General features: G+C 55.4%; 3 protein-coding genes across 5 annotated transcripts; 1 reads left to right on the top strand and 2 right to left on the bottom strand.

Moving 5' to 3' along the window:
- Positions 1–4,431: 4,431 nt before the first annotated feature.
- On the bottom strand, positions 4,432–19,411 carry CRLF3 (cytokine receptor like factor 3). The gene is made up of 8 exons (XM_073563818.1): positions 19,094–19,411; positions 9,982–10,189; positions 9,706–9,790; positions 9,454–9,631; positions 8,464–8,686; positions 8,261–8,393; positions 7,999–8,111; positions 4,432–7,930 (listed from the first exon to the last, which is right to left on the bottom strand). The coding sequence occupies exons 1-8, from the start codon at positions 19,205–19,207 to the stop codon at positions 7,680–7,682; spliced, it is 1,305 nt and encodes a 434-aa protein (XP_073419919.1). The 5' UTR covers positions 19,208–19,411; the 3' UTR covers positions 4,432–7,679.
- Positions 19,412–32,375: 12,964 nt separating this feature from the next.
- On the top strand, positions 32,376–90,001 carry ATAD5 (ATPase family AAA domain containing 5). 3 transcript variants are annotated; one of them, XM_073563814.1, is made up of 23 exons: positions 32,377–32,557; positions 40,258–42,017; positions 44,822–44,903; positions 44,999–45,136; positions 45,326–45,422; positions 46,404–46,461; positions 46,807–46,985; positions 57,053–57,210; positions 58,768–58,900; positions 69,726–70,037; positions 70,113–70,209; positions 70,293–70,372; positions 72,662–72,801; positions 73,561–73,711; positions 73,792–73,971; positions 76,704–76,807; positions 76,890–76,983; positions 77,120–77,184; positions 77,351–77,519; positions 77,676–77,833; positions 78,422–79,197; positions 79,286–79,444; positions 89,261–90,001. In XM_073563814.1, exons 1-23 carry the CDS (start codon positions 32,513–32,515, stop codon positions 89,337–89,339), a joined length of 5,214 nt encoding a protein of 1,737 aa, XP_073419915.1. In that variant the 5' UTR covers positions 32,377–32,512; the 3' UTR covers positions 89,340–90,001. The 3 variants fall into 3 exon arrangements, with proteins under 3 accessions (XP_073419916.1, XP_073419915.1, XP_073419917.1); XM_073563816.1 differs by having other exon boundaries at positions 32,386–32,563; XM_073563815.1 differs by lacking the exon at positions 73,792–73,971 and having other exon boundaries at positions 32,376–32,563.
- Positions 90,002–90,473: 472 nt separating this feature from the next.
- Positions 90,474–110,034, bottom strand: TEFM (transcription elongation factor, mitochondrial). Its single transcript, XM_073563819.1, has 4 exons — positions 109,900–110,034; positions 92,248–92,498; positions 92,023–92,172; positions 90,474–91,957 (listed from the first exon to the last, which is right to left on the bottom strand). The coding sequence occupies exons 1-4, from the start codon at positions 109,931–109,933 to the stop codon at positions 91,529–91,531; spliced, it is 864 nt and encodes a 287-aa protein (XP_073419920.1). The 5' UTR covers positions 109,934–110,034; the 3' UTR covers positions 90,474–91,528.
- Positions 110,035–110,430: the final 396 nt, after the last annotated feature.

Here is a 110,430-nt window from a genome sequence, read left to right as displayed (position 1 = left end):
TTCAGTACAGAATCCGAACAAATTTGCTCAACTTTAGTCTACTCCTCCTTGGTCACGCCTCACCTGGAATACTGTGTCCCCGTCTGGGCATCACACTTTAAAAAAAGACATTGAAAAATGAGCAAGTTCAGAGAAGAACGACCAGGATGGTGAGTAGACTGCAATATATGTCCTACAAGGAACGGTTACAAGATCTGGGAATGTTTAGCTTGTAAGGAAGAAGACTGGGAGGAGACTTAATAGCTGTCTACAAATATCTCAAGGGCTGTCACAGTGTAGAAGGATCAACTTTATTCTCATTTGCACAAGGAAAGACTAGAAGCAATGGGATGAAACGCAATAGGAGACCGATTAGATATTAGAAGAAACTCTGACAGTGAGGTTAATCAATGAGTGTAACAGGTGGCCACGAGAGGTGGTGAGTTCTTCAATGGAAGTCTTCAAACAGAGGCTGGACAGACATCTGGCTGGGCTGGTTTAGTGACTCTTGCATTGAGCAAGGGGTTGGACCAGATGACCCTGGAGGTCACTAACATCCTACTGTGTGTGGTACTCCTGACCTCACCCAGACTGCTGAGGAGCCTCACTAATCCATGGGATGACTCTGCCCAGGTTGCAGAGGGTCCTCTCTAATCACCCATGGGGGGCTCTGCCCAGACTGCAGATGAGCCTCACTAATCCATGAGGGACCCCCTCCCCCGCTCATACAGCCAATGAGCCTCACTCATACATAGGGGACCTCCCCCCCCCCCCCCCCCCCCCCTCATACAGCCAAGAAACCACTAATATATGGGGGGACTCCTCCCCCGCTCATACAGCTGAGGAACCTCACTAATACATGGGGGACCCCCTCCCCCGCTCATACAGCTGAGGAACCTCACTAATATATAGGGGGACTCCTCCACTCATACAGCCGATGAGCCTCACTAATATATGGGGGGACTCCTCCCCCACTCATACAGCTGATGAGCCTCACTAATACATGGGGGGACACCTCCCCCGCTCATACAGCCAAGAAACCTCACTAATATATGGGGGGGGGACTCCTCCCCCGCTCATACAGCCGAGGAACTTCACTAATATATGGGGGGGGGGACTCCTCCCCCGCTCATACAGCCGATGAGCCTCACTAATACATGGGGGGACCCCCTCCCCCGCTCATACAGCTGAGGAACCTCACTAATACATGGGGGACCCCCTCCCCCGCTCATACAGCTGAGGAACCTCACTAATATATGGGGGCACTCCTCCCCCACTCATACAGCTGATGAGCCTCACTAAAATATGGGGGGACTCCTCCCCTACTCATACAGCTGATGAGCCTCACTAATACAGGGGGGGACCCCTCCCCCACTCATACAGCCAAGAAACCTCACTAATATATGGGGGGGACTCCTCCCCCGCTCATACAGCCGAGGAACTTCACTAATATATGGGGGGGACTCCTCCCCCGCTCATACAGCCGATGAGCCTCACTAATACATGGGGGGACCCCTCCCCCACTCATACAGCCACGAAACCTCACTAATATATGGGGGGGACTCCTCCCCCGCTCATACAGCCGAGGAACTTCACTAATATATGGGGGGGGGACCCCTCCCCCGCTCATACAGCCGATGAGCCTCACTAATACATGGGGGGACCCCCTCCCCCGCTCATACAGCTGAGGAACTTCACTAATATATGGGGGGGACTCCTCCCCCCGCTCATACAGCCGAGGAACCTCGCTAATACATGGGGGGGACCCCCTCCCCCGCTCATACAGCCGAGGAACTTCACTAATATATGGGGGGGGGACTCCTCCCCCACTCATACAGCCGATGAGCCTCACTAATACATGGGGGGACCCCCTCCCCCACTCATACAGCCAAGAAACCTCACTAATATATGGGGGGGACTCCTCCCCCGCTCATACAGCAGAGGAACTTCACTAATATATGGGGGGGGACTTCTCCCCCGCTCATACAGCCGATGAGCCTCACTAATACATGGGGGGACCCCCTCCCCCGCTCATACAGCCGAGGAACTTCACTAATAAATGGGGGGGGGACTCCTCCCCCACTCATACAGCCGATGAGCCTCACTAATACATGGGGGGACCCCATCCCCCGCTCATACAGCCGAGGAACCTCACTAATATATGGGGGGGACTCCTCCCCCGCTCATACAGCCGAGGAACTTCACTAATATATGGGGGGTCTCCTCCCCCGCTCATACAGCCGATGAGCCTCACTAATACATGGGGGGACCTCCCCCGCTCATACAGCTGAGGAACCTCACTAATACATGGGGGGACCCCCTCCCCCGCTCATACAGCCAAGAAACCTCACTAATACATGGGGGGACCCCATCCCCCACTCATACAGCCAAGGAACTTCACTAATATATGGGGGGGACTCCTCCCCCGCTCATACAGCCGATGAGCCTCACTAATACATGGGGGGACCCCCTCCCCCGCTCATACAGCTGAGGAACCTCACTAATACATGGGGGGACCCCCTCCCCCGCTCATACAGCCGAGGAACTTCACTAATATATGGGGGGGTGGGACTCCTCCCCCGCTCATACAGCCGATGAGCCTCACTAATACATGGGGGGACCTCCCCCGCTCATACAGCTGAGGAACCTCACTAATACATGGGGGACCCCCTCCCCCGCTCATACAGCCAAGAAACCTCACTAATACATGGGGGGACCCCATCCCCCACTCATACAGCCAAGGAACTTCACTAATATATGGGGGGACTCCTCCCCCGCTCATACAGCCGATGAGCCTCACTAATACATGGGGGGACCCCCTCCCCCGCTCATACAGCTGAGGAACCTCACTAATACATGGGGGGACCCCCTCCCCCGCTCATACAGCCGAGGAACTTCACTAATAAATGGGGGGGGACTCCTCCCCCACTCATACAGCCGATGAGCCTCACTAATACATGGGGGGACCCCATCCCCCGCTCATACAGCCGAGGAACCTCACTAATATATGGGGGGGACTCCTCCCCCGCTCATACAGCCGAGGAACTTCACTAATATATGGGGGGGGGGACTCCTCCCCCGCTCATACAGCCGATGAGCCTCACTAATACATGGGGGGACCTCCCCCGCTCATACAGCTGAGGAACCTCACTAATACATGGGGGGACCCCCTCCCCCGCTCATACAGCCAAGAAACCTCACTAATACATGGGGGGACCCCATCCCCCACTCATACAGCCAAGGAACTTCACTAATATATGGGGGGACCCCCTCCCCCGCTCATACAGCCGAGGAACTTCACTAATAAATGGGGGGGGACTCCTCCCCCACTCATACAGCCGATGAGCCTCACTAATACATGGGGGGACCCCATCCCCCGCTCATACAGCCGAGGAACCTCACTAATATATGGGGGGGACTCCTCCCCCGCTCATACAGCCGAGGAACTTCACTAATATATGGGGGGGGGGACTCCTCCCCCGCTCATACAGCCGATGAGCCTCACTAATACATGGGGGGACCTCCCCCGCTCATACAGCTGAGGAACCTCACTAATACATGGGGGGACCCCCTCCCCCGCTCATACAGCCAAGAAACCTCACTAATACATGGGGGGACCCCATCCCCCACTCATACAGCCAAGGAACTTCACTAATATATGGGGGGGACTCCTCCCCCGCTCATACAGCCGATGAGCCTCACTAATACATGGGGGGACCCCCTCCCCCGCTCATACAGCTGAGGAACCTCACTAATACATGGGGGGACCCCCTCCCCCGCTCATACAGCCGAGGAACTTCACTAATATATGGGGGGGGGACTCCTCCCCCGCTCATACAGCCGATGAGCCTCACTAATACATGGGGGGACCCCATCCCCCGCTCATACAGCCGAGGAACCTCACTAATATATGGGGGGGACTCCTCCCCCGCTCATACAGCCGATGAGCCTCACTAATATATGGGGGGGGGACTCCTCCCCCGCTCATACAGCCGATGAGCCTCACTAATACATGGGGGGACCCCCTCCCCCGCTCATACAGCCGGGGAACTTCACTAATATAGGGGGGGGACTCCTCCCCCACTCATACAGGCGATGAGCCTCACTAATATATGGGGGGACTCCTCCCCCACTCATACAGGCGATGAGCCTCACTAATACATGGGGGGACCCCATCCCCCGCTCATACAGCTGATGAGCCTCACTAATAAATGGGGGGACTCCTCCCCCGCTCATACAGCCGAGGAACTTCACTAATACATGGGGGGGGGGGGACTCCTCCGCCGCTCATACAGCTGAGGAACCTCACTAATATGGGGGGGGACCCCCTCCCCCAGCTGAGGAACCCTGACAACTTGAAAATACAAGTGACATGGGACGCAGCGCTGGTACATGAGGTATCGACATCTACAAAAGACCCCAAATCCGGAGGGAAACATACTGACGCTTCAGTCAAAAATAAAAACTTTATTTATCTCTGTCCTCAGACAACAATCCCCGGGGAAGAGGCAGAAATACAGTCATAGCGTGGAGCGAACCGCAGGAGGAAAGCAGCAAGTGGAAGGGTTAAATAAGCCGGTGACAACCCGCCCGAGACCGGAGGACACAGAGCATCACCAGAGGATTAGATACAGCTGCTCAGCAGATGCAACTGTTGGTCTGTTCCAGCACTGATGATGCTGGAGGGTCAGTCTCAGGGGATCTTATGTGATTGGTTTCTTGGTTGTCTATAAGTGACAGTGGTTCCCAGGACCCAGTCACATTTACTGTACCCTGATGATCTGCCAGTTCTCCCCACTGCTCAGGGACATGTACTGCCCCCCAACCCGGTAGAAAACCACAATAAATGTATTTTTGGTATACCTAAGATTCACAAACCAAAAAGAGAAAAACAACCCTTAAAAATACCTTTAAATTAAATCCGATTAAAAAAATTCTACAAAATATAAAGCGCCCCCCTCGGGCCCTAGAAGGTCTATATCTATTAGTGCACAGTGGTATTGCACGGTTCACACTGAGCACGGGGGCACTTAGCTCTGGGGGGGGATCTGACTACGGGGGTAATTGCCACATTAACCGCAAACTTGAGTTTCATAGAGATTACGAGATATTAATGAGACCGTAGGCAAAAGGTGCTATTGTGTGCATGCTGGGTACGGGCTAGAAGTTAGGGGAACACAGGGAATGTAAGAGACAGCCGACGTTGAGTGGGGGCGCCAACCTCCGCTGTTAGGAAGGCGACAGCCGACGATGAGTGGGGGCGCCAACCTCCGCTGTTAGGAAGGCGACAGCCGACGATGAGTGGGGGCGCCAACCTCCGCTGTTAGGAAGGTGATCAGTGTGGGAGCACCAACCTCCACTGTTAGGAAGGTGACAGCCGACGATGAGTGGGGGCGCCAACCTCCGCTGTTAGGAAGGTGATCAGTGTGGGAGCGCCAACCTCCACTGTTAGGAAGGTGACAGCCGACGATGAGTGGGGGCGCCAACCTCCGCTGTTAGGAAGGTGATCAGTGTGGGAGCGCCAACCTCCACTGTTAGGAAGGTGACAGCCGACGTTGAGTGGGGGCGCCGACCTGCGCGGTTAGGAAGGGGACAGCATACGAGTGGGGGCGCCGACCTCCGCTGTTAGGAAGGCGATAGCCAACGTTGAGTGAGGGCGCCATCCTCCGCTGTTAGGAAGGTGATCAGTGTGGGAGCGCCAACCTCTGGTTAGGAAGGTGATCAGTGTGAGGGTGCCAACCTCCACTGTTAGGAAGGTGACAGTCGACGTTGAGTGGGGGCGCCGACCTCTGCTGTTAGGAAGGCGACAGCCGACGTTGAGTGAGGGCGCAATCCTCCGCTGTTAGGAAAGTAATCAGTGTGGGGACGCCAACCTCCACTGTTAGGAAGGTTGACAGCCGACGTTGAGTGGGGACACCAACCTCCGCTGTTAGGAAGGTGATCAGTGTGGGGGACGCCAACCTCCACTGTTAGGAAGGTGACAGCCGACGTTGAGTGGGGACACCAACCTCCGCTGTTAGGAAGGTGATCAGTGTGGGGACGCCAACCTCCACTGTTAAGAAGGTGACAGCCGACGTTGAGTGGGGGCACCGACCTCTGCTGTTAGGAAGGTGATCAGTGTACCAGGGACCTATTAGGGTCAGTGTAGGATTGTGAAGTCACACTGCATGATTACCCTATTCCCTGGCTGATATTCCCCAACCTCTAGGGCCCGAGAGCTGCTGTTTATATTTTGTAGAATTTTTAATCAGATTTAATTTAAAGGTATTTTTTAAGGGTTGTTTTTCTTTTTGGTTTATGACTGTTTCCAACCCCTCCGTACACCACCCAAATAATAACCCCTCCCCAGCTAAACCTGAAATAGCAGCCCTCAATATGTGACATCTGTACCATACATGCCTTCATATGGCGGTAGCGCTCACAGCAGTACAGTACACAGTGAGCTCCCCCTACTGGTGGCAGCACTGCTTCCACCACGCAAGACGGATGCAGGAAGCTAAGCCTCTTTCATACAGGTAGCGCGAGCGACTACAGAGTGTGTCCTCTGGACTAATACTGATCCCACGATCAGACCGTGACTTGTGCGGTCAGCAAATATAGGGGAAGCCCAAAAGGCGCAGCTATAGAAATAAAAAGCCCTGAGCTGCACACTAGCACTAGAGGTAGCACCCCCACACCCAATCATACTGAGGTGGTGTCCCAGCGGCCGCATCGAGACTGCCAGCAAAAGGCACGTGGACGAAAGCAAATCTGCCCCAGATGTCAACCCTTCCACAATTACATCTCCATCTTTGTGAATGTAACGTGTTCCTGCAGTGACAAGTACCCACAAGAACAAAGTACCATGTTTACCTGCAGAGCGCTCCACCTTTACTATCAACATTGTTACAGGCCGTGCAGCCAGCTCACACAACAGCGGAAGCAGTCCTGTGATCACAGCAGCCACAGCTGTAAGATGGCAGCACGGAGCAAGGAAAGGGCATCAGCGGGGACGAAGGCAAAGGGCGCCAGCGGGGACGAAGGCAAAGGGCGTCAGCACGGAGCAAGGAAAGGGCGTCAACAAGGAAAGGGCGGCAGCAGGGACGAAGGGAAAGGGCGGCAGCAGGGACGAAGGGAAAGGGCGGCAGCAGAGACGAAGGGAAAGGGCGTCAGCACGGAGCAAGGAAAGGGCGTCAGCAGGGAGCAAGGAAAGGGCGTCAGCAGGGAGCAAGGAAAGGGCGACAGCAGAGACGAAGGGAAAGGGCATCAGCACGGAGCAAGGAAAGGGCGTCAGCAGAGACGACGGGAAAGGGCGTCAACAAGGGCGTCAGCAGGGACGAAGGGAAAGGGCGTCAGCAGGGACGATGGGAAAGGGCGTCAGCAAGGAAAGGGCGTCAGCAGAGACTAAGGGAAAGAGCGTCAGCAGGGACAAAGGGAAAGGGCGGCAGCAAGGAAAGGGCGTCAGCAGGGACGAAGGGAAAGGGCGTCAGCACGGAGCAAGGAAAGGGCGTCAGCAGACTCTGTCAGTCCAGGTTAAGATCCTGGACGGACACTTCTCACTCTGCAGGGAAGAATCGGAGCAGGATTTGCTCAGCCCGATGGCAGTGTGGTTGGTCACATATAATTATTACTGACCTATGATAACATCTCATCTATGGAGACTGCCATGGGACCCTGCACCCCCAAAACATGGATCGCTTATATTGCAAGTCCTCAGACAACTAAAACACCAGAACCTTCCAGCCGGGGTGGATAAATGAGCATCCAAAGTACAAAGAGTCACATGACTGCTCCAACAGCCAATCAAAAACCACTTCCCGGTTTCCGGAGCCGATAGTCACTCTGCGCCGTTGGTGTGGGCCTTCGCTGTTGGCTCCCAGGCTGACAAGCTCCATGTCAAAGGTGATGGTGGATCCTGGGGAGACTGGTGGCAGCTGATTGGTCATCTCCTTACCATTCACATAGACAGCGCCTACAAGAGACACAGAAGAGATGAGACCCTGCGGATGTGACGGCAGGACCCCAGCCCCTAGAACTCACCACTGGAGCCGATGCACACGGCCCGGTCACTCTGCAAGGAGTCCAGTCCCTCCTCTCTCCCCACGCATACTCCAATGCTGTCCCTCCGGTCTGGGGCTCCGCTGGTCTCCACCCTGCAGAAGGACAAACAGGATGATGTAGCGCTGCGGCTGCCACGATGGGCGGCAGTGCCACTTGTGGGGGGGCGGGGGCTAGGATTATTACATGTGGGGTGACATGAGGGTCCGTCCCCTGCATTGTGGGCAGTGCAGACTCCACTCACCTGAATGTCAGCGTCTGACCAGGGTGATATGTGGCAGCCTTGGAGTAGAGGACGTGGTGCTGGGGGGCGTCATTGCGCAGAGCGATGTTCCTGCGACTGCTCAGGCTGTATCCGTCCAGACCTGGACTCCACTCTGCAGGAGACAGTGACGGGTCACCAGTGTAAAGGACGCCACAGGGTGCACCGAAGAGTTGAACACTGACCGTGTGGGACCAGGGAAGTTTGACCAAGCTGTGGCACGCTCCATGGGCTCCATTCCTGCCGGCCGTCCCCTCGGGCACAAACCCTGAACTGATAGTCAACGCTGGGGTCAATGTGGAGCACAATAAACTCGCACTCGTTGCCCACGTAGGCGTCCTCAAAGTGGCCGCAGGGATTCTTCCGGTACTGAAGACGGTAGTCTTGAGCCACAAAGTCGTCATCCACCTGAGAGCAGACACTGAATCAGCAGGGGAAGGGGACAGAAGTGGCCATGGGGAACAGCTGACGGAGGCAGCCTCTGAGACATAGGCGGACACGGAGAACGGGACAGAGGCAGCCTTGGGGAACAGCTGAGGAAGGAGGTGGCCTTGGGGACATGCCGGGGACAGAGGCGGCCTCGAGGAGAAAGAGGATGTGTTAGAAGCCCAAGGGAAGGGAGAAGCTCAGAAAGGCGGCCTCGGAGAAGAAGGGACACAAAGCCTGGAGAGAGGGTGAAGTTTGGTTAAAAAAAACAAAACGGAGACAGTGCATTAAAAGAGCAGGTGACGAGGAGCAGCGCGGCGGCACAGAAGAAGAGGAGCAGCGCGGCGGCACAGACGAGGAAGAGCAGCAATGAGCACATCCAACTGTTTCTATTCACGGACAACAAGCAGGTTCGGGTGGAGAACCTCAGGCCCCAGGGCCATTTACGTCCCTTAATGACCTTTTATCCGGCCCCCGGGCAGATTCTCAGGGACTGCAGCTCTTTGGCAGGGAGTTTTATTTTGATTGCCACCAGCTCCTTAATTTCTTCTTGCTCTGTGAGAACACACGCAGTGTTCACTACTGAACACTGAAGGGCATGCAATGAAAGATTACGTCCTGACACCAGTGCCAGAGTCAGGATGTACTTTGTGGGCGGAGTTTGTACGGCCCCTGAAGGATGGTATAAATATCCAAATGGCCCTTGGCAGAAAAAAAGATTCCTCACCCCTATATTAGAGGATACACACCTTGCACCATCGCACCAGGATGCCCCCAGGTCTCTCAATCAGCTCCTCGATCTGCACAGGGGGTCTGGATGCCACAGTCCCAAGTTTGGAGATGTGGTCTCTGGCAATGGGCAGGAAGGCGTCATCCAGCTGAGCGGAGAGGCAGGGAACCTCCACCAGCGAGGGGACCTCCGGGAGGCTGCAGACACCACACAGTGGGTAATGAGCACCCCGTCCATGCACACTGTCCCCACCATCCCCCAAGCCGCTCACCTGTCCAGCTGGATGTGCAGAGCTTTATGGGTGAAGTTACACAAGTTCTCCTGGTCTCCACCGTTACAGGACACAGCGACCTCTCCTGGGGGAAAGAGGGACTGCGAGTCACCACCATCCAACGCCCCCGGGAGCTGCTCCCAAACACTGAGTGCACGCACCCCAATGTAGGAACCATGTGTCCCCTTCAGAGGGGGCATTAACATGCAGCCCACCCTTCCTGGTCCATATAGAGGGTCAGTGCCCCATGCACCCTGGTCTGTGTCCTGCACTCACCCTCCTGGAGGAGGCCGTCGGCCGTGTGCACCCCCTGCTCCAGCAGCTTCTGGCAGTCGTCCAGCGGTTTGATGCTGTCGCGCTCGATGGCGTCCACCTGCTGCAGCAGCGACAGCAGACGGTCGTCCAGCATCTTGGACACTGCGCTCTGCATATCCAGAAAATGCTGCTGCAGAGCGGCCCGGGTCTGCACTGCGCTCTGCCTGATCTGTGGGAGAAACCACCAGGTGATGATAATGTTATATCAGTACAGCCAGGGTGATATAACATATTACAGGTCGGGGGGGGGGGGGGGGTGATGATAACGTTATACAGTTGTGGCCAAAAGTATTGACACCCCTACAATTCTGTCAGATAATACTCAGTTTCTTCCTGAAAATGATTGCAAACACAAATACTTTGGTATTATTATCTTCATTTAATTTGTCTTAAATGAAAAAACACAAAAGAGAATGAAGCAAAACATTGATCATTTCACACAAAACCCCAAAAATGGGCCAGACAAAAGTATTGGCACCCTCAGCCTAATACTTGGTTGCACAACCTTTAGCCAAAATAACTGCGACCAACCGCTTCCGGTAACCATCAATGAGTTTCTTACAATGCTCTGCTGGAATTTTAGACCATTCTTCTTTGGCAAACTGCTCCAGGTCCCTGATATTTGAAGGGTGCCTTCTCCAAACTGCCATTTTTAGATCTCTCCACAGGTGTTCTATGGGATTCAGGTCTGGACTCATTGCTGGCCACCTTAGAAGTCTCCAGTGCTTTCTCGCAAACCATTTTCTGGTGCTTTTTGAAGTGTGTTTTGGGTCATTGTCCTGCTGGAAGACCCATGACCTCTGAGGGAGACCCAGCTTTCTCACACTGGGCCCTACATTATGCTGCAAAATTTGTTGGTAGTTTTCTGACTTCATAATGCCATGCACACGGTCAAGCAGTCCAGTGCCAGAGGCAGCAAAGCAACCCCAAAACATCAGGGAACCTCCGCCATGTTTGACTGTAGGGACTGTGTTCTTTTCTTTGAATGCCTCTTTTTTTCTCCTGTAAACTCTATGTTGATGCCTTTGCCCAAAAAGCTCTACTTTTGTCTCATCTGACCAGAGAACATTCTTCCAAAACATTTTAGGCTCTTTGGAGATGGACTTGTAGCCTTGAGATTGCTCATGCTTCCTCACAATTTGGTTTCTCAAGTCCTCAGACAGTTCTTTGGTCTTCTTTCTTTTCTCCATGCTCAATGTGGTGCACACAAGGACACAGGACAGAGGTGGAGTCAACTTTAATCCATGTCACCTGGCTGCAAGTGTGATTTAGTTATTGCCAACACCTGTTAGGTGCCACAGGTAAGTTACAGGTGCTGTTAATTGCACAAATTAGAGAAGCATCACATGATTTTTCGAACAGTGCCAATACTTTTGTCCACCCTCTTTGTTATGTTTGGTGTGGAATTATATCCAATTTGGCTTTAGGACAATTCTTTTTGTGTTTTTTCATTTAAGACAAATTAAATGAAGATAATACCAAAGAATTTGTGTTTGCAATCATTTTCAGGAAGAAACGGAGTATTATCTGACAGAATTGCAGGGGTGTCAATACTTTTGGCCACAACTGTATCAGTACAGCCGGGGTCACACTGTACACAGGCTCCGGAGTGATATATTACAGGGGGGGTGGTGGTGGGGGGGTGATAACGTTATATCAGTACAGCCGGGGTCACACTGTACACCAGTTCCGGAGTGATATACTACAGGTCGGGGGGGTAATAACGTTATATCAGTACAGCCGGGGTCACACTGTACACAGGCTCCGGAGTGATATCACATATTACAGGGGGGGGGGTGATAACGTTATATCAGTACAGCCGGGGTTACACTGTACACAGGCTCCGGAGTGATATCACATATTACAATTCGGGGGTTGTGTGATAGCATATCAGTGCAGCCGGAGTCACATTGTACACAGGCTCCGGAGTGATATATTACAGGTCGGGGGGGTGGGGGGTGATAACGTTATATCATTACAGCCGGGGTCACACTGTACACAGGCTCCGGAGTGATATTACATGGGGGGGTGATAACGTTATATCAGTACAGCCGGGGTCACACTACACAGGCTCCGGAGTGATATCACATATTACATGAGGGGGGAGGTGATAACGTTATATCAGTACAGCCGGGGTCACACTGTAAACAGGCTCCGGAGTGATATATTACAGGTCGGGGGGGGGGGGGGGTGTGATAACGTTATATTAGTACAGCCGGGGTCACACTGTACACAGGCTCCGGAGTGATATCACATATTACATTGGGGAGGGGGGGGTGATAACGTTATATCACTACAGCCGGGGTCACACTGTACACAGGCTCCGGAGTGATATCACATATTACATGAGGGGGGGGGGGTGATAACGTTATATCAGTACAGCCGGGGTCACACTGTAAACAGGCTCCGGAGTGATATATTACAGGTCGGGGGGGGGGTGATAACGTTATATCAGTACGGCCGGGGTCACACTGTACACAGGTTCCGGAGTGATATATTACAGGTCGGGGGGGGGGGGGGGGGGGGGGTGGTAACGTTATATCAGTACGGCCGGGGTCACACTGTACACAGGCTCCGGAGTGATATCACATTATACATTGGGGAGGGGGGGGTGATAACGTTGTATCAGTACAGCCGGGGTCACACTACACAGGCTCCGGAGTGATATTGCATATTACATGAGGGGGGGGTGATAACGTTATATCAGTACAGCCGGGGTCACACTGTAAACAGGCTCCGGAGTGATATATTACAGGTCGGGGGGGGGGTGATAACGTTATATCAGTACAGCCGGGGTCACACTGTACACTGGCTCCGGAGTGATTTCACATATACATGGGGGGGGGATAACGTTTTATCAGTACAGCCGGGGTCACACTGTACACAGGCTCCGGAGTGATATCACATATTACATGAGGGGGGGTGATAACGTTATATCAGTACAGCCGGGGTCACACTGTAAACAGGCTCCGGAGTGATATCACATATAACGTTATCACCCCCCCCGACCTGTAATATGTGATATCACTCCGGAGCCTGTGTACAGTGTGACCCCGGCTGTACTGATACGTTGTCACACACCCCCGACCTGTAATATGTGATATCACTCCGGAGCCTGTGTACAGTGTGACCCCGGCTGTACTGATATAACGTAATCACCCCCCCCGACCTGTAATATCAGTACAGCCGGGGTCACACTGTACACAGGCTCCGGAGTGATATCACATATTACAGGTCGGGGGTGTGTGACAACGTATCAGTACAGCCGGGGTCACACTGTACACAGGCTCCGGAGTGATATCACATATTATAGGTCGGGGGTGTGTGACAACGTATCAGTACAGCCGGGGTCACACTGTACACAGGCTCCGGAGTGATAACGTTACATCAGTACAGCTGGGGTCACACTGTACACAGGCTCCGGAGTGGTATCACATATTACATGGGGGGGTGATAACGTTATATCAGTACAGCCGGAGTCACACTGTACACAGGTTCCGGAGTGATATATTACAGGTCGGGGGGGGGGGGTGTGTGATAACGTTATATCAGTACAGCCGGGGTCACACTGTACACAGGTTCCGGAGTGATATATTACAGGTCGGGGGGGGGGGGGGGTGATAACGTTATATCAGTACAGCCGGGGTCACACTGTACACAGGTTCCGGAGTGATATATTACAGGGGGGGGTGATAACGTTATATCAGTACAGCCGGAGTCACACTGTACACAGGTTCCGGAGTGATATATTACAGGTCGGGGGGGTGATAACGTTATATCAGTACAGCCGGGGTCACACTGTACACAGGTTCCGGAGTGATATCACATATTACAGGGGGGGTCACACTGCACACAGGTTCCGGAGTGATATCACATATTACAGGGGGGGTCACACTGTACACAGGTTCCGGAGTGATATCACATATTACAGGGGGGGTCACACTGTACACAGGCTCCGGAGTGATATCACATATTACATGAGGGGGGGGGTGATAACGTTATATCAGTACAGCCGGAGTCACACTGTACACAGGTTCCGGAGTGATATATTACAGGTCGGGGGGGTGATAACGTTATATCAGTACAGCCGGGGTCACACTGTACACAGGTTCCGGAGTGATATCACATTTACATGGGGGGGTGATAACGTTATATCAGTACAGCCGGGGTCACACTATACAGGCTCCGAAGTGATATCACATATTACAGGGGGGGTCACACTGCACACAGGTTCCGGAGTGATATATTACAGGTCGGGGGGTGATAAAGTTATATCAGTACAGCCGGAGTCACACTGTACGCAGGCTCTGAAGTGATATCACATTACGGGGGGGGGGGGGGTTTTGATAATAACGTTACATCAGTACAGCCGGGGTCACACTGTACACAGGCTCGGAAGTGATATCACATATTACAGGGGGGGTGATAACGTATCAGTGCAGCCGGGGTCACGCTGTACACAGGCTCCGGAGTGATATATTACAGGTCGGGGGGTGATAACGTTATATCAGGACAGCCGGGGTCACACTGTACACAGGCTCTGAAGTGATATCACATATTACAGGGGGGGTGATAACGTATCAGTGCAGCCGGGGTCACGCTGTACACAGGCTCCGGAGTGATATATTACAGGTCGGGGGGTGATAACGTTATATCAGGACAGCCGGGGTCACACTGTACACAGGCTCTGAAGTGATATCACATATTACAGGGGGGGTGATAACGTATCAGTGCAGCCGGGGTCACGCTGTACACAGGCTCCGGAGTGATATATTACAGGTCGGGGGGTGATAACGTTATATCAGGACAGCCGGGGTCACACTGTACACAGGCTCTGAAGTGATATCACATATTACAGGTCGGGGGGCAGGATGTGATGACGCTCACATTTCCTTCTTACACAGGAAGGCGTCTGGTGAAGAGCAGTTTCCTCCGGGGGAGGGGCGGGGGTCTCACTGTGGGGGTCCTGTCTCTGGGGGGGCTCCTATCACTGTGGGGCTCCTATCACTGTGGGGGGTCCTGTCTCTGGGGGGGCTCCTATCACTGTGGGGCTCCTATCACTGTGGGGGGTCCTGTCTCTGGGGGGGCTCCTATCACTGTGGGGGGTCCTGTCTCTGGGGGGGCTCCTATCACTGTGGGGCTCCTATCACTGTGGGGGGTCCTGTCTCTGGGGGGGCTCCTATCACTGTGGGGCTCCTGTTTCTGGGGGGGGCCTGTCTCTGGGGGGCTCCTATCACTGTTGGGGGCCTGTCTCTGGGGGGCTCCTATCACTGTGGGGGTCCTGTCTCTGGGGGGCTCCTATCACTGTGGGGGTCCTGTCTCTGGGGGGCTCCTATCACTGTGGGGGTCCTGTCTCTGGGGGGGGCTCCTATCACTGTGGGGGTCCTGTCTCTGGGGGGGCTCCTATCACTGTGGGGGTCCTGTCTCTGGGGGGGGCTCCTATCACTGTGGGGGTCCTGTCTCTGGGGGGGGCTCCTATCACTGTGGGGGTCCTGTCTCTGGGGGGGGGCTCCTATCACTCTGGGGCTCCTGTCACTGGGAGGGGCTCCTATCACTGTGGGGCTCCTATCACTGTGGGGGTCCTGTCTCTGGGGGGCTCCTATCACTGTGGGGGTCCTGTCTCTGGGGGGCTCCTATCACTGTGGGGGTCCTGTCTCTGGGGGGCTCCTATCACTCTGGGGCTCCTGTCACTGGGAGGGGCTCCTATCACTGTGGGGCTCCTATCACTGTGGGGGTCCTGTCTCTGGGGGGCTCCTATCACTCTGGGGCTCCTGTCACTGGGAGGGGCTCCTATCACTGTGGGGCTCCTTTCTCTGGGGGGCTCCTATCACTGTGGGGGTCCTGTTTCTGGGGGGCTCCTATCACTGTGGGGCTCCTATCACTGAGGGGGTCCTGTCTCTGGGGGGCTCCTATCACTGTGGGGCTCCTGTCACTGGGGGGGGGGGCTCCTATCACTCTGGGGCTCCTGTCACTGGGGGGGGGCTCCTATCACTCTGGGGCTCCTGTCTCTGGGGGGCTCCTATCACTGTGGGGCTCCTGTCTCTGGGGGGCTCCTATCACTGTGGGGCTCCTGTCTCTGGGGGGGCTCCTATCACTCTGGGGGTCCTGTCTCTGGGGGGCTCCTATCACTCTGGGGGTCCTGTCTCTGGGGGGCTCCTATCACTCTGGGGCTCCTGTCTCTGGGGGGCTCCTATCACTGTGGGGCTCCTGTCTCTGGGGGGGCTCCTATCACTCTGGGGGTCCTGTCTCTGGGGGGCTCCTATCACTCTGGGGCTCCTGTCTCTGGGGGGCTCCTATCACTCTGGGGCTCCTGTCTCTGGGGGGCTCCTATCACTGTGGGGCTCCTGTCTCTGGGGGGGCTCCTATCACTCTGGGGGTCCTGTCTCTGGGGGGCTCCTATCACTCTGGGGCTCCTGTCACTGGGGGTTCCTATCACTGTGGAGGTCCTGTCTCTGGGGGGCTCCTATCACTCTGGGGGTCCTGTCTCTGGGTGGGCTCCTATCACTGTGGGGGTCCTGTCTCTGGGGGGCTCCTATCACTCGGGGGGTCCTGTCTCTGGGGGCTCCTGTCTCTGGGGGGCTCCTATCACTGTGGGGCTCCTGTCTCTGGGGGGGCTCCTATCACTCTGGGGGTCCTGTCTCTGGGGGGCTCCTATCACTCTGGGGGTCCTGTCTCTGGGGGGCTCCTATCACTCTGGGGGTCCTGTCGCTGGGGGTTCCTATCACTGTGGAGGTCCTGTCTCTGGGGGGGCTCCTATCACTCTGGGGGTCCTGTCTCTGGGGGGATCCTATCACTGTGGGGGTCCTGTCTCTGGGGGGCTCCTATCACTGTGGGGGTCCTGTCTCTGGGGGGCTCCTATCACTGTGGGGGTCCTGTCTCTGGGGGGCTCCTATCACTGTGGGGGTCCTGTCTCTGGGGGTCCTGTCTCTGGGGGGCTCCTGTCTCTGGGGGCTCCTATCACTCTGGGGGTCCTGTCTCTGGGGGCTCCTATCACTCTGGGGGTCCTGTCTCTGGGGGCTCCTATCACTCTGGGGGTCCTGTCTCTGGGGGGCTCCTATCACTCTGGGGGTCCTGTCTCTGGGGGGCTCCTATCACTCTGGGGGTCCTGTCTCTGGGGGGCTCCTATCACTCTGGGGGTCCTGTCTCTGGGGGGCTCCTATCACTCTGGGGGTCCTGTCTCTGGGGGGCTCCTATCACTCTGGGGGTCCTGTCTCTGGGGGGCTCCTATCACTCTGGGGCTCCTGTCACTGGGGGTTCCTATCACTGTGGAGGTCCTGTCTCTGGGGGGCTCCTATCACTCTGGGGGTCCTGTCTCTGGGGGGGCTCCTATCACTGTGGGGGTCCTGTCTCTGGGGGGCTCCTATCACTCGGGGGGTCCTGTCTCTGGGGGCTCCTGTCTCTGGGGGGCTCCTATCACTCTGGGGGTCCTGTCTCTGGGGGGCTCCTATCACTCTGGGGGTCCTGTCTCTGGGGGGCTCCTATCACTCTGGGGGTCCTGTCTCTGGAGGTCCTGTCTCTGGGGGGCTCCTATCACTGTGGGGTCCTGTCTCTGGGGGGGCTCCTGTCTCTGGGGGGCTCCTATCACTGTGGGGTCCTGTCTCTGGAGGTCCTGTCTCTGGGGGGCTCCTATCACTGTGGGGTCCTGTCTCTGGAGGTCCTGTCTCTGGGGGGCTCCTATCACTGTGGGGTCCTGTCTCTGGGGGGCTCCTGTCTCTGGGGGGGCTCCTATCACTCTGGGGGTCCTGTCTCTGGGGGGGCTCCTATCACTCTGGGGGTCCTGTCTCTGGGGGGCTCCTATCACTGTGGGGTCCTGTCTCTGGGGGGCTCCTATCACTGTGGGGTCCTGTCTCTGGGGGGGGGCTCCTATCACTCTGGGGGTCCTGTCTCTGGGGGGGGCTCCTATCACTCTGGGGGTCCTGTCTCTGGGGGGGGGTTCCTATCACTCTGGGGGTCCTGTCTCTGGGGGGGGCTCCTATCACTCTGGGGGTCCTGTCTCTGGGGGGGGCTCCTATCACTCTGGGGGTCCTATCACTGTGGGGTCCTGTCTCTGGAGGTCCTGTCTCTGGGGGGCTCCTATCACTGTGGGGTCCTGTCTCTGGGGGGCTCCTATCACTCTGGGGGTCCTGTCTCTGGGGGGCTCCTATCACTCTGGGGCTCCTGTCTCTGGGGGGCTCCTATCACTCTGGGGCTCCTGTCTCTGGGGGGCTCCTATCACTCTGGGGCTCCTGTCTCTGGGGGGCTCCTATCACTCTGGGGGTCCTGTCTCTGGGGGGCTCCTATCACTCTGGGGGTCCTGTCTCTGGGGGGCTCCTATCACTCTGGGGGTCCGGTCTCTGGGGGGCTCCTATCACTCTGGGGCTCCTGTCTCTGGGGGGCTCCTATCACTCTGGGGGTCCTGTCTCTGGGGGGCTCCTATCACTCTGGGGGTCCGGTCTCTGGGGGGCTCCTATCACTCTGGGGGTCCTGTCTCTGGGGGGCTCCTATCACTCTGGGGGTCCTGTCTCTGGGGGGCTCCTATCACTCTGGGGGTCCTGTCTCTGGGGGGCTCCTATCACTCTGGGGGTCCTGTCTCTGGGGGGCTCCTATCACTCTGGGGGTCCTGTCTCTGGGGGGCTCCTATCACTCTGGGGGTCCTGTCTCTGGAGGTCCTGTCTCTGGAGGGGCTCCTATCACTGTGGGGTCCTGTCTCTGGAAGTCCTGTCTCTGGAGGGGCTCCTATCACTGTGGGGTCCTGTCTCTGGAAGTCCTGTCTCTGGGGGGCTCCTATCACTCTGGGGGTCCTGTCTCTGGGGGTCCTGTCTCTGGAGGGGCTCCTATCACTGTGGGGTCCTGTCTCTGGGGGTCCTGTCTCTGGGGGGCTCCTATCACTCTGGGGGTCCTGTCTCTGGGGGGCTCCTATCACTCTGGGGGTCCTGTCTCTGGGGGGCTCCTATCACTCTGGGGGGCTCCTATCACTCGGGGGGTCCTGTCTCTGGGGGGCTCCTATCACTCTGGGGGTCCTGTCTCTGGAAGTCCTGTCTCTGGGGGGCTCCTATCACTCTGGGGGTCCTGTCTCTGGGGGGCTCCTCCTCACCTGCCTCCTCGCCTGGCTCAGCCCCTGCAGCCGGTGCCTCAGCTCCGCCCGGTAGTTCCTCGCCGCCTCCATGCTCTCCTTGGCCTCCGTTATCAGTCCGTCCAGCGCCTCCATCCCGCCGCCGCCGCCAACTCTCAGTGCAACTGCGGAAACTCGGGCACAACTACAAGTCCCGTGATGCCCCGCGGCAGGGGCGCGGCCTCGAAACCCTGAATACGCGGAGCTTTATTGACAGGCGGTGTCCGCAGACAGCACACAACCGGTCCCGCCGCCTGTCACTCTGCGCCCTGGTGTTCATGAAGCCGGAGAGCAGACGGCGGCACTACAACTCCCAGCACTCCCAGATGGAGCTGTGTGCGGGCGCCCAGTCACCTACAGCGAGGCCCCCGGACCGACCCTAGGGGGCTACAGCTGGGCCCGGACCTGTGGGGGTCATCTGTACCGAGGCGCAGCCACGACGGAGACTGCCGGGATCCGCCACCGCAACCCCCCCAGCCGGGATCCGCCACATCCCCCCCCCCCCCAGCCGGGATCCGCCACATCCCCCCCCTCAGCCGGGATCCGCCACATCCCCCCCCCCCAGCCGGGATCCGCCACCGCAACCCCCCCCAGCCGGGATCCGCCACAACCCCCCCCCAGCCGGGATCCGCCACCGCAACCCCCCCCAGCCGGGATCCGCCACCGCAACCCCCCCCAGCCGGGATCCGCCACCGCAACCCCCCCCAGCCGGGATCCGCCACCGCAACCCCCCCAGCCGGGATCCGCCACCACAAACCCCCCCAGCCGGGATCCGCCACATCCCCCAGCCAGGATCCGCCACCACAACCCCCCCCAGCCGGGATCCGCCACCACAACCCCCCCTCAGCCAGGATCTGCCACCACAACCCCCCCCCAGCCGGGATCCGCCACCACAACCCCCCCCCCAGCCGGGATCCGCCACCACAACCCTCCCCAGCCGGGATCCGCCACATCCCCCAGCCAGGATCCGCCACCACAACCCCCCCCAGCCGGGATCCGCCACCACAACCCCCCCTCAGCCAGGATCCGCCACCACAACCCCCCCTCAACCGGGATCCGCCACCACAACCCCCCCCCCAGCCGGGATCCGCCACCACAACCCCCCCCCCCAGCCGGGATCCGCCACCACAACCCTCCCCAGCCGGGATCCGCCACATCCCCCAGCCAGGATCCGCCACCACAACCCCCCCTCAGCCGGGATCCGCCACCACAACCCCCCCCCAGCCGGGATCCGCCACCACAACCCCCCCCCAGCCGGGATCCGCCACCACAACCCCCCCCCAGCCGGGATCCGCCACCACAACCCTCCCCAGCCGGGATCCGCCAAACCCCCCCCTCAGTCGGGATCCGCCTCCCCACCCCCCTCAGTCGGGATCCGCCTCCCCACCCCCCTCAGTCGGGATCCGCCTCCCCACCCCCCTCAGTCGGGATCCGCCTCCCCACCCCCCTCAGCTGGGGATCCGCCACATCCTTCCCAGCTGGGATCCAGTACCTCCAGCCAGGAACTGCCACATCTTTCCCCCCAACTAGGGACCAACACACCCCTCCCTGGTAGGATCCAGCACTCCCCCAGTCAGGATCCACCACACCCCTCCCTGCCGAGATCCAGCACCCCCAGCCTGAATCCGCCACATTCTTTCCTGCTGGGATCCAGCACTCCCAACCAGGATCCGCACAAGCGCCACCGTGTGCTGGGGATGATGTGCCACATGCTGGAGGAGTGGGCCTTCTCCTTCCAACTGCACCTTCAACCCAATCCCACCTTGTCCCTCCCTTATCCTCCCCTCTTTTGAAGTCCACTCTGTCCGCATCTAAACTGTGTTCCAAATTATTATGCACAAAGAGTTTCGGAGTGATAAGGTTACAGTTTGTCATTTACACTCATTGCTGGTGATGTGTGTCAGGGTCTTTATATCACTGAAAGCAATTGCAGAGACCTGTGCACATTAGTTTGGCCGGTGTGTCCAAATAAAGACAAGATACTGAAGAAGGCTGTTCCACATTATTAAGCAGCCTGCATTTTTTGCCAAAATGGGAAAGAAAAAGGATGTGTCGGCTGCTGAGAAGCCACAAATTGTGGAGTATTTAGGTGAAGGCATGACTATAACCAACATTGTCAAGACACTTCATCGTGATCATCGCACAATCAAGAAGTCGCTGATTCCCAGCACACACGTGTGCGGCTGATAAGGAAAAACTGAGAACTCTTTCCAACAGGCAACTGCGTCAGGTTAAAAGAGCAGCTGCAGAAATGCCTTGTCATAGCAGCAGACAAGTTTTTGAAGCTACTGGTGCCTCCAACGTCCCCCGAACCACAAGACGCAGGGTCCTTCAGAGGTTTGCAGCTGTGCGTAAGCCGTCCTGTCCACCACCTCTATCCACTGCACACAAGCAGAAACGGCTCCAGTGGCCAAACGGGACATGAAGACTGATGAGGGCCGTGCAACGCTCGATGGTCCGGATGGATGGAGGATGGCTGGTTGATGGACACCCCATGAAAACACGGCTAAGGCGCCAACAAGGAGGAGGTGGAGTAATGTTTGGGGCTGGAATCATGGGGAGAGAGATTGTCGGCCCCTTTAGGATCCCTGAAGGGGTAAAGATGAACTCCATAATCTATGTGGAGTTTCTAAAACAGCACTTCCTGCCATGGTTCAAGAGGAAGAACCGTGCTTTCCGCAGCCAGATCATTGTCATGCCTGATAATGCACCGTCTCCTGCTGCAAATAACACATCTGCATCTCTGGCTGCTATGGGCATAAAGAGGAGAAACTTATGGTGTGGCCACCATCTTCCCCGGACCTCAACCCCATGGAGAACCTCTGGAGCATCATCACAAGGAGCGTCTATGATGGCGGGAGGCAGCTCACATCTAAGCAACAGCTCTGGGAGGGGATTCTGTCCACATGCCAAACAATGGAAGCACAAACCATCCAAAAACTGACAAATCCAATGGACGAGAGAGTTCAGAAGCTTCTTTCCAACAAGGGTCCTATGTGCAAATGTGACATCACCGAGAAGAAAGGTCTGACCTGAAAACTGTTTGATGTCATTCTGTAATAAGCTGATAATGCTGATAACTTCACAACTGACCAGAAATAAAAAGGTTGAAAACTCTGCTGTGTATAATAATTGGGAACATGCATTCTGAGTGTTTATTATTTGTAAAAATATCCTGTTTTCATAGGCAGATTGTTCAAAAACATTGCAATTATACTAGAATATTAGATGACTGGGAAATAACAATGACAGCAATTCATAGAGGGAATTTACAGAAAATAGGAGGAAATAGTTTTGGCATAATAATTTGGAGCACAGTGTATTCTCCCTCCACCCTCCAAGTGGCCGTCATATACCGACCTCCGGGCCCGACCAATGCCTTCATTGACCAATTCTCCACCTGGCTCCTTCACTTCCTCACTGCTGACATTCCCACCATCATCATGGGTGACTTCACCATCCCCATTGACAGTCAGCAGCCTCCGAACTCCTGTCTCTTCATCCTTTGGACTTACCCAGTGGTCCTCCTCAGCCACCCACCCAGACGGACACTAGACCTGGTCTTCACCCGCCTCTGCAGCATGCGCACCCCCGCAGAAACCTTGCGCACCTAGACACCCACGCGCTCTCTGACTATTCTACCACTGTCCTCCATATCCTCACTCCACGACACTACAATGCCACTCTCGCATCAGCTATTGACGCGGGCGCTCCTGGCAGAATGCGACGTATCACGATAACACCACTAAAAGGCTCCAGCAAGTGTCCAGGGCTGCAGAGCGGCGCTGCAAGAAAACGCACTCACAAGACGACTTCACCGCATTCAAACAGGCAACGCTCGCTATCCGCCCTCACCTCCGCTAAACAGGCAACGCTCGCCATCACATCCGCCCTCACCTCCGCTAAACAGGCAACCCTCGCCATCACATCCGCCCTCACCTCCGCTAAACAGGCAACGCTCGCCATCACATCCGCCCTCACCTCCGCTAAACAGGCAACGCTCGCCATCACATCCGTCCTCACCTCCGCTAAACAGGCAACGCTCGCCATCACATCCGCCCTCACCTCCGCTAAACAGGCAACGCTCGCCATCACATCCGCCCTCACCTCCGCTAAACAGGCAACGCTCGCCATCACATCCGCCCTCACCTCCGCTAAACAGGCAACGCTCGCCATCACATCCGCCCTCACCTCCGCTAAACAGGCAACGCTCGCCATCACATCTGCCCTCACCTCCGCTAAACAGGCAACGCTCGCTATCCGCCCTCACCTCCGCTAAACAGGCAACGCTCGCCATCACATCCGCCCTCACCTCCGCTAAACAGGCAACCCTCGCCATCACATCCGCCCTCACCTCCGCTAAACAGGCAACGCTCGCCATCACATCCGCCCTCACCTCCGCTAAACAGGCAACGCTCGCCATCACATCCGTCCTCACCTCCGCTAAACAGGCAACGCTCGCCATCACATCCGCCCTCACCTCCGCTAAACAGGCAACGCTCGCCATCACATCCGCCCTCACCTCCGCTAAACAGGCAACGCTCGCCATCACATCCGCCCTCACCTCCGCTAAACAGGCAACGCTCGCCATCACATCCGCCCTCACCTCCGCTAAACAGGCAACCCTCGCCATCACATCCGCCCTCACCTCCGCTAAACAGGCAATGCTCGCCATCACATCCGCCCTCACCTCCGCTAAACAGGCAACGCTCGCCATCACATCTGCCCTCACCTCCGCTAAACAGGCAACGCTCGCTATCCGCCCTCACCTCCGCTAAACAGGCAACGCTCGCCATCACATCCGCCCTCACCTCCGCTAAACAGGCAACCCTCGCCATCACATCCGCCCTCACCTCCGCTAAACAGGTAACGCTCGCCATCACATCCGCCCTCACCTCCGCTAAACAGGCAACGCTCGCCATCACATCCACCCTCACCTCCGCTAAACAGGCAACGCTCGCCATCACATCCGCCCTCACCTCCGCTAAACAGGCAACGCTCGCCATCACATCCGCCCTCACCTCCGCTAAACAGGCAACGCTCGCCATCACATCCGCCCTCACCTCCGCTAAACAGGCAACGCTCGCCATCACATCCGCCCTCACCTCCGCTAAACAGGCAACGCTCGCCATCACATCCGCCCTCACCTCCGCTAAACAGACGACTGATCAGCAAAAGTACTGTTGGTTTACGGGCCTAAGGCGGCCACAGTGACAGATCTGACAGGAGCGTTGAAGAGTGAAGAGGGGACGGTGTGTACATGTACGTCCCCGGTGTAAAGTACGGTGTGCGTGAAGCGGCCCTGGATATGGATGGCCGTGAGGGAGATATTGTGGTGTACTGTGAGGGCCGTCAGTCGGACAGTGAGAGAATAAACTTGGACCTGTTGAACCCGAAACCTGCCTCACCTTGTGTCTATACGTTGCTGCGCGGTACCCAGAGGGACCACCCCCCAGCCCGGCCCACCAACCCTACATTTGGCGTAGTCGGCAGGATCGCCGCCGCTAATACGTCATCTTCTGCGTCAGGCCTGCCCCAAGGGATGGAAAAAGACTCAGACTGCTCTGTGTGGATTATAAGCACCTGTGGAATACAAATCACCCACCTGGGGATTACAAATCGGGAACGCTGTGGAGGACCCGCGTTGCCTGGTACTGGGCAGGATGGCGGTGTTACTTCAACGCAGAGGAGAGGTCCAGGTGTTTACAGTTGTTCAGAATGGACTGGGACCCCCTCCAGCGTACCCCATGGGGAAGCGGTATGTACCCGGAGGCCGACGCTCCCATACACTGGATCCTGGCAGATGGGTGGAGAGGCCTGCCAACGCCCCACCCAGCAGAGGGAGTGGCACTGAGGGAAAGCTTGGCGCCATTCGACTGCTGCACAACGGACGGTATGAGACGCTGCGGGTGTCGAGGCATCGGGCGCCTGGAGTGGCGATGGCGGCGGGAGGTCGAGCTTCGCCACAAAACGTCCCCCTCAGAGCCACGAGCAGGCAGCTGGTTGTTGAAAGGAGCGGAGCCTGTGCGGAAACAGCAGGAACAGCCACCGAAGTTACCAGCGGAGAGCCTGTCAGTGGAGCCCCTGAGCCTGGAGGCTAGCCCTGCCCGATGGCAGGGTGAAGAGCGGAGACTGCGGGAAGAGCCGCGTGATTACGTGACGGAGGCCACAGCGCCGGGGAAGGTGAGAGTTCCCCTGGCCCCGACAGTGGCTCCGCAAGCGGTCCCTACCATTCAGCCGCAGCACGCGGCATCCTGTGTTTCCGGGAGCCCGGCCAAGGAGGGCCCTACCATCTATGCAGAATTGAGCAGGGCCTCAGCTCCTGAACCGCCGCGCCGGGTGTCGCAGGTGCAGAGTCTGACCATAGAAGACACCGTTGCGTCCCCTCTGTCACTAGCGACCTCATCTTCAAAGTCGACCGCTATCCCGGTTTCGGCTGAAACTTTAGGTGCGGCCTACCCTGTGGCCACGGTTATGCCGGCGCTTGAACCGGCTGCGGCTTGTTTGACAGACCCTGTGGCCCAATCCTCTGAGAACATGGCTGCTCCCACCCGCGGCTGCTGGGTCGCTGACATCGGTCGCCTCTGCCCCACTCCCTTCGGCTCCGCCCACCGGACTCCAGAGCCTGCATTGTACCCTCCGTTTGGGTTGTGGAGGTTATTAAGAAGGCCCGGGAGCAGGAGATATGGAACCTGCTCCATGCAAAGGGAGAGGCTGGTATGGCGGCTACGAGATCTTTGGGGCGGCTCATGTATACGAACATCGCCAAAGGATACGGATTCATACGGGATCTTGCGACTGGCCAGAAGGTTTATATAAATGTTACCTTTATTCGTCATGGCCGGGCTTTGCAAGAGGGGGATCTGGTGTCTCATTATAAAGAATACTGCCCCCGCGGTTACTATGCGGTAGCCGTGCTTGCAGAGTCTGAGGAACACGAGCCCCCGTAAAGAGAACTGTTGCGGACACTCGGTATCCCGGGAACTCCACGGCTGTGGGGTCCCTTACTACTGACCACCAGAAGGTGGATTGAACTGTCAGGAGTTGGTTGCACCGTTGTGCAGGTTATAAGGACAGTTGCGTTTTGAGTGAAGATTTTTTTTTTCCTTTTTGTTGTTTAACTGTTGCGACTATCTCCTCTTTCTTTCTAAGTTCCTTTTATAGGAGAAGTATACGTAAATATGTGGCCTGACAGAGCGGGGATACGTAGAAGAGAGCGTCCATGTCCAAGGAAGGGGGGAAGAAGACGTGATGTTTTGTTATAATATGTTGGTTTTAAAAGCAAAAGTGAAGAAAAAAAACACAAAAAACGGGGGTACTGGTGATATAAGGTTGTTTTGTTGTATAATATGCACAAGAAAATGCAACAGGTCCGGGTAAGAGAGGGTCTGAGCAACCAAAGGGAAGTGTGAGATCCAAAGGGGTCTGTGTGTTGAGAAGGTCTGGGCCCGACACCATTGAAGAAAGAAGGCGGACGCCGGCAATGATTTGGTAGGTGTAAGGCCTCGATCATGGCGTACCGAATAGTGGAAGGTGACAGAAGGGGAGAGTAGGGGAAGGTACACGCCGGAAAGAGAATCCAGGTGTACCTAGCCCAAGTTGAAAGACGTTGTCATGTGGCGTGCGCGCTGGCGAGTAGCAGTAGGCTGTTCGGAGCATGGTGCTGCCGGTTTGGTTCGGCCCCCGCGGGTAGTGGGTTTGGCCCAAGAGCTGGTCCGACATCAGAAGGTAGGGTAAGCTTCTGAACGACGAAGGCAGGGATTACAATTGTCGAGGACGACAATAGACGAAGGGAGAGTGTAGGGAAGGTGACCGGACGGACCTGCCAGAATAGAGAAAGGAAGGTTTGCACAGTTTAGACAGGTATCAGTTATTTCAGGGGGAAACAACTAGGAAAGTGTAGTGGACGTGTAGTACCTTGGGTAGACCATTAGAGGGCAGGGAGGAGTGTGAGCATAGGACTTGACATCAGCTTAGGGCTTAAGAAACCGTTGGTCATGGGGGGCGGAGTTAGAGGGAACCGGGAAAGATATAAATTTGACAGGAGGGTTCCAGAAAGTTCAAGTCCCCAGGGGGAGCTCAAGTGACAGGAGGACTACGACAGTTTGTGCACTGTGAGAGAACCAAACCAGGGGGACTGAGGAGAAAGTCAGGGGGGTGACGAGGCACAGAGGTAAAGCATACCGTATTGAGACGACTGATCAGTAAAAGTGCTGTTGGTTTACGGGCCTAAGGCGGCCACAGTGACGTATCTGACAGGAGCAAAGAGTGAACAGTGTGTACATGTACGTCCCCGGTGTAAAGTACGGTGTGCTTGAAGCGGCCCTGGATATGGATGGCCGTGAGGGAAATATTGTGGTGTACTGTGAGGGCCGTCAGTCGGACGGTGAGAGAATAAACTTGGACCTGTTGAACCTGCCTCAACTTGTGTCTAAACGTTGCTGCGCGGTACCCAGAGGGACCACCCCCCAGCCCGGCCCACCGACCCTACAACCGGACCAAGCACTTCCAGATCGGCGTGCGATGACCGGACCAAGCTCTGCTCCAGATCGGCGTGCGGTGACCGGACCAAGCACTGTTCCAGATCGGCGTGCGGTGACCGGATCAAGCTCTGCTCCAGATCGGTGTGCGGTGACCAGACCAAGCAGTGTTCCAGATCGGCGTGCGGGGACCGGACCAAGCACTGTTCCAGATCGGCGTGCGGGGACCGGACCAAGCACTGTTCCAGATCGGCGTGCGGGGACCGGACCAAGCACTGTTCCAGATCGGCGTGCGGGGACCGGACCAAGCACTGTTCCAGATCGGCGTGCGGGGACCGGACCAAGCACTGCTCCAGATCGGCGTGCGGGGACCGGACCAAGCACTGCTCCAGATCGGCGTGCGGTGACCGGACCAAGCACTGTTCCAGATCGGCGAGCGTTGACCGGACCAAGCTCTGCTCCAGATCGGCGTGCGGTGACCGGACCAAGCAGTGTTCCAGATCGGCGTGCGGGGACCGGACCAAGCACTGTTCCAGATCGGCGTGCGGGGACCGGACCAAACACTGCTCCAGATCGGCGTGCGGTGACCGGACCAAGCACTGTTCCAGATCGGCGTGCGGTGATCGGACCAAGCACTGTTCCAGATCGGCGTGCGGTGCAGGGCTGTGGAGTCGGTAAGCCAAACCTGCGACTCAGACTCCTCAATTTCCCTTACACCGACACATATTGCTCATATTTAAGTGAAAAATGTATTGTAGTACAATGTGAACCTCAGACATTTAATCATTTTTATGATCCAATAATCAAGATATTTAGATAGAACAGAATATATATTGGTGTACTACCCGGTTTTCATTCTTTTTGGTACAGATACAATATGGATAGACAGATATGGATAAATGGATAAATAGAGTATATTTCTAATCTGCTTTTGCTATTGAAAACATTATCTATGAGCTCAAAAACCTTTCAGGTGATGCGGTTTTTTAAAGATCTGATCGGCTTTTGCAGCTGAAAAACGTATCCTCAAAAAACACAGGAAAAACGCTGTGTGTGAATGTAGCCTTAGATCAGGAATATAACAGCCATTTATAGGACATTTCATAACTTTCCCAAATTCCTATGAAAAAATATTCAGCACATCCTGCATTGAATTACTGTACCCAATTTATTATATATTTTAGGAGTCGGAGTCGGTCCATTTTATACCGACTCTGACTCCACCAAAATGAGCACCGACTCCACAGCCCTGGTGCGGTGACCGGACCAAGCACTGTTCCAGATCAGCGTGCGGTGACCGGACCAAGCATTGTTCCAGATCGGCGAGCGTTGACCGGACCAAGCTCTGCTCCAGATCGGCGTGCGGTGACCGGACCAAGCAGTGTTCCAGATCGGCGTGCGGGGACCGGACCAAGCAGTGTTCCAGATCGGCGTGCGGGGACCGGACCAAGCACTGCTCCAGATCGGCGTGCGGTGACCGGACCAAGCACTGCTCCAGATCGGCCTGCGGTGACCGGACCAAGCACTGTTCCAGATCGGCCTGCGGTGACCGGACCAAGCTCTGTTCCAGATCGGCCTGCGGTGACCGGACCAAGCACTGCTCCAGATCGGCCTGCGGTGACCGGACCAAGCACTGTTCCAGATCGGCGAGCGTTGACCGGACCAAGCACTGCTCCAGATCGGCCTGCGGTGACCGGACCAAGCACTGTTCCAGATCGGAGTGCGGGGACCGGACCAAGCACTGCTCCAGATCGGAGTGCGGGGACCGGACCAAGCACTGCTCCAGATCGGCGTGCGGGGACCGGACCAAGCACTGCTCCAGATCGGCGTGCGGGGACCGGACCAAGCACTGCTCCAGATCGGCGTGCGGGGACCGGACCAAGCACTGCTCCAGATCGGCGTGCGGGGACCGGACCAAGCACTGCTCCAGATCGGCGTGCGGGGACCGGACCAAGCACTGCTCCAGATCGCGCGTGCGGGGACCGGACCAAGCACTGCTCCAGATCGGCGTGTGGGGACCGGACCAAGCACTGCTCCAGATCGGCGTGCGGTGACCGGACCAAGCACTGCTCCAGATCGGCGTGCGGGGACCGGACCAAGCACTGCTCCAGATCGGCGAGCAGTGACCGGACCAAGCTCTGCTCCAGATCGGTATGCGGTGACCGGACCAAGCACTGCTCCAGATCAAGTGACCAGGCATTGGTCCGGCTCCTCACTCCGGTGACGCCCCACGGTCCGGCTCCTCGCACCCAATGTTTGGCCCCTCGGTCCGGCTCCTCGCTCCCGTGATCCGGCTCCTCGCTCCGGTGACGCCCCGCGGTCCGGCTCCTCGCTCCCGTGATCTGGCTCCTGGCTCTGGTGACGCCCCGCGGTCCGGCTCCTCGCTCCGGTGACGCCCCGCGGTCCGGCTCCTCGCTCCCGTGATCCGGCTCCTCGCTCCCGTGATCCGGCTCCTCGCTCTGTTGACGCCCCGCGGTCCTGCTCCTCGCTCCGCTGACACCCCGTGATCCGGCTCCTCGCTCCCGTGATCCGGCTCCTCGCTCCGGTGACGTCCCGCTCCTCGCTCCGGTGACGCCCCACGGTCCGGCTCCCGTGATCCGGCTCCTCGCTCCGCTGACGCCCCGCGGTCCGGCTCCTCGCTCCGCTGACACCCCGCGGTCCGGCTCCTCGCTCCGCTGACGCCCCGCGGTCCGGATCCTCGCTCCGCTGACGCCCCGCGGTCCGGCTCCTCGCTCCCGTGATCCGGCTCCTCTGACGCCCCGCGGTCCGGCTCCTCGCTCTGCTGACGCCCCGTGATCCGGCTCCTCGCTCCCGTGATCCGGCTCCTCGCTCCCGTGATCCGGCTCCTCGCTCCCGTGATCCGGCTCCTCGCTCCGCTAACGCCCCGCGGTCCGGCTCCTGACTCCGCTGACGCCCCGCAGTCCGGCTCCTCGCTCCGGTGACGCCCCGCGATCCGGCTCCTCGCTCCCGTGATCCGGCTCCTCGCTCCGGTGACGCCCCGCGATCCGGCTCCTCGCTCCGGTGACGCCCCACGGTCCGACTCCCGTGATCCGGCTCCTCGCTCCGCTGACGCCCCGCGGTCCGGCTCCTTGCTCCGGTGACGCCCCGCGATCCGGCTCCTCGCTCCGGTGACGCCCCGCGATCCGGCTCCTCGCTCCGGTGATGCCCCACGGTCCGACTCCCGTGATCCGGCTCCTCGCTCCGCTGACGCCCCGCGGTCCGGCTCCTCGCTCCGGTGACGCCCCGCGATCCGGCTCCTCGCTCCGGTGACGCCCCACGGTCCGACTCCCGTGATCCGGCTCCTCGCTCCGCTGACGCCCCGCGGTCCGGCTCCTCGCTCCGCTGACGCCCCGCGGTCCGGCTCCTCGCTCCGCTGACGCCCCGCGGTCCGGCTCCTCGCTCCGCTGACGCCCCGCGGTCCGGCTTCTCGCTCCGGTGACGCCCCGCGGTCCGGCTCCTCGCTCCGGTGACGCCCCGCGGTCCGACTCCCGTGATCCGGCTCCTCGCTCCGCTGATGCCCCGCGGTCCGGCTCCTCGCTCCGCTGACGCCCTGCGGTCCGGCTCCTCGCTCCCGTGATCCTGCTCCTCGCTCCGCTGACGCCCCGCGGTCCGGCTCCTCGCTCCGGTGACGCCCCGTGATCCGGCTCCTCGCTCCGGTGACGCCCCGCGATCCGGCTCCTCGCTCCGGTGACGCCCCACGGTCCGACTCCCGTGATCCGGCTCCTCGCTCCGCTGACGCCCCGCGGTCCGGCTCCTCGCTCCGCTGACGCCCCGCGATCCGGCTCCTCGCTCCGGTGACGCCCCGCGATCCGGCTACTCGCTCCGGTGACGCCCCGCGATCCGGCTCCTCGCTCCGGTGACGCCCCACGGTCCGACTCCCGTGATCCGGCTCCTCGCTCCGCTGACGCCCCGCGGTCCGGCTCCTCGCTCCGCTGACGCCCTGCGGTCCGGCTCCTCGCTCCCGTGATCCTGCTCCTCGCTCCGCTGACGCCCCGCGGTCCGGCTCCTCGCTCCGGTGACGCCCCGTGATCCGGCTCCTCGCTCCCGTGACGCCCCGCGATCCGGCTCCTCGCTCCCGTGACGCCCCGTGATCCGGCTCCTCGCTCCGGTGACGCCCCGTGATCCGGCTCCTCGCTCCGGTGACGCCCCGCGATCCGGCTCCTCGCTCCGGTGATGCCCCGCGATCCGGCTCCTCGCTCCGGTGACGCCCCGCGATCCGGCTCCTCGCTCCGGTGACGCCCCGTGATCCGGCTCCTCGCTCCGGTGACGCCCCGTGATCCGGCTCCTCGCTCCCGTGACGCCCCGTGATCCGGCTCCTCGCTCCCGTGACGCCCCGTGATCCGGCTCCTCGCTCCGGTGACGCCCCGTGATCCGGCTCCTCGCTCCCGTGATCCCCCGCGGTCCAACTCCTCGCTCCGGTGTCAGCTCTCTGAATTCCCACACATGACACTGTCACAGTGACGTCATCCCCGGAATTTCCCCGTACACAGCGCCGCTCTGTGCAGCCGCACTCTTCGGAGCAGCCATTCGCTGCCATGACAACGCCTGCACGCCCCCCGCACAGCGCTGCGTGACCGGGCAGATCCGTGACGTCACCCGAAGGCGGCCACACCGGGAGTCACGGCCGCGCGCAGCTCCGTCTCTGACTGGAATGATTTTTGGCGCCAGTTCCTCTCAGCGCGCATCGCTCTGCTGCTGACAATGACGTCAGGGCGCCAATAGTATTCTGACCAATGGAATCAAGAGAGTCCCCAAACTCAGCCAATGGCGAGCGCATAGCATCCGTCCCCAGCCAATAGGATGGGGGGTACAGCAGAGTGGGAGGAGCTTGAGCTGCGAGTCGCCTTGGTCACGTGATCTAGGCCTTCGCGCGGGAAATTTGTTACCGGAGCCGCGCGCCCTCCCTCTGCCCCCGGGAGCGATGGTCGGTGTGCTCGCGGTGTCCGCCGCGCTGGAGGACTACCCGGTGCGGGTGAGCGGCGGCTACTGCCGGATACGCTGCGCTCCTCTCCCCTGTGCTGTGGCCCCCGCTCCTCTCTCCCCGCTGTTGTTGGTGCTGTGGCCCCCGCTCCGCTCTCCCCGCTGTTGTTGGTGCTGTGGCCCCCGCTCCTCTCTCCCCGCTGTTGTTGGTGCTGTGGCCCCCGCTCCTCTCTCCCCGCTGTTGTTGGTGCTGTGGCCCCCGCTCCTCTCTCCCCGCTGTTGTTGGTGCTGTGGCCCCCGCTCCTCTCTCCCCGCTGTTGTTGGTGCTGTGGCCCCCGCTCCTCTCTCCCCGCTGTTGTTGGTGCTGTGGCCCCCGCTCCTCTCTCCCCGCTGTTGTTGGTGCTGTGGCCCCCGCTCCTCTCTCCCCGCTGTTGTTGGTGTTGTGGCCCCCGCTCCTCTCTCCCCGCTGTTGTTGGTGCTGTGGCCCCCGCTCCTCTCTCCCCGCTGTTGTTGGTGTTGTGGCCCCCGCTCCTCTCTCCCCGCTGTTGTTGGTGCTGTGGCCCCCGCTCCTCTCTCCCCGCTGTTGTTGGTGTTGTGGCCCCCGCTCCTCTCTCCCCGCTGTTGTTGGTGTTGTGGCCCCCGCTCTTCTCTCCCCGCTGTTGTTGGTGTTGTGGCCCCCGCTCCTCTCTCCCCGCTGTTGTTGGTGCTGTGGCCCCCGCTCCTCTCTCCCCGCTGTTGTTGGTGTTGTGGCCCCCGCTCCTCTCTCCCCGCTGTTGTTGGTGCTGTGGCCCCCGCTCCTCTCTCCCCGCTGTTGTTGGTGCTGTGGCCCCCGCTCCTCTCTCCCCGCTGTTGTTGGTGCTGTGGCCCCCGCTCCTCTCTCCCCGCTGTTGTTGGTGCTGTGGCCCCCGCTCCTCTCTCCCCGCTGTTGTTGGTGCTGTGGCCCCCGCTCCTCTCTCCCCGCTGTTGTTGGTGTTGTGGCCCCCGCTCCTCTCTCCCCGCTGTTGTTGGTGTTGTGGCCCCCGCTCTTCTCTCCCCGCTGTTGTTGGTGCTGTGGCCCCCGCTCTTCTCTCCCCGCTGTTGTTGGTGTTGTGGCCCCCGCTCCTCTCTCCCCGCTGTTGTTGGTGTTGTGGCCCCCGCTCCTCTCTCCCCGCTGTTGTTGGTGCTGTGGCCCCCGCTCTTCTCTCCCCGCTGTTGTTGGTGCTGTGGCCCCCGCTCCTCTCTCCCCGCTGTTGTTGGTGCTGTGGCCCCCGCTCTTCTCTCCCCGCTGGTGTTGGTGCTGTGGCCCCCGCTCCTCTCTCCCCGCTGGTGTTGGTGCTGTGGCCCCCGCTCCTCTCTCCCCGCTGGTGTTGGTGCTGTGGCCCCCGCTCCTCTCTCCCCGCTGTTGTTGGTGTTGTGGCCCCCGCTCCTCTCTCCCCGCTGGTGTTGGTGCTGTGGCCCCCGCTCCTCTCTCCCCGCTGGTGTTGGTGCTGTGGCCCCCGCTCCTGTCTCCCCGCTGTTGTTGGTGCTGTGGCCCCCGCGCCTCTCTCCCCGCTGGTGTTGGTGCTGTGGCCCCCGCTCCTCTCTCCCCGCTGTTGTTGGTGCTGTGGCCCCCGCTCCTCTCTCCCCGCTGTTGTTGGTGCTGTGGCCCCCGCTCCTCTCTCCCCGCTGTTGTTGGTGTTGTGGCCCCCGCTCCTCAATCCCCGCTGATGTTGGTGTTGTGGCCCCCGCTCCTCTCTCCCCGCTGTTGTTGGTGCTGTGGCCCCCGCTCCTCTCTCCCCGCTGTTGTTGGTGCTGTGGCCCCCGCTCCTCTCTCCCCGCTGTTGTTGGTGTTGTGGCCCCCGCTCCTCTCTCCCCGCTGTTGTTGGTGTTGTGGCCCCCGCTCCTCTCTCCCCGCTGTTGTTGGTGCTGTGGCCCCCGCTCCTCTCTCCCCGCTGTTGTTGGTGCTGTGGCCCCCGCTCCTCTCTCCCCGCTGTTGTTGGTGCTGTGGCCCCCGCTCCTCTCTCCCCGCTGTTGTTGGTGTTGCGGCCCCCGCTCCTCTCTCCCCGCTGTTGTTGGTGCTGTGGCCCCCGCTCCTCTCTCCCCTGTGCTGTGGCCCCCGCTCCTCTCTCCCCTGTGCTGTGGCCCCCGCTCCTCTCTCCCCTGTGCTGTGGCCCCCGCTCCTCTCTCCCCTGTGCTGTGGCCCCCGCTCCTCTCTCCCCGCTGTTGTTGGTGTTGCGGCCCCCGCTCCTCTCTCCCCGCTGTTGTTGGTGTTGCGGCCCCCGCTCCTCTCTCCCCGCTGTTGTTGGTGTTGCGGCCCCCGCTCCTCTCTCCCCGCTGTTGTTGGTGTTGCGGCCCCCGCTCCTCTCTCCCCTGTGCTGTGGCCCCCGCTCCTCTCTCCCCGCTGTTGTTGGTGCTGTGGCCCCCGCTCCTCTCTCCCCGCTGTTGTTGGTGCTGTGGCCCCCGCTCCTCTCTCCCCGCTGTTGTTGGTGCTGTGGCCCCCGCTCCTCTCTCCCCGCTGTTGTTGGTGCTGTGGCCCCCGCTCCTCTCTCCCCGCTGTTGTTGGTGCTGTGGCCCCCGCTCCTCTCTCCCCGCTGTTGTTGGTGTTGCGACCCCCGCTCCTCTCTCCCCGCTGTTGTTGGTGTTGCGGCCCCCGCTCCTCTCTCCCCGCTGTTGTTGGTGTTGCGGCCCCCGCTCCTCTCTCCCCGCTGTTGTTGGTGCTGCGGCCCCCGCTCCTCTCTCCCCACTGTTGTTGGTGTTGTGGCCCCCGCTCCTCTCTCCCCGCTGTTGTTGGTGCTGTGGCCCCCGCTCCTCTCTCCCCGCTGTTGTTGGTGCTGTGGCCCCCGCTCCTCTCTCCCCGCTGTTGTTGGTGTTGTGGCCCCCGCTCCTCTCTCCCCGCTGTTGTTGGTGCTGTGGCCCCCGCTCCTCTCTCCCCGCTGTTGTTGGTGCTGTGGCCCCCGCTCCTCTCTCCCCGCTGTTGTTGGTGTTGTGGCCCCCGCTCCTCTCTCCCCGCTGTTGTTGGTGTTGTGGCCCCCGCTCTTCTCTCCCCGCTGTTGTTGGTGCTGTGGCCCCCGCTCTTCTCTCCCCGCTGTTGTTGGTGTTGTGGCCCCCGCTCCTCTCTCCCCGCTGTTGTTGGTGTTGTGGCCCCCGCTCCTCTCTCCCCGCTGTTGTTGGTGCTGTGGCCCCCGCTCTTCTCTCCCCGCTGTTGTTGGTGCTGTGGCCCCCGCTCCTCTCTCCCCGCTGTTGTTGGTGCTGTGGCCCCCGCTCTTCTCTCCCCGCTGGTGTTGGTGCTGTGGCCCCCGCTCCTCTCTCCCCGCTGGTGTTGGTGCTGTGGCCCCCGCTCCTCTCTCCCCGCTGGTGTTGGTGCTGTGGCCCCCGCTCCTCTCTCCCCGCTGTTGTTGGTGTTGTGGCCCCCGCTCCTCTCTCCCCGCTGGTGTTGGTGCTGTGGCCCCCGCTCCTCTCTCCCCGCTGGTGTTGGTGCTGTGGCCCCCGCTCCTGTCTCCCCGCTGGTGTTGGTGCTGTGGCCCCCGCTCCTGTCTCCCCGCTGTTGTTGGTGCTGTGGCCCCCGCGCCTCTCTCCCCGCTGGTGTTGGTGCTGTGGCCCCCGCTCCTCTCTCCCCGCTGTTGTTGGTGCTGTGGCCCCCGCTCCTCTCTCCCCGCTGTTGTTGGTGCTGTGGCCCCCGCTCCTCTCTCCCCGCTGTTGTTGGTGTTGTGGCCCCCGCTCCTCAATCCCCGCTGATGTTGGTGTTGTGGCCCCCGCTCCTCTCTCCCCGCTGTTGTTGGTGCTGTGGCCCCCGCTCCTCTCTCCCCGCTGTTGTTGGTGCTGTGGCCCCCGCTCCTCTCTCCCCGCTGTTGTTGGTGTTGTGGCCCCCGCTCCTCTCTCCCCGCTGTTGTTGGTGTTGTGGCCCCCGCTCCTCTCTCCCCGCTGTTGTTGGTGCTGTGGCCCCCGCTCCTCTCTCCCCGCTGTTGTTGGTGCTGTGGCCCCCGCTCCTCTCTCCCCGCTGTTGTTGGTGTTGCGGCCCCCGCTCCTCTCTCCCCGCTGTTGTTGGTGCTGTGGCCCCCGCTCCTCTCTCCCCTGTGCTGTGGCCCCCGCTCCTCTCTCCCCTGTGCTGTGGCCCCCGCTCCTCTCTCCCCGCTGTTGTTGGTGTTGCGGCCCCCGCTCCTCTCTCCCCGCTGTTGTTGGTGTTGCGGCCCCCGCTCCTCTCTCCCCGCTGTTGTTGGTGTTGCGGCCCCCGCTCCTCTCTCCCCGCTGTTGTTGGTGTTGCGGCCCCCGCTCCTCTCTCCCCGCTGTTGTTGGTGTTGCGGCCCCCGCTCCTCTCTCCCCTGTGCTGTGGCCCCCGCTCCTCTCTCCCCGCTGTTGTTGGTGCTGTGGCCCCCGCTCCTCTCTCCCCGCTGTTGTTGGTGCTGTGGCCCCCGCTCCTCTCTCCCCGCTGTTGTTGGTGTTGTGGCCTCCGCTCCTCTCTCCCCGCTGTTGTTGGTGCTGTGGCCCCCGCTCCTCTCTCCCCGCTGTTGTTGGTGTTGTGGCCCCCGCTCCTCTCTCCCCGCTGTTGTTGGTGCTGTGTCCCCCGCTCCTCTCTCCCCGCTGTTGTTGGTGCTGTGTCCCCCGCTCCTCTCTCCCCGCTGTTGTTGGTGCTGTGTCCCCCGCTCCTCTCTCCCCGCTGTTGTTGGTGCTGTGGCCCCCGCTCCTCTCTCCCCGCTGTTGTTGGTGCTGTGGCCCCCGCTCCTCTCTCCCCGCTGTTGTTGGTGCTGTGGCCCCCGCTCCTCTCTCCCCGCTGTTGTTGGTGCTGTGGCCCCCGCTCCTCTCTCCCCGCTGTTGTTGGTGTTGCGACCCCCGCTCCTCTCTCCCCGCTGTTGTTGGTGTTGCGGCCCCCGCTCCTCTCTCCCCGCTGTTGTTGGTGTTGCGGCCCCCGCTCCTCTCTCCCCGCTGTTGTTGGTGTTGCGGCCCCCGCTCCTCTCTCCCCGCTGTTGTTGGTGTTGCGGCCCCCCGCTCCTCTTTCCCCTGTGCTGTGGCCCCCGCTCCTCTCTCCCCTGTGCTGTGGCCTCCGCTCCTCTCTCCCCTGTGCTGTGGCCCCCGCTCCTCTCTCCCCGCTGTTGTTGGTGTTGTGGCCCCCGCTCTTCTCTCCCCGCTGTTGTTGGTGTTGTGGCCCCCGCTCCTCTCTCCCCGCTGTTGTTGGTGTTGCGGCCCCCGCTCCTCTCTCCCCGCTGTTGTTGGTGTTGCGGCCCCCGCTCCTCTCTCCCCGCTGTTGTTGGTGTTGCGGCCCCCGCTCCTCTCTCCCCGCTGTTGTTGGTGTTGTGGCCCCCGCTCCTCTCTCCCCTGTGCTGTGGCCCCCGCTCCTCTCTCCCCGCTGTTGGTGCTGTGGCCCCCGCTCCTCTCTCCCCGCTGTTGTTGGTGCTGTGGCCCCCGCTCCTCTCTCCCCGCTGTTGTTGGTGTTGCGGCCCCCGCTCCTCTCTCCCCGCTGTTGTTGGTGTTGCGGCCCCCGCTCCTCTCTCCCCGCTGTTGTTGGTGTTGCGGCCCCCGCTCCTCTCTCCCCGCTGTTGTTGGTGTTGCGGCCCCCGCTCCTCTCTCCCCGCTGTTGTTGGTGTTGCGGCCCCCGCTCCTCTCTCCCCGCTGTTGTTGGTGTTGCGGCCCCCGCTCCTCTCTCCCCGCTGTTGTTGGTGTTGTGGCCCCCGCTCCTCTCTCCCCTGTGCTGTGGCCCCCGCTCCTCTCTCCCCGCTGTTGTTGGTGTTGTGGCCTCCGCTCCTCTCTCCCCGCTGTTGTTGGTGCTGTGACCCCCGCTCCTCTCTCCCCGCTGTTGTTGGTGTTGTGGCCCCCGCTCCTCTCTCCCCGCTGTTGTTGGTGCTGTGTCCCCCGCTCCTCTCTCCCCGCTGTTGTTGGTGTTGTGGCCCCCGCTCCTCTCTCCCCGCTGTTGTTGGTGCTGTGGCCCCCGCTCCTCTCTCCCCACTGTTGTTGGTGTTGTGGCCCCCGCTCCTCTCTCCCCGCTGTTGTTGGTGTTGTGGCCCCCGCTCCTCTCTCCCCGCTGTTGTTGGTGCTGTGGCCCCCGCTCCTCTCTCCCCGCTGTTGTTGGTGCTGTGGCCCCCGCTCTTCTCTCCCCGCTGTTGTTGGTGTTGTGGCCCCCGCTCCTCTCTCCCCGCTGTTGTTGGTGCTGTGGCCCCCGCTCCTCTCTCCCCGCTGTTGTTGGTGTTGTGGCCCCCGCTCCTCTCTCCCCGCTGTTGTTGGTGTTGTGGCCCCCGCTCCTCTCTCCCCGCTGTTGTTGGTGTTGTGGCCCCCGCTCCTCTCTCCCCGCTGTTGTTGGTGTTGCGGCCCCCGCTCCTCTCTCCCCGCTGTTGTTGGTGTTGCGGCCCCCGCTCCTCTCTCCCCGCTGTTGTTGGTGTTGCGGCCCCCGCTCCTCTCTCCCCGCTGTTGTTGGTGTTGTGGCCCCCGCTCCTCTCTCCCCTGTGCTGTGGCCCCCGCTCCTCTCTCCCCGCTGTTGTTGGTGCTGTGGCCCCCTGCTTCTCTCTCCCCGCTGTTGTTGGTGCTGTGGCCCCCGCTCCTCTCTCCACGCTGTTGTTGGTGCTGTGGCCCCCGCTCCTCTCTCCCCGCTGTTGTTGGTGCTGTGGCCCCCGCTCCTCTCTCCCCGCTGTTGTTGGTGTTGTGGCCCCCGCTCCTCTCTCCCCGCTGTTGTTGGTGTTGCGGCCCCCGCTCCTCTCTCCCCGCTGTTGTTGGTGTTGCGGCCCCCGCTCCTCTCTCCCCGCTGTTGTTGGTGTTGCGGCCCCCGCTCCTCTCTCCCCGCTGTTGTTGGTGTTGTGGCCCCCGCTCCTCTCTCCCCTGTGCTGTGGCCCCCGCTCCTCTCTCCCCGATGTTGTTGGTGCTGTGTCCCCCGCTCCTCTCTCCCCGCTGTTGTTGGTGCTGTGGCCCCCGCTCCTCTCTCCCCGCTGTTGTTGGTGTTGTGGCCTCCGCTCCTCTCTCCCCGCTGTTGGTGTTGTGGCCCCCGCTCCTCTCTCCCCGCTGTTGTTGGTGCTGTGGCCCCCGCTCCTCTCTCCCCGCTGTTGTTGGTGCTGTGGCCCCCGCTCCTCTCTCCCCGCTGTTGTTGGTGTTGTGGCCCCCGCTCCTCTCTCCCCGCTGTTGTTGGTGTTGTGGCCCCCGCTCCTTTCTCCCCGCTGTTGTTGGTGTTGTGGCCCCCGCTCCTCTCCCCGCTGTTGTTGGTGTTGTGGCCCCCGCTCCTCTCTCCCCGCTGTTGTTGGTGTTGTGGCCCCCGCTCCTCTCTCCCCGCTGTTGTTGGTGTTGTGGCCCCCGCTCCTCTCTCCCCGCTGTTGTTGGTGCTGTGGCCCCCGCTCCTCTCTCCCCGCTGTTGTTGGTGCTGTGGCCCCCGCTCCTCTCTCCCCGCTGTTGTTGGTGTTGTGGCCCCCGCTCCTCTCTCCCCGCTGTTGTTGGTGCTGTGGCCCCCGCTCCTCTCTCCCCGCTGTTGTTGGTGTTGTTGCCCCCGCTCCTCTCTCCCCGCTGTTGTTGGTGTTGTGGCCCCCGCTCCTCTCTCCCCGCTGTTGTTGGTGTTGTGGCCCCCGCTCCTCTCTCCCCGGGGTCGTGGTCCCCCGCTTCTCTCTCCCCGGGGTCGTGGTTCCCCGCTCCCCGGGGCCCCCCACTCCTGACCCCGGTGTTGGTGTCGTGGCCCCAGTCCTTTCCCTGCTGTTGTCTACCCCACTCACCTCTCCAGTGTTGGCGTTGTGGCCCTTCCCTCTCCCTGGGGGTGGTGTTGTGGCCCCAGTCCTTTCCGTGCTGTTGTGGCCCACTGATACAGTTTTTCTTTACTTTTTACAGACCGGTAAGAAGCAGCGAAGAGATGAGGACCCCCCGGGTAAACCCATCACTAATTATTTCTCACCGGTGTCGAAGTCCAGTGATCGGGGGCTGCTGTCCTCCAAGCACAGTAACATCGCCGACTACTTCATCAGATGCTCGCCAGCCGCCAGCAAGGAACGCACCCCAAAAAAACAGACCCCCAGCCCCGTATGTGGGGCCAGAAGCAGGGGGTCTCCATCTACCCCACTCACCGGCTCCCCGAGACCCACCGGTAGTACTGCAAAGCCAGGAAGGCGCAGACTAGTCAGGAGGCTCGGAGACCTGGCGCCGGCCTGTGATGACAGCGGCGGGAGGAAGCCGTCAAGCAGCGGGATTATGGGCAGCGACACAGCGGCGTTGCTAGCGGAGATCTGTAGTCAGACCGAGGACCTGGGCCATGACGACAACGATGAAGATGATGTTGTGTTTCAGTCTGAAACGTTCACTGCTGGGGGCACTACAAGAACCCACAGGCGAGTCCTGAGGAGGCCCAGGGTGGAGACCGAGCAGAATAGCGTGGAGCCTCCGACTACTGACACCAAGGAACAGCTATCCTCACGAACATCTACTGTCTCATCAGGAGGCCATACTTCCGCGCTTGACTCCAGCCTGGAGCTTCTGGGGGACAATTCCTCCCTCCGCACCCAGTCTATATCGTTTAAAGATTGCATGAAGATCCAAGGTAGGAATGACCAGTCCACATCTGCTCCCAGTCTGATTGACCCCACCGACCTGGCTGAGCAGCTGCCCTCTCCAAAAACTGTGACCATCCAGGCGCAGGTTCACCTCTCGCCTCCTCAACATTCACAAAATGCTGCAAAAATTGCCTCCATCTTCAAAAATAACAGAGCAGATAAAAAAAGAGTGGACACCCCTTCCCCAGATTCTGATCAGGTCGGCCTGGTGGTCCCTAAGAGAAAGTCCAATGTGGTCATCCTGGAAGACGACCTGGAGCTGGCCGTCATTGACGTTGAAGCCGGGGAGCCCATGAGGCAGAGGTCGACTCAGGCCGAAAGGCAGCAGTTCATGAAAGCCTTCCGACAAGCGGGCGACGCTGCAAAAACCAACACCAAGAAGACCCCTGCAAGGAAAAAAGAGCCCAGTGAAGGTATGGAGGACCCCCCTAAAGTGGAAGCTGAGGAGCAACTGCTGGACAAAGCTGTGAATGAGGAGAGCAAGGCTGTGCAGCCGAACAAGGTGCAGAAGCTCAAGAGGAGGAGAAACAATCTATCTGCACCTAGTGCAGAGACCCCCAAATCAAAGGAGCTGCCCCCAGACAATGCTGAGGAGCCGGAGAAGGTGCAGAGATTACAAAAGAAGAAGGTACGGACCCCCAGATCGTCAAGTGAGCGGCCCCCAGACAAAGCCGAGGAGCCAGAGAAGGTGCATAGATTACAAAGGAAGAAGGTACGGACCCCCAGATCATCAAATGAGCGGCCCCCAGACCAAGCCGAGGAGCCGAATAAGACACAAAAAGTAAAGAAACAGGCGTCTACCCTGAGATCAGAGACCCCCAAATCCCCTCCAGAAGAGGAGGAGCCAATGTCACCGATGCGCCCCAGCCCTGTGTTACGGAGAAGTCTGAGGAGACAGATGTCCAGTCCCTCCAGCATATCCCCAACGAGGACAGGAAGTCCCCTGCTGATGTCCACCCCAAAAGTGCAGACCCCCTGCCAAACTGCCGACATTTATAAAGCCGAAGTCATCACTGTGCCATCTGACACAGAGTCCCCAATCAGGTAGCCACCGTAGCCCTCAAGAGATGTCCTGCTCACAGCCGCCTGCCAGTACCGTCATTTGTGCCACCGGGTACATACAAGCCCCGTACGAGGGACGGTCACTGGGTACATTCAGGCCCCGTATGGAGGTTGGTCGCCGGGTACATACAGGCCCCGTATGGAGGTTGGTCGCCGGGTGCATACAGGCCCCGTATGGAGGTTGGTCGCCGGGTGCATACAGGCACCGTACGAGGGACGGTCACCGGGTACATACAGGCACCGTACAAGGGACGGTCACCCGGTACATACAGGCCCCGTGTGGAGGTTGGTCACCGGGTACATACAGGCAATGTACGAGGGACGGTCACCAGGTACATACAGGCCCCGTATGGAGGTTGGTCACCGGGTGCATACAGGCACCGTACGAGGGACGGTTACCGGGTACATACAGGCACCGTACAAGGGACGGTCACCCGGTACGTACAGGCACCGTACGAGGGACAGTCACCGGGTACATACAGGCACCGTACAAGGTATGGTCACCCGGTACATACAGGCCCCGTATGGAGGTTGGTCACCGGGTACATACAGGCCCTGTATGGAGGTTGGTCACCGGATACATACAGGCACCGTACGAGGGACGGTCACCCGGTACATACAGGCCCCATATGGTGGTTGGTCACCGGGTACATACAGGCCCTGTATGGAGTTTGGTCACCGGGTACATACAGGCACCGTACGAGGGACGGTCACCGGGTACATACAGGCCCCGTATGGACGTTGGTCACCGGGTACATACAGGCCCTGTATGGAGTTTGGTCACCGGGTACATACAGGCCCTGTATGGAGTTTGGTCACTGGGTACATACAGGCACCGTACGAGGGACGGTTACCGGGTACATACAGGCCCCGTATGGAGGTTGGTCACCGGGTACATACAGGCCCCGTATGGAGGTTGGTCACCGGGTACATACAGGCCCCGTATGGAGGTTGGTCACCGGGTACATACAGGCCCCGTATGGAGGTTGGTCACCGGGTACATACAGGCCCCGTATGGAGGTTGGTCACCGGGTACATACAGGCCCCGTATGGAGGTTGGTCGCCGGGTGCATACAGGCACCATACGAGGGACGGTCACCGGGTACATACAGGCACCGTACAAGGGACGGTCACCCGGTACATACAGGCCCCGTATGGAGGTTGGTCACCGGGTACATACAGGCACCGTACGAGGGACGGTCACCAGGTACATACAGGCCCCGTATGGAGGTTGGTCACCGGGTGCATACAGGCACCGTACGAGGGACGGTCACCCGATACATACAGGCCCCGTATAGAGGTTGGTCACCGGGTACATACAGGCACCGTACGAGGGACGGTCACCAGGTACATACAGGCCCCGTATGGAGGTTGGTCACCGGGTGCATACAGGCACCGTACGAGGGACGGTTACCGGGTACATACAGGCACCGTACGAGGGACGGTCACCCGGTACATACAGGCACCGTACGAGGGACGGTCACCCGGTACATACAGGCACCGTACGAGGGACGGTCACCCGGTACATACAGGCACCGTACGAGGGACGGTCACCCGGTACATACAGGCACCGTACGAGGGACGGTCACCGGGTACATACAGGCACCGTACGAGGGATGGTCACCCGGTACATACAGGCCCCGTATGGAGGTTGGTCACCGGGTACATACAGGCACCGTACAAGGGACGGTCACCCGGTACATACAGTCCCCATATGGAGGTTGGTCACCGGGTACATACAAGCACCGTACAAGGGACGGTCACCCGGTACATACAGGCCCCGTATGGAGGTTGGTCACCGGGTACATACAGGCACCGTACGAGGGACGGTCACCAGGTACATACAGGCACCGTACGAGGGACGGTCACAGGGTACATACAGGCACCGTATGGTGGTTGGTCACCGGGTACATACAGGCCCTGTATGGAGTTTGGTCACCGGGTACACACAGGCACCGTACAAGGGACGGTTACCGGGTACATACAGGCCCCGTATGGACGTTGGTCACCGGGTACATACAGGCCCTGTATGGAGTTTGGTCACTGGGTACATACAGGCACCGTACAAGGGACGGTCACCCGGTACATACAGGCCCCGTATGGAGGTTGGTCACCGGGTACATACAGGCACCGTACAAGGGACGGTCACCCGGTACATACAGTCCCCATATGGAGGTTGGTCACCGGGTACATACAAGCACCGTACAAGGGACGGTCACCCGGTACATACAGGCCCCGTATGGAGGTTGGTCACCGGGTACATACAGGCACCGTACGAGGGACGGTCACCAGGTACATACAGGCACCGTACGAGGGACGGTCACAGGGTACATACAGGCACCGTATGGTGGTTGGTCACCGGGTACATACAGGCACCGTACAAGGGACGGTTACCGGGTACATACAGGCCCTGTATGGAGTTTGGTCACTGGGTACATACAGGCACCGTACAAGGGACGGTCACCCGGTACATACAGGCCCCGTATGGAGGTTGGTCACCGGGTACATACAGGCACCGTACGAGGGACGGTCACCAGGTACATACAGGCACCGTACGAGGGACGGTCACCGGGTACATACAAGGAAGCTTCCTGCGATTGTCAGCCGTGTGTCCCCGCTTCGGTCGATGTGTGGCTTGTTGTCTCATCGGTTGACTGCAATAAACGGGGTGAGCCGCCGTGTTGTCCTGTCTGCTGTCACCATCCCCTGTGATTAATGAGTTGTGCCCGGTGTCTGCTGTGTAATACCACAGGTGGAGCCAACGTGTCACCCATTTTGCTTTTCAGAATGAGATTCACGCGACTACGGAGGAATAACTCACGGAGGAGCGACTCGGACGCAGACGTGTCCACGCCAGGATGTAGGAAGGTTAGCTGAGATTTTATACATGTGGCGATGGGGGCCGATCCTTCACCGACAGGTCTGGTGGGCCGACGTCTCATTCGCCGACGTCTTATCCGCAGATTCCCCAAAGCAGCAAGAAAACCAGTAAAGTGAAGCAGATTCTGGATAAGGCCAAGGCCATCCAGCAAGGCCTGGTGAAAGCGGAGACCCCACAGAGGAGGTCCACACGTCAGAAGAGCCGCGTCCCAGCCCCGCAGGTACCGTCGCCCTCCCGCGCCGCAGGTACCGTCGCCCCCCCCTACCCCACAGGCACCTGCTGTACCCGCCCCTCACCCCGCACAGGACACCGCAGTCCCTCAACTGTACTGTACGTATTGGAGATCCCCGCACAGAGCTTGTGCTGCGACTTGACCTCTTCTCGGGGTCTAAATTCTGTCTTCCTGCAGGATTTTCCCAAAAGCCAAGAAAACGAGGAAAAGACAAATCTCCGGAGTCTAAATGATGTTCTGGGGAAGAAAGTGAAGATGAAGATAATCACTGCCGGTAAGGTGCCGTATAGCGCGCGGCTGCTGCAGTGGCATCACACGTTCTCCCTATAGACAAGGACCCTTGCTGCTGCAGAACCTCGCTGTGATGAGCTTCCCTCCTTGCTTGTTCTCATTATGATCTGCAGCTTTTGTTTCCCCACAGACGTCCTCTGCCTGTATCACACTAATGCCCCTCCGCAGTGCTGCCGCGCTCATGGCAATGAGTTCAATGATACTGCAGGGAATCCCAGATCTATCTGGGGCGAGAGCTGTGTGGCGGGGTCCCTTTGTGGCGAGAGCTGTGTGGCGGGGCCCCTTTGGGGCGAGCGCTGTGTGGCGGGGGTCCCTTTGGGGCGAGCGCTGTGTGGCGGGGGTCCCTTTGGGGCGAGCGCTGTGTGGCGGGGGTCCCTTTGGGGCGAGCGCTGTGTGGCGGGGGTCCCTTTGGGGCGAGCGCTGTGTGGCGGGGGTCCCTTTGGGGCGAGCGCTGTGTGGCGGTGGTCCCTTTGGGGCGAGCGCTGTGTGGCGGGGGTCCCTTTGGGGCGAGCGCTGTGTGGCGGGGGTCCCTTTGGGGCGAGCGCTGTGTGGCGGGGGTCCCTTTGGGGCGAGCGCTGTGTGGCGGGGGTCCCTTTGGGGCGAGCGCTGTGTGGCGGGGGTCCCTTTGGGGCGAGCGCTGTGTGGCGGGGGTCCCTTTGGGGCGAGCACTGTGTGGCGGGGGGTCCCCTCTGGGGCGAGCGCTGTGTGGCGGGGGGTCCCCTCTGGGGCGAGCGCTGTGTGGCGGGGGTCCCCTCTGGGGCGAGCGCTGTGTGGCGGGGGTCCCCTCTGGGGCGAGCGCTGTGTGGCGGGGGTCCCCTCTGGGGCGAGCGCTGTGTGGCGGGGGTCCCCTCTGGGGCGAGCGCTGTGTGGCGGGGGTCCCCTCTGGGGCGAGCGCTGTGTGGCGGGGGGCACTCTGGATTTATGCAGATCACTTTATGGAAATTAATGTTGTGTTTTATGGAAGGTTCAAAGAGAGAAGCCAAGAAGAAGATGGAGAAAGGATCCGCCATCACTGAGGACGGGTACGTGGCACCGACATGGGGTGTGGGGGTGCTGTGCCGCGGGTGAGGAATGGTGGGGGGTGCGTCCAGTGCAGCCATGCTCTGATCAACAGCAGGTGTCCCCTGTGTTTGGGGAACTCCGATCCCTCCCGTCTGATGGGTGATCCCCCTGCCCCTATCCTCCAAGTCTGGTGGGTGGTGGGGCGGTTGTCAGTTGCTCCCCACCACACGTGGACGCACCGTGGCTGTGCCGACTCCGGTGCTCCTGCACGTCATCACACTGCTGTTCTTCTATGGTCTGACGTGGAGCGTGGATTTTGGTCTCACCAGTGAATCCCCCATAAACCCTGACAACTCTTGTTTCAGCTCTGAGGCCTCTGACAACTCTCAGGACGGGGAACAGGTCAGAGCCCGGAGAGCGTTCCTGATGAGCGGATTACCGGAGTCCCTGAGGAGGCAGATGGCCAGGACCTCTGCCGCCATGGAGGCGTACGCAGTGTCCGGTTCCTCCTTCCAGACCATCACCCATGTGCAGCAGAGGGACGGTGAGTCGCTAGAGGCGCGGGGTAGTCGGCAGCCGCTGTGTACGCAGCACTCTCTGCGTCTAACTAGACATAGTGGCTTGCGAAAGTGTTCACCCCCTTTGTCTTGTTACCTATTTTGTTACTTTAAAACCTGTGTAAATATTTGTGTAATCTGATGTGTGATGATCAGCACTGAGTAGTCTGCATGGTGAAGTGAGAAATGACGGCAGAAATTACATTTATGGGGTCAAATAACTAAAAATTGTCATGTGCATATGTATTCACCCCTTTTACTATGAAGCCCCTGGTGCAAGCCGTTTCCCCCCCTAAGTCCCATGCTTAGTGACAGGTCGTCATGTCACATGTCTCTCAGTATATACACTTTACCTTTTCTGAAAGGCCACAGAGGCTGCAACACCATTAACAAGAGGCACCACTGACCCAACACCACCACAGAGACCAAGGAGATCTCCAAACAACACCATAAAGACCACAGAGATCTTCAAACCACACCATAAAGACCAAAGAGATCTCCAAACAACATCGTGAAGACCAAGGAGTTCTCCAAACAACACAGTGAAGTCCAAGGAGATCTCCAAACCACACCATGAAGACCAAGGCACCGTAAAGACCAAGCAGATCTCCCTACAGCATTGTGAAGACCAAGGCGATCTCCAAACACCACCTTGAAGAACAAGGAGATCATCAAACCACACCTTGAAGACCAAGAAGATCTCCAAACTACACCCTGGAGACCAAGGAGTTCTCCAAATTACACCCTGGAGACCAAGGAGTTCCCCAAATTACACCCTGGAGACCAAGGAGTTCTCCAAATTACACCCTGGAGACCAAGGAGTTCTCCAAACTACACCCTGGAGACCACAGAGTTCTCCAAACAACACCCTGAAGACCACGGAGTTCTCCAAACAACACCATGAAGACCAAGGAGTTCTCCAAACAACACCATGAAGACCAAGGAGTTCTCCAAACAACACCATGAAGACCAAGGAGTTCTCCAAGCAAGTCAGGGACAAAGTTAAGTACAAGTCGGAGTTGGGTTATAAAAACAATCCCAATCACTGATGGTCCTCTGGAGCACCATCAAATCCATTATCATCAAATAGAAAGAACATGGTACCACAACAAACCTGCCAAGAGAGTTTGCCCACCAAAACTCTCAGCCCGGGCAAGGAGGGCATTAATCAGAGAGGCTGCACAAAGACCAAAGGTGACCCTGAAGGAGCTGCAGAGTTCTCCATCATAGACTGGAGTGTCTATCCATACAACCACAATACACTCCGTAGAGGTGGCATTTACAAAAGAGTGGGCAGAAAAGTCTTTACTTACACATATATAAATCGTAAGGCTCGTTTGAGTTTGCCAGAAGACATGTGGGAGACTTCCCAAATGTACGGAGGAAGTTGTTGTGGACAGATTAGACCAAAATGTAACTTTTTGGCCACCTAGGTACGCGCTATGTCTGGTTCCAAACCAACACAGCTCATCACCCCAAGAACACCAACCCCACAGTAAAACATGGTGGTGTCTGCAGCATCTTGCTGTGGAGATGTTTCTGAGCAGCAGGTACAGAGAAAATGTGGTCCTATTCGAGGGTAAGATGGATGGTGGAAAATACAGGGATATTCTTGAACAAAACCTGTTTCTCTAGCAACCTTCCACGACAGCATAGGAGGTTGTCTCCACGCCCTAATGGGGGACAGGAAGTACGAGATGTTAAAAGGTCCCACCCACCTCCCTCTCACCAGTGTTTCCTGTCCCCCATGGGGCGGTTCGGTATACTGTGTAGCCGGCTGCTGCAGCGTACCTGGTATCTTAAGCCGGGCAGTGGTGGTCGGTGGCGCTGCCTCCCCTGCTCCGTCTTCTTAGAATTCAGGACCGTTCCTGGCCCACCCGCGCTCTCCCAGGGGGAGTAAAGCGGGCCAGTGATCCCCGACCGGAGGCCTCCCGCAGCTCTCCGGTCTCTCCTCCTCCTGCTGCGTGCTGTGCTGTGACCCGGAAGTGACGTCACGCGCGGTCACTTCCGGGGTATGTCTGACGACTTCCTATCATGGCGGCCCCCATTCAGCTGCTGGCGCATGGAGCTCGTCAGCACCCGCTGTGCCTGCTCCAGGACCCAGGGAGGAGGGGGAGAAAAATGAAAAACTGCGCTGAGGGCGGGGTTAACCCCTTATTAACCCGCCGGAAGACGCCGACAAGTAAGACGAAATCCCCTGTCAGCATGGACGGTTCTTCCTGCCCTGCGTCTGAAGAGCCCAGCGCTGCCCCAGCCACAGTGAGTGTTTCCTGGGGTGGGTCCTAGTGGTGCGGTCCTGGGATAGAGGTCCTCAAAATGCTTCTTCCCCTTTTTTATAGGGAGAAAAGTCTGCCCACAAAAGCACCAATACCACCAGCAAGTCGGCCAAATGTGCCATATGCAGTGCAAAATTTCCCTCAAATTGGCTGAAAAAACTGTCAGGCTTGCACGGACAGGGTGGTCAGGGCTGAGCACCCGTCACTAATTGACGAAATCCGCAGCCTGGTTACTCATCAGGTCCAGACCTCTCTGGCTGCCCTGTCTCCCCCACCACCACCACCTCTGATTGTATGTTCCCCATCCCCCAAAAAACGGAAAATACAAATACAGGACTCGGAATCCGAATCAGAGAGGTCATATAATTCAGGCTCCTAGAGTTGGGAACAACCGGGAACTTCCAAATCAGCTGAAACTAGGAGATACCTCCTTTCTGCGGAATATGTGGAGGAGCTGGTCAGTGCTGTGCGGGCCACCATGGGCCTAGAGGACGAACCCGTCACTCAGTCAGCACAGGACCGCATGTTCGGAGGATTTGAGGGACCCAGACAAACAGGTTTCCCAGTACATAGGAGCATAGTAGAAATGATCTCTCCGGAATGGGAGTACCCAGAGAATCATAGAATAGAATCATAGAATCGTAGAGTTGGAAGGGACCTCCTGGGCCATCTGGTCCAACCCCCTGCTCAAAGCAGGATTCTCTAAATCATCCCAGTCAGATGTCTGTCCAGCCTCTGTTTGAAGACTTCCATTGAAGGAGAACTCACCACTTCTCGTGGCAGCCTGTTCCACTCATTGATCACTCTAACTGTCAAAAAGTTTTTTCTAATATCTAATCTGTGTCTCCTCCCATTCAGCTTCATCCCATTGCTTCTAGTCTTTCTTTGTGCAAATGAGAATAAAGTTGATCCTTCTACAATGTGACAGCCCTTTAGATATTTGTAGACAGCTATTAAGTCTCCTCTCAGTCTTCTCTTTTGCAAACTAAACATTCCCAAATCCTGCAACCTTTCCTCATAGATTAGATAGGCATAGATTCCCCCTGGAAGGAGAGGAGTTTAAATGGGACATCCCGAAGGTTGATGTCCATGTGGCGAGAGTGGTGAAAAAGACGGTCCTTCCATTTGATGACGTGTCCCAGCTTAGAGACCCGATGGACCGTAAGGCAGAAAGCCTCCTAAGAAAGGCCTGGGAAACTTCTGCCTTCTCCCTAAAATCAGCAATAGCGTCCACATGTGTCTCTAGGTCTCTCTTCCAATGGATAGAGGAACTAGAGTCATATTTCCCGGGGAACCTCAAGAGGTGACCTCCTTAACTCCCTTCCCATACTACAGAGAGCTACAGCGTTCTTGGCCGATGCATCAATGGAGATGATCCGCTCTTCCGCCAGAGCCATGGTCCAGTCCAATTCTGCAAGACGGGCCCTTTGGCTTAAAACGTGGAGCGGGGACGTGACTGCCAAGGTTAAACTCTGCTCTTTAACCTTCAAGGGTGAACATGTCTTTGGCCCGGCCTTGGATGAAATTCTTGAAAAGGCCACAGATAAGAAGGTGCTTCCCAGGGCTGTGGAGTCGGTAAGCCAAACCTGTGACTCCGACTCCTCAATTTCCCTTACACCAACTCCGACTCCGACTCCCACACATATTGCTTATATTTAAGTGAAAAATTTATTGTAGTACAATGTGAACCTCAGACATTTAATCATTTTTATGATCCAATAATCAAGATATTTACATAGAACAGAATATATATTGGTGTACTACCCGGTTTTCATTCTTTTTGGTACAGATACGATATGGATAGACAGATATGGATATATAGATAGAGCAGATTTCTAATCTGCTTTTGCTATTGAAAACATTATCTATGAGCTCAAAAACCTTTCAGGTGATGCAGTTTTTTAAAAAGATGATCAGCTTTTGCAGCTGAAAAACGTATCCTCAAAAAACACAGGAAAAACGCTGTGTGTGATTGTAGCCTTAGATCAGGAATATAACAGCCATTTATAGGACATTTCATAACTTTCCCAAACTCCTATGAAAAAATATTCAGCACATCCTGCATTGAATTACTGTACCCAATTTATTATATATTTTAGGAGTCGGAGTCGGTCCATTTTATACCGACTCCGACTCCACCAAAATGAGCACCGACTCCACGACTCCGACTCCACAGCCCTGGTGCTTCCTGAGCAGATGGCCACAAAAAAGCATCTTTTTTGAGCCCCCCAGAATCCGCCATCCCAGCCGAGAGGCAAGGGAAAGACGGGAAGATGGAGTTATGCTAAGGGGAGAGGCAGGAACATCCTGGTCCCCCAGCAGCAGCAACAGCCTCAAGAAAAACAATGACTCCACCCCGGTGGGGGGAAGGCTTTCGAGGTTTATTCACTCTTGGCAGATGATTTCCAACAGCCTGAGTCCTCAACATGATCAGGGAGGGCCTGCTGCTAGAACTCGAATCCTTCCCCCCGCGGGGTTTAAGAGTTACCACCCTACCACCTTGGGAGACTCCAGCACTAAAAACCGGCATCCAGCTCCTGCTACAATCAAACGCCATCTCTCCAGTCCCTGTGGAGGAATGGGGAAGAGGGCATTATTCCAGACTGTTCCTAGTGAGAAAACCCACAGGAGAGGCAAGAATAATAATAAATCTGAAGGGCCTCAACCGACACATCGTTTATCACAGATTCAAGATGGAGTCGGTGAAGACCGCCATTCCTCTGATAGGGCCATCTCACTTCATGGCAACCATAGACTTAAATGATGCCTATTTTCACATCCCCATGCATCCTTCTCACAGGAAGTATCTGAGGTTTGCGATCCGCCAGGGTACAGAAGTCAGGCACTATCAGTACAACGTGCTTCCCTTTGGGATATCCTCTGCCCCTCGAGTATTTTCCAAGATTATGGCAGAAGCTGTGTCCCACATCGGAGGGCAGGGCAAATGCATTGTCCCCTACCTGGACGACCTGCTGATAATAGGAGCTTCCTACCAGAACCTGGAAAGCCAGGTGACTCAAACCCTGAGTATTCTTCAGTCATTGGGGTGGATCCTGAATATAAAAAAGTCACAGATCCAACCCTCCCAGGAGATAAAATTCTTAGGAATCCTCCTAGATTCAAGAAAACAAATGACCTTCCTCCCAGAGGAACATCAGAGGTCAATAATATCAAGGATCTCGAGTTTCAGGGAACAAAGGTCCCCAACCCTCAGGTCAGCCATGTCTATACTAGAGTCAATGACCTCCTGCTTCCAGTCAGTGCCTTGGACGCAGGCCTTCTCCAGAATACTCCAGTCTCACATCTTGGGGAGCTGGAACGGAGATCATACCTGTCTGAACAAAAGAATCCAGACCCCAGGAAAGGTGAAAGCTTCACTAGTATGGTGGATGGACTGCAAGAATCTGTGCAAGGGAATCAACTGGTCCCAGATTCCCCTGGTCACGGTAACATCAGATGCCAGCAAAAAAGGCTGAGGAGCTGTGGTGTCCCAACAACCATTCCAGGGATTGTGGAGTCAGAAAATGAGTGCAAAATCCTCAAACTTCAGGTAGCTGAAGGCCGTGGAGGAAGCTCTTCTGGCAGCAAGACACCTAGTCCAGGGCCATCATATCAGAGTCTATTCGGACAACGTAGCAACAGTGGCCCATCTCAGACACCAAGGCGGCACGAGATCCAGCAGCCTATAGGGCCTTTCAGGTCGAATATTTTGCTGGGCCGAAAGACACCTCCATTCTCTAACGGCAGTCCACCTAAAGGGTACCTCCAATCGTCAAGCAAATTTCTTGAGCAGAAAATGCATCCAGCCTAGAGAGTGGAGCCTAAACCAAAGAATCTTTCAGAGGCTGGTCAACAGGTGGGGCCTTCCAGAGGTGGATCTACTGGCCTCAAGAGAAAATGCCCGAGTGAGAAACTACTTCTCCCTGAACCCCAGAGACAGATCCCTGGGGGTAGATGCCTTCGCCCACATGTGGCGGTTTCGTCTGGCGTATGCCTTCCCGCCAGTAACAATCCTTGCCACAACCCTGAGAAAAATCGGGGAGGATCGGACCCAAACCATTCTGGTAGCTCCGCTATGGCCAAAGAAGAGCTGGTACTCTCTAATTATGGAGCTACAGGTAGACCGGCCATTCCACCTACTCCTGGAAGACGACCTTCTCTTACAGGGCCCGCTACATCACCCAAACCTCCGGGGAATGAAGTTAGCAGCCTGGTTACTGAGACCCAGATCCTGAGGGCCAGGGGACTATCAGAAGCAGTAATAAAAACCCTTCAGAAATCTCGGAAACCGGTCACCATTGCTATTTATAACAAAATATGGAAAAAGTTTTCCTCATGGTGTCTGCCAGATTTGCCTGACCCAGAAAACCCTAACATTTCCTGTATCCTGGATTTCCTACAGAGGGGGCTTGAGCTAGGTCTAAAACCCAGCACGCTTAAAGTTCAGGTATCAGCATTAAGCTCCTTGTTTGACTGTGACTTGGCCAACCACAGGTGGATAAAAAGATTCATCACATCAGCCACTAGGCTACATCCAAAAAGGCTAGTCACCATTCCACCTTGGGTCTTGAATGTGGTACTTACGGGACTCACTCAATCACCCTTTGAGCCCCTGCCATCCTGTACTTCTCAGCTACTCTCCTGTAAAGTGTCCTTCCTTATAGCAATAACCTCTGCAAGGCGAATAGGAGAGCTCCAAGCTCTCTCAATCAGGGAACCCTTCCTAACAGTTAGGGACGATTCCATAGTTCTTTCCTTTGATCCATCGTTCCTACCAAAGGTTGTGTCTGATTTCCATAGATCGCAGGAAATAATTCTTCCCTCGTTTTGTCAAAACCCAGCGAACCCTAAGGAAAAGGTGTTTCATACGCTGGACGTGAGGCGCATAATTCTCTGCTACTTAGTGTACCAAACCCTATAGAATTGACCACAACCTATTTATCCATACTTCTGGTCCAAACAAGGGAAAGAAGGTAGCAAAAAACACCATTGCCTGTTGGATTAAGAAAGCCATCTCTGAAGCATACAGTGGGGCAAAAAAGTATTTAGTCAGTCAGCAATAGTGCAAGTTCCACCACTTAAAAAGATGAGAGGCGTCTGTAATTTACATCATAGGTAGACCTCAACTATGGGAGACAAACTGAGAAAAAAAATCCAGAAAATCACATTGTCTGTTTTTTTTTTCATTTTATTTGCATATTATGGTGGAAAATAAGTATTTGGTCAGAAACAAGCAATCAAGATTTCTGGCTCTCACAGACCTGTAACTTCTTCTTTAAGAGTCTCCTCTTTCCTCCACTCATTACCTGTAGTAATGGCACCTGTTTAAACTTGTTATCAGTATAAAAAGACACCTGTGCACACCCTCAAACAGTCTGACTCCAAACTCCACTATGGTGAAGACCAAAGAGCTGTCAAAGAACACCAGAAACAAAATTGTAGCCCTGCACCAGGCTGGGAAGACTGAATCTGCAATAGCCAACCAGCTTGGAGTGAAGAAATCAATTGTGGGAGCAATAATTAGAAAATGGAAGACATACAAGACCACTGATAATCTCCCTCGATCTGGTGCTCCACGCAAAATCCCACCCCGTGGGGTCAGAATGATCACAAGAACGGTGAGCAAAAATCCCAGAACCACGCGGGGGGACCTAGTGAATGAACTGCAGAGAGCTGGGACCAATGTAACAAGGCTTACCATAAGTAACACACTATGCCACCATGGACTCAGATCCTGCAGTGCCAGACGTGTCCCACTGCTTAAGCCTGTACATGTCCGGGCCCGTCTGAAGTTTGCTAGAGAGCATTTGGATGATCCAGAGGAGTTTTGGGAGAATGTCCTATGGTCTGATGAAACCAAACTGGAACTGTTTGGTAGAAATACAACTTGTCGTGTTTGGAGGAAAAAGAATACTGAGTTGCATCCATCAAACACCATACCTACTGTAAAGCATGGTGGTGGAAACATCATGCTTTGGGGCTGTTTCTCTGCAAAGGGGCCAGGAAGACTGATCCGGGTACATGAAAAAATGAATGGGGCCATGTATCGTGAGATTTCGAGTGCAAACCTCCTTCCATCAGCAAGGGCATTGATGATGAAACGTGGCTGGGTCTTTCAACATGACAATGATCCAAAGCACACCACCAGGGCAACGAAGGAGTGGCTTCGTAAGAAGCATTTCAAGGTCCTGGAGTGGCCTAGCCAGTCTCCAGATCTCAACCCTATAGAAAACTTTTGGAGGGAGTTGAAAGTCCGTGTTGCCAAGCGAAAAGCCAAAAACATCACTGCTCTAGAGGAGATCTGCATGGAGGAATGGGCCAACATACCAACAACAGTGTGTGGCAACCTTGTGAAGACTTACAAAAAACGTTTGACCTCTGTCATTGCCAACAAAGGATATATCACAAAGTATTGAGATGAAATTTTGTTTCTGACCAAATACTTATTTTCCACCATAATATGCAAATAAAATGAAAAAAAAACAGACAATGTGATTTTCTGGATTTTTTTTTCTCAGTTTGTCTCCCATAGTTGAGGTCTACCTATGATGTAAATTACAGACGCCTCTCATCTTTTTAAGTGGTGGAACTTGCACTATTGCTGACTGACTAAATACTTTTTTGCCCCACTGTACCTGGCACAGAACATCACTCCCCCTACGGGGATCAAAGCGTATTCAACAAGATCTACCTCTACTTCATGGGCTGAAAGGGCAGGCGCATCTTCAGAGCAGATTTGTAAGGCAGCAACCTGGTCCTCCTTACATACTTTCACTAAACACTACAGGTTGGACCTTGTGACCAACAGGGATCTAGTCTTTGGCCGAAAAGTTCTTCAGGCCGTTGTCCCCCCCTAGTGTAGTATAGGTTGTTATGCCTCCTATGCTGTCGTGGAAGGTTGCTAGAGAAAATAGAATTAGACTTACCGGTAATTCGGTTTCTAGAAACCTTCCACGACACCACTATTTCCCTCCCTGCATTCTTGGACATATTCTGAGAATCTTAAGGTAACCGGTGCTATGGTAATCAGTTATAAGTCACTGGTGAGAGGGAGGTGGGTGGGACCTTTTAACCTCAGGTACTTCCTGTCCCCCATTAGGGCGTGGAGACATCCTCCTATGCTGTCGTGGAAGGTTTCTAGAAACCGATTTACCGGTAAGTCTAATTCTATTTTCAGTCTGTCAGTGATTTGAGACTGGGACGGAGATTCACCTTCCAACAAGACAATGACCCAAAGCATACTGCTAAAGGAACTCTCGAGTGGTGTAAGGGGGATATGTAAATTTTTTGGAGTGGCCGAGTCACAACCCAGACTTTAATCCAATGGACAATCTGTGGTCAGGCATGAAGATCGCTGTTCACCAGAGGAAACCTCTAACCTGAAGGAGCTGGAACAGTTTTACCTTGAGGAATGAGCAAAAATCCCAGTGGCCAGATGTGGAAACTCGTAGAGACTTATCCAAAGCGACCTGCAGCTGTAATTACCACAAAAGGAGGCTCTACAAAGTACTGACTTCAGGGGGGTGAATAGTTATGCACACTGAAGCTTTCAGTTATTTGTCCTGTTTGTTGTTTGCTTCACAATAGAACGAAAAGCAAATGTTCACAGCTGTCAGCATGTTCTTCACAGGAACTGATGCAAAGCCTCAAAAATGGTGAAATTCCAGGTTGTGAGGTAGCAAAATATGAAAAATGCCAAGGGGATGCCTAATTTTGCAAGCCACTGTAGATCAGCAGAGGAGGTTTGGGATCTCTCGCTTACCATCTTCCTTCTACAGGTGGCACCATGTGGAGTCTGTCCTCACCGAGCTGCCGCCTGCTGACCGACCTCTCTCCACCGAGCGGACGGACCCCTGACATTTCACGTCTTGCACTTTCTCTGGGTGACTTCACTGCTGTAAACTCTGAATCTGCCATGGAGAGGCGTGCTGTGCCGGTGAGTGGTGGTAGGGGATGGCCGTCCTGACCGCGGGTGGTCACACAGATTCTGTATACAGGAGTACTGCCGGGGTACACGCGGTATACAGGAGCACTGCTGGGGTACACACGGTATATAGGAGCACTGCCGGGTTACACACGGTATACAGGAGCACTGCTGGGGTACACACGGTATACAGGAGCACTGCTGGGGTACACACGGTATACAGGAGCACTGCTGGGGTACACACGGTATACAGGAGCACTGCTGGGGTACACACGGTATACAGGAGTACTGCCGGGGTACACACGGTTTACAGGAGTACTGCCGGGGTACACACGGTTTACAGGAGTACTGCCGGGGTACACACGGTTTACAGGAGTACTGCCGGGGTACACACGGTATACAGGAGTACTGCCGGGGTACACACGGTATACAGGAGTACTGCCGGGGTACACACGGTATACAGGAGTACTGCCGGGGTACACACGGTATACAGGAGTACTGCCGGGGTACACACGGTATACAGGAGTACTGCCGGGGTACACACGGTATACAGGAGTACTGCCGGGGTACACACGGTATACAGGAGTACTGCCGGGGTACACACGGTATACAGGAGTACTGCCGGGGTACACACGGTATACAGGAGTACTGCCGGGGTACACACGGTATACAGGAGTACTGCCGGGGTACACACGGTATACAGGAGTACTGCCGGGGTACACACGGTATACAGGAGTACTGCCGGGGTACACACGGTATACAGGAGTACTGCCGGGGTACACACGGTATACAGGAGCACTGCCGGGGTACACACGGTATACAGGAGCACTGCCGGGGTACACACGGTATACAGGAGCACTGCCGGGGTACACACGGTATACAGGAGCACTGCCGGGGTACACACGGTATACAGGAGCACTGCCGGGGTACACACGGTATACAGGAGCACTGCCGGGGTACACACGGTATACAGGAGCACTGCCGGGGTACACACGGTATACAGGAGCACTGCCGGGGTACACACGGTATACAGGAGCACTGCCGGGGTACACACACTATACAAGAGCACTGCCGGGGTACACACGGTATACAAGAGCACTGCCGGGGTACACACGGTATACAGGAGTACTGCCGGGGTACACGCGGTATACAGGAGCACTGCCGGGGTACACGCGGTATACAGGAGCACTGCCGGGGTACACGCGGTATACAGGAGCACTGCCGGGGTACACGCGGTATACAGGAGCACTGCCGGGGTACACGCGGTATACAGGAGCACTGCCGGGGTACACGCGGTATACAGGAGCACTGCCGGGGTACACGCGGTATACAGGAGCACTGCCGGGGTACACGCGGTATACAGGAGCACTGCCGGGGTACACGCGGTATACAGGAGCACTGCCGGGGTACACGCGGTATACAGGAGCACTGCCGGGGTACACACGGTATACAGGAGCACTGCCGGGGTACACACGGTATACAGGAGCACTGCCGGGGTACACACGGTATACAGGAGCACTGCCAGGGTAAACATGGTTCCCTCATGCCTGACTCACTCTCTGTCTCCAGGTTCACACTCGGCCGCTGCTCTCTGATATCGTTCGCTGCTGTCTCCTCGCTGAGATCCGATCCCAGAACCCTCGGTTTCCAGTCAGAAGATTTTTAACGCAATTCCTTAAAAAACAAAGCGATTCCCAATCAGGTGATTACCGATTACTACTTGTTGGGCTGTGTTGTCTCTGGTGATTCTACTAATTATTGGGGAGTGTTGTCTCTGGTGATTCTACTAATTATTGGGGAGTGTTGTCTCCTGTGATTCTACTAATTATTGGGGAGTGTTGTCTCCGGTGATTCTACTAATTATTGGGGAGTGTTGTCTCCGGTGATTCTACTAATTATTGGGGAGTGTTGTCTCCGGTGATTCTACTAATTATTGGGGAGTGTTGTCTCCGGTGATTCTACTAATTATTGGGGAGTGTTGTCTCCGGTGATTCTACTAATTATTGGGGAGTGTTGTCTCCTGTGATTCTACTAATTATTGGGGAGTGTTGTCTCCGGTGATTCTACTAATTATTGGGGAGTGTTGTCTCCGGTGATTCTACTAATTATTGGGGAGTGTTGTCTCCGGTGATTCTACTAATTATTGGGGAGTGTTGTCTCCGGTGATTCTACTAATTATTGGGGAGTGTTGTCTCCGGTGATTCTACTAATTATTGGGGAGTGTTGTCTCCGGTGATTCTACTAATTATTGGGAATATATATCACTAAATTTCCCTGTCTAAACAATTAAGCAAGAATTAGGGATCCAAAGAGTTTTAGCAAAACATAGTAAATTTTATTACACAATGATTAAAAACAGAGCATCATTGCTAGTGCAGGCAGTGATAGGCATAATTGACACAAAATCACACCAAAATAAATAAATCAATGCATACAATCAATAGTAAGGAATTTTTATCCCACAAAGTGCATAGTAATGAATCACACCCGTTAATTGAATTAATCTACAGGGTGCTGCGCTAGTCGGGTTTGCATAATTAGATGGTACACATAGCTATGTGTGCATTGATTTATTTATTTTGGTGTGATTTTGTGTCAATTATGCCTATCACTGCCTGCACTAGCAATGATGCTCTGTTTTTAATCATTGTGTAATAAAATTTACTATGTTTTGCTAAAACTCTTTGGATCCCTAATTCTTGCTTAATTGTTTAGACAGGGAAATTTAGTGATATATATTGTGTTTTGAGTTGTGCTATTATGTGTTTACCATGAGTAGGGGATATTCCTGTGTCTGATTATTGGGAATGTAGTCTCCGGTGATTGTACTGATTATTGGGGAGTGTTGTCTCTAGTGATTCTGATTATTGGGGAACGTTGTCTCCGGTGATTGCACTGATTATTGCAGATTGTACTGATGACACTGTTGTACATATTTTTGGGCGTGGTCCTGAGCCATTTCTTCATGATTCTGACAATGAGGATCTTTAGTTGTCTTCAGTGATTGTATTGATTACCGGTGAACCTAAGAGCTCGGCCTTCCCCGCCGTAGCCGCAAGCGTAAGAGCTCGGCCTTCCCCGCCGTAGCCGCGAGCGTAAGAGCTCGGCCTTCCCCGCCGTAGCCGCGAGCGTAAGAGCTCGGCCTTCCCCGCCGTAGCCGCGAGCGTAAGAGCTCGGCCTTCCCCGCCGTAGCCGCGAGCGTAAGAGCTCGGCCTTCCCCGCCGTAGCCGCGAGCGTAAGAGCTCGGCCTTCCCCGCCGTAGCCGCGAGCGTAAGAGCTCGGCCTTCCCCGCCGTAGCCGCGAACCTAAGAGCTTGGCCTTCCCCGCCGTAGCCGCGAAGATGGAGCGCACCAAGAGTGAAGAGCCCGATCTTCACCCCGACAGCGAGCCGAATCCAAGATGGCGTCCGTGACTCACACCACACAGTCGCCAATAACATGCAGTGCCTGCGCTCCGATCTAGCGCTATCAGGGCACACAACACCTACAAAAACCTCCACAATGATGCCGGAACACACTTAACGGTCCGAGGTTGTGCTCCTTCACTCTGCCCAGGACGACCACCCGAGTCACAGAGGCCTGTATTATCTACACCTAACCAAAGTGTGAACCCGGCCACAGAGGCCGCACTGACTTGTCTCCCTGTGAGCGTACCACAAGACATCCACTACGGTACACAACAGAAGGAAATGGTGCAGACCCTGGCACTTAGAAGAGGGGCTGGAGGTGGTCACCACGGCACATGATCACCTTGTAGATGCACATAATGAAGCTGACGACGAGATCACCGCCCTGAAACTCAAGCTCACGGATCAGGAAGATCGCTCCAGGCATAATAATCTGCGGATTAGAGGGATCCCTGAGAGCGTCACCACAGACACGCTGAGAGAGACCTGCTCATTGACTCCTAAACCTAAGAGCACTGGCAACGTGATCTTCAAGAGGCAGTGACAGCCAATCAGGAACCCCCAGAAAGATCCTAAAATGTGCTGGTGGGCACTGTCTTACAGTGAGGGAATAAGTATTTGATCCCTTGCTGATTTTGTGACAAAGACATGAGCAGTCTATAATTTTAAGGGTAGGTTAATTTTAACATTGATAGAGAGAATATCAAAACTAAAATCCAGAAAATCACATTGTATAAATTATATAAATGTATTTGCATTTTGCAGTGAGAAATAAGTATTTGATCCCCTACCAACCATTAAGAGTTCTGGCTCCTATAGACCAGTCCTCCTGTCCACAGACTCAGTCAGACTCTAACCTCTACAACATGGGCAAGACCAAAGAGCTTCATAAGGATGTCAGGGACAAGATCATAGACCTGCCAAAGCTGGAATGGGCTACAAAACCATACACAAGGCGCTGGGTGAGGAGGCAACTCTGGGTGCAATAGTAAGAAAATGGAAGAAATACAAAGTGACTGTAAATCCACAATGATCTGGGGCACCATGCAAAATCTCACCTCATGGGGGTATCCTTGATCATGAGGAAGGTGAGAGATCAGCCTAAAACTACAACGGGGAACTTGTTAATGATCTCAAGGCAGCTGGGACCACAGTCACCAAGAAAACCACTGGTAACACATTACGCCGTAAAGGTTTACAATCCTGCAGTGCCCGCAAGGTCCCCCTGCTCAAGAAGGCACATGTGCAGGCCCGTCTGAAGTTTGACAATGACAAGGAAGAGAAATGCTACCTATGACCCAAGGAACACCATGCCCACTGTCAAGCATGGAGGTGGAGACATTATGTTTTGGGGGTGTTTCTCTGCTAAGGGCACTGGACTACTTCACTGCATCAATGGGAGAATGGATGGAGCCATGTACCGTAAAATCCTGAGTGACAGCCTCCTTCCCTCCGCCAGGACATTAAAAATGGGTCGTGGTTGGGTCTTCCAGCAAGACAGTGACCCAAAACATACAGCCAAGGCGCAAAAAGAAGCACATTAAGTTCATGGACTGGCCTAGCTAGTCTCCAGACCTTAATCCCATAGAAAACTTATGGAGGGAGATGAAGCTCCGAGCTGCCAAGCGACGGCCTCAAAATCTTAATGATCTAGAGATGATCTGCAAAGAGGAGTGGAGTAAAATTCCTCCTGACATGTGCGCAAACCTCATCAACTACAAAACAAGGGTTTTACCACCAAGTATTAAGTCGTGTTTGCCAGAGGGATCAAATACTTATTTCTCAATGCAAATCTAATATATAAAGCTCAAAGTGTGTATGTATGTGTGTGTGTGTGTGTATGTCCTGTGTGTGTGTGTGTATGTCCGGGATAGGCATCCGCACCGTCGCAGCTACAGCCACAAAATTTGGCACAGTCGCACGTCTGGACCCCGAGAGCGTCCTAAGCTATGTTGTGAGGCGAAATTTTAACCCCGCGTGTTCCAATTCAAACAATTTTGCCCCCGTCTACATACTGGGGAAAAAGTGTGTGCGCGTCAAGCCCCGCCCCTCATTATGATGTCATAATGCCCCTATTTGCATACTGGGGAAGCAGTGTGTGCGTATCAAGCCCCGCCCCTCATTATGATGTCACAATGGTTGCCATGGCGACGCTGATGTCATAGGTTGCAAGCCCTGCCGCCGCTCATTATGATGTCATAATGGTTGACTATGAGATGGAGGATGTGTGATGGGTATATGGGCACTGGACTATGGGATGGAGGATATGTATGACGGGTATATGGGCTCGGGACTATGGTATGGCGGATGTGTATGACGGGTATATGGGCACGGGACTATGGGATGGCGGATATGTATGATGGGTATATGGGCATGGGACTATGGGATGGCGGATACGTATGACTGGTATATGGGCATGGGACTATGGGATGGAGGATATGTATGACGGGTATATGGGCACGGGACTATGGGATGGCGGATATGTATGACGGGTATATGGGCACGGGACTATGGGATGGAGGATATGTATGATGGGTATATGGGCACGGGACTATGGGATGGAGGATATGTATGACGGGTATATGGGCACGGGACTATGAGATGAAGGATGTGTGATGGGTATATGGGTACTCGACTATGGGATGGCGGATATGTATGATGGGTATATGGGCACGGGACTATGGGATGGAGGATATGTATGATGGGTATATGGGCATGGGACTGAGATGAAGGATGAGTGATGGGTATATGGGCACTCGACTATGGGATGGAGGATATGTATGATGGGTATATGAGCACGGGACTATGGGATGGAGGATATGTATGATGGGTATATGGGCTCGGGACTATGGGATGGTGGATATGTATGATGGGTATATGGGCACGGGACTATGGGATGGAGGATATGTATGATGGGTATATGGGCATGGGACTGAGATGAAGGATGTGTGATGGGTATATGGGCACTCGACTATGGGATGGAGGATATGTATGATGGGTATATGAGCACGGGACTATGGGATGGAGGATATGTATGATGGGTATATGAGCACGGGACTATGGGATGGTGGATATGTATGATGGGTATATGGGCACGGGACTATGGGATGGAGGATAATTATAATTTGCTATAACTAACCACAGTTAGTTACTATGCCCGGGCAGCGCCGGGCTCTTCAGCTAGTATATTTATATAATCTATACAGTGTGATTTTCTGGATTTCATTATTCATATTCTAACTCTTAATATTAAAATTAACCTACCCTTAAAATTATAGACTGTTCATGTCTGTCAGTGGGCGTGCAGAGCAGCATGGTCCATCACAGTTCTGTGCGCACCTGAAAAGGACAGCGCTGAACAGAGGCCAGACTGAGTCCAGAGTAACTCTGCTGCCTCACTATAGTGAAGAGATCCCTCGGGGGTTTTATCTGAATCACGTCACTCAGATTTAGATGTAAACCCCGATGCAAGTGCTCAGCGTAGAGCGCAGGATAAATGTGATCCCAAACGGTATGTAAAATGTTCCCAACAAAAGCTTCAACTTAAATCACACTTTGCGTCCATATGTTTGACATTTGTGTAGTGATGCGTGTCTCCAGAAGTGCGAGCTAGGCATAGTGTCTTGGTGACTGCAGCGTGCAGGTGACTGCAGCGGAAGATATGCAATTTTCCCTCAACTACATTCACTTCTTCTTGTTTGTGAAAAACACCATGTAGTCAAAATCATGACTGCACCTATAGATAAATTCCCAAAAGGGTATGATTTCCTAAATGAGGTCACTTGTTGGTGGTTTCCACTGTTTTAACACATCAGGAGCTCTGCAAGTGCGACGTGGCATCTCCTCTCGATTCCAGCAAATTTTACATTAAAAAAGTAAACTTCCCTTTCAAGCCTTGCTGTGCGCCAAAACAGTGATTTTCCCCCACATATGGGGCATCAGCATGTTCAGGTGAAATTGCACAACAAATTTTGGGGGTCCATTTTCGCCTTGTACCCTTGTGAAAATAAAAAATGTGGGTCCAAAATAACTTTTTTTTTCTTAAAAAAAAAAGGTAAATATTCATATTTTCCTTCCACATTTCATTAACTCCTGTGAAGCACCTGAAGGGTTAATAAACTTCTTGAATGTGGCTTTGAGCACCTTGAGGGGTGCAGTTCTAAGAATGGTGTCACTTTTGGGTGTTTTCTGTCATTTAGACCCCTCAGTCACTTGAAATGTTATGACTGAGTGCGGGAACGCCTTCCTGTACAGCAATGACTTTATAGGCTTTACAGAAATGTATCCCAGACCTTAAACTCATAAATTGTGAACTTTTGGGCATTACATCATTTGGAGACGTGTATGAAAGGAAGATCAACCACCTCATTGTCTCAAATTCCAGACAATACAAGTATCTGCAGACCAGATCCTTCCTGGCAGAAAGGAGGATCTTCTGTTCAATCCTCCCTCCAGGTCTACTCTAAATCTGACATGGCAGAGTAAAGCGTCACCATTAAGATATAACTGATGGAGGGACTACAATAACGTCAGACATCTATGGGATCCATCTAATATCTTATAGATTATCCATCAGATATATGCTGGAGATGTGGAGACACCGGAGCAGATATGTGCATATATGGAAGGACTACAATAACGTCAGACATCTATGGGATCCATCTAATATCGCATATGGATTATCCATCAGATATATGCTGGAGATGTGGAGACACCGGAGCAGATATGTGCATATATGGAAGGACTACAATAACGTCAGACATCTATGGGATCCATCTAATATCTTATAGATTATCCATCAGATATATGCTGGAGATGTGGAGACACCGGAGCAGATATGCTGCACATATGGAAGAACTACAATAACATCAGACATCTATGGGATCCATCTAATATCTTATAGATTATCCATCAGGTATATGCTGGAGATGTGGAGTCACAAGCAGATATGTGCATATATGGAAGGACTACAATAACGTCAGACATCTATGGGATCCATCTAATATCGCATATGGATTATCCATCAGATATATGCTAGAGATGTGGAGACACTGGAGCAGATATGTGCATATATGGAAGGACTACAATAATGTCAGACATCTATGGGATCCATCTAATATCGCATATGGATTATCCATCAGATATATGCTGGAGATGTGGAGACACCGGAGCAGATATGTGCATATATGGAAGGACTACAATAACGTCAGACATCTATGGGATCCATCTAATATTGCATATGGATTATCCATCAGATATATGCTGGAGATGTGGAGACACCGGAGCAGATATGTGCATATATGGAAGGACTACAATAACATCAGACATCTATGGGATCCATCTAATATCGCATATGGATTATCCATCAGATATACAGTTAGGTCCATATATATTTGGACAGAGACAACATTTTTCTAATTTTGGTTCTAGACATTACCACAATGAATTTTAAACAAAACACTTCAGATGCAGTTGAAGTTCAGACTTTCAGCTTTCATTTGAGGGTCTCCACATTAACATTGGGTGAAGGGTTTAGTAGTTTCAGCTCCTTAACATGTGCCACCCTGTTTTTAAAGGGACCAAAAGTAATTGGACAATTGACTCCAAGGCTATTTCATGGACAGGTGTGGGCAATCCCTTCGTTATGTCATTCTCAATTAAGCAGATAAAAGGCCTGGAGTTGATCTGAGGTGTGGTGCTTGCATTTGGAAGGTTTTGCTGTGAAGGAAACATGCGGTCAAAGGAGCTCTCCATGCAGGTGAAACAAGCCATCCTTAAGCTGCAAAAACAGAAAAACCCATCCGAGAAATTGCTACAACATTAGGAGCGGCAAAATCTAGTTTGGTCCATCCTGAGAAAGAAAGAAAGCACTGGTGACCTCATCAATGCAAAAAGACCTGGGCGCCCACGGAAGACAACAGTGGTGGATGATCGCAGAATAATCTCCATGGTGAAGAGAAACCCCTTCACAACAGCCAACCAAGTGACCAACACTCTCCAGGAGGCAGGCGTATCAATATCCAAATCTACCATAAAGAGAAGACTGCATGAAAGTAAATACAGAGGGATCACTGCACGGTGCAAGCCACTCATAAGCATCAAGAATCAAAAGGCTGAACTGGACTCTGCTAAAAAAAACATCTAAAAAAGCCAGCACAGGTATGGTGAAGGCGTGGTACAGCTCATGATCCAAAGCATACCACATCATCTGTAAGACACGGCGGAAGCAGTGTGATGGCTTGGGCATGCATGGCTGCCAGTGGCACTGGGTCACTAGTGTTTATTGATGATGTGACACAGGACAGAAGCAGCCGGATGAATTCTGAGGTATTCAGAGCCATTCTGTGTGCTCAGATCCAGCCAAATGCAGCCAAACTGATTGGTCGTCGTTTCATACTACAGATGGACAATGACCCAAAACATGAAGCCAAAGCAACCCAGGAGTTTATTAAAGCAAAGAAGTGGAATATTCTTGAGTGGCCAAGTCAGTCACCTGATCTCAACCCAATTGAGCATGCATTTCACTTGTTAAAGACTAAACTTCAGACAGAAAGGCCCACAAACAAACAGCAACTGAAAACCACCGCAGTGAAGGCCTGAAAACCACCGCAGTGAAGGCCTGGCAGAGCATCCAAAAGGAGGAAACACGGCGTCTGGTGATGGCCATGAGTTCAAGACTTCAGGCAGTCATTGCCAACAAAGGGTTTTCAACCAAGTACTAGAATGAACATTTTATTTACAATTATTTAATCTGTCCAATTACTTTTGGTCCCTTTAAAAACAAGGTGGCACATGTTAAGGAGCTGAAACTCCTAAACCCTTCATCCAGTGTTAATGTGGATACCCTCAAATGAAAGCTGAAAGTCTGAACTTCAACTGCATCTGAATTGTTTTGTTTAAAACTCATTGTGGTAATGTCTAGAACCAAAATTAGAAAAATGTCTGTCCAAATATATATGGCCCTAAATGTATGCTGGAGATGTGGAGACACCAGAGCAGATATGCTGCACATATGGAAGGACTACAATAATATCTATGGGATCCATCTAACATCAGCAGGCGTGAATTGCGGCCAGTCTGCAGAGTTTAGCCTCAGATTGATTGTCATTAGCACAATATTAGTGACGTTCACCTGTTATCATCTCTGAAGTTTTTTGGCTGCAGAGCAGTGGTTGGTACCTATCATCTCCGCGCTCAGCAGTCTGCGGTGATTACACTGAATATCGGGGAGTGTCGTCACTGTGCTTCACAGTTCCTGGTGATTGAACTGATTATTGGGAAGTGTTGTGACGATGCAGCATTTGGTTTTATTTATGGCAGACCTATATTTTCAGTAGGCCAGGAGACATAGACTATTGTGTGAGTCTTTTACTCTTGTATTGTTGTTGATGAATTATTGAATGGCTGCTGTTTACCTTTATCTGCTCCTACAGTTTGTGTTGCTATCTTTGGAGGACAGGGACAGACAGGTGTGGAGAAACGGGGTCAGTGGGTACGCTCGTCCGCTGGCCTGGCTGCCTTTAGAAAGACTGCATGGACCAGGGTTCATACCACTGAACGCCCGCTCTATTTCCCCGTGGGCAACATACTACACAGAACAGTGTGGCAATACTTTATTGAACCCCAACACCCAATAGCAAACAGAAAAATCCCAGCAATTACCCCCAACACGGTGCACATTACAGGGCCTAACCCTTTCGCTGACTCGCCGGGATAATGGTAGATGTTACGTCAGAGCTCCCAGGGTCGCTACTCCACCTGTGATATACCCACAGAGAAGAGATATTGACAAGCGTAGGGAGATGACCGAGAACAGTCCATAGAGTCCGTACAAGGTCCAAAGCCAGTTGACACAACGTCAGAGCTCCCAGGGTCGCTGTTCCACCTGTGATATACACACAGAGAAGAGATAACAACAAGCGTAGGGAGGTGACAGTTCATACTGTCCATACAAGGTCCAAAGCCAGTTGACATGAGTCATCACATGGCTACTCCCCTTGTTGCAAAAACAGTCGCCTGGGTAATTAAGATATAATCTGTTTCTTACAACAGGGAAATAGAACAGTCAGCGTTTGCTAATAATGATTACCCATTCTATAATTTCATGCAGTTTGTTGACCAGGAAACATTGAAGAACAAACTATGCAAATTATCTACTCAAACAATGAGCAGTAATCTCATCTCGCCTCCTCCTGACCTGTGAAGCATGACCTGGAAGGACAGATGTGGGTATAAAAAGGATCTCTATCCTTCCACAACAAGGGAACCTCTAGAGAACAACCGCCAAGGTACCATGGCTCCATGGATGTCAACTTAGGGGACCACAGCCCTAGCTGGAGTAATACAGATCTGCTGCATTGACCAACACTGAAGCCATGGAGACGTTCCGAGGAGCCAGGTTAAGACCCAACGGTCACCTGGTCCGATGGAGACATTCGGAGACGCCCGGTTGGGGTCCTTTGGTCACGTGGCTCCATGGATACATTTAGGTTAGTCAGGATTTGCATCCACCGGTCACCTGAGCCCCATGGATATATTAGTGGGAGCCTGGAATAGGACCCACCAGTCGCATGGCTTCATGGAGACTTTAGGAGAAGCCAGGTTGTGACCCTTAGGTCACTTGACCTTGTACCTGAATGGACTGTCATCTCCCTACGCTTGTCTTTACCTCCTCACTGTGTGCATGCCACAGGTGGGGTAATCAGCCCTGGAAGATCTGAAGTCACTGCTGCTATTAACCCTGAGGTGTCAGTGGAAGGGTGAGACTCTGTAATGTTCCCCATCTTGGGGTATATGCTGGGACTGTTCTGTGTGTTATTGTCTGGTGGTACAATAAAGCATTGTCACACTGTTACCCTCACCCTGTGTGGTCTGAGTAGTAATACACCCACAGGGATAGGAGAGCGCTCAGTGGGATGAGTCCTGGTACATGCGGTTTCGGGCCAGTGGACTAGAGCACCCACTGACCCCCCCAGTGTCTTCACAGTTGTCCCAGCTCTTTGCAGTCCCTTGTAATTGTACTGATTTATTGGAGGTGTCATCCCGGCAGTCCACAGTCTCCGATGATTGTACTGAATACTGGGGGTGATTGTTTCATTTATTGATGTTTTGTATTGTGCAGAATCATTGCAGCCGACAGAAAAGTGTGTAAAAGCTGTAAGCGAGACCACCCAACAGCAGGCCGGCATCGAGACCACCCAACAGCAGGCCGGCAACGGGGCGAAACGGAAACGAAAAAATTCTCCTTTCACAAAGTCTAAGAGGAGGAAACCTGCAGCGAGTGTAGGAGGGGAGGCGTCCCAGTGTGACAGCGCAGCCGGTTCTCCCCCATCGTCTGCCTGTCAGGAGCCTCGATCAGCTCACAGGAGGGTCAGCGAGGAGCCCGATGTAATAGTCATAGAGGAGCAGAGCCGACCACCATGTCTGGCGGAGGGTAGGAGCAACTGGCCCAGAGCGGTCTACAGCTGCTGTGACCGGCTGATCCCTACATCTCCCCTGTTCTCCACAGATCCCAGCTCCGAGGACATCCTGTGGACCGAGAAGTACCAGCCGCACAGCTCCACGGAAATCATAGGGAATTCTGCTGCCGTCCAGAGATTACACAGGTTGGCGTCATTAGCGGGCGGCTCCCGTGTGCGCGTGGCCGACCTGCTGTGAGACTGGCCTCACACTTCTTGTTTTTTTCCAGCTGGTTGAGGGAGTGGAAGGTGCGAGCAGAGAAGGAGGAGAAGAGGAGCAGAGTGCAGAAGACAGGAATGGATAAGGATGGTGAGCACTAGTGCAAGGCATCCCCCAACCACCCTCCCTTCCCCAATCTTCCTCGCCCTCCGTCCCTCCCTTCCTCGCCGTCCGTCCCTCCCTTCCTCGCCCTCCGTCCCTCTCTTCCTCGCCCTCCGTCCCTCTCTTCCTCGCCCTCCGTCCCTCTCTTCCTCGCCCTCCGTCCCTCTCTTCCTCGCCCTCCGTCCCTCTCTTCCTCGCCCTCCGTCCCTCTCTTCCTCGCCCTCCGTCCCTCTCTTCCTCGCCCTCCGTCCCTCTCTTCCTCGCCCTCCGTCCCTCTCTTCCTCGCCCTCCGTCCCTCTCTTCCTCGCCCTCCGTCCCTCTCTTCCTCGCCCTCCGTCCCTCTCTTCCTCGCCCTCCGTCCCTCTCTTCCTCGCCCTCCGTCCCTCTCTTCCTCGCCCTCCGTCCCTCTCTTCCTCGCCCTCCGTCCCTCTCTTCCTCGCCCTCCGTCCCTCTCTTCCTCGCCCTCCGTCCCTCTCTTCCTCGCCCTCCGTCCCTCTCTTCCTCGCCCTCCGTCCCTCTCTTCCTCGCCCTCCCGCCCTCCATCTCTTTCCCGCCCTCCCTCCCTCCATCTCTTTCCCGCCCTCCCTCCCTCCCTCCATCTCTTTCCCGCCCTCCCTCCCTCCCTCCATCTCTTTCCCGCCCTCCCTCCCTCCCTCCATCTCTTTCCCGCCCTCCCTCCCTCCCTCCATCTCTTTCCCGCCCTCCCTCCCTCCATCTCTTTCCCGCCCTCCCTCCCTCCATCTCTTTCCCGCCCTCCCTCCCTCCATCTCTTTCCCGCCCTCCCTCCCTCCATCTCTTTCCCGCCCTCCCTCCCTCCATCTCTTTCCCGCCCTCCCTCCCTCCATCTCTTTCCCGCCCTCCCTCCCTCCATCTCTTTCCCTCCCTCCATCTCTTTCCCGCCCTCCCTCCCTCCATCTCTTTCCCGCCCTCCCTCCCTCCATCTCTTTCCCTCCCGCCCTCCCTCCATCTCTTTCCCTCCCGCCCTCCCTCCATCTCTTTCCCTCCCGCCCTCCCTCCATCTCTTTCCCGCCCGCCCTCCCTCCCTCCCTCCATCTCTTGCCCGCCCGCCCTCCCTCCCTCCATCTCTTGCCCGCCCTCCCTCCATCTCTTTCCCGCCCTCCCTCCCTCCATCTCTTTCCCGCCCTCCCTCCCTCCATCTCTTTCCCGCCCGCCCTCCCTCCCTCCATCTCTTTCCCGCCCGCCCTCCCTCCCTCCATCTCTTTCCCGCCCTCCCTCCCTCCATCTCTTTCCCGCCCGCCCTCCCTCCCTCCATCTCTTTCCCGCCCGCCCTCCCTCCCTCCATCTCTTTCCCGCCCTCCCTCCCTCCATCTCTTTCCCGCCCGCCCTCCCTCCCTCCATCTCTTTCCCGCCCGCCCTCCCTCCCTCCATCTCTTTCCCGCCCGCCCTCCCTCCCTCCATCTCTTTCCCGCCCGCCCTCCCTCCCTCCATCTCTTTCCCGCCCGCCCTCCCTCCCTCCATCTCTTGCCCGCCCGCCCTCCCTCCCTCCATCTCTTTCCCGCCCGCCCGCCCTCCCTCCATCTCTTTCCCGCCCGCCCGCCCTCCCTCCATCTCTTTCCCGCCCGCCCGCCCTCCCTCCATCTCTTTCCCGCCCGCCCGCCCTCCCTCCATCTCTTTCCCGCCCGCCCGCCCTCCCTCCATCTCTTTCCCGCCCTCCCTCCATCTCTTTCCCGCCCTCCCTCCCTCCATCTCTTTCCCGCCCGCCCTCCCTCCCTCCATCTCTTTCCCGCCCGCCCTCCCTCCCTCCATCTCTTTCCCGCCCGCCCTCCCTCCCTCCATCTTTCCCGCCCGCCCTCCCTCCCTCCATCTTTCCCGCCCGCCCTCCCTCCCTCCATCTCTTTCTCGCCCGCCCTCCCTCCCTCCATCCATCTCTTTCTCGCCCGCCCGCCCTCCCTCCATCTCTTTCTCGCCCGCCCTCCCTCCCTCCATCTCTTTCTCGCCCGCCCTCCCTCCCTCCATCTCTTTCTCGCCCGCCCTCCCTCCCTCCATCTCTTTCCCGCCCGCCCGCCCTCCCTCCATCTCTTTCCCGCCCGCCCACCCTCCCTCCATCTCTTTCCCGCCCGCCCACCCTCCCTCCATCTCTTTCCCGCCCGCCCACCCTCCCTCCATCTCTTTCCCGCCCGCCCTCCCTCCATCTCTTTCCCATCCTCCCTCCCTCCATCTCTTTCCCGCCCGCCCTCCCTCCATCTCTTTCCTGGCCCTCCACCCGTCCTCCCTTGGCTGACCTCTCCTACAGACATTAATCTTTCTGCTGTACAGATTCCTGGAGCACCGGTGACTTCCATGACAGCGAGGACAGTGACGAGGATTCCCTGTGTAACACTCTGCTCATCACTGGGCCCCCGGGAGTGGGGAAGACGGCCGCTGTGTACGCCTGTGCCCAGGAGCTGGGATTTAAGGTGCGGGAGCTGTGCTGTCTTCACGGGGGGAGGCGGGGGCTGTGCTGCTATCACGAGGGGAGGCGGGGGCTGTGCTGCCATCATGGGGGGAGGCGGGGGCTGTGCTGCTATCACGGGGGGAGCTGTGCTGCCATCACGGGGGGAGGCGGGGGCTGTGCTGCCATCACGGGGGGAGGCGGGGGCTGTGCTGCCGTCACGGGGGGAGCGGGGGCTGTGCTGCCGTCACGGGGGAGCGGGAGCTGTGCTGCCGTCACGGGGGGAGGCGGGGGCTGTGCTGCCGTTACGGGGGGGAGGCGGGGGCTGTGCTGCCGTTACGGGGGGGAGGCGGGGGCTGTGCTGCCGTTACGGGGGGGAGGCGGGGGCTGTGCTGCCGTCACGGGGGGAGCCGGGAGCTGTGCTGCCGTCACGGGGGGGAGGCGGGGGCTGTGCTGCCGTCACGGGGGGGAGGCGGGGGCTGTGCTGCCGTCACGGGGGGAGGCGGGGGCTGTGCTGCCGTCACGGGGGGGAGGCGGGGGCTGTGCTGCCGTCACGGGGGGAGGCGGGGGCTGTGCTGCCGTCACGGGGGGAGGCGGGGGCTGTGCTGCCGTCACGGGGGGAGGCGGGGGCTGTGCTGCCGTCACGGGGGGAGCGGGAGCTGTGCTGCCGTCACGGGGGGAGCGGGAGCTGTGCTGCCGGCACGGGGGGAGCGGGAGCTGTGCTGCCGGCACGGGGGGAGCGGGAGCTGTGCTGCCGGCGGCTTATCCTGGCCTCTCCTTTCAGGTGTTTGAAGTGAACGCATCCTGTCAGCGCAGCGGACGCCAGATACTGGCTCAGCTGAAAGAAGCCACGCAGTCCCACCAGGTGGACCAGCAGGGAGTCCACGCACACAAGCCCTGCTTCTTCAGCAGCTCCAGCACCGTCAAGTCTCCCCGTAAGTCTGGCTGACTCCTGCGAGTTGTGCCGCACTGTCACATGACCTCTGTGTCCTAACCTCCATTTGTGTCATCACAGGGAAGCTAAACTCTCCGAAGACAGTGGTGTCCTCTCCAAGGAAGTCGCCCCGAGGGCCTGGCCACAAGAGTGGACTGGCCCCCAAGAGCGGACTGGCCCCCAAGTCCTTAAACTTTTTTTTCAAAGCGGCCCCCAAGCAAAACCCCGAAGTCAAGAAAACCATCAGTGAGCTTGTCCGAGGTGAGACCCTCCATCCCCGGAGCTGGTGATGTGAGACCCTCCATCCCCGGAGCTAGTGATGTGAGACCCTCCATCCCCGGAGTTAGTGATGTGAGACCCTCCATCTCCGGAGCTAGTGATGTGAGACCCTGCATCCCCGGAGCTGGTGATGTGAGACCCTCCATCCCCAGAGCTGGTGATGTGAGACCCTCCATCCCCGGAGCTGGTGATGTGGGACCCTCCATCCCCGGAGCTGGTGATGTGAGACCCTCCATCCCCGGAGCTGGCGATGTGAGACCCTCCATCCCCGGAGCTGGCGATGTGAGACCCTCCATCCCCGGAGCTGGCGATGTGAGACCCTCCATCCCCGGAGCTGGCGATGTGAGACCCTCCATCCCCGGAGCTGGCGATGTGAGACCCTCCATCCCCGGAGCTGGCGATGTGAGACCCTCCATCCCCGGAGCTGGCGATGTGAGACCCTCCATCCCCGGAGCTGGCGATGTGAGACCCTCCATCCCCGGAACTGGCGATGTGAGACCCTCCATCCCCGGAGCTGGCGATGTGAGACCCTCCATCCCCGGAGCTGGCGATGTGAGACCCTCCATCCCCGGAGCTGGCGATGTGAGACCCTCCATCCCCGGAGCTGGCGATGTGAGACCCTCCATCCCCGGAGCTGGCGATGTGAGACCCTCCATCCCCGGAGCTGGCGATGTGAGACCCTCCATCCCCGGAGCTGGCGATGTGAGACCCTCCATCCCCGGAGCTGGCGATGTGAGACCCTCCATCCCCGGAGCTGGCGATGTGAGACCCTCCATCCCCGGAGCTGGCGATGTGAGACCCTCCATCCCCGGAGCTATTGATGTGAGACCCTCCATCCCTGGAGCTAGTGATGTGAGACCCTCCATCCCCCCCGCAGCTAGTGATGTGAGACCCTCCATCTCCCCCGCAGCTAGTGATGTGAGACCCTCCATCTCCGGAGCTATTGATGTGAGACCCTCCATCTCCGGAGCTATTGATGTGAGACCCTCCATCTCCGGAGCTATTGATGTGAGACCCTCCATCTCCGGAGCTATTGATGTGAGACCCTCCATCCCCGGAGCTATTGATGCGAGACCCTCCATCCCCCCCGGAGCTATTGATGCGAGACCCTCCATCTCCGGAGCTATTGATGCGAGACCCTCCATCTCCGGAGCTATTGATGTGAGACCCTCCATCCCCCCCGCAGCTAGTGATGTGAGACCCTCCATCCCCCCCGCAGCTAGTGATGTGAGACCCTCCATCCCCGGAGCTGGTGATGTGAGACCCTCCATCCCCGGAGCTGGTGATGTGAGACCCTCCATCCCCGGAGCTGGTGATGTGAGACCCTCCATCCCCGGAGCTATTGATGTGAGACCCTCCATCCCTGGAGCTAGTGATGTGAGACCCTCCATCCCCCCCGCAGCTAGTGATGTGAGACCCTCCATCTCCCCCGCAGCTATTGATTTGAGACCCTCCATCTCCGGAGCTATTGATGTGAGACCCTCCATCTCCGGAGCTATTGATGTGAGACCCTCCATCTCCGGAGCTATTGATGTGAGACCCTCCATCTCCGGAGCTATTGATGTGAGACCCTCCATCCCCGGAGCTATTGATGCGAGACCCTCCATCCCCCCGGAGCTAGTGATGCGAGACCCTCCATCTCCGGAGCTATTGATGTGAGACCCTCCATCCCCCCCGCAGCTAGTGATGTGAGACCCTCCATCCCCCCCGCAGCTAGTGATGTGAGACCCTCCATCCCCCCCGCAGCTAGTGATATGAGACCCTCCATCCCCGGAGCCGGTGATGGGAGACCCTCCATCCCCGGAGCCGGTGATGGGAGACCCTCCATCCCCGGAGCCGGTGATGGGAGACCCTCCATCCCCGGAGCCGGTGATGGGAGACCCTCCATCCCCGGAGCCGGTGATGGGAGACCCTCCATCCCCGGAGCCGGTGATGCGAGACCCTCCATCCCCGGAGCCGGTGATGCGAGACCCTCCATCCGCGGAGCCGGTGATGCGAGACCCTCCATCCGCGGAGCCGGTGATGCGAGACCCTCCATCCGCGGAGCCGGTGATGCGAGACCCTCCATCCGCGGAGCCGGTGATGCGAGACCCTCCATCCGCGGAGCCGGTGATGCGAGACCCTCCATCCGCGGAGCCGGTGATGCGAGACCCTCCATCCGCGGAGCCGGTGATGCGAGACCCTCCATCCCCGGAGCCGGTGATGCGAGACCCTCCATCCCCGGAGCCGGTGATGCGAGACCCTCCATCCCCGGAGCCGGTGATGCGAGACCCTCCATCCCCGGAGCCGGTGATGCGAGACCCTCCATCCCCGGAGCCGGTGATGCGAGACCCTCCATCCCCGGAGCCGGTGATGCGAGACCCTCCATCCCCGGAGCCGGTGATGCGAGACCCTCCATCCCCGGAGCCGGTGATGCGAGACCCTCCATCCGCGGAGCCGGTGATGCGAGACCCACACCATGCCCCCCACAGGACACTCAGCCAAAGTCCCTGTTGTCAGCCACCTCTGGCCGGAGAGAGGCCGCCTGTAGCTCCTGGGTGTGAGGTGCAGTCTCGGCTCCTTCAGTCTCCGGGGTCGTGTCCTCGCTCAGCAGGCGTCAGCCTTCCAGTGCTGTATCCTCCCCTCTGTACCTGGTGGCATTAGACAGATGTCACCTGCGCACGTTGTGGGGGTCTCCTCACTTACAGGGGGTGGTAACGAGGTCTTGTGCTTAGCTCCACAGAGCGATGATGATGGGAAAGCTTCAGGGACAGAGAGAGGTTCCGGGGCGGAGGAATCGCAGCGCAGAACGGCCACGTCCCTCATCTTGTTTGAGGAGGTGAGTGTGGTGGGGGTGCTGCTCAGGTAAATGCTGAGTGCCCGGTGACCCCTTCTGTGTGACCCCCTCCATGTCTCCTCAGGTCGACGTCATCTTTGATGATGATACTGGATTTCTAAGCGCCATCAAGACGTTCATGAGCACTACCAAGAGGCCGGTGATTCTCACTACCAGCGGTGAGTACCTGTCCTTACGCGGTACGATGATCGACTATTCCGCAGTCAGAAGCCACACCAGTCTATTGTCCCCTGTTATCAGCCACATCAGAATGCCTGTGGTGAGAGAAGTCTTTTTTTTTTTCCGTTGCCTCAGATCCGATGTTTAGGATGATGTTTGATGGAGCGTTTGAAGACCTTTTCTTCCATGCGCCTTCTGTGGTGAGTAGTCGCACCCTCTGCTGGGAGTGGTCGCGCCCTCTAGGGCGAGTGGTCGCGCCTTCTGTGGTGAGTGGTCGCGCCTTCTGTGGTGAGTGGTCGCGCCCTCTGCAGCGATGATGAGGGCTGTAGTCATTCCCTGAGGTGTCTGATGGGCCCTGTCTTTCAGGTGAATATCACCAGCTTCCTTCAGGTGCTTTGTTTGGCTGAAAACCTTCGGACGGAAAGCAAAGATTTGATGACGTTTCTGACAGCGGTTGGCTGCGATGTGAGAGCGAGCATCCTGCACCTGCAGTTCTGGGCCTGCAGCGGAGGCGTGAGGGACAGGCTGCCTGCAGGTGAGGCTCAGCACCACAGCTGTTATATACAGAGCTGCTCATCCTTAGCCTCCTGATTCACTTAGATAGGGTGCAGACTGGCACAAGAGCAGTAACGGGTGAGAGCTGGGCCAGCCTGCGGCTCCGGACTGTCGGCTCATGTTGTCTGTGTTACAGGTAGCCAGAAGATGGAGACGAGTGACGCCTTCTGCACCCGCACAGCACCCGAGAGCAGCGCCGCAGACGAGCCCGCATGCCACACCGGGTGTGCCGAGAACCTGCTGGGCGTAGACAACATCATTGCCCCAACTGACTGCCTCATCTCCTTTGTGAAGGTGACCACATCCTCCTGTGGATTCACGTATTGTTGGGAGGATGGTGGTGGTGATCATCCTGATGATGGCTCACCCCCCGAAGGATGGTGGTGGTGATCATCCTGACGATGGCTCACCCCTCCCCCCGGAGGATGGTGGTGGTGATCATCCTGACGATGGCTCACCCCTCCCCCCGGAGGATGGTGGTGGTGATCATCCTGACGATGGCTCACCCCTCCCCCCGGAGGATGGTGGTGGTGATCATCCTGACGATGGCTCACCCCCCGAAGGATGGTGGTGGTGATCATCCTGATGATGGCTCACCCCTCCCCCCCCCCCGGAGGATGGTGGTGGTGGTGATCATCCTTATGATGGCTCACCCCCCCCCGGAGGATGGTGACCATCCTGATGATGTCTCACCCCCCCCCCCCCCGATGGATGGTGGTGGTGATCATTCTGATGATGCTCACCCCCCGGAGGATGTTGGTGGTGATGATCATCCTGATGATGGCTCACCCCCCCAGAGGATGGTGGTGGTGATCATCCTGCCCAGGCCCCACCATGTGATCAATCATGGATTCGGCAGAAATCTCTGATCTTCCCTTTCAGGAGCGGATCCTGGATCCAGTACATTGGGACACGATCGTGCGGCTACTGGCGGAGTTTCACGCCAGGAACATTTACTTCACGCCCAGTAATCTGGAATTCCTTCTGCCATTACCTGTGCGTGTGGAGGAACCGGCCGCCCCCTCTGAAAGCCCAGAGCTATGCCCGTTGCCCACCGCTGACCACCTCACCGAGGAGGCAGACATTCAGCTGTCTGCAACCATGAGACGTCAGAGGAAGCTGGTGCTGCTCAATGACAGCGACCTGTTCGAGAGCGACTCCTTGGACGAGGCCCTTGCAGCAAGCACAGCGGAGCCCGAGCCGAGGCCAGCGGAACCCTGCGCCCACAGTGAGGTGAGGCCTGTGAGGAGAGCCCTCTCATCCAGGGAGCTGCCCGCTTCCCTCCTGGTCTGTCAGTGTCTGGACTCCATGGCAGAATTTGCCGATCACATGTCGTTCCTGGACTGCTCCACCTGTGGCACGGCAGACCCCGCTCACACCTGTCGTCCTACCTGGACAGGGAGCAGATTGAAGCATGGTCTGTGTGACGGACTGCGGAGCGACAGCAGGGACTGGTGGAACGGCCAGAGCGGTGGAGACATCCGTGCCCTGGTGGAGGCACTCTCCTTCCAGAAGTGTTCCTCCATGCTCCACAAATCCCTGGCTGCTTCCCTAGAGCTGTGCAAGCGATCTGGTGAAGACCCATCGGAGGAACTGACCCTGCGTGTGACCCAGGCCCGTCGTCAGGTGTACTTCGGCCAGCCGGCTGCCAGCACAGGGTAAGTGGTGTGTGCATGGGTCCTGGTGTCCGTACGGCCAGGTGTTCTGTGCGTAGCCCCTCCTGAGATTTATGCTTCTTACTTACAGCGCCGCGGAGAGCCGCTTATCCGTTGTGAGGGATGTGATGTCGCATCGAGCCTTCATTGGCCTGGGGAACAGAGCCGCGAATGTGACTGAGTATCTGCCGGCCCTGCGGCACATCTGCCGCCTGCAGAAGTCCAAGGAGGAAGGCAAGAGCAAGCGAAGGTGAGGAGCGCAGGGTGTGTTGTGATACCATTTAGAAATGTAGCAAGTCTTACTGATAACTAGTGGGGGTCTGAGCTGTGCCCTCATTCTGGGCAAGATATGCTGTGGAGACGGGGAGTCAGCTGGCGCCCTAGTCCGCTAGCCAAAACCACATGGACCAGGTCTCATCCCACCAAGCACTCGCTATCCCTTTCCCCATGGGCATAACACTACTCAGACAACACAGAGTGAGGGTACAACAGTGTGGGCAATTCTTTCTTGTACCATAAAACAGGCAGATAACACATAGAACAGTCTCAGCACAGTACCCAAGATGGTGCGCATTAGAGTCTCACCCTTCCGCTGACTCGCCGGGATAATAGCAGCTGTGACTACAGATCTTCCAGAGCCGACTACCCCACCTGTGGCACGCACACAGAGAGGAGGTAACGACAAGCTTAGGAAGATGACAGTCCATTGAGGTGACACGATTGTCCCAACGTGGCTTCTCCAAACGTTTACATGGAGCCAGGTGATTAGAGGCTCCCAACCTGGCTTCTCCGAACGTCTCCATGGAGCCAGGTAACCGGAGGCTCCCAACCTGGCTTCTCCGAACGTCTCCATGGAGCCAGTTGAACGGAGGGTCCCAACGTGGCTTCTCCAAACGTCTCCATAGAGCCAGGTGACAGGACGGTCCCAACCTGGCTTCTCCAAATGTCTCCATGGAGCTAGGTAACCGGAGGGTCCCCAACCTGGCTTCTCCGAACATCTCCATGGAGCCAGGTAACCAGAGGGTCCCAACCTGGCTTCTCCGAACGTCTCCATGGAGCCAGATGACCGGAGGGCCCCAACCTGGCTTCTCCAAACGTCTCCATGGAGCCAGGTGACCGGAGGGTCCCAACCTGGCTTCTCCAAACGTCTCCATGGAGCCAGGTGACCGGAGGGTCCCAACCTGGCTTCGCCAAACGTCTCCATGGAGCCAGGTGACCGGAAGGTCCCAACCTGGCTTCTCCAAGCGTCTCCGTGGATTCAGTGATGTTCAATAGAGCAGATCTGTATTCTTCCCACTATGGCCATAGCTTAAAACTGGCATCCTGTAGAATGTCAAATCTGTATTCCTCTTGATGAAGCCAAGGTGCCTTGGCTGTTGATCTGTAAAGACCCCTTCTAGTAGGATAGAGTTCCTTTTGATACCCACATCTATCCTCCAGGTCATGATCCACAGGTCAGGGGTAAGGTTTGATGAGACTACTGCTCATTGTTTGAGTATTTAATCACTCTGTATAGTTTGGGCTTATACAATGGGCAATTAACATATAAGCAAACATTGATTGTTGAATGGCCATGCTTAACCCCTTAACGACAGCCTATACGTCTTTTAACGGCAGCAGTTAAGGGTATTTATGCCTCGGCGCCGCTTTTTAATGGCGCTTAGAAATGTGTATAGCACCCCCCAGTGTAGGGAATTCTCCAAGGTCTCGAGCCGAGACCACGGAGAACATGGTGTTGCGATCACCATTACTCATGGAATAACAGTGACCGTGAAAAAAGTCTGATTTCCCATTTAATTTCTTTCTCCTCTGATGTGACCTAGTATGAGTACCTCCGGTGTCCCCGGACCCTTCTGCATCCCCGGTCCTGTCCCCCGACGTCTTCTTCCGGGAAGAAAATGGCGGGCGCATGCGCAGTGTGCCCACCGAGATCTGCCTGCCAGCAGCAATAGGAACTTTTACCTATTGATTCATTTTGATCACTGTAATAGACCATATCACAGTGATCAAAATAAACAAAATAGTAAATCAAACCCCCCTTAGGTAAAAATAAAATAAAAAAAAGTCTTTATTTCCATTTTTCGGTTAGGGATTGGGGCTATGGTTGGGGATTAGGGATTGGGGCTATGGTTGGGGATTAGGGATTGGGGCTATGGTTGGGGATTAGGGATTGGGGCTAGGGTTGGGGATTAGGGATTGGGGCTGGGAATTGGGGCTAGGGTTAGGGATTGGGGCTAGGGTTGGGGATTAAGGCTAGGGATTGGGGCTAGGGTTAGGTTTGTGGTTAGTTATGGTTGGTGTTTAGGGGTGTGTTAGGGTTGGAGTTAGAATTTGGGTGTTTCCACTGTTTAGGTACATCAGGGGCTCTCCAAACGCAACATGGTACCACCATCGATTCCAGCCAATTTTGCATTCAAAAAGTCAAACGTTGCTCCCTCCCTTCGGAGCCCTGCCAAACAGTGGCTTTCCTCCACTTATGGGGTATTGGCGTACTCAAGAGAAATTGCACAAGTTTTGTGGTCCATTTTCTCCCGATACCCTTGTGAAAATAAAAAAAAATTGGTTTCAAAGTATGTTTTTTTGTGAAAAAACTAACACGTTCATTTTTCCCTTTGCTTTAGTTCTTGTGAAGCACCTGAAGGGTTAATAAACTTCTTGAATGTGGTTTTGAGCACCTTGAGGGGTGCAGTTTTTAGAATGGTGTCACTTTTGGGTATTTTCTATCAAATAGACCCCTCAAAGTGACTTCAAATGTGAGGTGGTCCCTAAAAAGAATGGTTTTGTAAATTTTGTTGTAAAAATGAGAAATCGCTGGTCAACTTTTAATCCTTATAACTTCCTAACAAAAAAAATGTTGGTTCCCAAATTGTGCTGATGTAAAGTAAACATGTGGGAAATGTTACTTAAGTATTTTGTGTGCCGTATCTCTGTGATTTAAGGGCATAAAAATTCATAGTTGGAAAATTGCAAAATTTTCGTCAAATTTCCGTTTTCTCTCACATATAAACACAAGTTATATCAAAGAAATTTTACCACTATCATGAAGTACAATATGTCAGGAAAAAACAATGTCAGAATCACCGGGATCCGTTGAAGTTCCAGAGTTATTACCTTATAAAGGGACAGTGGTCAGAATTGTAAAAATTGACCCGGTCACTAAGGGGTTAACTGTCCACCAAAGATGGCAGACAATAACCTGTAGGAGCTGATATAAGAGATAAACAGCAGCCAGTCAACAATTCACAAACAATAACTCAATCTACCAGAGAGTCAACGTTCAGACTCATAGGAGCAAGTCTGTCTCTGGGCTACTGAAAATAAATGCTGTGTCGTCACATGTGCCCTCACGCGTGGCGTGCCCTCACACAGGGCGACGGTCTGAGCTGTGCCCTCACGTGGGACTGCATAATCTGCCGCTCCTCGAAGATAATGGGTAGTTTGCTGTTTATATGTTAGCGGGATGCCATCGGTCCAGTCAGGACAGGGACGCAGATCGCCCTCATCATTAGTTTTTAGTACTTAATTGATGGATGTAACACCGGATACCTAGTATGGCAGCAGTGCTCCCACCGGATGGGACGAGGGTCTGTGCTGTAGAGTAGTGGCTGGGTTCATGTTGGGGACATCATTTATACATCTAGTGAGATGTGACTGAGAATGTCGCCCCGAATACTCCGACCGTGTGTTGTCTCCACTGGAGACCTGTGATGTCGGGAGAGGATCTTATGGACAGAGCAGAGATCATGCAGAGGGACGCCGGGAGCAAGGAGGGACGCAGCTGCCTCCTGCCATTATGCTCTAGTGGTTCTGATATTAACAATGAAGGACACAAGCTGACTGAGAGGAGTGGGACCACCGCACGGGCATACGGTGAGGAGTGTACGCCACGACACTGGATGGCAGTGAGTATAGGATCACGACACAAGCTGACTGAGGAGTGTAGGACCACGACACAAGTGGACTGTGAGAAGTGTATGACCACAACACAAGCTGAGATGTGTACGACCACAATACCACAAGCTGATGGAGATGAGTGTAGGGCCACAACACAAGCTGACAGTGAGGAGCATAGGGCCACAACATGGGCTGATGGCGAGGAGCGTATGACCACGACACAAGCTGACTCTGAGGAGTGTACGATCACATCACAAGCTGACTGTGAGAAATGTACGACCACGACACGAGCGTACGGTGAGGAGCGTAGGGCCATGAGACAGGCTGGTGGTGAGAAGTGTATGACCACAAAAAGCTGGCTCTGATAAGTGTAGGGTCACAACACAAGCTGACTGTGAAGAGAGTACAACCACAACAAAAGCTGACTGTGAGAAACGTACAACACGGGCTGACAGCAGCGTAGGGCCACGACACAAGCTGGCTGTGAGGAGTGTGCGACCACAACACAAGCTGACTGAGTGAAATGTACGACGACCACGGCACAAGCTGACAGGGAGCAGCATAGGGCCACGACAGAGGCTGGTGGTGAGGAGTGTATGACCACAACACAAGCTGACTGTGAAGAGAGTACAACCAAAACAAAAGCTGACTGTGAGAAACGTACGACCACGGGCCGACAGTCAGGAGCGTAGGGCCACGGCCGGGCTGACGGTGAGGTATATAGGACCACGACAAGCTGGCTGTGAGGAGTGTGCGACCACAACATAGTCTGAGAGAAATCCACGACACGAACTGATGGGGAGTATCGTAGGGCCACGACACGGGCTGGCGGTGAGACGTATAGGACCATGACACAAGCTGTGAGAAATATATGACCACGACACAAGCCGACGGGGAAAAGAGTAGGGCCATGGCACGTGCGGACGGTGAGGAGCGAACGGCCACAGCACAAGCTGACAGTGAGGGGTGTTGGGTCATGACACGAACTGACTGAGGCGGGCTGGCGGTGAGGTGTGTATGGCCAAGGCTAGCAATGAGCATACATCCATGACACAGTCTGACTCTTGGGAGCTCAGGACCATGACATGGTCTGACGATGAGCGTAGGGCCATGACACGGGCTGACGGTGAGGAGTGTAGGGACACAAGCTAACGGTGAAGAGTGTAGAGCCATGACACAGGCTGACAGTGAGGAGTGTAGGGACACAAGCTAATGGTGATGAGTGTAGAGCCATGACACAGGCTGACGGTGAGGAATGTAGGGACACAAGCTAATGGTGATGAGTCTAGAGCCATGACACAGGCTGCCGGTGAGGACATTCATTGATGAGCCGACTCTTCGCGCCTCCTCCATTAGTCCAGAGTGCTCGCGATGTGCCTTCTCCGCATCCAGAGAGGAGGCGTCCGAGCTGCCTCATGGATCAGGTCAGTGATGCCTCTCGTGCTGTCACGCCACCCCCCAATGATTACAGACAAGCGCTGGGATGGACGTGAGATGGCAGTAACCCTCCTGTCAGGGCTCAGTAATGAGACAGCTCTAAGGTCGCTGGACCCTCTGGAGATTTCCACGTTTCAATTATTGTTGGCTCCTGTAGATTTTCATCTATACGTGATGTCTGTGACACCCAGGACACCATGGTGTTCTGTCTTGTAGTTTCCATCCCGACTACCGGAGCTGTGGTGTATGATGTTCTCTAATGTTAAATATTTCTGGGACGTTGTTGCTCGTTTTCCACCATTGTTGCTATGCGGTTTAAGGGAAGGATATTCAGTTCAGGAGGAAGCGATGAGTCCTGGGATCTCATCTGATTGTTGTGGCTGCAGCCTCTTTTATTATTATTATTTATTGTTATAGCGCCATTTATTCCGTGGCGCTTTACATGTGAGGAGGGGTATACATAATAAAAACTACAATAATGTTAAACAATACAAGTCCTAACTGGTACAGGAGGAGAGAGGACCCTGCCCGCGAAGGCTCACAATCTACAAGGGATGGGTGATAATACAGTAGGCGAGGGTAGAGCTGGTCGTGCAGCGGTTTGGTCGATCGGTGGTTACTGCAGGTTATAGGCTTGTCGGAAGAGGTGGGTCTTCAGGCTCTTTTTGAAGGTTTCGATGGTAGGTGAGAGTCTGATATGTTGTGGTAGAGAGTTCCAGAGTAGGGGTGATTGTGGGAAGAGGAGATAAGAGGGGAGTAGAGAAGGGGATCTTGTGATGATCGGAGGTTGCGTGCAGGAGAGTACCGGGAGACGTGGTCACAGATGTATGGAGGAGACAAGTTGTGGATGGCTTTGTATGTCATGGTTAGGGTTTTGTACTGGAGTCTCTGGGGAGCCAGTGAAGGGATTGACAGAGGGGAGAAGCTGGGGAATAGCGGGGGGACAGGTGGATTAGTCGGGCAGCAGAGTTTAGAATAGATTGGAGGGGTGCGAGAGTGTTCGAGGGGAGGCCACAGAGCAGGAGGTTGCAGTAGTCAAGGCAAGAGATAATGAGGGCTTGGACTAGGGTTTTTGCAGATTTTTGGTTGAGGAATGAACGGATTTGTGAAATATTTTTGAGCTGAAGTGGAAAGGGCTTGGATATGTGGTTTGAAGGAGAGATCAGCGTCAAGGATTACCCCGAGGCAGCGAGCTTGTGGGACTGGGGAGAGTGGGCAGCCATTTACTTTAATGGATAGGTTCATTGGGGGGGTCACGTGAGATGGGGGAAAGATGATGACTTCTGTTTTGTCAATGTTAAGTTTCAGAAATCTAGCGGAGAAGAAGGATGAAATAGTGGACAGGCATTGAGGGATTCTGGTTAGTAGGGAGGTGATATCTGGTCCAGAGATGTAGATCTGTGTGTCATCAGCATAGCGATTATACTGAAAGCCATGAGATTCTATGAGCTGTCCCAGGCCAAAGGTGTAAATGGAGAAGAGCAGGGGTCCTAGGACTGAAGCTTGTGGGACTCCGACAGATAGGGGGCGAGGTGGTGTGTGAGTGGGAGACGCTGAATGTCCGGTCTGTTAGGTATGATGAGATCCAGGATAGGGCCAAGTCTGTGATGCCAAGGGATGAGAGGGTCTGTAATAATAGGGAATGGTCCACTGTGTCAAAGGCAGCCGACAGGTCCAGGAGGAGGAGGACAGAGTACTGTCGCTTGCTCTTGGCGGTTAAGAGGTCATTGGTGACCTTAGTAAGGGCAGTTTCAGTGGAGTGGTGTGACCGGAAGCCAGATTGTAAGCGGTCGAAGAGGGAGCAAGAAGAGAGATGGGAGGACAGTTCAAGGTAGACGTGTTGTTCCAGTAGCTTCGAGGCATAGGGGAGAAGTGATATAGGGCGATAGCTAGATACAGAGGATGGGTCAAGAGAGGGCTTTTTGAGGATAGGTGTGATGGAGGCATGTTTAAAGCTTGAGGGGAAAACACCAGTAGTTAGTGATAGGTTGAAGAGATGGGTTAGGGTTGGGATGAAGACTGGTGAGGTTTGGGATGAAGTGGGATGGGATCGGGTCAAGTGCACAGGTGGTGAGATGTGATCTTGAGAGTAGAGTGGAGAGTTGATCTTCTGTGATGGTGGAGAAGTTGGTTTTGGAGGTGGAGGGCTGGGAAGTCGGGAGGAAGGGCTCTGGGGGGTCGTTGACCAAAACTGTCTCTGATGTTATCAATCTTCTGCTTGAAAAATGAGGCAAAGTCTTCAGCTGAGATGAGTGGGGAGGGAGGAGGTGCTGGGGGACGGAGGAGAGAATTGAAGGTGTTGAATAACTGTTTAGGGTTGTGAGACAGGGAGGATATGAGAGATGAGAAGTAGGTTTGTTTAGCTGTGGCGAGTGTGGTCTTGAAAGTAGTGAGGGACTGTTTGAATGCGATGAAGTGCTCGTTGGAGTGGGATCTTTTCCATCTGCGCTCAGCAGCCCTGGAAGCTCGCCTCAGTTCTTTGGTCAGGCTGGTGTGCCAGGGCTGTCTGTTGATTTTGCGAGCTTTGGTATGTGTAAGTGGGGCAGCAGGTTCCAAAGCTGCAGCTATTGTGGTGTTATATAGAGCAGCAGCGTCATCCGCATTGTGTAAGGAACTTATATCTGTGAGAGGGAGGAGGGATTCAGAGAATGAGTGTAGGTCAAGGTGTTTAAGATTTCTGCGAGGGTGTGAAAGTTTGTGGGGTGGGGATTGTAGACATGGAGTGGAGAGGGAGGAGAATGAGAAGGTTGTGGTCAGAGAGAGGAAGAGGTGAGTTAGAGGTTAGATAGGGAGCAGAGGCGGGTGAAGATAAGGTCCAGTGTGTGGCCATCTTTGTGGGTGGCTGTAGAAGACCATTGAGTGAGGCCGAAGGAGGACTCTTCTTTATGTATGCAATTATTTGGCTTTACTCCATCTCTAGAACATCTCCAGCTTTGTTGTTCTGCCGGTACTATAGGTGTAAGGCGTGCGTCGCCGTGAAGAGGTGGTGAATGCGGTGGGTCCTGGTAAGTGGTTTAAGTGGCGGGTGGTGTAAGCAGTGTATGGCGGTGAAAGTAGCGGGAGATGGTGAGACAATGTAAGCAGCGGTGTAGGTGGTAGTGAGGCAACGGTGTAGGTGGTGGGGGTGTAAGTGGGTGAGGAGGTAGTGTAAGTAGCCGGGTGGTGTTGAGAGGCCGTATAGGTAGTGGTGAGTGTGGTGTTCTAAGTAGCAGTTGGTGGTGAAGTGGTACAAGTAGCTGCTCAGATTCTCAGGCTGTTGAGTCAGGAGACAGTCTCCACAGTTAGGTCCTGGAGCTCTCAGAGGAATCCTGGGTGTGAACCTCTATCTGCATTGTGATCTGTCTCTTTAGGGGGGATCTGGTGTCCTCCACCTCTGGATTTAGGCTTCTGAGATTTCCGGTTTCTTCTTTAGGGGGATGTCATGTTCTTCATGTCTGAATTGAGGTTTTTAAGATTTCCGGTCTCTTCTGTCGTGGAGTGGGGATCTGGTGTCCTCCACATCTGGATTGCGGCTCCTGAGGTTTTCTGTGTCTTTATGGGGGATCCTGTTTCATCCACACATCTAGATTGAGGCTCCTAAGGTTTCCAGCCTCCTATTTATGGGAAATATGGTGTCCTCCACGTTTCCCGTCTCTTCTATAAGGGATCTGGTGTACTCTATATCTGTATTGTCTCCTTGTTTTTGATCATTTAGGGGGGTTCTGGAGTCTTCCATGTCTAGATTAAGGCTCTTGAGGTTTTAGGTCTCTTCTGTAGTGGGAATCTGGTGTCCTCCACATCTGGATTGAGATTTTTGCTCTCTTCTATAGGCTCCTGAGGTTTCCGGCAGGACTGTGGCGTCAGTAAGCCAAACCACGGACTTTGACTCCATGACCCTGACTCCACAGCACTGCTCACTACTGAGCATGTACATAAAATGCGGCACAGATTTATCTGAACTAAAAGGCGAGATCTTGAGATCAGGAACAGAACATTTACAGGTTATTTTATAACTTTCCCAAATTATTAAGAAATCACAGCACTGAACCCAATTTATTATATATTTTAAAGAGTTGGTCCATTTTATACCGACTCCAACTCTGACTCCACCAAAATGAACACCGACTGACTCTGCAGCCGTTTTCCGGTCTCTTCTGTAGGGGGTAATTTGGTGTCCTCATTTGGATTGAGGCTCCTGAGGTTTTCAGTCTGTTTAGGGGGATGTGGTGTCCTCCACGTCTGGATTGAGGCTCCTTGCCTGGGGTTTCTGGTCTCTTCTGTAGGGGGCTATCTGTTGTCCTCCACGTTTCGATTGAGGCTTCTGAGATTTCTGGTTTCTTCTATAGGGGGATATCGTGTCCTCGACGTCTGGATTGAGTTTCCTGAGGTTTCCGGTCACTTAGGGGGATCTGGAGTCCCCCATGTCTGGATGACGTCTCCTTAGCCATGTTGTATGAGGTTGTGCCTTTGGAGATAATGATCTTGGTGTGAGCGCCACTGGGATTGAAAGCGTTTCTCTTGGATGATCTCTGTGATGGGTGATTCTCTCCTGCTGAGAGTTGTGTTGGCCTACTGACCACCTCATCGGCCTTGCTGTGTGTGTCCTTTGTTATTTTCAACCCCCCCTGATATCAAGATGATGATCTATCTCCGTCTTGAACCAGGAGAACCCTCATGGCCTTGAGGACGTGAGTAGTGCTGATAATGTGACCATAGTGTGCTCTTCAGTTCTGACCGTGTTTTTCTGTCTCCTCAGGTTCCTTCACTACTTGGAGGGCATCCACCTCGAGCTTCCGAAGGCAACACTCCGCATTCTGGCGGAGGACTTCCCCTGAACTACAGGTGACGTCCAGAACTACGTCCGCTGACTCCCCGAGTTCCATGTGAGGGATGGCGGAGGACTCCCCCCTGAGCTCCACGTGAGGGATGGCGGAGGACTCCCCCCTGAGCTCCACGTGAGAGATGGCGGAGGACTCCCCCCTGAGCTCCACGTGAGGGATGGCTGAGGACTCCCCCTAAACTACATGTGAAGGACGGTGGAGAACTTTCAGAACTAGATGTGATTTGGATGGAGGATGTTCCCTAAACATAATACATGTGGTGGCAGCGGGGGTTGTACCCGGAGCGGCTCGTGGTGGTGGAGGAATCGTGCACTTCCTGTATTCTGTACAGAGACTTCATCTTTTTATTTATCTCCACATTTATCTATTTATGACAATGTCGTCCCGGCGGGGGTCCTGGTGCTTATGATAGCTCTACTGGCGTTGGTCAGGAGGTTTCTGCTTATGATCGTGCCACTGACTGTGGTTGGGGGGGATCCCAGTGCTTATGATTGCTCCACCGGCAGTAGTCAGGGGCGCCCAGGTGACTTCACGGCTGCTCGGATCTTGTGATTTTTATTTTTTTTATTCCCAGAATTTTATATTATACATTTGTTTTTTTTTTTTTTTATATATATTCTGGAAATTAAAGGCAACTTTGAGTGATGTGGTCTGTACCCCCCCAGCCTGGCGTTGTGACTACCATGCACCTCCCGGTGCTGTACTGTGACTACCCTGCACAATACTAGGTCTGAGCCCCGTGGCTCCTGCTGTCTAAATACCACGGGGGCTTGGACGCATGAGCTCTGAACACCTTACTCTAGCACGGCCGCTCATCATTAGTCACAACCTTTGGTGTAGTACTGGGGAGGGGCTGCTTAGCTACTGCCATGACACCTCTGTACGAGTGTCTTCTGTCAAGGAACTTCTGCAGCAGCGGTCACAAGCCGGATGTGGGGGAGGGGGTAATACACCACTGCCCTATCTTCCTGCAGCCCCTGATCCCTACCAGTGTTGCCACCATCACACCGCAGGGCAGGATGGGGTAAAGAGCTGGGATTAGTGACCCACAAACCGTGAGCGTCTGCTGCACTGACTATGGAGGAGGCCGGCCCCCATCAGCCATTTCTGTGCCTTAGAATCACTTCACTACAGCAACTGTGAGGCCGGACCAGCGACCATACTGACTGTCTCCCACACTCGACAAGCAGCATCTCATAATACAGAGGAAGTGCTAACCATAGCTCCTACCGCAGCACCGAGGAAGGCAGGAAATGACCGGGGGAGGGGGTACACCACGTGCCATGATCACCGTGGCTGGCAGCAGCACAGAGGCTGTCAGGAGATGGGGGCAGGCACCACCACTCCATTCCCCACAGTATGGACCCCTGCGGGAGTTTTACTGCACACTGATGGCCTGCGGTGGCACAGTATGTCAGGAGTTTTCCCGCCGCACCCTGATGGCCTGCAGCGGCACAGAGGATGTCAGGACTTTTCCCGCCGCACACTGATGGCCTGCGGCAGCACAGAGGATGTCAGGAGTCTTCCCGCCGCATCCTGATGGCCTGCGGCGGCACAGAGGATGTCAGGAGTCTTACCGCCGCACACTGATGGCCTGCGGCGGCACAGAGGATGTCAGGAGTTTTCCCGCCGCACCCTGATGGCCTGCGGCAGCACAGAGGATGTCAGGAGTCTTACCGCCGCACCCTGATGGCCTGCGGCGGCACAGAGGATGTCAGTTTTCCCGCCGCACCTTGATGGCCCGCGGCGGCACAGAGGATGTCAGGAGTCTTCCCGCCGCATCCTGATGGCCTGCGGCGGCACAGAGGATGTCATGAGTCTTACCGCCGCACCCTGATGGCCTGCGGCGGCACAGAGGACGTCAGTTTTCCCGCCGCACCTTGATGGCCTGCGGCGGCACAGAGGATGTCAGGAGTCTTACCGCCGCACCCTGATGGCCTGCGGCGGCACAGAGGATGTCAGGAGTTTTCCCGCCGCACCGATGGCCTGCGGCAGCACAGAGGATGTCAGGAGTCTTCCCGCCGCACCCTGATGGCCTGCGGCAGTACAGAGGATGTCATGAGCTTTACCGCCGCACACTGATGGCCTGCAGCAGCACATAGGATGTCAGGAGTTTTATTGCTGCACCATGATAGCCTGCAGCGGCTAAGTGACCACCATCAGTATGGACACCTCTGTAACAATCAGCGGTGCCCAGCCAGCTCCAGCACGGCGATGGCCTGCAGCAGAGCGTCACACATCTCCTCGTGGCGGTACTGGCCGCGGGGGTGCAGTCTGTGCTTGTAATGGGAGATCAGCTCTGGGGTGAAGCGGACCCGCGGCTGCTCCCGTGTGCTCGCCTCCTCCACCAGCCGCTGCACCAAGTCCACGCCGCTCGTCTTCGCGCCGCCTACCATAATGTCAAAGTGCTTCCCCACAGTGGTTCGGGCCACACTGAACACCCTGTGCTCCTGCTCTGCAGCATAGCCCGGGTTCAGCAGCGCGTACAACATAGCCTCCACTACCCGCACATGCAGGGTGATGGGAAACATGGCAGAGTTCTGGGCGGACAGTGAGCTTTTCTCCAGGATGTAGATGTCAGCGGCCGGGAGAATGGAGACAGCGGCGGACACCTGCGGAGAGGACACAAGCTCAGACACGGCCCAGACCCCAGTAGCCCCATGTAAATGCCACTTACATCTGCCAGGTAGAGGTCGGGGTGCTGCCGTGCCTTCGTCACCTGGGACCACTCGTGTTGCTGCCAGTCTCTCACCGTCAGGGTCCAGTCCACATGGGCCCACGCCAGTCTCTTTAGCCCAAACACAATGGAGATGATACTGCCAGCAGCCTGCGGAGACAAGAGGAACGGATCAGCTGCCAGCAGGCGGGACCCCCCCGTGGAGGACCATCAGCCGCCCCTCACCTGTAGCCGCTGTAGGGAGACCTCAGGCTTCAGGAAGTTTGCCCTTGTGCTCTCTCGTCGGCCCGGCTTCACGGCCTCACCTGCAGGTTCTGTGTACTTGTCCATGACATAAGGAGGAGGCTCATCCTCCCAGTATGGAACTGCAGGGGGCTCCTCACCATCAAGTATCTTGCTCGGGGACCCCTCCTGTGCTGCATCCCACCAACTCACACCCCTGGTGCAGTGTAGGGGCCGCAAGAGGCTCCTCAACCCTGGAAAATCAAAGTCAGAGTGTGTTGCCTAACAAGCAGAATGAGGGAAGCGGGCAGGAGTACAAGCAGGGGGGGGAGACGAGGGAAGCGGGGCAGGAGTACGGAGCAGGGGGGGAGAAGAGGGAAGCGGGGCAGGAGTACGGAGCAGGGGGGGAGAAGAGGGAAGCGGGGCAGGAGTACGGAGCAGGGGGGGAGAAGAGGGAAGCGGGGCAGGAGTACGGAGCAGGGGGGGAGAAGAGGGAAGCGGGGCAGGAGTACGGAGCGGGGGGGGGAAAGAGTGAAGCGGGGCAGGAGTACAGAGCAGGGGGACAGGAGAGGGAAGCGGGGCAGGAGTACGGAGCGGGGGGGGGAAAGAGTGAAGCGGGGCAAGAGTACGGATCAGGGGAGGAGAGGAGGGAAGCGGGGCAAGAGAGGGAAGCGGGCCAGGAATACGGAGCAGGGGGGAGAAGAGGGAAGCGGGGCAGAAGTACGGAGCAGGGGGGAGAAGAGGGAAGCGGGGCAGAAGTACGGAGCAGGGGGGAGAAGAGGGAAGCGGGGCAGGAGTACAGAGCCGAGGGAAGCGGGGCAGGAGTACAGAGCCGAGGGAAGCGGGGCAGGAGTACAGAGCCGAGGGAAGCGGGGCAGGAGTACAGAGCCGAGGGAAGCGGGGCAGGAGTACAGAGCCGAGGGAAGCGGGGCAGGAGTACAGAGCCGAGGGGAGAAGAGGGAAGCGGGGCAGGAGTACGGAGCCGAGGGGAGAAGAGGGAAGCGGGGCAGGAGTACGGAGCAGGGGGGAGAAGAGGGAAGCGGAACAGCAGTAGTACAGAGCCGAGGGAAGCGGAACAGCAGTAGTACAGAGCAGGGGGGAGAAGAGGGAAGCGGGGCAGGAGTACGGAGCAGGGGAGAGAAGAGGGAAGCGGGGCAGGAGTACGGAGCAGGGGGGAGAAGAGGGAAGCGGGGCAGGAGTACGGAGCAGGGGGGAGAAGAGGGAAGCGGGGCAGGAGTACGGAGCAGGGGGGAGTAGAGGGAAGCGGGGCAGGAGTACGGAGCAGGGGAGAGTACAAAGGGTGGGGAACGAGGGCATAGTGCAAATTTGAGGGGGGAGAAGAGCGGGGAAGGTGCATGAGGGGCACAAAACGTGCATATGGGAGGGGGAAATAGGGAAGCTGGAGAGATGCACAGGAAGTTGTACAAGGCGGGTGTATGGGAGGGAGAAGGGCGCGAGTCAGCGCAATACATGTGTCCAAACGGGGGGAGAGGAGGAGATGCGAAGCAGGTGTCCAAAGGGGGGAGAAGAGGAGACGCGAAGCAAGTGTCCAAAGGAGGGAGAAGCAGGTGTCCAAAGAGGGAAAAGGGGCTGGTATACGAGGAGGGGAGAAGAGGGTTTAGGAGGGGTTATAAGAAGGTATATGAGGAGGGGTATGTGGAGGTGTGTGTATAGAGGAGTAGTACGTGGAGGGGTGTATTGAGGAGCGGTATGTGGAGGGGTACGTGGAGCTTTGTGTGGAGGGGTGTATTGAGGTGTGTGTGGAGGAGCAGTACGAGGAGGGGTGGGTGGAGGGGCGGTGTATGGAGGCGTGTGTGCGGAGCGGTGTGTGATGAGCGGTGCGTGGAGGGGCGGTATATGGAGGTGTGTGAGGAGCGGTGTGTGAGGAACTGTATGGAGTGGTGTGAGGAGGGGTGCGTGTATGGAGGTGTGTGAGGAGCGGTGTATGGAGGGGTACGTGGAGGTGTGTGAAGGTGTGTATGGAGGGGTACGTGAAGGTGTGTGAGGAACAGTGTGTGGAGGTGTGTATGGAGGGGTACGTGGAGGTGTGTGAAGGTGTGTATGGAGGGGTACGTGAAGGTGTGTGAGGAACAGTGTGTGGAGGTGTGTGAGGAACAGTGTAAGGAGGGGCACGAGGAGCTGCATGCGGAGCGGCGCGAGGCAGGGCTGTGGAGTCGGTAAACCAAACCTGCGACTCCGACTCCTCAACATCCCTTACACCGACTCCCACATATATTGCTTATAGTTAAGTGAAAAATGTATTGTAGTACAATGTGAACATCAGACATTTAATCATTTCTATGATCCAATAATCAAGATATTTAGATAGAACATATTTATTGGAATACAACTTTAGAACACAAAAAACTGTAATAAATTGTAAATATGTAATACACTGTATAATATCGATCACATATATACAGTACAGAGCAAAGTTTGGACACCTCATTCAAAGAGTTTTCTTTATTTTCATGACTGAATATTGTAGATTCACTCTGAAGGCATCAAAACTATGAATTAACACATGTGGAATTATATAATTACCAAAAGAGTGTGAAACAACAGAAAAGTATTAAGTTACGTACCGGTAACGGTATTTTTCGGAAGCCCATGACAGCACCGCGAGAGAGGGGATCCGCCCTTTAGGAACAGGAAACCTACAGATACAAAAGGGCGGCACCTCTCCCACGCATCAGTTGGATTACAGAGCTTGAGAGGCTACCATGGTTAGTACACAACATATAATATATATAACCTATCTACCCTATTTACCAGAAATATTTTTATACCATCTCCCTCATACAGTAAATTGTGGACAATCTTCTAAAGGAGTGCACCCCTATATGTGAACAAGGGAGGGAACTAAGGGTGCTGTCATGGGCTTCCGAAAAATACCGTTACCGGTACGTAACTTAATACTTTATTCGGACTCCCATGACAGCACCACAAGAGAATTACAGAGATGTAAAATTAATTTAGGGAGGGACTACAGCCTGCAGCACCCTTAGCCCAAAGGTGAGATCTGAGGAGGCACCCATATCTAACCAATAGTGGTTAAAAAAGGTGGAAGGAGATGACCAGGTGGCCGCCTTACATATCTGATCAATTGACACTCCAGATCTTTCTGCCCAAGATGATGCCATGGCATGAGTGGAATGCGCCCTCAGGTTCTGCGGAGCCGGACCTCCACCTGCTGTGTAGGCAAGAGAGATAGCCTCCCTAATCCACCTTGCTAATGTGCGTTTCGATACCCTACAACCTTTCCTGAGACCTTGGAAGGATAGGAATAATGCATTCTCCTTCTTCCAAGGATCCGTGGCTGCTAAATATTTAAGTAAGCATCTCCTAATATCTAATGCCTGAAGTTTTTGCTCCTTAAGGTTGTTCGGATTAGGGAGGAAGGAAGGCAGAACTATCTCTTGTGTCCTGTGAAATTGTGATGCTACCTTGGGAAGGTATGCTGGATCTGGCCTTAGGATTACTCTATCCTGTAAGAACTCTGTGTAAGGGGGCAATCTGGAAAGTGCCTGTATGTCGCTCACTCTACGTGCGGATGTTATCGCTACCAGAAATGCTGCCTTAAGAGATATAATCTTTAATGAGGCAGAATCCAAAGGTTCAAACGGACTTTCTGTCATGGCTGTAAGGACTAAGTTTGAGTCCCAAGGCACACATCTGTCCTTGTGTATGGGTCTCGATCTAGCCGCCGCTTTGATGAACCTTGCTACCCAATAGTTATTGGGAATATCACATGCAAACAAGGCTCCTAAGGCTGAAACCTGTACTTTTAATGTACTTGTGGAGAGACCCAATTCGAGACCCTTCTGGAGAAATTCCAGAATATGTTTTGTGGGAATTCCGTCTCTGACATCAAACTGAAAGGTGGACAGGAATCGCTTCCAGGTCCTAGCATAGATGTTAGTGGTATTTAGTTTCCTGCTTTTTAGGAGGGTATCAATTAAATTCTTGGAGAACCCTCTATCCTTTAATAGTGTCCTCTCAAACACCACGCCATCAAATGGAGTCCCGCTACTTGCGGGTGGCTGACTGGCCCCTGGTAGAGGAGATCCGGAAGGTTTGGCAGTACCCAGGGATCGCATACCGACATGGTCCTCAACCATGCGAACCAGGTCCTCCTGGGCCAAAAGGGGGCAATTAATATGACTCTTGCCCAATCTTCCTTACTACCTGAGGTAGAAGATTTAATGGCGGGAAGGCGTATGCCAGAGAAAAGTTCCATCTTATCAGGAGGGCATCCACTGCCAGTGGATTTTCCCTGGGAGTCAGAGAGCAGAACGATTTTTCTTTCCTGTTTTCTCTGGTGGCAAAGAGGTCTACCTCTGGCTGACCCCATCTGCGGACAATCTGGTGGTAAATATCCCTGTTCAAAGCCCATTCTCCTTGCTTTAGAGCCTTGCGGCTTAGAAAGTCTGCCTTCACGTTGTCCTTTCCTCTGATGTGGAGGGCCGTTAAAGATAGAAAACTTTCCTCTGCTATCTGAAGGAGACGTTCTGTTATCCGCATCAGGGCGTCGGAGCGGGTTCCACCTTGGTGGTTGACATATGCTACCACTACCTGGTTGTCCGAGAGTATCCTCACGTGATGGCCCTGTAGGTACATAATGAGTTTTTTGACTGCCCGCTCTATCGCCAATAGCTCTCTCTGGTTGGATGAGATCTCAGCATCAGAATCCCAATGTCCTTGTACCACTATGTCCCCCATATGGGCCCCCAACCGAAGGGACTAGCATCTGTGGTTATAATACGGGTTATCTGCGTTATCCAGGGCACCCCTGAGGCTAGGTTCTCGTCATCGAGCCACCATCTAAGCGATGTAACAGCTGAGGGGCTTAGCAACACTCGACCCTGTAAGGAGTCTTCCAAGGCCCTGCTATTAACCAGGACGTCCTTCTGAAGGGCTCTCGTATGGAATTTTGCCCACCTGACTGCTGGGATGCATGAGGTTAGAGAGCCTAACAGGGACATGGCCTGTCTGAGGGTCATAGAAGGATTATCAATCGCCCGAAGAACCTGCTGCTGTATCTTTTGCAATTTATCCAATGGCAACAGACACTGCCGAGTTTCTGAATTTAATAGTAAGCCTAGAAACTTCTGTATCTTTAAGGGCTGGAGTCGGGATTTCTCGTAGTTTAATATCCATCCGAGGTTTTCTAACCTGGACTTAGCTCTTTCTATCTGGGATATACAATGGCCCACCGATTTTCCCACAATCAAAAAATCATCTAAATATGGAACAATTAAGATGTCCACTTCCCGTAAATGAGCCATAACCTCGGCCACTATTTTTGTAAATACCCGGGGTGCTGCTGAGAGACCAAAGGGAAGGGCTCTATACTGATAATGACGGACTGTGCCGTCTACTGAAACCGCCACTCTCAGGTACTGCTGGAAATCTGCATGGATAGGTACATGATAGTACGCATCTTTCAAATCTATGACTGCCATAACACACCCTTTAAACAATATTTTTATTGTTGTATTGATGGACTCCATCTTAAAAGTACGATTAACCAAAAACTCATTAAGGAAACGTAAATTAATAATCGTTCTAAATGTTTTATCAGGTTTTTGAATTAGGAATAAGGGAGAGTAGAACCCTCTACCTCTCTCAGATTCTGGAACCTCTATCAGGACGTTTTTCTGGCATAGGCTCAAGACCTCCGCTTCTAAAGCTGCTTGTTCGAGGGGTGAAGATCTTAAAGGAGTTGGTTTAAAGGTATCCCGCGGGACCTGGGTAAACTCCAATCTAAGCCCGGTGGATATTACCTTGCGCACCCAGTCACTATTTGTAATCTGTAACCATGCTGGGAGGAAGGATGACAGTCTACCCCCCACGGGAATTACTAGTCATTGATTCTGTCTCTTTCAATCTCTCGACGAGCGTCTGAACATGTAGCCCATACCTCTTCTCCTTCTATCTTCCCATCTGGGACGGTCTCTATTAGGTGAAGAATTGCGCCTTCTCCCCTGACCGAATCTCCTACCAAATGGACGTCGGTAGGACGCAGACCAGAGATTTGGGAATTTTTTCTTGTCGTCCCCAGCCTTCTCAAGCAGTTCGTCCAGGACTGCGCCGAACAAATATTCACCCTCACACGGAATAGTACAGAGCTTCGCCCTGGACTGAATGTCTCCCTGCCAGCACTTTAGCCACAGGGCTCTACGAGCCGCATTAGAGAGACCTGCTGCCCTGGCGGCCATTCTTACTGCATCCGCCGAGGCATCTGCTAGGAATGCTGCTCCCTCTTGGATTGTTGGTAGGGCCCCAAGAATTGTTTGCCTTGACGTACCCTGTTTTAATTGCGACTCCAACTGGTCCAACCAGACCATCATGGACCTGGCCGTGCATGTTGATGCCACTGCTGGTCTTAAGGACCCGGCAGCCATTTCCCAGGTATTCTTAAGGAAGGTATCTGCCTTCCTGTCTAGGGGATCTTTAAGGGATCCCATGTCCTCAAAGGGTAGCGAGGATCTTTTCGATGCCTTCGCAATGGCTGCATCTAATTTGGGGGCCTTGTCCCAAGAATTCACTGCCGGATCGTCGAAGGGATATCTGCGTTTGAGGGCTGGTGGTAGCAACCCTCTTTTATCCGGTTTTTTCCACTCTCTGTGGATCAGATCCTGGATCTTCTGATTTAATGGGAAGACTCTACGCTTCCTCTCCAGCCCCCCGAACATGACATCCTGCATGGATAACTGGGGCTTAGGCTCCTCTACTTCCATTGTCTCTCTGACTGCTTTGACCAGCTTGTCTACTCGGTCAAGTGGCAAACAAAACCGCCCAGAGTCCTCATCTCCTGAGGAGGACGAGGGAGATGAAGCCTGGGAGTCTCTACTTCTCCTCCATTCTGCCGAGGAATCGGACTCCACCGGGACCCCGCCCCTTAGACTTTCCGGCTGAGACAAAGACTTTAGGGTTTCCTTCATCACTGCCCTGACTATGTCCCTTAAACTCGCCGCTACCGCGGGCGACTCTTCCGCCACTGTCTGCTGAATACAGGGGGGGGCACAATTTTTTGGGGCATGAGTCTGGTAATGGGCATGCACAGAGTGCGCATTCCCTGTTTTTAGTTTTACTTGTAGCCTTCTTCCCCTAGAATAAAACACAGAAGGGGGCCCCGTCACTGAGTGAACTTTCACGAAGATCACTTACCAGTGCCACAATCAAGTACCGGAGAATGAGGGGGATTCTTCTCAGTCGATGCTCCTGTCTGCCTAGAGGAGCTTTTATGAATGGATTGGTCACTTCGTCCCGCACGTTCCTTACTGTCACGGGACTCTTTCTTTTTCTGCTTGACCTGCCGAAGGTCATCCAGGGGCGGTAGTGATGCTTGTCGCTGCTGCTGATCGCTCTCCATTACTGCTCGTAATAATGTGGCCAAGGCAAGGCACCCTGCCAGGGTCCTGCCTATATACCCCTCCTCCGGACAGCAGTATTCCTGCAGCGCCCCTCCCCCCTTAATAGGGCTCCCTTCCCCAGCTGGCGCCGCTCCTGGCCGGAGAGCCGACGCTTATCGGCGTTTGCGATGGGCGCCGCCATCTTGGTTTCTCGCGCCTGCGCAGTGGCGCCACCGACCCGGAAGCGCATCCTCCGCCCGCCCCCTGACGTCACCGCGACCCCGACATGACCGGAAGTCACGCGGGACGCCCGGGCGCTCCGGAATGCAGCGCTCCGGAATGCAGCGCTCCCCGGTCGCAGCACCCCGCAGGCCCCCGTTACCACCGCACTTGCGCCGCCGGAGCCGGGAGCCCCCGGGGGGGGGCATACTCACCGGCGGCGGCCTTACCCTGGAGACGGACCTCCTCCGGACGCCGCTCCCTGCTGCATACGCCACCGCCGTGCCACCCATCCTGGGCCACCGTGGCGTCTTCCAGGAGTTCCGCACCAGGCCGAGGTAGGAGACCCCCTCGCTACCTGTATCGGCCGGCCGGCCCTGGGATCCGGTCTTCTGTAGGATCCCATCCCCTCAGGAACAGGAAACCAACTGATGCGTGGGAGAGGTGCCGCCCTTTTGTATCTGTAGGTTTCCTGTTCCTAAAGGGCGGATCCCCTCTCTCGTGGTGCTGTCATGGGAGTCCAAATAAATATGTCTTATATTCTAGGTTCTTCAAAGTAGCCACCTTGTGCTTTGATGACTGCTTTGCACACTCTTGGCATTCTCTTGATGGGCTTCAAGAGGTATTCACCGGAAATGGTCTTCCAACAGTCTTGAAGGAGTTCCCAGAGATGCTTAGCACTTGTTGGCCCTTTTGCCTTCACTCTGCGGTCCAGCTCACCCCAAACCATCTTGATTGGGTTCAGGTCTGGTGACTGTGGAGGCCAGGTCATCTGGCGTAGCACCCCATCACTCTCCTTCTTGGTCAGATAGCCCTTACACAGCCTGGAGGTGTGTTTGGGGTCATTGTCCTGTTGAAAAATAAATGATGGTCCAAGTAAACGCAAACCGGACGGAATAGCATGCCGCTGCAAGATGCTGTGGTAGCCATGCTGGTTCAGTATGCCTTCAATTTTGAATAAATCCCCAACAGTGTCACCAGCAAAGCCCCCCCACACCATCACACCTCCTCCTCCATGCTTCACGGTGGGAACCAGGCATGTAGAGTCCATCCGTTCACCTTTTCTGAGTCGCACAAAGACACGGTGGTTGGAACCAAAGATCTCAAATTTGGACTCATCAGACCAAAGCACAGATTTCCACTGGTCTAATGTCCATTCCTTGTGTTCTTTAGCCCAAACAAGTCTCTTCTGCTTGTGGCCTGTCCTTAGCAGTGGTTTCCTAGCAGCTATTTTACCATGAAGGCCTGCTGCATAAAGTCTCCTCTTAACAGTTGTTGTAGAGATGTGTCTGCTGCTAGAACTCTGTGTAGCATTGACCTGGCCTCTAATCTGAGCTGCTGTTAACCTGCGATTTGTGAGGCTGGTGACTCGGATGAACTTATCCTCCGCAGCAGAGGTGACTCTTGGTCCTTTCCTGGAGCGGTCCTCATGTGAGCCAGTTTCTTTGTAGCGCTTGATCTTTTTTGCCACTGCACTCGGGGACACTTTCAAAGTTTCCCCAATTTTTCGGACTGACTGACCTTCATTTCTTAAAGTAATGATGGCCACTCGTTTTTCTTTACTTAGTGGCTTTTTTCTTGTCATAATACAAATTCTAAGGCCGGGGTCACACTAACAGACGCAAAATACAGTCCGTAGTTTACATGCGTAATACGGATGAATGGCCCCTAAACAGCGCTCCGTATGTCATCCGTAAGCAAGGTGTGGTCGTGTATTTTGCGCATGTCTGCATCTGTGTGTAATCCGTATGGCGAGATTTTCTCGCAGGCTTGCAAAATGGACATATAATGGAGCCCTATGACAGGGTTTTGAACAGAAACGAAATATATATATACATATATACATACACATATATATATATATATATATATATATATATATATACACACATATATACACACACACACACACACACACAAGTCATTGAGATAAACATATATATATATATATATATTTCACAGAGTTCTACATAGCAGAATAGCTGCTATTTCAATTGTCGGCTTCTATCAAATCATTCCCCAACCCGACATGAAATGACGCTTTACTGAATGTAACCATGTATTTCATTTCATGTTTTTTTTTATATGTCCCTGACTAATAATTAGATGAGGGTTTGTGTGCAAAATTTGGGAGTTGTAGTTGTTATTTTAAGGGGTTAATTCGTTGTTAAAAAATGCGTGGGCTTCCCATTGCCCTGTAGCGGTGGCAAATGGGTTAATCTTACAAAGGGTTAATGTCACCTTACAATTGAATGGTGACATTAACCCTCTATTAGATTAACCCACTCGCCACCACTACAGGGCAATGGGAAGCCCATGCATCTTTTAACAACGAATTAACCCCTTAAAATAACAACTACAACTCCCAAATTTTGCACACAATCCCTCATCTAATTATTAGTCAGGGACATATAAAAAAAAAAAACATGAAATGAAATGCGTTACTGAATGTAACCATGTGTCATTTCATGTCGGGTTGGGCAATGATTTGATAGAAGCCGGCAATTTAATTTGCGGCTATTCTGCTATGAAGAACTCTGTGAAATATAAATATATATATGTTTGTCTCAATGACATGTATGTGTATATATCTATTCTTTAGTTTCTTTATTAAACCTGTCAGTGTGAGTTTACTGTATAGCGCACTGAATTGTCGGCTTTTCTAAGACACCGGGTGCGTATTTCTCGCAAGTCACACATGTGGTCTGTGTGTAATGTGGATTTTTAGCGCACCCATAGGCTTTCATTGGCGTATTACGGGCGTAGTACGCTGACAATCGCAGCATGCTGCGATTGGCACGGACCGTAGAATACGGACGAGAATTATACGCCTATTGGGAGCAAACCCATAGAGAATCATTGGTCCGTGTGTAATGCGTGCTTTTAGCGCCTCTCACTCGTCCGTATTCCTCTCTAGTGTGACCCCGGCCTTACTGTCTATTCAGTAGAACTATCACCTGTGTATCCACCAGACTTCTGCACAACACAACTGATGGTCCCAACCCCATTTATAAGGCAAGAAATCCCACTTATTAAACCTGACAGGGCACACCTGGGAAGTGAAAACCATTTCCAGTGACTACCTCTTGAAGCTCATCAAGAGAATGCCAAGAGTGTGCAAAGCAGAAATCAAAGAAATAGGTGGCTACTGTGAAGAACATAGAATATAAGACATGTTTTCAGTTGTTTCACACTTTTTTGTTAATTATATAATTCCACATGTGGTAATTCATAGTTTTGATGACTTCAGAGTGAATCTACAATTTCATAGTAATGAAAATAAAGGAAACTCTTTGAGAAAGTGTGTCCAAACTTTTGGTCTGTACTGTGTGTGTATATATATACACTCACTGGCCACTTTATTAGGTACACCTGTCCAACTGTGTGTTAAGACTTAATTTCTAATCTGCCAATCACATGACGGCAACTCAGTGCATTTAGGCATGTAGACATGGTCAAGACAATCTCCTGCAGTTCAAACCGAGCATCAGTATGGGGAAGAAAGGTGATTTGAGTGCCTTTGAACGTGGCATGATTGTTGGTGCCAGAAGGGCTGGTCTGAGTATTTCAGAAACTGCTGATCTACTGGGATTTTCACGCACAACCATCTCTAGGGTTTACAGAGAATGGTCCGAAAAAGAAAAAAAATCCAGTGAGCGGCAGTTCTGTGGCCGGAAATGCCTTGTTGATGCCAGAGGTCAGAGGAGAATGGGCAGACTGGTTCGAGCTGATAGAAAGGCAACAGTGACTCAAATTGCCACCCGTTACAACCAAGGTAGGCAGAAGAGCATCTCTGAACGCACAGTGCGTCGAACTTTGAGGCAGATGGGCTACAGCAGCAGAAGACCACACTGGGTACCACTCCTCTCAGCTAAGAACAGGAAACTGAGGCTACAATTTGCACAAGCTCATCGAAATTGGACAGTAGAAGATTGGAAAAACGTTGCCTGGTCTGATGAGTCTCGATTTCTGCTGCGACATTCGGATGGTAGGGTCAGAATTTGGCGTAAACAACATGAAAGCATGGATCCATCCTGCCTTGTATCAACGGTTCAGGCTGGTGGTGGTGGTGTCATGGTGTGGGGAATTTTTTCTTGGCACTCTTTGGGCCCCTTGGTACCAATTGAGCATCGTTGCAACGCCACAGCCTACCTGAGTATTGTTGCTGACCATGTCCATCCCTTTATGACCACAATGTACCCAACATCTGATGGCTACTTTCAGCAGGATAATGCGCCATGTCATAAAGCTCGAATCATCTCAGATTGGTTTCTTGAACATGACAATGAGTTCACTGTACTCAAATGGCCTCCTCAGTCACCAGATCTCAATCCAATAGAGCATCTTTGGGATGTGGTGGAACGGGAGATTCGCATCAGGGATGTGCAGCCGACAAATCTGCGCCAACTGTGTGATGCCATCATGTCAATATGGTCCAACATCTCTGAGGAATGCTTCCAGCACCTTGTTGAATCTCTGCCACGAAGAATTGAGGCAGTTCTGAAGGCAAAAGGGGGTCCAACCCGTTACTAGCATGGTGTACCTAATAAAGTGGCCAGTGAGTGTATATATACACACACACACACGTCCTCAGCAAGAGCCAAGCAGGCTTCATGCCAAACCACCGCACTACCGACCACATCTACACCCTGCACAGCCTCATTCAGAGCCACGTCCACAAATACAAAGAACGGGAAGATATACGCCTGTTTCGTGGACTTTAAAAAGGCCTTTGATTCGGTGTGGCACCCAGGCTTATTCCTGAAACTGCTGGAGAGTGGAATAGGAGGAAAGACCTATGATGTTATCAAAAGCTCCTACACCGAGAACCTCTGCAGTGTGAGTGTGAACGGCAGAAGAACGGCTTATTTCCAGCAGAGCCAGGGAGTCAGACAAGGCTGCAGCCTAAGCCCAACGCTCTTCAACATTTACATCAATGAGCTGGCTACCGCTCTGGAGTCTTCCACAGCACCAGGTCTCACCCTCCACGACGTGCAGGTGAAATTCCTGCTGTATGCAGATGACTTGCTGCTTCTGTCACCAACCGAGAAAGGCCTCCAAGACAACCTGAAAATCTTAGAGAAATTCAGCTCCACCTGGGCTCTACCGGTCAACCTAAAGAAAACCAACATCATGGTGTTCCAGAAGAGAAAGAGAAAATCAGACCAGCACCCTTCATTTATCCTCAACAACTGCGCCCTTACAGGAACGGACAAATATACCTATCTGGGCCTAGAGATTCACCGATCAGGGAGCTTCAAACAAGCCATAGAGACCCTGAAAGACAAGGCATGCAAAACCTTCTATGCCATCCGAAGGAAACTCTACCATCTAAAGCCACCAGTGAGGGTCTGGTTAAAAATCTTCGAATCTATCATCGCCCCAATCCTCCTGTATGGCAGCGAAGTCTGGGGTCCTCACACCTACCCAGACTGGTCAAGGTGAGATTCAAGCCCAACAGAAATATTCCACCTGGAATTCTGCAAGCACCTTCTCCAAGTCCATCGGAGCACCTCCAACAGTGCTTGCCGGGCCGAGCTGGGCAGATTCCCTCTACACCTAACGGTTCTTAAGAGGGCACTGTCATTCTGGATTCGCCTACGTAGGAGCAATCCAAGCTCCCATCACCATAAAGCCCTGACACATGTAAGGGAAACAGAAAAACCAGGACCCTCGGAACAACTCACCCAAACCCAACCTGACCAGAAAACCAGTCACAACAACCTGACAAAAGCCGGTATCAGGAAGATGGTAGACGAAGGCCAGGAGAGGTACGTAAGTGACTGGAAGAACGACATCATCAGCTCACAGAAACTGACCATGTACCAGAGTCTACAGAGAGACTACAGACTGGCTCCATACCTGGAGAAACTCCCGGACCCCAAAGACCGCAAGATCCTGAGCCGGTATAGACTCAGTGCCCACAGTCTGGCCATCGAATCCGGCCGACACAGGCAGAGCTACAAGCCCAGGGAGGAAAGAGTATGCCAACACTGTGACCAGGAGGCCCTGGAGGATGAGACCCACTTCCTGCTACACTGCTCCAAGTACTCAGCAGTGAGGGACACTCACTTCAGGAGACTCTCACATCTCTTCCCGGATTTCACCACCATGAAGGAGGAAGAGAAAACATACATCCTGCTGGGGGAAGAAGAGAGCAGTGGAGATAGCAGCGCAATATGTGAGCGAATGCCATAGACTGCGAGAAAGAGAACTATGATATGCCATGGACTTCTATGGCCCCCACCCTGGATATGCCCCAACCCCCCATCCACCTTCCCTATGCCATGGACTTCTATGGCCCCCACCCTGGATAGCCCCAATCCCCCATCCACCTTCCCTATGCCATGGACTTCTATAGCCTCATCCTGGATCTGCCCCCATCCACCTTCCCTATGCCATGGACTTCTATAGCCCCATCCTGGATCTGCCCCATCCTGGATCTGCCCCATCCACTTTCCTACAGCCCCTTCCCAACATCCCTACAGTCCCTATCCCTATTCCCTTCTGTACACCTGCTTTGGCAAAACTAATGTGTATTTAGTCCTGCCAATAAAGCTTCTTTGAATTGAATATATATATATATATATATATATATATAAAAAATATAACTATGACTTTTCTCAGCTAAGACAAAGCCTAGATCCTCAGGCTACATTCACACCATAGGCGTAGCCAGGATCAAACCTGGGGGGGGAGGCAGAACCTCATACTGCACACCTCAGCTGCTGCAGAACCTCATACTGCACACCCCTACACTTGAAAATATAGCCTGCACCTTAAGATGTGGTGAATGAAGTCTGTTTATTCCAACTATCAATTGCTGTTGATGTTACTGAAGACGAGCAATGCCTGTCCTGGGCGTCCATTTGGGCAGCTATGAGGTGTACCTGACTGGTGCTAAAAAAAAAAAAAAAAAAAAGGCGGAGGGGGGGGCTGTGAGGAGCGCTGCGTGGCGGAGGGGGGGCTGTGAGGAGCGCTGCGTGGCGGAGGGGGGGCTGTGAGGAGCGCTGCGTGGCGGAGGGGGGGCTGTGAGGAGCGCTGCGTGGCGGAGGGGGGGCTGTGAGGAGCGCTGCGTGGCTGTGAGGAGCGCTGCGTGGCTGTGAGGAGCGCTGCGTGGCTGTGAGGAGCGCTGCGTGGCGGAGGGGGGGCTGTGAGGAGCGCTGCGTGGCGGAGGGGGGGCTGTGAGGAGCGCTGCGTGGCGGAGGGGGGGCTGTGAGGAGCGCTGCGTGGCGGAGGGGGGGCTGTGAGGAGCGCTGCGTGGCGGAGGGGGGGCTGTGAGGAGCGCTGCGTGGCGGAGGGGGGGCTGTGAGGAGCGCTGCGTGGCGGAGGGGGGGCTGTGAGGAGCGCTGCGTGGCGGAGGGGGGGCTGTGAGGAGCGCTGCGTGGCGGAGGGGGGGCTGTGAGGAGCGCTGCGTGGCGGAGGGGGGGCTGTGAGGAGCGCTGCGTGGCGGAGGGGGGGCTGTGAGGAGCGCTGCGTGGCGGAGGGGGGGCTGTGAGGAGCGCTGCGTGGCGGAGGGGGGGCTGTGAGGAGCGCTGCGTGGCGGAGGGGGGGCTGTGAGGAGCGCTGCGTGGCGGAGGGGGGGCTGTGAGGAGCGCTGCGTGGCGGAGGGGGGGCTGTGAGGAGCGCTGCGTGGCGGAGGGGGGGCTGTGAGGAGCGCTGCGTGGCGGAGGGGGGGCTGTGAGGAGCGCTGCGTGGCGGAGGGGGGCTGTGAGGAGCGCTGCGTGGCGGAGGGGGGGCTGTGAGGAGCGCTGCGTGGCGGAGGGGGGGCTGTGAGGAGCGCTGCGTGGCGGAGGGGGGGCTGTGAGGAGCGCTGCGTGGCGGAGGGGGGGCTGTGAGGAGCGCTGCGTGGCGGAGGGGGGGCTGTGAGGAGCGCTGCGTGGCGGAGGGGGGGCTGTGAGGAGCGCTGCGTGGCGGAGGGGGGGCTGTGAGGAGCGCTGCGTGGCGGAGGGGGGGCTGTGAGGAGCGCTGCGTGGCGGAGGGGGGGCTGTGAGGAGCGCTGCGTGGCGGAGGGGGGGCTGTGAGGAGCGCTGCGTGGCGGAGGGGGGGCTGTGAGGAGCGCTGCGTGGCGGAGGGGGGGCTGTGAGGAGCGCTGCGTGGCGGAGGGGGGGCTGTGAGGAGCGCTGCGTGGCGGAGGGGGGGCTGTGAGGAGCGCTGCGTGGCGGAGGGGGGGCTGTGAGGAGCGGTATGTGGCGGAGGGGGGCTGTGAGGAGCGGTATGTGGCGGAGGGGGGCTGTGAGGAGCGGTGTATGGTGGAGGGGGGCTGTGAGGAGCGGTATATGGTGGAGGGGGGCTGTGAGGAGCGCTGTGTGGTGGAGGGGGGCTGTGAGGAGCGGTATGTGGCGGAGGGGGGCTGTGAGGAGCGGTATATGGCGGAGGGGGGCTGTGAGGAGCGGTATGTGGCGGAGGGGGGCTGTGAGGAGCGGTATGTGGCGGAGGGGGGCTGTGAGGAGCGGTGTATGGTGGAGGGGGGCTGTGAGGAGCGGTGTATGGTGGAGGGGGGCTGTGAGGAGCGCTGTATGGTGGAGGGGGGCTGTGAGGAGCGGTGTATGGTGGAGGGGGGCTGTGAGGAGCGCTGTATGGTGGAGGGGGGCTGTGAGGAGCGCTGTATGGTGGAGGGGGGCTGTGAGGAGCGCTGTATGGTGGAGGGGGGCTGTGAGGAGCGCTGTATGGCGGAGGGGGGCTGTGAGGAGCGGTGTATGGCGGAGGGGGGCTGTGAGGAGCGGTGTATGGCGGAGGGGGGCTGTGAGGAGCGGTATATGGTGGAGGGGGGCTGTGAGGAGCGCTGTGTGGTGGAGGGGGGCTGTGAGGAGCGGTATGTGGCGGAGGGGGGCTGTGAGGAGCGGTATATGGTGGAGGGGGGCTGTGAGGAGCGCTGTGTGGTGGAGGGGGGCTGTGAGGAGCGGTATATGGTGGAGGGGGGCTGTGAGGAGCGCTGTATGGTGGAGGGGGGCTGTGAGGAGCGGTGTATGGCGGAGGGGGGCTGTGAGGAGCGGTATATGGTGGAGGGGGGCTGTGAGGAGCGCTGTATGGTGGAGGGGGGCTGTGAGGAGCGCTGTGTGGCGGAGGGGGGCTGTGAGGAGCGGTATATGGTGGAGGGGGGCTGTGAGGAGCGGTATGTGGCGGAGGGGGGCTGTGAGGAGCGGTATGTGGCGGAGGGGGGCTGTGAGGAGCGGTATGTGGCGGAGGGGGGCTGTGAGGAGCGGTGTATGGTGGAGGGGGGCTGTGAGGAGCGGTGTATGGTGGAGGGGGGCTGTGAGGAGCGGTGTATGGTGGAGGGGGGCTGTGAGGAGCGGTGTATGGTGGAGGGGGGGCTGTGAGGAGCGGTGTATGGTGGAGGGGGGCTGTGAGGAGCGGTGTATGGTGGAGGGGGGCTGTGAGGAGCGGTGTATGGTGGAGGGGGGGCTGTGAGGAGCGGTATATGGTGGAGGGGGGCTGTGAGGAGCGCTGTATGGTGGAGGGGGGCTGTGAGGAGCGCTGTGTGGCGGAGGGGGGCTGTGAGGAGCGGTATATGGTGGAGGGGGGCTGTGAGGAGCGGTATGTGGCGGAGGGGGGCTGTGAGGAGCGGTATGTGGCGGAGGGGGGCTGTGAGGAGCGGTATGTGGCGGAGGGGGGCTGTGAGGAGCGGTGTATGGTGGAGGGGGGCTGTGAGGAGCGGTGTATGGTGGAGGGGGGCTGTGAGGAGCGGTGTATGGTGGAGGGGGGCTGTGAGGAGCGGTGTATGGTGGAGGGGGGGCTGTGAGGAGCGGTGTATGGTGGAGGGGGGCTGTGAGGAGCGGTGTATGGTGGAGGGGGGCTGTGAGGAGCGGTGTATGGTGGAGGGGGGCTGTGAGGAGCGGTGTATGGTGGAGGGGGGGCTGTGAGGAGCGGTGTATGGTGGAGGGGGGCTGTGAGGAGCGGTGTATGGTGGAGGGGGGCTGTGAGGAGCGGTGTATGGTGGAGGGGGGGCTGTGAGGAGCGGTATATGGTGGAGGGGGGGCTGTGAGGAGCGGTATATGGCGGAGGGGGGCTGTGAGGAGCGGTGTATGGTGGAGGGGGGCTGTGAGGAGCGGTATATGCGGGTACCGTCAGTTCTCACCTCCGCTGATCAGAGTTTTCAGGATTCCTGACATTGGTGTCACGTGTCTCTCCTGAGCCGCATCTTATTGACGTCAGAGTCACGTGACTTTAAGGCGAAAACTTCTGCAGACGCCTTGTGCGCATGCGTATCCGGGTAATTGCTCGTAGCTGTAGATGGAGCGTCGCCATCTGGTGGTGAGAGTGACAGCAGAGAGGCAGCTGCTTTATACGATACTGAGGTACATGAGGTTATATGGAAATACATGGTGTTATACTGAGGTACTTGACCTTATACTGACATACGTGGGGTTATACAGAGGTACACATACGCTGATTGGCGTTTATAAGAGCCACATGTGGTGCCTCAGTGTCCCTTGTTACCACCTGGTCGTGGCCGGTTTATGGTGAAGTCTTGTGAGGAGCACCTGGTCGTGGCTGGTTTATGGTGAAATCTTGTGAGGAGCACCTGGTCGTGGCTGGTTTATGGTGAAGTCTTGTGAGGAGCACCTGGTCGTGGCTGGTTTATGGTGAAATCTTGTGAGGAGCACCT

This window comes from Dendrobates tinctorius, unplaced genomic scaffold (genome assembly GCF_039654945.1).
Source record: "Dendrobates tinctorius isolate UK_male_01 unplaced genomic scaffold, ASM3965494v1 ptg000399l, whole genome shotgun sequence".
In the NCBI taxonomy this organism is placed as follows: Eukaryota; Metazoa; Chordata; class Amphibia; order Anura; family Dendrobatidae; genus Dendrobates; species Dendrobates tinctorius.
The sequence above is the reverse complement of the archived record's forward strand: the minus strand, read 5'-3'. Positions and strand labels throughout refer to the sequence as shown.

Coding starts and splice junctions, on each gene's coding strand:
- ATAD5 (XM_073563816.1), top strand. CDS start 32,513: ATGGTCGGTGTGCTCGCGGTGTCCGCCGCGCTGGAGGACTACCCGGTG. Junction 32,564..40,257: donor TGGAGGACTACCCGGTGCGG/GTGAGCGGCGGC, acceptor TACTTTTTACAG/ACCGGTAAGAAGCAGCGAAG. Junction 46,986..57,052: donor CCATGTGCAGCAGAGGGACG/GTGAGTCGCTAG, acceptor TTCCTTCTACAG/GTGGCACCATGTGGAGTCTG.
- CRLF3 (XM_073563818.1), bottom strand. CDS start 19,207: ATGGAGGCGCTGGACGGACTGATAACGGAGGCCAAGGAGAGCATGGAG. Junction 10,190..19,093: donor TGAGCCAGGCGAGGAGGCAG/GTGAGGAGGAGC, acceptor TTTCTCCCACAG/ATCAGGCAGAGCGCAGTGCA. Junction 8,687..9,453: donor TCCTGGTGCGATGGTGCAAG/GTGTGTATCCTC, acceptor GTCTGCTCTCAG/GTGGATGACGACTTTGTGGC.
- TEFM (XM_073563819.1), bottom strand. CDS start 109,933: ATGTCAGGAATCCTGAAAACTCTGATCAGCGGAG. Junction 92,499..109,899: donor GAAAACTCTGATCAGCGGAG/GTGAGAACTGAC, acceptor TTGATTTTCCAG/GGTTGAGGAGCCTCTTGCGG. Junction 92,173..92,247: donor TCTCCCTACAGCGGCTACAG/GTGAGGGGCGGC, acceptor TTGTCTCCGCAG/GCTGCTGGCAGTATCATCTC.